Raw genomic sequence first — 125,547 nt, forward strand, 5'->3', positions numbered from 1 at the left:
CATCCTAAAAGGATCCCGGGACAGACACAATATATAATATAATATCTCGAGCTTTGCAGAAATGAATGTTTGACATTCTAAATCCTATTTGTGGGCGGAGAAACTGAAGGGACAATTTCACCAAATTTCTCCCCGTGAAGGAGAAATTTTATGGGGGGGGGGTTGCACATCCATTGCAAGTGGCAACAGCATCAACTGTGTGGGCAGCCTGCCCCCCATTTTGCATCCATCAGAATGTGGGTGTGAGGGGGCAGTAGAGGAAAATAGATGGACCTAAGTGCTATGCCAAAATCTGTCCTCTGATTTCCTAAAAGTTTTCTTCCCCCGTGGAAGAGGCCTTCTATCTTTCTGCCACATTCTCAGGGCATGTTCTAATTTGTTTTGATTTATTTTAGTGGTGCTTTTGAGCCTCCCTAATCACTGCAAGGAGGCTGAGGGTGGTGTGTGTGTGTGTGCGCGTTTCTCAGATTGCCTGCATTTCCTGCTATGAAAAAGCCCTATGGGATGAATGACATCTTGGTGTCCTTCCCCTGGGCTTTAATTGAAGTGTGGGAAGCCAAGACGGCTACAGGCTGCTGGAGAGATGGTCGTAAAATGAAAGACAGGACACTTGCACACACTTCTTGTAAGGTTAGCACAAGAACCCCAAACCTGACCTATGAGAATTTCTCCAATTTTTTCATCTCCTTTGAATTTATTTTCAAAAGCAGTTTCTTTCTTTTTATTAACTTTAATGAAAATGGTCGGGGGGAAATGTGGAAGAATTTTTTGGCACATCTCTAATATTATCATTATAAAATACACAGAAGTCAGTCCATGTCAAATTCAATATATACTGCCCTTCAGCAAACCTGTATTGCTACATAGGCTCTACTAGTAATCGAAAGGCCAGGTGGAAAGTAACCATTTTCACCTGGTGCCACAAGCTAACCATTGTTGGCACCAGTATAACCTCCAAGAGGAAGGCATTCTACAGCTGAGGTGCCGGCACCAAGAAGGCCCTATTCGATTTTCCAGAAGTCCAGACTCTGTTTGGTGATGGCCTCCCTAGCAAATCTCAAGTCATGGGCAGGATGGTATAGGGAGAGTTGCTCCTCTAGATGGCCAGGTTCTAAGCTGTTTAGGGTTTTGTATGTCAAAACGAGCTTGAATTGGGTTAAGGCTTGGTGATAGATAGACAGCCAGTGCAACTCTTTTAAGAAACAATGTTATATGGGCTTGCATCGCTGAACCAGTCAGCACCCTTTCAGCTGCATTTTGCAAAAGCTGCAATCTCCAAATGGCCTTCATTGGCAGCCCCCATGTACAGTACTTGACAGGAATCTAACCAGGAGGTTAGGAACTGCTGTAGCAAAGATGGATTTTAAAAAGGGAATTAGACAAGTTCATGGCGGATGTGTGTATCAATGGCTATTAGTCATGATGGCTATATGCATGCTCCAACAATGTACTGATTGTGGGCTTCCCAGAGGCATCTGATTGGCCACCGTGGGAGTGAGAATACTGGACTAGGTGGGCTTTTGGTCCAATTGTGTTGTTATTATGTTTGGCCTTCTCACAGTCCAGTGATGCAGGTCACTACATCCTCATTTTCCAGATTGGAGAACCAAGGCTGATCTGTACATGGCCCCATAATGAAACTGAGGCACAATGCTCTAGCAACTCTGGATGATACTGACTAGCCCAGCCTTCCCCAACCTGGTGCTCTCCAACTCCCACATTCCCAGCCAGGATGGGCAATAGCCAAGTTGACTCAATGATGTGTATTGTAGTCAATCACATCTGGAGGCATTAGATTGGGAAAACCGGACCAGATTATAATGACCAGGTTTCATTAAACTTGAGCTATGCTATGGATTATAGTCACTCCACAATACCATTTCCTGCCCTTCGCCTGAATTATCTATTTATATTAATGAAGGTGGGTTACAATAAATGCAGTTATCCATCCTGGGCAGATTCTTGTTCATATCTTCTGCATCATCTTGCAAAGGTGGAACTTATAGTAAAAAAACAACAACCCAAGCAAACAGAAAACCAGTCGGAGAACTCTTGGTACAGCAAAAATGATATAAAAGTTAGTATGTAAGTTCAGTTTGAATAAATCTGATATACAAATTTTAAGGAGGTATTCACTGGACAGTCCATGTAGATTTTGGCTGCAAGGATTGTTTGAATTATGTACATGTGTGTACATGCACATGTGTGTACATGCATGCACACACAGGGGAGGGGCTGTAGCTCAGTGAGGGAGCACCTGATTTGCATGCAGAAGGACACAGGTTCAACCCCCCAACATCTCCAGGTGGGGCTGGAAAAACACCTGTCTGAAATTTGGGCGAGCCACTGCCAGTCAGTGTTGTCATAACTGGGCTATACAGCCCAAGGGTTTGACTCAGAATAAGGCAACTTCCAATGTTCCTACCAAAGTCACTGATGTTGACATGAAACAAATAAGACCCTTTATTCTCTTTTGCATTCATCCCTTTGCATCTTACGAATATGTAACTCATTCAGAGATTATTATTTTTTTATAATGATATAAAAAATAATAATATAAAAAAAACCTCCACATAAATTACTTGCTCAATTTATCCCCTGCAGCCTTGCCCAGCCTGGTGCCCTCCGGATGTGTTGGCAGGAAACTCTCAAAATTCCTATCATAGCTAAGACTGATGTTGTTTGCAGTCCAACATGCCTGACTGGAACACGATTGGGGGAGGTTGATCCCTTGCTAGAATCTTGTAAATGGAACCCTCACAAATGTTTCTCTCTAAGATGGAAAAAAAGTGGTGCTTGACAAGTGTCTTCCGCATCTCCTCCTTCAAACCAGCATTCAACTTCAAGTCCTTCCTGGCCCTTCTAGGAGCAGCTGGAGTCAGAAGCAGGAGAGCTGAGCGAGAAGGGAAGGATTTGCTTGCGAGGTGGAGAGCGGCGGGTGCTGAACGGACAGCTCCAAGAGTGCTGTTGAAGCAATCTGCCTCGTGGATAAAGAGGATGCATCTTGGATCGCCTTGAAGGATGCTGCTGATTTGAACCTAGCGATTTTATTATATGTTATGATGTAGCTGTTTAATTTTTAAAATGGATCTTAATGGCTAGAAAGACAGAACATAAAAAGTATAAACAAACAATCAAAAGCAACATCCCTGATGGATGGGAAAGGAACAATTCAACACTGAATATGACTTTGAGTTGACTGTTGTGGTCAATGCACACCTCGATGTACACACACATGTAATTCATTTATTTATTATGTTATATTTATAGCCCACCTTTTTCCTGCAAGAAACCCAAGGAGGCTTACATAATCCTTCTCCTCCTCTTCTCCATGTTACCCTCACAACAACCACCCTGTGAGGTAGGTTAGGCTGAGAGTCAGGGACTGGCCCAAAGTCACCCAGTGAGTTTTATGGCCAGGCGGGGACTAGAACCCAGATCTCCCGACTCCCAGTCCAACGCTATAACCGCTACGCCACATTGGCTCTGTAGTGGATGGCAGTGATGGAGGCGAGAATTTTAAGATCCAGATCAGACCCCTACATCTGCTCTAAGGTACAAATGAAAAAGGACATAGCTCCTGGACACAGATTTAAAGCCATGTCTTGTTTGGCTCTGAATCTTCAAATGTACACAAATATGTTTTTGTTCATATATTTCAGGTCAGGATTTATCTCTGGGACTTCCTAGAAGCAACAGGAATTGCAACCTGAGCCAAAGTGACAGCCATCTGTTGGGAATTACTCTACCACTGTTTCCAGCATCAAGCAGTTGGACTAGATGGTCGACATAGTGTGTCCATATTTGAAGGGCTGTCCAGTCTGTCTGGTATAAAGTTACAAAACCATCAGAAGGAAAACCTGGGCCTCAAATCATCTGTTAGCACCTGAACAACAGACTGAACAGGCAGTCACACGGGTCACTTTGTCACAGCCTTTCATACTCTGGTGGGATGCACTGTATTTCCATTGAAATTTTCACAACCGGTATTGGATTTGGTTTCAGAAGAATGACGAGGAGTCAGGTGTGAACTCACACACGGTCATATGCCCTGTGTACAAATAAGTGTAGCATCTGTATACTTATTTGGGAGAACAGTTAGCAACTATTATGAAGTTAGAGTTGGTTCTCATAGCTGTATAGTGAAGGTCAGCACAACAGTTAAATCATACACAGTAGCTGCTAAGCACAGTTTGTACTTTTCTTGCTGATAAGGATGCTTCTTTCTTTGCTGTGAGACTCTTTCCTGCCAAGAAATTAAGTCTCCCCCTTTCTCCTCCTGGGTGAAAGGAGGTGTGTGTGTGTGTGTGTGTGTGTGTGTGTGTGTGTGTGTGTGTGTGTGTGTGTGTGACTTCTGACAGTCTGAAATTAAATGAGACAAGCCCTATAAAATCCTGGGCAACTTGTTACCTGTTTTTGTCTGAGAGTGGGGAAGGTGCACCACCTGCTCAGATAACCAGCCCTGAAACAATCCCTGTTGCTTCCTGGGAACCAATGAAATACCAACGGAGGGGACCGTGTCTTCCGATTGAGAGGTATGTGTAAGCTTTATCTTCGCTTTTATTATCTGCATCCATTTTCTATCAATAAACCACTATTTTTTCACACAAGTGGACGTGAGTCATATTAATCCCTTCAAATCTGTTTGGTGTGGGTCCTGGCCTGATCAGGCCCCAAGTTTAAGACATAATCATTTCTAAATTTGCATCTACTGTGTTTTTCATGCAAATCAGCATCCTCTTTTTTTTGTTTTCCCGGTTTTGGGTCCCTCCAACTATGATTTTATCATTACTTACAAGACAAGCTGGTAGTACGGTGCTATTCTTCAATGCTTTTAAAGGAAGGTATATTTATAGCTGCCCTTTGGCCATCTGTCCTGTTTGATAGTTTGTTGCTGGGGATAGCGTGGCCAGGATACGTGGGGACAGGAGAGGAGAGGAACAGAAAGGAACCAGGTGAATCCTGAGTCATAAACTGATATTGGAAACCTTGTCAGTGTTCCAACAATAACAGAGTGGCGGAATAAAATATGGTATACAGTCCAATGAGTGAAATGATCAATGTATCTGCAATTGAGATAACATCCCTTTAGGGGGGAAAAATGCTTTTTGTTAGGTTTTGGATCACCCGTTATAAATTGAGCGGTAGAGATATTTTTCTGATGTAATTGTTTTAACTGCGCACAGTCTTCATTTCTCTCTGTGGGAATTTTTGTGTTTGGTGTGTGTTCTTCTTTTGTTAATAGATTTTCATGTTGATTTTCATGAGATCCATTCACAGAAGATGTCGTGCTTGTAGGTGAACAAGTTACGTTGGTTTTTGAACTTATTATGGGTGCAATTCTATACGTGTTTAGACAGAAAAAAGTCTTACAGGTGTTGAACTTTTTATCTGTGTTGACATGCATAGGATTGCACCCTAAACTCTTTTAATGAAGTGTAAAGGAGAAAATAATGGAACCAGTGCATCATCTGCATAGCTGGTGGCTTTCTGGTGCACCCTTTTGAGGAGAGGAAGGCAGTGGTTTGTCAACCCCCCACCTACACCCATCATCCAAAGCAAATCCACTAATCCTATACTATCGACATGGAATGAATTTTCTTGCATCAAGAGCTGGTAGAAAAATACTGGAAGCTCTCCCTCCCTTTTGATATTTGACCTGCTGACAGGGCATAGGAGAAAGCAGAATAGGAGGAGGCAGAGCTATTTTTTTAAAAAAAGGAAATTTTAAAGGCACAATTACAAACAATTCCAACAAGGGAAAAATATAGAAGACAACAGAAGAAACCAATGTGGCTCCACAAGAAGCTTAGAGATGACCTGAAAACAAAAAAGGACACATATAGGAAGTGGAAGGCCAGGCTACAAAAGAAGAGTACAGACAGGTAGCACAGAAGTGCAAGAATGGCACCTGGAAGGCTAAAGCTGAGAATGAGCTGAGGCTAGCAAGGAATGCTAAAAGCAATAATAAAAAAGCTTTCTTCAGGCATAGTAAAAGATAGAGGAAAGAAATGGTGGTTCAACTACTCAATGAGGATGGCAAATTGATTATAGATGACAAAGAAAAGGCCAAAGCACTCAATTTCTACTTTGGCTCAGTCTTCTCTCAAAAGCAGATCTATGATCCCAACCTGGCAAAAATTAAGTACAAGCTGAATGAGCAGGATTGAAGCTTGAGATTGATAAACAAATGGTCAAGGAACACCTATTTTCTTTGAATGAGTGCAAATCTCCAGGGCCTGATGAACTGCATCCTAGAGTAATGAAGGAGCTAGCAGAAGAACTCTCAGAACCACTGTCTATTATCTTTGCAAAATTATGGAAGACAGGTAAGGTGCCGGATGACTGGAGGGGGGGGGTAATGTTTCTATATTAGTCTGACATCCATCCCTGGGAAAATTTTGAGCAGATTATAAATAAGTCAGTCTGTAAGCACCTTGAAAACAATGCAGTGATTACTAGAAGCCAGCATGGATTATGCCAGGCTAATTTGATCTCATTGTTTGATCGGGTAACCTCCCTTGTGGACTGTGGGAATGCTGTGGACATAATATATCTTGATTTCAGCAAAGCTTTTGACAAAGTACCCCATGACATTCTGATCAGCAAACTAGCTAAAAGTGGGCTAGATGGAACAGCTATTAGGTGGATCCACAGTTGGCTACAGAATCGGACTCAAAGAGTGCTTATCAATGGTACCTTCTCAAACTGGGGGGAGGTAGGTAACGAGCGGGGTAACGCTGGGCTCAGTCCTAGGCATAGTGCCCTTCAACATTTTTATTAATGATTTGGACAAGCAGGTGCAGGGAATGCTTATCAAATCTGCAGATGACACAAAATTGCATGGGGTAGCTAATACCCTGGAAGACAGAAACAAACTTCAAAGTGATCTTGATAGGCTGGAGTGCTGGGATGAAAAAACAGAATGAAATTTAATAGAGATAAATGCCAAGTTCTACACCTAGGAAAAAGAAACCAAATGCACAGTTACAAGATGGTGGATACTTGGCTCACCAATACTACAAGTGAAGGATCATGGAATTGTTGTAGATCACAAGTTGAATATGAGGCAACAGTGTGATGTAACTGCAAAAAAAGCAAATGCTATTTTGGGTTGCATTAATAGAAGTATAGCTTCCATATGGCACGAGGTACTTAGGCCTCATCTTGAATACTGTGTCCAATTCAGGGCACCACACTTCAAGAAGGTTGCTGACAAGCTGAAGGGCAGTGAGGATGATTAGGGGTCTAAAAACAAAGCTCTATGAGGAGAGACTGAAAGAACTGGGGCATGTTTAGTCTGGAGAACAAAAGATTGAGGGGAGACATGATAGCACTCTTCAAATACTTGAAAGGTTGTCACACAGAGAAGGGCCAGGATCTTTTCTCAATCATCCCAGAGTGTAGGACATGGAATAATGGGCTCAAGTTACAGGAAGCCAAATTCTGTCTGGACATCAGGAAAAACGTCCTGAGTGTTAGAGCAGTACGACAATGGAACCAGTTACCTAGGGAGGTTGTGGGCTCTCCCACACTAGAGGCCTTCAAGAGGCAGTTGGATAGCCATCTGTCAGGGATGCTTTAAGGTGGATTCCTGCATTCAGCAGGGGATTGAACTTGATGGCCTTATAGGCCCCTTCCAACTCTACTATTCGATGTTTCTTCTGTCCCTGGAGTTCCGACCTCATAGAGGAACCAATCGCGGAAACCTTCATGGTTGCTAGATGAGCCGATATAAGGACTCTGATGTCGGAAAAACCCTCCCAAGGCGAGGGCAGAGCTCCATCTATGGCTTCAAAGGTTTTTCCCCTGCACATTCTGATGTGAGCTGGGACACTGTCTAGGGATCATGGAATTGCTCTCCAAGCCTCTTCCCTCTTCTCCTCCCTCCCCTCAGACATTCCTCACATGGTCAGGAGTGTGTGACAGAGAAGCATTGGAACAAAAGTGTAAGAGGGCTCCCACTTGGCCATCCTCAGGATTTGGAGAGGAGGGAGAACTTTGGCAATGGGCAAGGCCTGCCATAGAGATGGCTGGATGGGTGTTTTTCAGGGTGGGTCAAATTTATTTATTTATTCGTTGCATTTTTATACCACCCAATAGCCGAAGCTATTTTACATGCTTCATTCAGAAATCTGTCCAGTCTCCTCATGAATCTGCCAATTTTTAAGAAGCTGCATGAAAAATCATTATTTAAATTTTCTCATAAAATATGCATTTCTAAACATGTTGTCCAAAATACATGTTTCTAAGGGTATTTTAGCCTAAACTATGCATTTTGAAATGCATTATTTGTATGGGGTTGTTGTTGTTGAGCCCCCAAATTGCATCGCAATATTCAGAGAAGGGTGAAATCTGAGAGGCAATTCCATTCCGATTCACACATCAGTCCAGCGGGCACAGGTCAGGTCAATTGACATTGGAATGTGTGAAGCCTGAGTTCAAGCATCCTTCGCTTGTAGCACAGCTGTGGGCCAGCTTTGGTCCTAATTCAATGCCTGTCCTTAAGTCAAGGCAACCTGTAAACCAGGGATAGGGAATGGGTGGCAGTTCCCATCAGCCTTGCCAGCTGATAGGCAAGTTATCGGACTGCAATGCTCCTCACCATTGCTTCTGCCAGCTAGGGCTGATGGGAACTGCAGTCCACCAATGTCTGGTGGGCCACATATTGTCTACCACAGCTGTAAAGAAAGCACCTGTGCCAGAAGCCTGTCCAACCTCTATGAAAAAAACACTCTTGAGGAATGACATTCCGCAATCTGGTCCATTGCTAAATTGCTCTTCTAAATGGATGGTTCTGTGTAAGGTGTTTCCTAAAAATGGAAAGCTCCTTGTGCTGCTGCTTGTCTCATCCTTACTGGACAGAGGTAGGGTGCTGCTGCATCCCTGTCTTTTCCTCCTGACATCCTTTTAAATGTTAACTGAAAGCTTCCTACACATTCTTCCGTTTTCTTATTCTTTTTCTTCTATAGCAGAGGCTGGGCTGCATATGCCCTCCTCCCATGCGACTCAAGTGCTGAACTCCGTGGCTGTGGCAAACACATCCGTGGGTTGCCAATTGTTTTCGGCAGCAAACCACTGTGAAAAGCAAAATGGCCAGATGTCGCTTGTTCCCTGCTAATTTTTAGCCTTCTGTAGTTGTTTGCTGCTGAAAATGGATGGCAAATCACTTTTTAAATGCAAAATTTGGTGTCATGGTGGTGGTACGAGTCTTGCCTACTGGGAGGGGGAGGAAATGGCCTATGGACCCCCCAGAAGTTGCTCAGCCTTGTCCTAATCCAGGTATGCCCATTTCCTTCAGCCTCACCTTACCACAACACTATTTTCTTTCTCAAATCTTTCTCACACTCACTGCTTTACCCTGAATCCTTGCTGATGTCTTTAACCAAAGTGCGGCTCATAGACTGGTGTTAGGGGCTATGAAGCAGCATGTCAGATTTCAAATTTAATTTCTGCATGTGCAAGTATGATGGGAAGAGGGCACAATCTTTCCCTTATCTCCATTTAGGCCAGATCCTGACCTTGCGTCAAATCATTACAAATGTGGAATAAAAGGCAGGATATAACGCTATGAAAGCAGTATATGGAATGTGTCCTGTGCCCCAACAGTTATCAGTGCACTTCAATACCCCTATAAAGCAATAGCCTAGATCTAGCCTTAGAGGTAAATGGCAGAACTACTGTTTATTCAAGGGGTATAAAGCATTTTTGGACACAAGCTATAGATGTAGTCACGTTGAGTGCTCCTGTTCAGGGTTTGGGTTAGCTGCCCAAGCTCTTTTCCAAGATATTCCATTTCATTCCATGCCCTCCCAACAGGTACATTGGGTTGGATCCAGGATCTGCCTTCTGTGAGACGAAGGAGTCCATTCATGGATGGTCCCTTCAATCGATTTTGGGGAGTCACCCACCCCACAGCTCACCCTGACTCTGTGTAGCATTTTCAGGAGGCTGGAGGGGTTGCCATGGGAAGAAGAGGGCGGGTAGTCCACCTTCATCAGTGCAGTTGATCCAGCTTAAATCTAGATCTAACCCCCAGTATTCCATGGCCTGAGCAAACCCAGCCCCCATTGGGTTTAGATTCTCCCCACCCTTTCCAAAGCTTTGTTGTACTTCTGCAAACCTTGGAGTTCCCTGACCATGACGATACCTCTCTTTTATTTCTCAGTGGCCCCGTTTTGGCACTCAGCATCTGAGTTTGCTATTCAAGGAAGTGGTGGCCTTCTTTGTGGGTGGACTAGCTTCCGTCTTCCCATTAGGCAGAGGCTGCAGCTCATCCAGCTACCTCCTCGCATGCTTGATTCTCACTGTAACTTAGCCACTTCATGATGGCTACATCCCAGAGGCATATGCATGGTCCAGTGGACGTTTACAGCACGGGGCTGTATCCTATATGCACACAATAATTTGTGTAGGGAACAAGGAAATATGCCTCTCTTTCCAAGGTGGGTATCTGAAGCCAGTTGTCTCCTGACCCATTTAATGCCGTGCGTCCTGTGTACCAGGCATGCGTTTCCCACTGCTCCACTGACATTGGATGGACCCTATGTGTGTGCACAAGACATGTCAGTGGCAAATCCAAAACTTGAAATATGAAAGCCTCTGCCAAAATGTTCTGGCAGGATATAACGCTATGAAACCGGTATATGGAATGTGTCCTGTGCCCCAACAGTTATCAGTGCGTGTGTGAGAATACACACACACACACACACACTCAGAACTCCATCTTCTCTTGTTGCATTAGTTGGAGTCACCTTCTTTTTCATTGTATACTTCTTTAGTCCGCCTTGATCCTCTTCATAACACCTTTACCACACCAAAAAGTGAAACCAACACAAAAGCAGCTTAATATAAGATTGACCTGGGGAGAGAAGACTTTTAAAAGCAGTCCCATTGCTCATTCAAATCAAGTTAATGTCTTGCAGCATGTGATACACTAACAACCAATCACAAAGTTGCATGCATAAATTATAGAACACCAAATAAGTGCACTAGACATTTCTGTTCCATTGTTTTATCTAACGTTTGGTGATGTCTTCAATAGTTTTCTTTAAAAAAAAAATTAAGCCAACATCACCATGAACAGAGGACTTTATATCTGAATCTTCATCAACTGGTTACATCCCATCCATCTAGCAGTACAATTTTCCCTTCTTGCCCTTCTGTAAGGGTTGCCTTGAAGAACATCTCTAGCAATGCCAGCTGTGGGCGTCCATGCAAGCGCCTTTCCCCGTGGGAGAACACAGCAACGTTCGAAAAATTGAACAGGGTGGAAACAAAGACCTGCAGTTTATCTGATATGACCGGATGATAGGACAATTGTAATACAAAACCAGGAACAATACGTACATACATACATACATATATATATATTATATACATACACATTTATACCTGTGTAAAGGAGATTAAATTAAAATGTAAGATGATTTCTTTTTAAAAACATTTCTCAGAACATTATATCTCACTTGCCAGCATGTTTTTTCTCTCTCTCCATCTGCTCGCAATTACTGTTTACAGTACACTGTACATCTTTTACACCAGCTTTTTGGGCGCAAGTGTCTCTCTTCTGCTGTAACATGGGACAGGTCTTGGTCGGAGTGGGGGGGGGAAGGGACATCTTGTTCCCTTTAGAGCCATTCCCTGGGAGCCATAGAGGGAAAGGGGATTCCCATGATGTCACCAGCACCGGTCCACAGTTTTTCCTGCCTCTGTGGCCACTCCTAATGGCCTGGAAGCTCTACATTCTGTGGATATGATAGTAGTATATTATAGAAAGTGAGCAGAATGAGCCAAAGGCGCTCTCTCTCTCTCTCTCTCTCTCTCTCTCTCTCTCTCTCACACACACACACACACACACCATTTTGGATGACAGCCCTACGTCACAGGCATAAGCGAAGCCTTTTGCCAATGACAAAGAGCAACAATAATTCACATTCCAAAAGTTGGCACAGGCTTCAACAGAAACACAATTTCACCGTTGCAGTGTAGGGCAGATGGGAAAGCACTCCTTCCCTAGACTACCCAAACAGATTTCCCATCTCTGGTATAAAAAGTAATCTTGGCAGACTTCTCATTCGTTAATCTTGGATGATTGAATCCAGAATATTTGCCACACTCAGGCTCCCTACTAAAAAAAATCATGGTCAGTGGGTTAAAATCCCCACTCCACTCATAAACATACCCTGAAAAGCAATCCACCATTTTTTCATGGTTTGACTAGTCTGGAATTGCAAACAGATCGTAAAGGTATCTGAAGACTAAATTAGTTCACATTAAGTACGCTCCCTGTATGTCACTGCCATTAATGAAAAATGGTCGGTATTTTCATCTCATTAGGAGCAGCCAAACCTGATAAAAGGAACACCGGGTTTCCAGTTATGGAGGAAACATGGAAGATTTCTATCCCGAAGAAATTTTGTTTCCTCATTATGGGATTGGGATGTTTCTTGAGATAGGAGGAAAGGATTGGCCCTCCTTTAGAAATAACCCACTCCCCTCCACCCCACCCCATCCATTGCTATTTTGCAGGCCCTGAAATTCACATTTCACATCCAGTTACTGTTGGAATTACAACAGCAGACACTGTGGCTATGAAGGGGTGCCTTTTCTTCAGAGCAGCCAATAATGACTGCTACACAAGAAGTAAACAGTAAAAGGGGTGGATAGCTCTCAAGTTAAAGTGAGGGAAACACCCGTGTCTTTGTTCAAAGTAGAAAGCATAAAGGGCTTTTCACTCTTGTCAGAAATTCCAGTTTAGATATGAAACCCAAAGGGATATAGTTCCCTGACAGAATACTGCTTTAAAAATAATAATAATTTACAGGCTTCTGAAACAGCATAATTTTGACTCTTCAGGAAAAAAAAGTGACTTTTCCAGCAATCACTTTACAAAATACTTTGGACTCCACTTCCCATGGAACATGCGCTACAACAGCTCTGAATACACAGCTAACAGCCGTGCCTGAAAAATACTGTCAAAGGGCTTGTCGATGATGCAATGCACAGCTCCCCAGTTGGGTGGGAGGGGAAAGCTTCACCTGATTTGCACCCATTTTTACAGAATCTAGTTTTAAAAAATAATAATTCTGGAACAGCAGCTGAAAGAGGACCAGTGAATGTCTATGCGTCACAATTCCCACCAGCTCAGTCTATATGGGACTTAATTATGGCTGTGCATGTTATTTCCAAAGGTTGGGTTAAGTGATGGAGAACTCAACCAACCTCCAGGGCCACGGATGGATTGTGGTGTCCAAAAAGGAAAAACGTGTCAAAGAAGGCAACGGCAATAGAGAAAAGACAGAGAGCCCAAATGGAGAGAGAGTGCCTCTGTTTTGTTGTTGTTGAAAGCATCATCTTGCCATATTTAACATAGGGTGTTTATTTTACTTGTTCTCTAAAACCTAGTTCTAGCATTATAAGAGATGTTGCCATCAGCCCGTCACCCAGAAAATTTCCATATTTGCACTATAAAACCCAAGTGCTGCCATAGAAACTCGTCAGGACCCTTTTGTGAAGTGCCATTCCATATAAAAGTTATTGCACAGTATCTCTCTCTCTCTCTCTCTGAGCAGCAATCATGGACTTCTACTCTAGTTTGAATGAGTTGGGGGAGGAGGCTGGAATGAAAGAAGACTTGAGGTCCTCTGGCACCTTACAGACCACGAGCTTTTGTAATCTGCTGCCAACATTGGATGGTGTTTAAACCGCTGGCTACAAAGATTCATGCCACAAGACCGCACCCCCCACCCCTCAGGTAGCTGCTCAGATGCTACAGCACTTTGGGCCTGCTACTGACTCTCTCAACAGTTATTCTGGAAAGGAAAAAAAAAAAGATGCAGAAGTCCAGCTATTGGCCAAGTGGGCACTTGAAGGGCCAGCTCTAGCGGCACTGTGTTGCTTCAGAGAGGAACTGCATACCAGCTAGAGACGCCAAGTCAAAATTCCAAATCTAAATGGACCTGTGCAATTTAGTCCCTGGAACTGCAGGGTGATGTGAAACAAGGGACATCCACTATGGTCCAATGTTTTGCTCCAGAATGAAGGTTGGCCTCCTTAAATAAGGAACACTGGTCAGTATCCCTTACAATCAGATAACCCAAGAGACTGATTCGTCATGCACTTTGCTTCCAAGGAATAACCCTGTTTTTATCTTTTGCTGCCCCCTGGATGTAGATGCTCCATCACCCTGGTGCTGATAGCAGCAAGTCAGACCCATAGGAAAGCCTTTGGAGAAGTGGCTTCCCTCAAGGGGTTCCTTCTGTCAAATGCAAAATGGCTGGCATAGAACCATGAAACTGGCACACTCAAGTAAGTGGAGCGACTTCCCTGCTTAGTGCCATGTTTTTCCAAAGTCTCTGGCTTCAGTTCCTGGCTATAGTTAACACAATGTGTTTTCACCCAGCTTTTAGATCTGAATACTCAACTTCCTTGGAGGGGTCCAGTTTGTAAACCTCCTGGACGTTAATTCCCAGAAATCTTCCAAGACGATGTGAATAAAAATGCAACGAGGAAAAAACAAGGCAGATGTTCTTTTCCTGGTGTAAAACTTAGTCATAGTAGCTAAAAGGGGTTTTGGAGGCCAGTGGTTCTTCTCAGTCCCAAAGATGGTGGCTAGTAACATCTCCTACTGACTCCCTCCTTAAAAAAACACAGAAATATTTCCCACCATTGCACGAAACATAGAGAATAATGGATTCCATCTCGTCCGAAGGATGGAAAATTAAAAGGCAAGATCATCCAACTTCAAAGCCCGACAGTAGCCCCGTCCCACCCATCCCAATTCCCTTGCCCCAAAGATTAAGATTCGGGAAGCAAAATGAAAAGAGCTGGTCTCACTTCTGGCCAGCAGAGTCCTGTTATGTTCCAGTTTGTCACCTGCACAGCTGAAGGGCTGAGGAGGCGTGTAGAAGTAGGGTGGCATGAGGTCCCAGTCCCAATCCATAATGGTTAATGCAAGGCTGTCATCAGGCAGATGGTACAGGAGACACACATGGACATGTGACCACTACCTCCACCTCCCCACCCTCCATGGTCTGTCTATCCAGTTGACACAAGACGCACACTGGACACAGAAACTGACAATGATCCACCGCCCTTGGGAGGTGACTGGGTTGTGCCTCTGCAGACAGCTTTGAATTTTATCAGCCCACCTGATCTTTCATGACTTTTCTCTCTCCCCCACACTTAAAGGAAGGCAAAGTCATTAGCTATCCTTGCTGAAGCAGTTCTTCTGATTCTGTTGGATCTTATTTCCCACCTGGGAAATAAGAGGAATCAGGTAGAGGATGAGGGAAGTATCAAGAGTGGGCATGGGTGGGAGAAATTCTAAATACGTCCCTTGCAAATAATAATAGTAGTAATAATAACAAGAAGAATTAATTGCTCTGGTTGGTTTATATGTTTTTCTGCTCTCTCTCTCTTTTTTTAAGTCGGGTTGGAATTTTTCAAAGTCTGCAGCTTCGCCTCCAGTTCAGAGATCTGAAAAACACACAACAGAAAGGGGTGAAGAGAATATCTCCAGGTAGAATAACAGTGGGATGGGGTGGCAAGAGATGGGAGGACTCAGGAAGGAGAATGCAGCTGCGTGATAAAAGAAGCACATTGGTTCTGTGCCATGAATGGCAATGGGAAATGGTTGGAACAGGAAAGGTTGTTGAGAGAAAAAAAATGGTTAAGAACGGAATTGGGGGTCACATTACATATCTCTGTATGGACATGAGCAGGGAGCCCTTGTTAACGCAGCTTCTGAATGGTTTAGATTTGCGACCCAGACACAAATCTAAGCGTTCAAAAGTTGAGTTGGACAAGAATGCAGGCCTCAGATCCAAGAGTGAAATGACATTCCCTACCCAACGTGGAACAAGGTGCCTCCATCTCCCATAATGAAAGATGGCACACACTTCGCACTCTATACCTGCCAGGACCAACAAGACCCATTTTCACAACTAAGTTTATTCATGGTCACTGCAACTGGCTATTTTCTTCAACCTAAGAAGCTCTAACTGGTTTGGTTCCAAGCTGTCTGAGGACTGCCTCCTCTCCTTCCCTATATCCCATCACAATCTCTAAGATCCGCCAAAAACACCCTCTTGAAATTACCACCCATGTGGGTCAAATCAAGAGTACGTGGAGGGACATTCCCAGGTAGCTTCCCTCCACCTTGATACTTTGTTTCCTCAAAGAACTCTGGATGCAGCTCTCAGAAACCATTTGGTCTGGCTTTTTAGGGTTAATTCAGTAGAGAAGTGGGGTATTTCCCCATCTGCTTCTGTTATTGTTTGGCTAAGGATTTTGGGCCACACGTTTAACTACATCAAAAAGCAACTGATCAAATTGGTGCAAGGGTGGAGAAGCTGAGGCCCTCCGGTTGTTGTCGGGCTACAGCTCCCATTATCCAGGACCACCAGCCATGCTGACTGGCCTTATGAGGATTGTAACACAACACCTTCTGGAGGAGCACAGTTTCCCCAGCCCGGTGAAAATGATAATCACAGAGCAGCTCCCTTGGAAACAACTTTGTTTCATTATGCAAAGGTAGGATGCATTTGTGGAAGCCGTGAATTTTGGCCGTCCTTCCTCCTGTCTGAAGAACCATAGGTTCCCTTTCAAGACAACCTTTCCAGAAACATCACACACAATCCATTACTGTGCCTAACTGGGGCAAGGCTGTAGATGAGAAAGAAGGAAAAGTTGGCCAGGAAGCCTACATGGGGAGAAGGTCAAGGAGAAATCAGTGGGGCGATAATGGTGAGACAACAGTTAGAAAATGAGAACAGGTCGCAGGGGAAGCCACTGAGAAAATAAGCTTGGCTGAAGATGTTAGTCTGTGACTTAGGTCAAATTGCAGGTACAGGACTTTTAGAAAAGCAAGGGAGTCATGATGTGGACAGGCCCTTAAACTGTTCACAGGATTGGTTTGTAATGCTTATATTCATTAAGGGTTAGCCTGTGCTGACTCCAAAAACAATCCTGAGAATGCACCCCCAGTCATGTTTTTTTTTTAAAAGCAGCAGATGTCTGATACAACTAATCTCTCCAGCTTGATTAAGATAATGGCTCAGGGTCTGGACAGCTTTCCTTGCCGTGTGTGGCTCTTGGCTTGCTTGTGTCAGTTGCCTCAAGCCATTTGCCTATGATAAGCACCTTTCTGTGGTCATCCTTCCCACCTATGGTGCTATGATTACAGGGGCTGATTCGCCCAGGATTCAGGCCTGGTCTAAACACATAGCAGAATGAGGTAGTAGAGACATGAGGCGGTAGAATGGATTGTACAACTTCAGATGGTGGGGGGAAAGTGCTGTTTTTGAATACTCCCTACGTTAAAAACTCACGAACAGAAAATCAGCACAGCAGGCAAAGAGCTGGGATACAACCTTTCTACTTGGAGGGAGTGGTGTTGTTGTTTAACCCAGATGACTGTTCATGGTCAGAGCCCACCAGCTGCAGTCTGTAGTGGTGCAGTCCATTCGACCATCTCAGCAATTTACTACTTCATTCTCCTGTATGTGTAGATCAGACCTTACTCTCCTGCACATCATCAGCAAAAGCTGTCCCAGGGGATATACTTGCCTACAACGTGAACTGTCCCACTCCATGATCATAGCCACACTGTTTCCAGCCACCACGATCATGCCAATTCCTTCCCAACACTGCTGCCTATATCCATGTATAGCCTGGCTCATGTTCTACAATTTCTCTATCTGTTGGCCAGCTGTGCACATAAGTAAGAGTAAAAATCTGGCGTGAAGCAGCCCAGTGTGGTCCCTGCAAAAACGCAGCTGTGCTCTCTGCCAGTAATCCCCGCCTTTTCCTTTAGCATGTGGCACTTCACGAATGCTAAAAAGCAGTAGCAATGGCAGTGTGCATGGTCAATCCCCATGGAGGTGAGTGGTGGCAGTCAAGGTGCTGAGCAAAGGGGAGGACCACCACAAAATGGTGCCACTGTAATGATGGATCTTGGAAGGGCTCTTATGGGCTTCATTGCTAATGATGCCTTGCTGGGGGAGCTGGTGAAAAGTCAGACATAGGTGTCTCCTTGATTGCTCTACACTGCTTTCAATCAGATATCCCCAGAAAATTTATCCAGATGCATTTACACACATATGCGCATGCACACACACATATGCACACACTTAACACACAGAGGCATGGGAACAATCTGACAAATTGAACATGATCCACTGCCTGATGTAGGATCCAGGATATAAGAGGGATCCACCGTGGCCCAGCAAGGAAATATATACATGTTACTATGAGGTCTGTTGCAGGATCAAATGAGAGCCAGTGCCCACATGAGTCGCTGTGCCTGTGTATGTGATAGGAGAGACAGAGTCCAATCTATGTCCATAAACCTAAGAGGCCACTACAGAAGTTAGAGATCACTATATGGAATGTGAGATGTGCAGATGTGCAGTCCGGTATGTTTCTCACATTACAGGATCTGGGAAAGGTACAGTGTGGACTTAGTATTTGATGTAAAGATCCACTTTGCCCTGGATGAGAATTCAATAAGACTCGACCAAAGGATCTCTACCCTCCAAATGCAGGATCCAATGCGATATGGGCAGGGTTCTCAATATGGAATTCAGAGGGTTCCAAGTCTTTCCCCCTTTGCCCTTCAGTTGCAGGATCGACTGCTTAATTAGTGATCTAATGCTTGGCACAAGATCGTACAAGATGCAAGCATTAATGCCCAACTCTAAAGGAGTCCAGAGAGGTGAGTGTACCCTGCCCCCCACCCGCCGACAAGTGCTCATGTTAACAACTAGGTCCTTCCAAGAGCATGTCTCACATGTGTCCCTGAGCTGAACCAAGGCCTCTCCAGTCACAGCAAAGCCCTTCCTTCCTTCCTTCCTTCCTTCCTTCCTTCCTTCCTTCCTTCCTTCCCTTCCTTCCTTCCTTCCTTGGGGCTCAAGGCAAGCCCCCAGCGCTGTCCTTGATGCCCACCTTCTCTTGCAACTTGTCAACTTCCTCCTTGTGGGCCAGCTCGGACTCCTCTTGGACGCGACGCTGAGCGGTCTCCTTCTTGAGGAACTCGATCTCTCTGTAAGAGGGGTGGAAGAGTTGGGGAGGAGATGGGAGAAGAGTCAGAAGTACAGAAACCAGCCAGTGGGTGGAAAAGCGGGCACAGTTGGCATTCCTAGAAGAATAGTCCAGCTTTAGGGCCATCAGAAAAGCTCTAATGGGCCTGATCTACTACACATCCAGTAGAATATGGTAGAATCCTGAGGAGGTACAGTGAATTGTTTAGTTTCAGGCTACAGCTGGGAGATACCATTTTGGATGCTTTCTCCTTGTAAAAAAAAAAAATTCCTCTCTGCAAATAGAATAACCACGACCAGTAGCATATCAGGGAGAAAAAATCTAACCTTAGCTTCTCCCTGTTGTGCTACTTTATTTGCAAGTAATGTTTTTCATAAGAGAATTAAAAAAAATGTGATGCCCATCTACAGCCTGAAATGGAACAGTCCGTTGTATCACCTCAGGACCCTATCATTCCATTCTGCTGCCTGTGTAGACCAGGTCATGACTTCAGCGTTATGAACGAGAATTCCACAAACTCTCCCCACCAGTTCCAAACATCTGCAACAAGGGAGCCTAAATACTGCTGCCACCATGAGTTCACCATCCTGGTGTGGATTAGAGAATAGAATGTGATGGAATAAACAGGACAAAGACATAAATAGAAAAATGGCTTGTAACTTATAGGTAATAGATCAGTTTTGTTCAGTCATTATCCACTCTCATTTTCTTTCTATCTCATGCTTTTTATTAGATTTTAGGCTTGCAGACAGGCCCTGTTTTAATGTACAACTAGTACACTAGGTGTTTTAGGAAATGTGAAATGACGATGGTGGTGGATGGGGAGGTGGATCAGGTACTCTCTTTACTCCTTGTAACCAGATGATCTATTTCATTTGCCCATTGATCCCGTTGGAAAGAAAGGCCAGCGGGCTAAACCCGGCTGCCCGCCATGCAGGACTGGCTTTACATAGACCTGCCCATGGAAGAATGAGAGCTTAAGGGATACGGGAATATGAAGGGTATCTGGAGAGTAAGTTCCTACTTCTGCTGATACTCCTTGATGAGTCGCTTTGCTTTGCTGTACTTCCTCTCCAGAGTCTGATATTGGGCCTGGGTCTCTTTCAAGTGTTCGTCAACAGCCTGGCACAAGTTCTGGGCCTCCATCCAGTAGCCCTCCAGCTTCTCCATCCGCTCCTTGTTTTCTTCCACACTCTGTTCTAGCTGGGCTTTCTCAAGGCGCCAACGGGATTTCTCTTGTTCAATGGACTGCAGCTGAAGGCAGAGGGCACAAGGGAGAAGGGTTATTTATGTAGCTACTTACTGGTTAACAAAATCTGTCTATTTTTAAACTTTGTAAATTTGTATAATTGTAGAGTTTTCGCCCCCCAAAGATCACAAAGTGCTTTACACTAAAATAAAATTAAAATCGACAACAGAAACTGAACATAGATCATAAGAAGAGCCCTGCTGGATCAGTCCAAGGGTCCACCTAGTCGAGCACTCTGTTCACATAGTGACCAACCAGCTGTCGACCAGGAACCCACAAGCAGAACACACTGCAACAGCACCCTCCCACCCATGTTCCACAGCAACTGGTGTATATAGGCTTACAGCCTCTTCCGCCAAGACGCTTGTTCATGCACTGGTTATTTCACGGTTGGACTACTGCAACCTTCTTCTCTCTGGCCTTCCTTCCTCTCACATCAGCCCGTTGGTTTCTGTTCACCACTCTGCCGCAAAGATCATCTTCTTGGCTCGCCGCTCTGACCATGTTACTCTGCTTCTGAAATCTCTTCATTGGCTTCCAATTCACTTCAGAATCCACTACAAACTTCTCCTGTTGACCTTCAAAGCTTTTCACGGTCTAGCTCCTTCCTATCTCTCCTCTCTCATCTCACACTATTGCCCCGCTCGTGCTCTTCGCTCCTCTGATGCCATGTTTCTCGCCTGCCCAAGGGCCTCTACTTCCCTTGCTCGGCTCCGTCCATTTTCTTCCGCTGCCCCTTACGCCTGGAACGCTCTTCCAGAACATTTGAGAACTACAAGTTCAATCGCAGCTTTTAAAGCTCAACTAAAAACTTTTCTTTTTCCTAAAGCTTTTAAAACTTGATGTTGCGCAGACTTTATACTGTTAGTTTTACCCTACCCTGTGCCTGCTTACCCTACCCTGTGCCTGCTTACCCTACCCTGTGCCTGTTTGCATTCTCTTCCCCTCCTTATTGTTTTACTATGATTTTATTAGATTGTAAGCCTATGCGGCAGAGTCTTGCTATTTACTGTTTTACTCTGTACAGCGCCATGTACATTGATGGTGCTAAATAAATAAATAAATAAATAATAATAGCCTCGGATAGTGACTTAAACAATCCTAGTGAAAGCCCAAACCAACAGAAAAACAGCCACAGCAAAAGACACACATAAAAGAACTAGCAATCACGGAAGGGTGTTCCATAGCTCCGGAGTGGCAATTGAGGAGGCCTGGCTTCCTGTGGAGGCCACCCTGCCCTTGAATAGGATGGCACTTGAAACTGGACTTCCTTGACTGAACTTAAGATTATAGGGAGGTTTAAATAGTGGGCGGGGGCACCCTGAGAAACCCAGACGGTTACAAGGTGAGGGCAGAATTGGTTTCAGGCAAGCATGTGTGGGCAACATGCCAGCAGTGAGCAGGACTATACCCCAAAGTGGTTGCCCCCACTTCTGGCATGTGGTCCCAGACTACACCCCCCCCCTCTCTCTCTCTCTCTCACACACACTCACACACACACACACACACACACACACACATTCTGAAGCAAATGTAATTTCCAAATTATCTCCATTATTATTATTATTATTATTTATTTATTTATTTATATAGCACCATCAATGTACATGGTGCTGTACAGAGTAAAACAGTAAATAGCAAGACCCTGCCGCATAGGCTTACATTCTAATAAAATCATAATAAAACAATAAGGAGGGGAAGAGAATGCACCAAACAGGCACAGGGTAGGGTAAAACTAGCAGTATAAAGTCAGAACAACATCAAGTTTTAAAAGCTTTAGGAAAAAGAAAAGTTTTTAGCTGAGCTTTAAAAGCTGCGATTGAACTTGTAGTTCTCAAATGTTCTGGAAGAGCGTTCCAGGCGTGAGGGGCAGAGGAAGAAAATGGACGAAGCCGAGCAAGGGAAGTAGAGACCCTTGGTCTCTTATATAGTGGGCGGGGGCACCCTGAGAAACCCAGACGGTTACAAGGTGAGGGCAGAATTGGTTCCAGGCAAGCATGTGTGGGCAACATGCCAGCAGTGAGCAGGACTATACCCCAAAGTGGTTGCCCCCACTTCTGGCATGTGATCCCAGACTCCCCCCCCCCGCCTCTCTCTCTCTCTCTCTCTCTCTCTCACACACACACACACACACTCTGAAGCAAATGTAATTTCCAAATTATCTCCATGGGCAGCACCCCGTAGTGCACATTATAATAATTAGCCTAGAGGTCAATGGATTAGGACCTAAGAGCAAGGTTAGATCAGACCAAGGCTCTACATCAGTGGTTCTCAACCTTCCTAATGCCACGACCCTTTAATACAGTTCCTCATGTTGTGGTGACCCCCAACCATAAAATTATTTTCGTTCTTCTCTACACGATCCATTGTCATGGGATGGTTTGCTAATGAAAATAATACATAACAATAGCTTTAATAATACAAAAGATGATACATGACATAGTTCAGTCAATACAGTTTCCTAAGACCATCGGAAATATGTGTTTTCCGATGGTCTTAGGCGACCCCTGTGAAAGGGTCATTCGACCCCCAAAGGGGTCCCGACCCACAGGTTGAGAACCGCTGCTCTACATAGTCCAGCATTCTGTTCCCATGGGGCCAATCAGTTGCAACTGGGAAGCCTGCAAACAGGACATGAGCACAACAGCACCCTCCCACTCACATTCCTCAGCACCTAGTATTGAGAGGCATAGCGCCTCTGAGGCTGGAGGTAATATTTAGCCATCATGACTCGTAGCCATTGTTAGCCTTATTCTCCATTCATCACACACTAAGGCAGTGGTCTTCAACTAGTCCAGACCTGGGAACCATCTCGGACTTCCAACCTGCAAGATGGGACCCACCTTCTCAATTTTCTCCATGCTCAATATGCCGTGACCAATCTAGATTGATCTCGCGACCCACTTTGGGTCGTGACCCACCAACTGAAGACCACTGCACTAAGGCATGGATAACAGTGGTACAGCTCTCTGTCTTTTGGTGCACCAGCTAGAGCTCAAGGTGACCGAGTTGTGGAGGGGGCAAAGGAAATTTCACTACTCCCTCTTGATAGCGAACTCAATGCCCCCATGCCAACAGGATTCGAACCAAAGCAGGACTACGGAGAAACAAGAGGGAGGTATCAGCCTGCTTGGGTGAAGATAAGGACTTAAGAAGAGCCCTGCTGGATCAGACCGAGGTCCATCTAGTCCAGCATTCTCTTTTCAGTGGCCAACCAGCTGCCCATGGAAAACACACAAGCAGACTTAATATATATTTAAGTGGGAAATTGCTGAAGAGGTCACATTCCTATAGAGCAGCCTTCCTCAACCTGGGGTGCTCCAGATGTGTTGGACTGCATCTCCCAGAATGCCCCAGCCAGCAGATCTGAGAGAAAGCAATCCAAGCGAAGGACCCAGCCGCTGACGAGACGAGAGAGCCCGGTCTCTGCAGTCCAGGCATGGTTTGCAAGTTTGCAGAGCTGGCTGGGGCATTCTGGGAGTTGTAGTCCAACACATCTGGAGCGCCCCAGGTTGAGGAAGGCTGCTACAGAGTTTATAACTCTTGAGGTTTACAGATGTGGGACTGCAGCTCGGTGGCAGAACACATGCTTTTTATGTACAAGACCCCAGGTTCAATCCCCGGCATGTACAAGTATGGTGAGAAAAGAATCCTACTTGGAACCCTCAAGAGTAGTTGCCAATCTGTGTTGACAATACTGGGCTAGATGGACCAATAGTTTGACAGCTTCCTATGAAGTACCATACTGTATCATTCTGAATCCTCAGGGGGTAACCCCTTCTCGTAACGAGCACTGAACATGTTCATTTTTGTTGTTGTTTATTCGTTCAGTCGTTTCCGACTCTTCGTGACTTCATGGACCAGCCCACGCCAGAGCTTTCTGTCGGCTGTCGCCACCCCCAGCTTCCCCAAGGTCAAGTCTGTCACCTCCAGAATATCATCCATCCATCTTGCCCTTGGTCGGCCCCTCTTCCTTTTGCCTTCCACTTTCCCTAGCATCAGCCTCTTCTCCAGGGTGTCCTGTCTTCTCATTATGTGGCCCAAGTACTTCAGTTTTGCCTTTAATACCATTCCCTCAAGTGAGCAGTCTGGCTTTATTTCCTGGAGTATGGACTGGTTGGATCTTCTTGCAGTCCAAGGCACTCTCAGAATTTTCCTCCAACACCACAGTTCAAAAGCATCTATCTTCCTTCGCTCAGCTTTCCTTATGGTCCAGCTCTCGCAGCCATAGGTTACTACGGGGAATACCATTGCTTTAACTATGCGGACCTTTGTTGTCAGTGTGGTGTCTCTGCTCTTAACTATTTTATCAAGATTTGTCATTGCTCTCCTCCCAAGAAGTAAACGTCTTCTGATTTCCTGGCTGCAGTCAGCGTCTGCAGTAATCTTTGCGCCCAGAAATACAAAGTCTGTCACTGCCTCCATGTTTTCTCCCTCTATTTGCCAGTTATCAATCAAGCTAGTTGCCATAATCTTGTTTTTTTTTAGGTTTAACTGCAACCCGGCTTTTGCACTTTCTTCTTTCACCTTTGTCATAAGGCTCCCCAGCTCCTCCTCGCTTTCAGCCATCAAAGTGGTGTCATCTGCATTTCAGTGGCCTCCAAATGCCATGGAGTTGTAGGAAAAGAAAACCAGAAAATGGGGTGGGGTGGGGAGTTCAGTAGAATGTTCTACTTTAGGCCCAAACAGCTTGATAATATTCTAGAAGAAGTCCAAAACCATGGACAGGAACACTTCTGCTACAGGCTGAGAATATACTGCGACATTTTGTTGCAGGTCCCCCTTATATTTTATACACCATTTAATAAGTGTAGCTCTATAGGCAACAACCGAGGAAAGGACAGGTACAGAATACTAAAGTCCAAAGGGCCCAGAAGCAGCCAGACAGCCAACTTGGCTGTTACCCAACACCGGGTCCGTGCATCTATAGACTCCCCCTTTCTTGGCAGAAAGCAGACATATCTGGCAGCGGCTCTGCGTATGGCAAGCAAAGGAGGCAGGCAAGATGAGATGGGGCCCGGCAGTTGTGCTGGGTCAGGTGGCCCCTCTCAGAAAGTCATGTGCCAGCAAGCCACGGGGTGCGTGATCCCCAGGCATGGGTCTTCATTTACAACTCAGGACAGGGAAGAACACTCAGAAGAATTGACGGCAACATTCTGAAGCACGGGCTCTTGAATGAATCAGTGGAATTGTTTATGGCTGTCACTGACATTTACCCTATTTCTTCGATTCTAAGATGCACTTTTCCCCCCGTATAAACATCTCTAAAAATGGGGTGCGTCTTAGAATCGCGGGTGTGTCTTAGGGTTCCCCCCCCCCGTTGGTGGTACTGAAATTAGTGTGCGACTTACAAATGATGGCGTCTTACAATCGAAGAAATAGTAGTTCTTTTATGAGGGTGCAGTATTTTAGTGGGACATGGCGTTTAGCTCTTTTGAAATTCTGCACGTTTGCATTTTATTGTACGTTGCCTTGAATCTTTTTTTTTTTAAGAAAGGCGTCTATGTAATTGAAGAAATAAGAACTAATAATAATAATAACAGTACAAAGAAGTGACAAAATATCCATGAAAGAGTATTATTAAATACTGTGGTTTTAAGCTTCTATATTTCATGCTGTTTTATGCTGCACTTTCTGGTCTTAATTCCTGTAAACTGCCCAGAGAGCTTCAGCTATTGGGTGGTATAGAAATTTAATAAATAAATATAATTATCACATTTACATGTCACACTTCCGCCAAGGAGCTCAGTGTGGCTTATATGGGGTTACTCTACTTTATCTTTACAAAAAGAACCTGGGGATAATGACCAGCCCAAGATCACCCATTGAGCATATGGCAGAACAGGTACTAGGACCCAGGTTACTGCAGACCAAACCTCTATCTAACGTAGCCATCTCCAGCCTGGTGCCCTCCAGAGGTTTTGGACTACAACTCACATCATCTCTGATCATGGGCCATATTGGCTCAGGCTGATCTAGTACATACCGGAATGGATTAAAAAAATTCCCTGGCTGTTAAAAGCCATCCCAAAGAAGAAGCTCTTACAGTATTTCTGGGAAATGCTCTCCGGCATAGATTTGGGCAAGTCGCCAAAGAAAGGAAGGGAATTTCATGGCCATCAGCTGAAGTCCCTTCACATCCCCAAGACACCCTTCATTCTTACCTTTCTTTTCAGCTGCTGGATTTCAGCCTCAGTCACGGCATGCTTGATCTGGAGCTGCCAAAGAGAGTAACACAGAGTTTTATCTCTGCCCCTTATTCAGATGAGACCCCAGAGCTCAAATGGCTTAAAACTGACTGAGTTGCAGTCAGAGGATGTGCCGTTTGTCTTGGGAGATGTTTAATATCTTTTTGACCCATTGATGACCACAGTAAAATTGTGGAAGGGGCACACTCAGAGCTGAGTTGCTGGTTGTGAGTAGATGTGATGTTTGAGAGCACTACTGGGTGTAATGTTCTGGGTGGAGAACCTCAGGCTCACTGCCCAAAATAGACCCTCTGCCACCTTTAGATCTCCGCCATCCCTGCTATTCCTCCTGCTCTGTCTCCTGCTTCAACACAGATCAATTTTGTTTTGATCTGGGCTTGCATAAAGAAATAAAACTCACACCCCCTGCCTCCCTAGCCATCATTATCAGCACCCTGCAGCTGGGAAGCATGGAGGGATGGAGGGAGGGAGGGAGGGAGGGAGAGAGAGAAAGAGAGAGAGAAAGAGAGAGAGAGAAAAGGAGGTATGCAGCATTAAAACAGCATATATGCCCTGAGCTCAGCCTGGGCTGCTCTGCCATCTCTCCACAGATCAGATGGAGAAGCACCCCACGACAGGTGTAGGTGGTGTTTTGCTCTTGCCTCACAACCCACTAAAGTGCAAAATGGTGAAAGATGCAGCTATGCTGCTAACTGATGCACAGTATTGGGACCATATTACAATTGTCCTGAAAGATCTGTACAGGCGCCAATTGCTTTCTGGGTGCAATTCGACAAGTTGGTTTTAACCCTTAAAGCTGTAAATGCTAAGGAACAACCAGTCTTGGTATGAACCGGCCCAGGCATTAAGATTTGCAGGAAAGGGCCATTTCTCAGGCACATGTGAAAGGGCTTTTTCCTGCGTTGCCCCCAAATAATGGAATGTGCCCCCTCAACAATTATACTTGGCCCTCACTATGGGCTCGTCTACACCAAGCAGGATATTCCACTATGAAAGCGGTATATAAAAGGCAGGAGCCACACTACTGCTTTACAGCGGTACTGAAGTGCACGGACAACTGTTGCAGCCCAATGACACATACTACATACTGCTTTCATACTGCTATATGGTGCTTGGTGTGGCTCCTGCCTTTTATATACTGCTTCCATAGTGGAATATCCTGCTTGGTGTAGATGAACTCCAACTTGACCTTTAGAAAGGGCGTGACAACGCTTTGCTTCCATTTAGCCTTTTAAAAAGTGTAGCTTCAGTGTTTTAATTCTTTACTGTTCTTGTTTTTATTCTTTGAAGGTGCGATTGTTCTAAAATGTTATACACTGCCTTGATGACATTTTAGCAGAGAAGGCAGTACATAAAATTACAAACAAATAAATTAAAAAATACAGCAAAGTCAGAGCAGGGTCTCCTGTCCTGCACCTTTTCCCTCAAGGACTTAGGCCGTAGCTAGACCTAAGGTTTATCCCAGGATCATCCCGGGTTTGTCCCTGCCTGAGCACTGGATGCCCTGTGTGGCACTTAGATGAACAGGTTTGACCCCAGGACAATCCTGGGATAAACCTTAGGTCTAGCTACGGCCTTCCTCCAGTTTAGCAATGTTCAGAAATTTACTTCTCTCAAATGTTAGTATACCGTGTTTAGTACACCAGAATAGTATATCAGTTTCCTACACCAGCTTAGCGCTGGGCACTTAAATGAAAGCTTGCTGACACACATTCCAGGGTCAACTAGAGGCCGCTTCACACATTACAGCAAAAGCAGTGACACATTAAACATTTAGTGTTTTCTAGCCTGTCATGTGCTCCTCTCTCTCTCTCTTTTCTTAATTGCCACTTATGCATTGCAGAAGCTCATGCTGGAGAGGCTAGGACCAGCTGCAGCGCCTCATAGCACATTTTCACTGTCAAGGGATAGAATGGGTAACCGCCTCATATGTTATTTATTTATTTATTATTGCGTTTATATCCCACCTTTTTTCCCCTCCAAAGAACCCAAGGTTCCTCCTCCTCCTCCTCCTCCTCTCCATTTTATCCTCACAACAACCCCCCTGTGTGGTAGGTTGGGCTGAGAGTTTGTGACTGGCCCAAAGTAACCCAGTGGGTTTCCAGGGCCAAGTGGGGACTAGAACCCAGGTCTCCCGACTCCCAGTCCAACACCTTAGCCACTACACCACACTGTGATGGGGTAGAAGCAGGCACTCAGTGCGCGTTGAACATTTCTCAGCTTCAATAGTTACCTGTGAAGCAAAACTGAGTGAGGCACCCAAAAGGGTGCAGTTCTTTCTTCTGGCAGGCATGCAGGGGCTGCAATTAGAAGGCTTGCATCACACAGCAATAGCCCAGGCATCAGTGTCTGTGCAGCTGAGCTAAAAGCGGAGCGAACTAGCTCCCTCAAGCATTACCTTCTATACTTAGACAAGCAACCTGGAAATGAAGGGCTATGTCTGCCACTAGGGGTCAGCAAAGACATGTGGCCTGAGCCGGGGAAGTCAACATACACACACACACACACACACCGGTTTCTTGCAACCACATACAAACACAAAGTGCTTTGTGGCAGCTCGGCCTGTACTACATCCCTCCACAACCTTCCCCTTGCTCATATACGTTGTCTGTTTCCTTCCCATCCCACTATCTCATCATCAGAAAGTCTACTGATTCTCCTGGGCTCTTCTTGATTTTCATACATTTGTTTCTCTTTTTGCCACTTATTTTGTCTCCCCTTATTCCTACTGGGGTGTGCGTGAGCACGTGTGTGTGTGTGTGTGTGCGCGCGTGGGTTTCAAATACTGGATCCAAAGGAGCAGGCAAGAGTTTCCTTTCCCTCAAGCTACCAGGTGCTCAAAGGAAGAAACTGCAGATAATTGGAGACTGGGCCTAAACAGAAGAGACTATAGAGATCCATGATTGGTTCTCCTGTCTCTTTAAATGTCAGAAAATAATAGTCAGGAGGGGTATGTGGGTTATCCAGATCAAAATTGCTGGGGGGAGGTATTATTAAATCCTTTCCCACAGAGCTGTTTATTTTATTTATTTATTTATTATTATTATTTCTTTGTTAACATATTTGCCCTATTAACCTCCTCCTTCCAAATTATTTTTTCCTTTTGTGTTATATCTTTTGCTTTGTAAACCTAAAGGCATGGACTGCCTTTTATGATCTTCATAAGACACTCTAGGCTGGTTTGCATGACACAGCAGCTTACTGTGGGTTAATTAATCCATGATTAGCCCTGGCACGTGTGGGCCATGTGCAGTCACTATTTTGAATATGCAACCTCTGATTCAGGGTTGCGGTCTGTCACACAAATCTGACCATCATGGGTTAATCAACCCACACTTAAGCGACAATTAGTAGTTGGGTTAAGTGTGGGTTGTTTAACCCTCAATTAACCCACCATGGCCAAATTCACATGTCACTCCTCAACCTCTGATCACCCTGACTGGAGGTTGCATAGACAAAATGGCAACTGTGTACATCCCAAATGCACTGTGTCTAATCATTGGTTAATTAACCCACCATAACTTGCCGTGTCATGTGAACTGGATCACTGGGAGCCTTTTCACTGTTGCTCTAAATCAATAAATCAATAATAAATATTAGGAGAAAGTTATGTATGCAGCCTAAGTGTCCCTTAATATGGCAAATAGGAGATTTGGGTGGGGGCCATTTTCATCAGGAAAATGATAAAGGGTTTGCCCCCAACTTCCCCAGTGCCGTGATCCCAATCTGGAAACAGCCTCACTTTGGCTGCTATTACCTAACAATGTAAAGAGATGGCAGATCTGATTATGAATCACTCTAATCTTATAGAATCATAGAACAGCAGAGTTGGAAGGGGCCTACAAGGCCATCGAGTCCAACCCCCTGCTCAATGCAGGAATCCACCCTAAAGCATCCCTGACAGATGCTTGTCCAGCTGCCTCTTGAAGGCCTCTAGTGTGGGAGAGCCCACAACCTCCCTAGGGAACTGATTCCATTGTCGTACTGCTCTAACAGTCAGGAAGTTTTTCCTGATGTCCACCTGGAATCTGGCTTCCTTTAACTTGAGCCCGTTATTCCATGTCCTGCACTCTGGGAGGATCGAGAAGAGATCCTGGCCCTCCTCTGTGTAACAACCTTTTAAGTATTTGAAGAGTGCTATCATGTCTCCCCTCAATCTTCTCTTCTCCAGGCTAAACATGCCCAGTTCATTCCGTCTGTCTTCATAGGGCTTTGTTTCCAGACCCCTGATCATCCTGGTTGCCCTCCTCTGAACACGCTCCAGCTTGTCTGCGTCCTTCTTGAATTGTGGAGCCCAGGACTGGACGCAATACTCTAGATGAGGCCCAACCGGGGTCGAATAGAGAGGAACCAGTACCTCACATGATTTGGAAGCTATACTTCTACTAATGCAGCCCAAAATAGCATTTGCCTTTCTTGCAGCCATATCGCACTGTTGGCTCATATTCAGCTTGCGATCTACAACAATTCCAAGATCCTTCTCGTTTGTAGTATTGCTGAGCCAAGTATCCCCCATCTTGCAACTGTGCATTTGGTTTCTATTTCCTAAATGTAGAACTTGGCATTTATCCCTATTAAATTTCATTCTGTTGTTTTCAGCCCAGCACTCCAGCCTATCAAGATCACTTTGAAGTTTGTTTCTGTCTTCCAGGGTATTAGCTATCCCACCCAAATTGGTGTCATCTGCAAATTTGATAAGCATTCCCTGCACCTCCTCGTCCAAATCATTAATAAAAATGTTGAAGAGCACTGGGCCCAGGACTGAGCCCTGCGGTACACCACTCGTTGCCTCTCCCCAGTTTGAAAAGGTTAACTTGTCTAGATAGGCACTGAAAGAAGAATCTACAGAATCAGGGGACCCACAGGCTCTAACAACAAGATTCTTCTCCTTGTTAGGGCTGTCAGCCGATCAAAGAAATCACAGTCAATCAGTCATATGGGTTTCAGTCCATGAATCCATGAATCTGTAGGTTAAATCTCTATGCATTTTTATATGACTGAAACATTTTTTGGGGGTGTGGCAGGAAGGTGGTGGGAAGCAAACTTCCTTTCCTTTTAGATGGTGCGTGTGCTTGTCACAGCAATGGCCGTCTTAGTAGAGGTGCTCCTTCCTTTGTGAGTGTGCAGAGAAAATGTTTCTTCTAAGCTAGTGCTTGCCATCCACTGTTTTTATAAATACTTATATTAAAAATAATTAAATTTCTGTGAAAAATTAATTGCTTGATTCATCAGAGATGCATTTTAGTCAGTTAAAAGGATGTTGCATTGAATTACCTAAACGGGCTAATCAATTAAAGATTTCAGCCCTCGCTGGATCATCTGGGTTCTCTAATCTGAACAAGAAAGGGGAGAAGGGTCAGCTGGCTGCTACTTCCTGCCACTCTCTTACCCAACTGTTGCAGTGTTTCATCTCTATGAGGTCTGACTCCTCCCCTTCTCTCCCATCTCCCTGATTCTTGACAAGTTTTATTTTTAAATCCGGTCTCAGTGCTGCCACAGGCAATGCTAACTTTGCATACATTTAACACACATTAGAAGATTCAGCTACCTTCTCCTCCACCTCCCCTTCTTCTGGAAGGCGGAGCACACATTTGCACAATCCGTAGTGCTCCTATAAGCACCTCTGCCACTCAGCAAATGGCATACTGCTCTGGTTGGGTTTTTTAAAATTTAAAGGGTAAGATTTTGGCTTCCCCAGTTGTGAGCAGTAAAGTTGTATCGGCCATTTCTGCTGTGAATTTAGACACAAGAAGACATCCCAGTGGGGCTTCCATCAGGCAGGAAGCTCAGTTTACCCTTCAGGACTGGGGTGGGGGGACCATTTTTATGTCTGGCAGTGTACAGGGCTACCCTTTTCACTCTTCCTTTCTGCCTCCCTTTCTCTTTTTCTGACACTCCCTTCTCTCTCTCTCTCATACCCCATTCCCCCTCTTTCTGACTTTCCCTCCTCCCATTACCTCTCTGTCCCTCTTCTTTTCTGCCCATCAGACAGCTGGGAGAAAGACAGATCACTCTTAACAGAAGTCTGCTTGCTTGCAGAGGGCTTTTGAAATTAGGCCAAAGGCCACAGGTTGCCCACCCCAGTTTGGGGATTATACTTACCTCCTTAAATTTATGCACAAGCTTCTCAGGGTCCATCTCCACTGGAGACAACATGTCTTCATTTTCAGCCAGCTCAAAGACCTCAATGGCCATCTCACTGCTGGGGAACATGGGACTCATCTCCTCATCTTCATCGGTAGCATATTCACCTGTCTGCAAGTTGCAAAACAGGAGGCTTTATCATTTGGCATTTTGATGTTAATGCCAACAGCATACTAGATGCTTTACAGAACTGACAGTGGGTTGGGCTAGTACCTTGAGACACAGGGAGAGAGTAGTACAAGCATGTTACACTTCCTGTTTTTACAAGGCTGGGGTCATACTGAAAAGAGATACGTGGGGGAAATGGGAAAGCTAATTCCTCTTCCAGAGCTTGTGCAACTCCGCCAAGCAAATCTCTTTTCTAATGGTTACTTGAACTCTACAAAAACAGGAAGTGAAGCTTTCTTGTATTTCCTCTCTCTGTGTGTCAAGATCATGTCTGAAGCCACAGACAAAAAAATATTTTGTTTACTGGGTTTAATCTCTGGGTTTAGCCAAACAGAGAATGAGGAACCATAATTTCAGTATGATCTCCTGCACCAATATGTATTTAGCATTCAGTATCCTGTTAAGAAATAATAGTTGCCATGTTTGTTCAGGACAATCGTTCAGTTGCCTCCAACAGTGGCCAGGAAGATGCTCCCAGGAAGCTGAAAAGGACACCATGATGGAGAAAGCCATTCCCTATTTGTTTGTCTTAAAGAGGAATCCTCCTGCTGAATAAGGAGGTTCCATTCTTAGCTCTCGTGGTTAATAGCAAATGATAGACTTGCGTTCTCTTAATATGTTTACAGTTGTAGAAATGAAATATGCACTGTATGAGAAAGTAGTTCAGTTTGGCTGTCCTTGAGTCTACTGCTAGTCGGTCTCACGTTGTCCCCAGTTCTACAACAAATAATCTATACTAAAGAAAGTGTTACTGAATTTGGCAATGGTGACAGAAGTGGTGAAAAAGCTTTTAGCACCTATTGGCTGATGGGAGGTTGCATAAAGTTCACAAACATTCTGTCTTCCAAGGGTAGTTGTCAGTAAGGGACTTGATTAAGACCCAGGACTCCAATTACATGGGGAAATGAAATCCTTTTGGGGTTAGTGGCATATTTGCAATGTTAAGAGGGGTAGGGAGCCTGGCAGGTGCCTAGGTGGGTATCTGTGGGCATACCAGTCTGAATCTGCCCAGTTTTAGCTAAACAACAGCCTCTGTCCTGTAGCCAAGGGGTGGGAGCATCATAAAATGTAAAAGGGGTGCCTATGCTCCCCCTAGTCTTGCTTTTCATTCCTAGGCTCCCTCTAGCCCTGGTTTTTATTCACGCATTGAAAAAAGTGGCGGGGAGGGAACACTGGTGGTGACCTAAAGCTCTCTTCCCTTAGGCAATGAGAAATTCAATCCACTTACTTCTTCATCCTCCTCAGTGTACTGGGTATACCTCTGTTCCATCATCTCTCGCTGCCATCGCTCCTGTTCCAGCGTTTGCTGGATGAGTTGTGCTACCTCACTCTGTTCTCCTGGTTTCTCCCTGCCAATCAGGAACCTAAGGGAAATGAAAGGGGGTAGAATGAAGGTAAGAGCAAGAACCTCAAAATTTTGAAGTAAAATACCAGGAGCTATGTAGCCAAGTTGTACATGCAATGGGCTCAAAAGGATCCCAGTAAAACCAGCTTCTGAGCCCTGAATAAATTTGCACTGACCTGCTTATTTTGCATAATCAGCTCTTCTTTAATTAGCCACAAAGAGGGGCAAGGAGTGAGGACTAACGGCCCCTCACCCCACTTTCTCCTACGAAGTGGGATTGTTTCTCAGCCACACTTTCTGAGGGCTAAAACAATTGTGATGGGGAGCGGGATCTGAGATCAGATCTTCTGGTGTTTTATTTTTAAGTTAAAACTATCTGTCAGGGACCTCTAATTTGACTTTGGCAAAAATACTGAAGGAGTGGGCTTAAACTCTTTCACCTGCACTGTTTTTCTGGACTAAATCACCCTCACCCCTAGCTCCTATTAGCTCTGCTAGGGAGAAATACAGATTGTGCCTGCCTTCTCCCACCAGTGGGACTAATAGCAGCTGGGTGTGTTTTCGGTCTGGAAAATGGTGCAGAGGGAGAAGGTTAAATCCCCACCCACCTGCCGAGCCATTGCTCTGATAAAAACTGGAGTCCCACCCTGCAGATGGATCTTCTGTGTCATATCTGATTGGGCCCTAATATTTCACAAGGTGCTGCTCATTTTCAGTCTGAAAAAGGGGGTTGTTAAAATAAAAGAACTGGAGTCAAGGAGGTCCTGGGGGGTATCCCTGGAAAGGAGAAGCAGAAAGCAGGGACCCCGTTTTAATTTGAGCCTGACCACCCTAATATATCCCTGGAACTAATTTTCAATGGCAAGGCACAGCAACTTTGAGATAATAAAGGTAAATGCCTCTGAGCACATTCAGAGTGAGCTTCTTTCACAACTGGGTAACAATGCCAGTTTAATTTGTTTTTAGCTGTATATATTTATTGTTTTATACTGTATGCTTTTATCTGTACGCCGCCCTGAGATCTTAATGATATAGGGCGGGATACAAATGTTTTAAATAAATAAATAAATAAATAAATGCCCAGTTGCCCATATATCTGGGATTGGGCATAGGACTTTCAGATTAGAGGAAGCGACTGCCAGTCATATATGAGTCCCACTAGTTGCATTTTCAGAATTTAACTACTAGGCAAGGGCTTGAGGTGGATACTTCTTGCATGTGTGTGTCCTGAATTCTGATGGCACAGTGTCAATATTTAGCAGATGAAGTTGTGATTAAAATGGGTCATAGCAGCAGTTAAATTGATTACCTAAACCTTTAATTGGTTAATGGGGCCCTTCTATCTATGAAGGCAGAGTGGTTGCTGTGGAGCATGGAGGAAACTGGTTGCCTAGCAACCCATTCTCACAGTTGAAGTTCCTGTCGCTTGGGAACACAGCAGCACTCAGGTCTCAGAGGAATGGGTTAGGTTCTAGATTGGACCCCATATATTGCTCAGGCCTTCTTGTTGAGGGAACCTGGGTGTAAACCTTGTGTGTGTGTAAGAGAGATGGGGGGGTGGGGTGGAGGATTTCCCTGGTTACAAACCAATTTCAAAAATGCCATTCTTTTAAAACCACTACCACAAGGATCCTGGGAAGGTGCCAAGCCTCTAATTCTTAATGCTGCCAGGAAAAGGCAGGCCAAATGCCTCTGGTGAGATTTTAAAAAAAGGCCACAGAGGCAGCTGTATGGATAAAGGACAAAATAAAACCACAGCTGACAGGAAAATTCAGCTGGGCCAGAGTCCTGTGTCCTTCCCCCACCCCCCCATTCCCCAAACCCTTGATTCATTTCTTAGGTAGACCATGACATAGAACACTTTCCCATGATGCAATGGGGGCACATTCGGAGGGTAATGGGCATTGCTTCCCTGTTTCTATAAAATGGAGCCAAAGCTGATAGGCCATTGCTGCCAGCAAGGAGCTGCTGCCCGTTTCACAGGAAACAAAATGCTTATTTTAAGGGCTATTCTCCCCACAGATATATATATATATATATAAAAACCAAGGTTCCACTCAGTCCTCCCTTCCGGTTTCAATGAGAATTCTCTGTGTGCTGGGCAAGAGCAATGGAAATATATAGAAATAACTGTAAAAAAAAAATCAAAAATCAAATTAAACAGGCAATGTTAGAGAATTCCTTTCTTTGCTGTGTTTTGAAAGCCAACTAATCCGGTGCCCTGTGTTTTCCCCCTTCCTCCACCCACCAACACCCACCACTGCCGATTCTTTTTTATTATTTATTTATTTATTTATTTATTTATTACATTTTTATACCGCCCAATAGCCGAAGCTCTCTGGGCGGTTTTCTCTGAATGACTGGGATAAAATAGGCTTTTAAAAAAGTAATTGGGGCTGGTGGTGAATATGGGGGCTAGAGTAGAGGTCAAAAGCTGTCATTCGGTGTAAATGAATGAAAATAAATAAAATTACAAGAACAATTAATAATAGTAGAATAAGTGTTCTAAATAACATAGAGCAGGTGTTTTGAAATCTCAGAACTCCTGCCTCTTCTCAGCCCAAGTAATGCTATCCAATTGGAACAATTTAAAGCAACATTTCACCCTTTATTCAGGTGATATGGTTTACCAGGGAGACAGGAAAAAGAGATTTGAATTGGGCACTTAGAACTAGAAGGAACAGTGAAAAGAGAAGAGTGTACTTAGCCAGAAAATGAAATGAGGAACAAATCTTTAAGAAGCTATGGTACATATTTCAAATCTGCTCCCTGTCAGACTGGAAGTGTCTTTTAAAACACTAGGTGACAGGTAGAAATTCAACAGATAAAGCCTTCTATCCCTGCACTTCCAGCTGTTGAATTTCTGTCTGTCATAAGGCATTTAAAAGCACAGCAGCCTTGCCAGAGCAAAAGATGTGAATTCTACCGGAATAAAAAGATATCATCCAGTGTCTAGCTTCTTCTATACTTTTTTGGGCATGATTACTTGAAAGCACCACAGTCAGAGAGAGCCTCTAACCTTGCTTGTTATATATATATATATTTACAATTCTACTGCTCTTGGCCCACACATAGAGCAATATCTTCCTATGCGTGATCATCTCTATTTAAGCACAAGCAGCAAAACCACAGCTGCCAGGAAAACCTATCAGCTGCCATCTTACTCTCACAATGATTTCACGGGAAACAAAATGACTGCTTATAGAAAATTTTCCTATGATGCAGCAGGGCTTTCTCTGAGGAAATACTTCTGGCTCCTCTATATCTTTTTTTATGGAGAGGCAGACAGGCAACCTATGCTGGTCCCATCACAAAGCTGGGGTGCACACCGTTCCCCTACCGGACTCTACCCTTGGTGTTCCTCAGCACTGAGGCCGCAAAGCTTTGGGTCACGCCCACCAAGCTGGTGCCGTCCACCTCGACGATGAGGTCATTAACCTGGATCCTGGGGAAGGAAGGAAAGAGAGGAGAAAGTCAGAATTGGATTAACCGTTCCACTGTATATGTATGTGCAAAGTCAAGCGTGCAGCCAAAGGAGGGCACCTTCTGCATTTTCAAACAGCACCTTTACGCTAAACATGTATCAAAACCAACATCCCAGCTCACAACATAGAAACTGGTGGCAACATTCCCATGTGTGGAGAAATGGAAAATAGTATTTTATTTTTGGACTCCCCTCCTTCGGGAGCAGGACAATCCCATCAGCCCTTTTCCCAGTCCACTTAATTTCTCTCTCTCTTTACCTCTTCCCTCCTGAACTCCTTTTCCTTGTGTGTCATGTCTTTATTAGACTGTAAGCCTGAGGGCAGGGACTGTCTTTTTTTCTAAGTGTAAGCCGCTCCGAGAGCCTTTTTTGGCTGAGGAGCGGGGTATAAATATGATAAATAAATAAATAAATAAATAAATTTTTATTAATCTGCAGAAGTGCAGTTATATTTTTTAAACAATAATTTCTATAGCATTTTTTCAGTATGTAAAGGGCTTTATATGTTCTTATTTACCTTCAAGTAGGTTTATTTATTTATTACCTTTCTATACCGTCCAATAGCCGGGGCTCTCTGAGCGGTTCACAAAGATTAGACTGAAAGATGTCTTGCCCAGGGCTATACCATGAGCTTCACGGTTAACTGTGGATATAAACTTTGGTCTCCTTAATTCAAGCTCAAATCTCCACTACGCCACGCACTGGCTCTCCTCGTGAGTTTGGGATACATGTTTTTGTATTCATGTCACTACAGACTATAGCGCAAAGGCTAAAATGCCATCGGGGCACCCTTTGATGGATTATTGACTAAAAGCTGCAATTTAAACGTGTGAGGATGAACCTGTAGGCCTCAGTGATAACTTCCTTCCTAAAATAGAATACAATTTCCCCAAGATTAAAGAGAACAACCAATGAACAGGTGGAAAAGAAAGCTTAGGCAATGCCATTCTTAGAAGAGGACAAGTGGCTTCAATATGGCGTTCGACCAGATGAAAAACCAAACATCTGAGCACACCAATGATTCTTGCCTGATGCAACTTGGGAGCACTTTGTGTGTGTGTGTGTGATCCTACTGAGCTTTCCCCCATGAAGGCCCCTGTTTATATTTCCCTGGTGCCCCTGGTACTGGGCAGGGAGCCATATTTGTTGCTATGACAGCAAGCGGCAGCCCTGCTGGCATTTAGTACCAGGGTTGCTTCTCCGCCCATCTTCCTTTTGGAAATTTCAATTCTGTAAAAAACACACAGGCAGCATTCAAGCATCCCATTTCAGCAATGAGATAGTGGTTGCTTATTTAAGTTGCCCAATCTCTGAAATCCAGGATGGCTAACAACGCTTTAAGAAGCAAAGGCGGCATTTTATGTACAACATTTTTATTCCAACTTACACAAAGCCTCATACTGAGTAAACAGTACATAAGAAATAATGATAAAATCCACTTAAAAACCAAAGGAGCTCATACAATGAAAAACAGTCCTTAAAGGCCAGACCTAGAGCAGCCAATCCCAATTAGGTCAACATCATATAGCAACAATTGTAACTACAGGACACAATGAAGAGAGATCCTGAAGATTTATCTATACAATAATCGACGTGACCTTCTGAGAGGGTAAGCAAATGACTGATACATTTTGTATAAGGAGGGAATAGTTTATCACATTCTGGAACATCATGGAAGGCGGTAAAATACTTATCTCCTATTTGATGGTATTGGAATCTGGCAGGATACTGAGCTACAAATTGTTTTGTTTTAAATTCTGCTTAATTTGGGGGCACAGCTATAAGTTCTGTGAAACTGAAAATATAGAGATTCTGGATCCTCAATTTTTTTTCTTTTTCTTCTATGGTAGCCTAGAGCACAATGATACTGGGCAACACATTTTGATGCCCATCAGTACTTAGAATATTCCGGTACCTAGTTTTAAAAAGAAAGAAGGAATAGCTCTGTGTTTCTAAAATAAATATTTAAGCTTGGACTTTGGTAAGCTTCCACAAGGTGGGAGTTCCAGAGCTGCAGAGCAGCCACTGAGAATGCATCTCTCTTGGGACTGTACTGTCTGGACATGGTGCATAAATGACACTGTTAAGAGGAAGCTCATGATCTACTTTAGAAATTGTGATGGGACACCAGGGATGTGGTGACCTTTCAGGTCCCAAGTGCTGCATTACAATTCAATTACCAGGAAATCCCAACCTACTGATATCCCCCCATCAAGGTCAAACTAGATGTGATGCAAGAGCTCATTGAAGGAGTAGGCGTGGGGGGAGAGTGATGAATCTGTGTATATGATCTGGATTGGGGCTACAGTGTGGGCAGAGGAAATGTCTAACCCTTTACCCCTATGATCCCAATCATCTCCCCCCCCCCCAACTCTCCCAACCCTCGAAGCTCCTCGTAGCTGCAGAAGGGGAAATATGCAAAACTGACATGGGCCAGATATAGACTGCTTTGTCCATCCCTAGTAGAAACAGCAGAACCTGGCTGCCTTTGTCATGGTTCAATGAAGAACTGGGACATCCAGGTGGCCCCACTTGGCTTACTGGCTAGGATGGGCCTTTGGGTTGACCCAGCAAATCAATAACAATTTACTGCATCCTTTCTTTGTTTCTGTATTTGTTCCTTGTAGTTATACCCTGCCTTTCTATAATCAAGCCCCTACCTCCACAAACACGCAACACATCAGAGATCCCATCACTCTTGGGTCCACTGCTGTCAGCCATGGTGTTCTTTTTTCCATATATGCTGGAAGTAATAATAGGCCTCTACTTTCACCAGGCTTGACCCAGACATGATTAATCCAGCAAACACAATCTACATGCCAAAGCAGGTTCTTCCATGAACAAAAAATAGGCAACAGATACCAAGTGCACAAACCCCTATTACACGGGGGAAAGAGAACCCAGGTCTTTCCCTTTCTCATAGTGTTTCCTATCTGTCCCTGAGCACAGTTCCTTCATGGAAGCAGTAACATGGACGAAGTCTTCTGCCTAGAGATGTAAACTTTCTGGAAATTTTGAAGTCATGGAAAAAGACTAGCTTTTTTTCTGTTGTTGTTTTGGTTCTTCCCCCCACCCCACTGAAAACTGAAAAATAGAATTGGAAGAGGCCTAGAAGGCCATCGAGTCCAACCCCCTGATCATTGTAGGAATCCACCTTAAAGCACACCTGACAGATGGCTGTCCAGTTGCCTCTTGAATGCCTCTAGTGTGGGAGAGCCCACCACCTCCCTAGGTCATTGGTTCCATTGTCATACTGTTCTAACAGTCAGGAGGTTTTTCCTGATGTCCATCAGGGATCTGGCTTCCTGTAACTTGAGCCCTTTATTCCATGTCCTGCACTCTGGGATGATTGAGAAAAGATCCTGGCCCTTCTCTGTGTGACAACCTTTCAAGTATTTGAAGAGTGCTATCATGTCTCCCCTCAATCTTCTCTTCTCCAGATTAAACATTTCCAGTTCTTTCAGTCTCTCCTCATAGGGCTTTGTTTTCATACCCCTGATCATCCTCGTTGCCTTCCTCTAAACACACTCCAGCTTGTCTGCATCCTTCTTGAATTGTGGTGCCCAGAACCGGATGCAATACTCAAGATGAGGCCTAACCAGGGCCGAATAGAGGGGAACTAGTACCTCGTGCGATTTGGAAGCTATACTTCTATTAAAGCGCAGTTACCTTTGGAACATGAAATGTATTATGTATAACTTGGTTTGCTCATACAATTATCATTAAAACTAAAAAACATTTAAAAGAAAAGTTCAAGCGCAATCCTATGGGTTGCGCCTCCAATGATCATAAGCCCCCGAAATAGGAAGCTTACAGTCATCCAATGCAGGGCAGGAAGAGTGGCAGAGGCAATCTTCGCCTCCCTGTCCTCTCACACTGCATGTTTTGCTAGGCATTTTTGCCCATCTAGGTGTGGCACTTCAGAGAGGGGTGGAAGGAGGCTGGAGAAGCCTCAGAATAACTTGCATCCTCTCCTCTCCAGTCTCCTCCCCTCCCTGCCTACCAACATCCCCCTACTCCAAGGTCAAGTTCCCAACCTTGGAGAATGGGGAGGTTCTCAAGGGGAATCAGAGCTCCTGTTCCCTCCTCCGAGATCAGACCACAGTCTCCAACCTTGGATCAGGGAATCTGAAATATCCTATGGCTCCTCAGATGCTGTTTAGGGGCCATAAGATCGTTCCCTCTGTAAATTTTTAATTATTGTCTAAATAAACTATACCTTTACATTTAATATACCAAACACTATCATTTTTTGAGCAATTGAAGTGATACATAATACATTTTAGGTTCCTATTTTATGCCTGACCAGAGGGAACTTCAGCAATTAGTCTTTGGGCTCATCTACACCAAGCTGGAAATTCCACTATGAAAGCGGTATGAAAGTGGTATATAAAAGGCAGGAGCCACACCAAGCAGGATATACGTAGCAGTATGAAAGCAGTATATAGTATGTGTCAATGGGCACCAACAGCTGTCAGCGCACTTCAATACTGCTATAAAGTAGTAGTGTGGCTCCTGCTTTTTATATACCGCTTTCATCGTGCAATATCCTGCTTGGTGTAGATGAGCCCTCTGAAACACCTCAATCATCCTAGAAGTCAGAAGAAGCAGGAAGAGCTGGAGGGAGAGGAAGACTGTTATATAGCATCTCTTCCTGTTTTGTGAGAAAATTTAGGGAACTTCCTTAACAAGTTCCTGTTTGTGGGGTGGCATTTAGGGAAATCTGGTCTGAAGGTCCCTTGGAAGTCAAAATCACATTTAAGAGAGACTAGCTTCCCCGCAATCTTCCTCGTGGTGTGTAGAAAAATGCTGCCAAGACCATTGTCTTCTTCATGTTTGCTACTCTACTCATGAGTAAATTATTTGGATGCTGGTGTTCCTGCCTGCTGTTTCAAGCAACAGTTTTGTCCCTTCCCATATTTCCTGTTCCTATGCTCGTCTTTGCATTTGTGTACTACAATAATGCAAACAACAAACAAATCCCAAAACCACACGGAACAAACAAGGACAGACGGAAATGGACCAAAAAGAAATTAAGGCTGCAATCCTATTCAGACTTACTTGGGACTAGGTCCCACTGAACTCTGTGCAACTTACTTAAAACGAAATGTGAATAGGATCAGGCTGAAAATTCAGCAAGGGCAATATGGAACGGACCTTGCTGCCGTATCAAGCCGCCTCCATCAGCAGCCAGCAAACGTGCAGCCAGAGTAGGAGGAATTGACAGCCAGGCCTCTTCCAATGGCCTGCTTTAGGGACAACTATCGGCCTGTAATGTTATGACAGAAGTGTTGAACAATTTCGTGCCATCCAACAGGAGGCGTAGGGAACAGAACAGGGTAAAACACACATACGACATGCATACATAATACATACAATGAGTAAGGCTGCAATCCTGAATACATTTACTAGGGTATGAGCAGCACAATCTTATACATGTCTACTCAGAAGTAAGTCCTATTGAGGTTAATGAACCTTACTCCCAGGTAACTGTTATATAGCATTGTAGCCTAAGTCCCATTGAACTCAATGAGGCCCACTTCTGAGTGAACATACTTAGAGTCATGCTTTAAGATTCTGAGAACCGAGCAACACATTGGACTTACCATGGGAGAGCTTTGCTGAAAATTCTACTGGCTATCTCACCAAGAAGCAGAGAAACCAGGAGGGGTTTAAAGTCTCTCTCTCTCTCTCTCTCTCTCTCTCTCTCTCTCTCTCTCTCTCTCTCACACACACACACACACACACACACACACACACACACACACACGCCCCTCTATGGCTGCCCTTATGTTCTCATGTGGAGAGTGTGATATGTAGACAGGCCCTTATTATATAACCACAACGGTTCAACTGCAATGAAATATTGCAATGTATTCTCAGCCCATAAAAACAGTGTTAACCAGTGGTCCAGGAAGTCTGGAACAGGAGACTTGTGGTGTTGATTGGGGCTTGCAGAAGTCATATTTCTTTCTCCCCCTGCTATGTGAGGCTAAAGGGCTTTGAAATGGGGCTGGCTGGCAGCCCTGCATCTCAGCACTGCATTGTTATATAGTTAGTGGTGGTGATAGGGAATATAACATGTGGAAGTAGAGATATTTTTTTAAATTTCATGGCTTGCATCCCCTGATCCTAATGTTTACCTCTAGGATACTGCAAGCTTTAAGGGGCTTGAGCAGGTCAAATCCCTCCTTCTCTTCCACTGTTCTTTTTAAAAATAAAGAAACCTAAAATTTTCAACTTTCCATGACTCAACTGCCCTGAACCGTAGACTTAATTGCTAGACTCGCACAGTATGCCCAACCTGCTTTTCCTACTCACCCCATTTCTCTCTCCTGGCATGGAAGTGACAGCTTCCCACAGAAAACAGTGAAGAAATCTAGGATTTTAACGCAGCTGTGATTGGGGAGTAGTGTGTATGCCCTCTTCCCATACAAATGGCAACAGTGAAGAGACAAATCCTGTTTTGGGCATTCAGTATGAACTGGAAGCTCGCTCTCCAGGCAATGAGATGTTATACTAGAATTTACTTATCTCTATACCCTCAACATTCCAAAAGTCCTAGAAGTTTATCAATGTCTATACTTCTGCATACAAAGAATCCCTCCCCACCAAGTATGCAGAAACCACTTTTATAATTTTTGGGTGCCCTGTTTCTGTTCCAAAACGATGGACACGCTATTAAAAAGAATGATATAGTTTGGTTGCCTGCCACCACTCCTACATAGTGTAGCATAGAATGTTTGTGGTTCATCAACTATGAAAAGCTGATAACCACAGGAAGAACACATCGTGTCATACTTCAGCTGGGGGGGGGGGTGTTCCCTGTTCCCGGCACTCCCTTCTGTGAGAGAAAGTTAGCCGTAACTAACCATACTTCACAAGTTTGCAATGGCAGGGGTTTGAGGTCAGCCAGACTGACCTGCCATCCCGGTGAGCTGCTCCTCCTTCTGTCACTGTCTTGACGAAGATGCCGAGTTTTTCTAGGCCCATATCAGCCCCAGCTCCCATCCCGATAATGCTGATCCCAAGACCCTCAGAATCTGCACGAGAGAAAGGAAGAGGTGCAGTATGTGAAGCATGAGGTCCTAAGACTGGAAATTACCACATTCTGATCATGAATTTCGTCTTTGAAATCTGCCACTGCGGGTTATTTATGTATTCAATTTCTATACCACTTACCAAAGCGGCTTGCGAAAATCACAAGTTAAAATACATCATAATAAATACAAAGCTCAAAGATAAAACATTTAAAAACAAGAAAGTCAGAACACAATAGAACTATAGACCTGGGTGAGACATATTCTCCATTTCCGGTGTAAATGTCACTGCTGGAGTATCTGGAATGCAAGGTTGTGCTGAAACTAATTTCCTAACAGATTTTCTAATCAAATCCAGGGAACCCCTCATGGTTCTGGGAAGAAAAGATGTGTTCCCAACTTCCAGCCCCAGAGGGCGGGGGGGGGGGGGAGGAGAGAGCCTGAAAGCAGGTGAGGCCTGTTTATATCAGAACAATATATATGGGAAAAGGCAGATGGCAGGGAAATGACTGGAGTGTGTCCGTGTGGGAAGTGGGTGCGCAACTGCCTGTGTCTGAAAAGAAAAAGAGAAATTAGTGGATGGGTGTTTGGGGATTCAGTCATGAAGGGCCAATTCAATCAAGAATTTACTAGCAGGAGAAAGTATGGGTAGAATTGTCACTGCTCATATTTGAAATGTAGTGACATCTCTCTACTTCAGTTCGTTCAGGACATGGATTTGACTACAGGAAAGATAATCCAAACATCACCCATTAAATCAGAATAAAAAGAGCCAATCAGGACATTCAAGGCACAGTCCAGTGCTACATCAGCACGAGTCAAGAGTTCTCTAAGTCTGTTTCGAGGGCGTGGAGGAGGGGGAAGATCATGGTGAAGGAGGAGCCATTGGCTGCCTTTCCCCATCTGCTGTTTGTTTCCTCGGAGGCTTATTTTCCCCGCTGCTCTCCCTCCCACAGAAATTAGCTGCCAAGAAGAGGGGTAAGCAGGGATGGGCCACAGCATGGAAACAGGTGGCCAAAGGTAGTGAGTGTAACATGTAGCCAGGCTCTAAATATGATCCTTCTGAGGGGAAAGCGAGGGTTATATGCACCTGTTCTTAAAATGGTGTGTGAACAGTACAAGGACACACCCTCCTGCATAAATCCTACTGAAATGTTCTTTGTCTTGATACGTGTGAATGCAGCAGCTACAGAGTTGGAGATTATTTGGAACCTAATGGATATTCTATTCCTGTGGCAGTGCAGATGTTCATCCATCTTGAAAACCTCTGACAAAGGACAAACCTCCCTGGCAGTGGAAACTGGTGGCTCCAATTTCGGTGGGGCTGTGGATCCATTCTGGGTTTCAGTCAGAACCAGCCAGAACTCTAAAAGAGCTATCCAAGGTGCTGAACCCTATCCCCAAACTAGGTTCAGCATCTTGGATAGTTCCTTTAGAGTTCAGCCCCAGTGAAATCGTAAATACGTCTTCCACTGTTTCCTGTGTGCCTTTAAAAACAAAAACCTGAGGAATGTCTTCCTTTCCAAATACATACCCCAACTGGCTGGATCAAAGCATAAGCTCACACCTCTAGTCCAGAAAAGGAAATTTCACCCCTAATTTCCCAGCCCAACTACATTTCTTTGCTCCCACCATTACCTTTCTCCAGTTCCACGGGAAAGAGGTCTAACCTCTCCACTCGTTTCTCGAGTTCATACTCTGCTGAGGCGGCCATGGGATCGACATCTTCATTCCGCCGGTCATATTCCTCATTGGAGTAGGTGCTAAAAACCTGGAAAGATAGGAAACGGATGAATGAATACAATGCGAATGAACAGGGCCTGTGTTGAGTCAAACCAAAGCCTGGAAACAGTTTTGAGCAACAAGGCTCAGCTCTGGCACATGTGTGAACAAATGCTTCTGAGAACATGCATAGTGCTCTTCCGTCACTAGTGAGCAGTGCCACTCTTGGTTTTTGAGGGGCCTCCAGCAAGACATCCTCAATGAGCCCCTCCCTCAGTGAATCTACCTTCTCAGCTCTGTTGTCACTAACTGCTATTGCTCCTTGTCCTCTTTCTCATCATTGCTACCATTTGCTTGCTTGACAGGCACAGAGCCAGTGAGCAAGTAAGCAGTGGTGCCTGCTCCTCCCCCTTCTCATCATCAGGGCTGGCCCAATCATTAGGAAGGGTAAGGCAATTGCTTCAGGTGGCAGATCTTGGGAGGTGGCAGCAAGGTGTTGGAGGAAAAACTTGTGTGCCATGCAGCCTGCTCTGTGCCCCCTAAGTTAGCCTGCTGCCTTCAGGTGCAATGGAGGATCCTGCACCATCGTCAGTGTTGAAGACAGATTCAGCTGGCAGGCCAGTTGGCCTTCATACATGGAAAGGGAGGGGGTGCCATCTTGTTCTTCACTTCAGGATCAAAGGCAGCAAAATATCTTAGGCCGGCCCTGCTCATCACCATCATTGACTGGGCCAGATTGAGAGGCAGGGGAACAAGCAGATTGCAGTGGTGAAGAGGAGGACCTACTCCAGTGGGCTGTTGTCAGTGGCCCCCTGCTGGGTTGTGGGTCCTCAGCGAGTGCCCGATCACGTCTACCCTTGATGCTGACCCTGCGAGTAAGTAACTACAAACCAATACACAGGTTATGAGTTACCAACAGGGCTGGCAGAATTCCAGGCAGCGGGTTGCCTGGGAGCCTAAAGATTTGATGCTATTAGGAATTCAATTCCCCCCCTCCCCTCCACATACTTCTGTAAAACTTTGAAGCCTAACATGTAGAAATACATTAACATCCCTACTTCCAAGCAAAGGGTTACATTTCAGCAGCTAAACAATGGAGATGGAGCTCATTTTGGTGTACTTTGGATAGGATTAGGTGAGAGTCCCCAGTGGCTGCTAAAACAAAGAGTGTTCAAAACCCCTTGCCAAGTCTTTCCCAGGGTAGATGGGTCACCTTGATATCGACTCAGTGAGCAAGGCCTCATTGTTACAGACAATTAGAGGCTCTCAGCCAATAAGAGGGGTGGATTTCTAGTTCTGCTGCTTGTGTGACCAGTTCTGGTTATCATTTCTTAGTTCCCAAACCAGAAGCCACATTTAGAAGTCCTCTCACATGTCTTTAGGAGACAATTCTTATCGCTGGGATGAATTTGTAATGAATGATTTAAATTTTAAACTTTTAAACCATTTTCGAATTATTATTGTTTTATTGCACTTTGATATTTGTTAGAAGTTGCTTTGTGAATTTGCCATACCAAACGGCATGGTTTAAGTAAAATAACTTAAAACCTCACCTTCTTTGACAGATATAGGATAAACTGAGATAACTTGTTTGACGTGGTAAACTTATGAACCCTCATAGGGTGATCTAGCAAAGTGAATAGTTCAGCCTTGCATTTAACAACTTGCCCAGTCACCAGAGGCGACCAAGAATTCTTTGCAGGCAACTGAGCAAGATGGTAGAGGATGGGTGGATCACTTCATCCTGCTTCTGCTTGCCCATTTGGTTTCCATGCTAGCCGCAGAGGAAGAAAAACCCCTTTCTCCATGGCCAGCATGGAAACAGTCTAGTAGCCTCTGAGCAGGCTGGAAAAATGTTTTGTTGGCTAATAACTACTTGATTGAATGCAAACAGTGAGTGACTATTTGAGGCTGCAGTCCTATACTCTCCTTACCTGGGAGTAAGCCCCACTGAACTTGATGGGACTTACTTCTGAGCAAACATGCATAAGATTGAACTGTTGATGCCATAGATGTAGGGCTAGGACCAGGGCTCATAATGTCCCTGCTGCCAGCCAGATCACATAATTTCCCAGCATGTGGTGAGTCTCAAACTCACCATCATCGTGTGTGATGATGCATTAGCGTATTCCAGCGGTCAAGTCATCTCACTGTAAGTCACAGCACGGGGACTTCATGTCAATTACCATGGCCTAATCTGGACATCAGAATTCACCCCTCATATTATACTTACAGCTTCCTCACATCTCCCTCCCTGCTGCCGCTTCTCCTAGCTGTTCATTTCTCCTTGATATAGGTGCCAAACCGACTATGGACATTCAAAGCAAATTGTTGACACCAAGTACGTCTAAGTAGAGATGTACGGATTTGGTTAAGTCCGTTCTGCCTGTGTTTTGCGGAATGTCAAGGTATCTTTCGTTCTGTTGTCCGCTCATTGATGAAATCTGTTTGTTTGTTTTTAAACCAAAGTTTCATTCTACTTGTGCTAATTTGCATTATTACAAGTCCCTCCCCCAATGTGAAAAACTTGTCTGCTACTGCATGTGACTTGGAAAAAGCTGGTCTGTTCTGGAAACCGGCAGGTTGGATTCATAGAAATCCAAACTCATTGGAACTTGTTGCGGTTTTCTCCAACATCTTTACATCTAAGCAGTAGTAATAGCAGTAAACCCGTCCACCCACCCTTGATCTAATTGTGACCATGCTGGATTGAAGTGCCTTAACAAGGCCAGGCTGATGTCCTTTGTAGCCCCTCTGGGCAACTTCCTATGAGAATTTGGCCTGATCCAGTTAACGGTCAGCCCCACATATAATGAGAGGGAGACTGCAGTTTTCGAGTTCCAAAACCACAAGGCCTCACTCTGAGTGGCAGTCCTTGGTTTCTCGCAGGATTCCTTTGCCCTTTGAATGGACAAGACTTTAGTTACCAAAAAGCCTCATGTCATCATGAATAAGTGATAAGGTATCTCCTCTCTGCTCACTGCCAAACCTCCGCCTGTAATTACAACGCTAAATTAACGGCACCACATCCTCAGCACTTCCTCTGCGCTCGTCTTGCACAGGCTGCCAACACTGCTAATGGTTGGTGGCTGAAAAAGGAAACGGTAGACAAATGGTAACTACTCTGGACGGCTACGGTAGGGATTCCCAGAGTGCCGGTTTGATGTGTTTCAGTCTACAGCTAGAAGCATGGGGCAAATGAAAGCAGGGCATTGGCTCTAGATCACACTTAGACTATTGAAATCAATGAGACTTTTATTAGTCCCGGCCTAACCTAACCTAGACTTGTGAGCCCTGAGGGAAGGCGGACGAAGAGAAGGCCAGGCGAGGGAGCTCCTGCCATGATTGCCATCAGCTCCTGAGAGAACGTGAGCATCACTTCAACCTGAGAGAATTTCATCATCGTTTCAACCTGAGAACTGTTGAGGGAGGCCCTCACCCACCTTCCATGGGGCTAAAGACATGGGTGCCTTGAGGGAAGACAGAAGAGGCCAGGCCTAGGCCAGGGAGCCTGTGCCATCAGCTCTTGAAAAGACCTTCAGCCAGCCTAAGAGAACTATATTCTGATGTGTTGTTGTTTTTTGTAACATTTGTTTTTTTGTTTCAGTCTTTGCAGACTGTAAACCGCATTAGACACCTTGGCAGAAAGGCAGTGGCCCTGCTCAGACGACATGCTACACCACATAATGGCTTAGCGTGTTGTCTGAACAAGCCCAGTATCAAAATGTATTGAATAAACGTAAGTGACATTCATTTCAATGGGTCTGCTCTCAGTAGGCCTAAATCTGGAACTAACCCTCTATCTGGTATAGCATGGTGGGCATTCTGTGTAGTCTACATCATCCATGCTACCCTTGCTATCCTAGTCTGCTATGTGGAACAAGGGAGGTTCCCACATTAGTGGGATGGGTGTTTGTGTGATTAGAGAATCTGATGTGATGAATTAGTACATGGGGGTGGGGCTAGGGATACCCATCCACACCCAAACCATGTGGATGTGGATATAGAACCCTGATCCTCCTCAATAGGCATCCCCCGGGCCACAAGACACCAACAGTTTGTTATTCTTAGATGGTCCAGTCTTAACTTCCACTTGCACATTCACAACCTTCCCTTCCCCCCTTCTCGCCTGTACTTTTGCTCACCCTTTCTTATTTAGCTCCCTAGATAACTCAGCAAATTCTCCCTCTGTCTGTCTCTCCCTTTGCCACTCCACTGCCTTTTCTCCAGCTCTTAGTCTTCATTCTCTAGATCAGTGGTGGGCAACTTGCAGTCTTAGGACTGCATGTGGCCCTTGGCCCAATTTTCATGTAAAATTTCAAAAGCCCTCTGCAAGCAATCAGTCCAGACCTTAGGTGAGAGCAATCTCTTCAAGCAGCCCACTGGGCACGGAAAACGAAAGAGAGAGAGAGACAGGCAGATAGAAAGAGAGAGGTGGGGAAAAGAGAGAAAGGTGGTGGTAGAAAGAGGAAGAAAAGGGGTACTTTAGGCTCACCCACTTTAGGCTCTGGCCCCATCCACCATAGGCATACAGCCTCCGAGAGATTACACCTGAGTGAATGTGGCCTTCACCCAGAAAAGCACACTCCCTGCAAAAGTTCCAAGGAAGCTCACCTATCTTGCCCCCAGGTTTTAGTCCTTCATGTCCCAATTCATCTTCCATCCCCATAAATACCTTTACTCACAAGGGAGCATCATTCTCCCTCCCCTCCAAAATCCTTAGCCTCCCTCCACCAGCATGCATATGAGCAGGTTCAATTCTCTTCCGCCCCCACCCGCTGTCTCTCACGCTTGCTCTATCCTGTAATTGAGCCATGCATGCTGTCACAGCCAGAGAAACAAAGCATGAAAACACCCCCCCACCCTTTCCGAAACCCGTGACAGCATTAATTAAGCTGCCAGGGTAGCCACCCGCCTGCCTCTGCCCTGCCCTTCCGACGCATCTTTGCACCACCTGCGAGGCCTGGCATGCATGTGGGAAGAAATGGAAATTTTGGATAATTATGATTCTTCCCCCCCCCCCTTCAATATTTAACAAAACCCTCATCACATCCTTTGGACTCCAAAATATTACACAGAACAGGCCTGCCTTGAAAGGATCACACAGCTGCAAAAAAGAAAAAGAAGCAGCTGCTAGGAGAGGAATATATTTTTGTCTGTTCATGGAATTTTCCCAAAGATTTCCTTAGTAGAAAATCCTTCTAAAATGTAATTTCTCTCTGTACTTGCACATTGCATCACCGATGCCCACAGAAACATAGAATCATAGAATAGTAGAGTTGGAAGGGGCCTATAAGGCCATCGAGTCGAACCCCCTGCTTACTGCAGGAATCTACCTTAAAGCATCCCCGACAGATGCTTGTCCAGCTGCCTCTTGAAGGCCTCGAGTGTGGGAGAGCCCACTACCTCCCTAGGTCATTGGTTCCATTGGTGTACTGTTTTAATAGTCAGGACATTTTTCTTGATGCCCAGCTGGAATCTGGCTTCTTGGAACTTGAGCTCATTATTCTGTGTCCTGCACTCTGGGATGATCAAGAAGAGATCCTGGCCCTCCTCTGTGTGACAACCTTTCAAGTATTTGAAGAGTGCTATCATGTCTCCCCTCAATCTTCTCTTCTCCAGGCTAAACATGCCCCAGTTCTTTCAGTCTCTCCTCAAAGAGCTTTGTTTCCAGACCCTTGATCATCCTGGTTGCCGTCTGAACATGCTCTAGATTGTTTGCATCCTTCTTGAAGTGTGGTGCCCAGAACTGGATAGAATACTCTAGATGAGGCCTAAGCAGTGCCAAATAGAGAGGAACCAGTACCTCACGTGATTTGGAAGTTATACTTCTATTAATGCAGCCCAAAATAGCATTTGCTTTTTTTGCAGCCTCATCACACTGTTGGCTCATATTCAGCTTGAGATCTACAACAATTCCAAAACCCTTCTCATTTGTAGTACTGCTGAGCCAAGTATCCCCCATCTTGTAACTGTGCATTTGGTTTCTTTTTCCTAAGTGTAGAACTTGGCATTTATCTCTATTAAATTTTATTCTGTTGTTTTCAGCCCAGTGCTCCAGCCTATCAAGATCACTTTGAAGTTTGTTTCTGCCTTCCAGGGTATTAGCTTTCCCACCCAATTTTGTGTCATCTGCATGCTTAGCCCTATGTGGCCAGGAATGAATTGCTCTCTTAGCCAAGTTTGGGTAGCAGTGGCATGGATTATTTTCTTATCCCCTTCTCTGATAATATGTGGCTGGGCTCACTTATGTGAGCCACCTCTTTGCTCCTTACACATCTTGTTGCAATGCAACATCAACAGGCAGCTCTCTCCATCTAGCACACACAAAAGCCGCCCAGAGAGCTCCGCCCAGAGAGCTCCGGCTATTGGGCGGTATAGAAATGTAATAAATAAAATAAATAAATAAAATAAAAAGCTGTATGCAGACTTTCTGCCCTCTTCATGCAATTACAGTCATGTGAAAAGGAGCGCCGAGAGAAGGCCATTGGTTCCACCCTTCCTGCATATAGCCTTTCCAATAGAGGACTGCTTCAGAGCATGGTTCTGGCAGCCCTTCAAATACTGTCTTCTGTAAAGGACATGGCTGCCCTATTCAGAGCACCCACCCTCGAACCCGTCAGGTGAGAGGAAAAAGCCTCCAAAAGCAGAATGGGGACGCTCTATGGATCAGTTCTGGGTTTGCCCCATTGCCCATTGCCCTCTGTTTGCCCTAGAGCCAACAGCACAGCTATCTGTACCTCTGGAGTTGGATGCCATGGCTAGGACATTCTTGGGTGGGCGACCCTTTTCAGATGCTTCCTAGTGAGAATGAAAAAGTCCAGTAAGAATATTAATAGCAAAAAAAGGGGGAGGGTTAGGGCATCTTGGCAGGAGCCCAGAAAGATGTCTGTTGGGCACACTAGTGCCTGCGGGCAACACGTGGCCTGCCACCTGCTCTATGGCATTGTGGGAAATGTAACGGTGTCTCAGACCTAGCCACGCAGCACTGCTGTTGTTGCCTGCCGCTGCCAAGGAAGCTCAATAGGATCACACGCCACTCTACCAGGAGCCCCCTTAAGCCTTGCGCAGCCTGTGTGCGTGGGCTGCAGGCCACTTTGACCATTGGAGGGCTCAAGCTCGTCACAGGTGACCGCGGATTCACACTTCTAGCTCTCCAAGAAACTGCCAGCCCTGATGGGATTCGATTCAGCTTTTGTCTCGCTGCTGCAGAAGATGTTTCCTGAACAGATCTTGTGGGTTGCCAGCAGATGCGCAACACAGGCTCCCCACCCCAGGCTGAGGTGGCTCAGACCCAACACCATTACGGTTTTGTTGGCAGCTGCCACAAGCTGACATGAAAGGATTTGCTGACCAATGCTTCTCCAACCTGGTGCCCTCCAGATGTTTGGAATCATGGGAGTTGCAGTCCAACACATCTGGAGGACACCAGGTTGGGGAAAGCTGGAGTAGTCCGCGTCCAGAAAGATCTACAGAGATCCACTGAAACTGGCAGGGCTGAACCCCTCCCATGTCAGTGGGCTCTGGAGGACGTACCTGGAAGCTGGCAGTGTGGGGCAGCAGCAGCACTTAATGGCTTGGAGCCACCATCTAACTTTCCCACAATTCCCCTAACATTCACATTACTCCAGGGCACTGGGGGAAATTAAGGTGGTGATTTCCCACAGTGCTTTGGAGAGATACTACATCAGGGGTGGTGTGGGGGCTTACATCTGGCACGAGGGGAAGCATCAGTGGTGTAGTGGGCCCTCCTGGGATGTTGGCAAGGATGCCATCTGCCGATGCTTGGCCTGATCTGTCCGAACCACCAGCGAGTTTTGGTCACAACACCTCCAGAGTGAGTCCTGGACTGACTTACACTGACGATTGATTCCTACGTTCCATTCACTCACTTGGAATGTACTTTAAACAGCTCATACAAGTGGTCTACTCACTTGAGTGGTGCAATATACGTAAAGTAAAGGTATGCCGTGCTGATAGTTCTATGAACAATGTGCGTGTGTGTGTGCTTCCTTGTGTTAGGAACACTGCAAACCCGTCTGCAAATTCCTAGAAGGGGGCAGTATTGCAGTCAGTTAATTCATGGAATTTTGACCACAGCCATCCTTAGGATCTCTAGAGCCTACAATGACCCTGTTCAGACAACACACTAAGCCACAGTGGTTAAGCATTTTGAGCTAAACATTATGACTTAACGTATCGTGTAAACCATGACTTAGCATGTCGTGTGAATCATTCCTAACCATGGTGGCTACATAACCACGGTTTAAACACCCTCACTAACCAGTTACTGCAGAAGGGTTAGCAGCCTAATCATGGCTTAGCGTATTGTCTGAACAGACCCAATGTGGTTTCCTGATTTCTTCCTTTTGTTCCTCCCCTGCCTTCCCAACTCACTCTCTCTTTGACTTCCACCATTACTGGGAGTATGTGCTCTCCCACATCTGCCAGTGTAATAGAACACAAAATGGACTAAACAAACTGTTTTGAAACTCTATGCTGTACCTGCATTGTATATGTAAGAATACTTGTGAGTAAAACTGCTTTCTTTCCTTCACTTGAAGATTATAATTCTGCATCCCTGGCCTAAGGCACAAACATTACACCTGTAATAGATTGGCTGATGCTCCGGCTATCTGAAACCATGAACCAAAGGGGCAATTCTACACCCATGGCAGGCCTCAGGAAATACCTCTCTGCTTCAGGTAATTCCCACCATCTCAGGGGTAGCTGCCAAAATAGCCAGATGTCTCAAGGATGCAGGAGGCCTTTTTTCTTTTCTTTTCTTGCATCCGGTCACTCTAGCTCAGGCCATCTGGGTTGGCTTTTGGCTCTACCTCTTGTCTCCTATGCCCACCCCAACAGATGATTTATCTTGACTTTCCCCGGAGCAGCTAAGAATCAAACCGAGCTGTACCAGAAAACTCTGCCCACACGCAAGCTGCCAAGCCCTACAAATGAGTGTGCCAGCCTAGCAAGCGGTACATGACTCAGCAGGCGTACATATGGCGGAAGTCACGCATGTAAGCTAGCTGAGGCCAGGACATCTGTAGGAATCCAGGCCAGGATTTCCGCCAAACTACATGGAGGTGGGAGGGAGAATCAAGAACCCTCAAAGGAAGTAACTCCACCATAGAGAAAGCAATCCAGAGCTGGACTTTAATGTCAGCCTGGAATAGACTCTGGATGTAGGGATGAGAATCCAGAACTTTATTTGAGGCAAGGCTTAACCAGGATTTAGCCCCATGACCTCTTTTTAATGCTGGGCATCAGTTCTGAAACATCATAATTAATAATAAGGAAGAAAGTGTTTCTGAGCATACATATGTGGTGAGAGCCAGTGTGGTGTAGTGGTTAGAGTGTTGGACTCCTCAGAACGTGGGAGATCTGGGTTCTAGGCCCCACTTGGTTCAGCACCATAATACATGAAGTGGCAGAGACAGGAATATCCAAGGTGCCTGATTGCCTGGACATCTAAAAAAAAATGTATGCAGGCACCTCACAATTTGAAAATGTCCCTTGATTTGCCAATTGCATTGGCATTAGTATTTCCTGCTGCTGCTATTACTATTATTCATTTATAAAGCAGTTAAGATTTACTAATTAATGTACACAGATTAAAAATAGGACAATCCCTGCTAGTAAGCTTACAATCTAAAAGGCATAATACAAAAGGATAAAGGGATGGGGAGGGAAGAGGAAACAAGCAAATCGAGGCAAACTTTTTCTTCCATGTATTCAAACAATATGTTGATGGAGAGTGGTCTTGCCCACAACCTCTCCATCCCTGCCAGCTCAACCCCCATCCTTCACACATTGAGGCCAAAGAACTGAAGGGGAATGCTGAAAAGGTATTCCCCAGGGACAACAAGTCAGAGCGCCAGGAGCAGCAGGCAATCCAATGGGGAATTGATGGGTTAGGCATTTCCCTGGCCTCTCATTCATTCTTGGTGCCACATATAAGGGGCCATCCTAGCCCCTTCCCCCCCACCCTCCATTTGATTCCTCTGGCATCTGATCCCCAGGGCATGTATTTCCAGCATCCCACTGCCACAAAATGGAGACTGGCATTTCTGGTCTTACTGGTTACCCCTCAGACAAAACACAGCCACCTTGGCATGCCAATATTCTTAATGTCCTTTAAGCATCCCTGTTTCTTCTTATTTCTGAGCTGCAAGGAAATTTAAAGACACTCTTTAAAGAAGGATATCAAACCATGCTTTGGGCATTTGGGAACTCCAGATAATTTAACTAAGTGAATCAGCTTGACTGAGCCCAAACTGCAGAGTAATTAGCATCATGGTTAATCCAACCATAAGCTATCTATGCCAGAGGTGGAAAGATGGTAGATCCCCAGATGTTTGGGACTTCAACTCCCAGAAGCCCTTGCCAGCATGGCCTGTGGTGAAGAATCTGGGAGCTGAAGTCCAACGCATCCGGAGCCCTACTTTCTGCCCACCCTTGATCTATGCTACAGAAGAGGATGATGACAAGGTCAGCTTGGCCAGTGTGCTTCAACTGAGAAGAGATATTGCTCCTACTGTGATGTACCATGCCTGTTTTAGGCCATACCGGGAACGCAGGAAGACAACCCATAAGAGAACGTAAGAAACGCCCTGCTGGAACACACCCAAAGACCTTTAGTGCAGCATCTTAATCCCCCAAATGGCAGATGCTTCTGGGAAGCTCCCAAACAATAGCTCTCCTCTGCTATTGCCCTCCAGCAATTAGTATTCAGTGGCCTTCCGAAGAGATTTGGCTGCCTGAGGCAAAGGGGAAGATGGTGCCCCCTCCATTCCACTTACAGAACCTGACTGGGATGGCAGCTGAAGCTTACTTCAACCCTGGTGATGGGAAAGCATCCTCCACCTCACCTGAGGGCAGCAGTCTAGCTTAGGGGGTGTGGGGCAGGTTGCCTGGAACACACAGCTCTCTCCTCCCAAGAGGGCAATGGCCAGAGGAGAGGCACCAAGCATCTGCTGGCCTGAGGCAACGCCCACACTCTGCCTAACCGTAGGGCTGGATGGGCTGGCATACTGCCTCTGAATACAGAGTATTTGCTGAAGTATATGACTGATCGCTATTGTAGGGCCTATCTCTACACAATTGTCTAACTCTTTATTCAAGATACCTCAGATAGGCCCCATCACCGCATCCTGCCACAGAAAATTCCAGAAATTAATTCTACCTTGTGTGAAGAAGTACTTCCTCTTGTCTGTCCTGAACCTACCACCAATCAATTCTATTGGGTAACCCCAAGTTTTAATATTACGACTGAGAGAGAAAAGCTCTCTCTCTCTCTCTCTCAATCCTTCTTTCTTTCTTAGGCTGCAATCCTATGCATGTTTAGAAAGAAAAAAGGTCTACAACTCCCAGCATGCCCTGGTCAGCATGGGAGTTGTAGGCCTTGTTTTCTGTCTAAACATGCATAGGGTTTATTAATTAATTTATTTATTTAAGGATTTTTATGCCGCCATTCAGCCAAAAAAGGCTCTCACGGCGGCTTACAAAAGTATTTCTTGACAGTCCCTGCCCACAGGTTTATAATCTAAAAGACATGACACAAAAGGAAAGGGGATTGGGAGGGAGGAGGAGGAGGGGGAAAAGGAAAGCAAATTCAGGCACTACAATCTTAGTTGTAAAGTTCAGCAGTTACAAGTTAGGGTTGCTCCTTCAACCTCTCCATTTTCTCCACACCATACACAATCTGATAAATAAACCTCTATCATATCCCTCCTTAGTAACCTTCCTCCCCACCCCAAACTGAAAAGTATAGATAACAACAAAATGTTATCAGCTGCAAAATGTGGTAACGGCCCCTAGCTGAGATGTCTTTAGCAGGGGATTAGACAAATTTGTGGTGGATCAGGCTGTCAATGGCTGCTCTCAGAATGGCCATATGCCAACTCCAGGATCAGAAGCGCCAGGCCTCTGAATACCAGTTGCTGGGGAACAATGACAGCAGGGGAGGCCTATTGCCCTCAGGTTCTGCTTGTGGGCTTCTCAGAGGCTCCTGACTGGCCAATGTGGGTACAATGCTGGCCTAGATAGATCACGTGGGGGATCCTTACATTTTAAGGAGGCGCAAATGCTTTAGCCCAGACTTTCCCAACCTGGTGCCTTCCAGTTGTGTGGGACTGAACCTTGCAACATTCCCAGCCAGCATGCCTATGATGAATGGGGATGATGAGAGGCTGAGTTACATGATTTCAGGGTCTGTTATCCTTGTGGCCCAGATATGCACATAGGGCAGTGCCAGAGAGGAGGGGGAAGCAGTGCTCAAACCAGCAGCTCAGCTCCCAGGCCCCCCAAAGGTGGACCCTGTGGGCCGCCTGCTCAGTGGTAGAGCACATGCCTTGCATGCTGAAGGTCCCAGGTTCGATTCCTGGCATCTCCAAGTTGGGAGAAGAAACAATCCCACCCATAACCCTGGAAAGCCATTGCCAGACAATGTCGACAATACTGGGTTTGACGGACTGGGTTTGGCTGAGTATATGGCAGCTTCATATGTTCCTATGTCCTTGGAGGAAACACGTCTTTTTACAAAGAAATCATAAAGGGAGGATTAAAATAAGGCTGCAATCCTAAACAGGCTTACTTTAAACTTTGCTCCCTCAGTAGCATTCATGTACAATTTTCAATTATTTCTCTGCTATAAATCTAACTTTATTTTATTTATTACATTTCTAATAAATGTAGCCAAAGCTCTCAGAGCAGCTCAGAGAAATTAAAACTACAAAATACAGAATAAAATACAATATAAAAAAGAATAGCTTGAAACTACAGTATAAAAATGCAACTAGAATAAAACCTAGAGCAGAGACTACAGATGCAGTAGCAGGTTTTAAACAGCAGAGCTAAAAATTGGAATGCTAAAAACACTTGGGGAAATCAAAAGGCCTTCCCTCCAAAATGCACATTACCCTTTCTGTGTCCACCATTCCCAAATTCTTCCTGCTGCTGTTAGTGGATGTGCATACTTGATCCAGGGCACCCTGCTGGATTCTCATAATGGCCACGGGGGTGGGGTGGGGTGGGTGGATGGGTTCTGTGGGGTGACATTCTGATCTAGCATTTGGTTTCTGATTGTATGCTGTAGGATGGACAAGAGTGCAGGAAGCAGCTCTTGATTACATTTTCCCATTTTTCCTGATGAAGAATTACCCTGAGCGTTTCCAAAGCAGGCATACTCCTACTCCTACGCGTGACATTTGGCCAATTAAAGATTGCGGAGTGACTCTTTTGTACTCTCAAGTGGCTAAAATGCATGCCTTAATAAGTAGCTTGCTCCTTTCATATGGTAAAGACTCCTGATGATGAAGTCTCCTGTGTTACTTGAAAGCTTGCAATCCCTCATAAGATACAGAAGCGAGTTCACTAAAAAGACATACATCACCATGTCCATTTCATACCTCTCACAGTGCAATTCTATACATATTTAACTGGGAGCCAATCCCATTGAACGCCATGGGGCTCCCTTCTGAGCAGACATGGCTACACATTGCACTGTCGAGTGACAAAATATCTGCATTAGTAGATGTTGCTGCTTATTTACTTAATTTTTTTCACCTGTTGTACACAAAAGGCCAAAGTGAGATAGGCACCAATGCTCAAAAGCAAAATAAAAACACTGAAATATGAATGTATACTTATACAATCAGAAATGAAAACAACCACCTACTCAGTCTTATTCCTTATGTCTACAGATTGATAAGGTCTTCTGTAATGCTACATACAGACAAACCTAGAAACAGGGTTATTTTTTCAGGTGGCAGGGTAGTTTCTGAGAAGCTAGCTCTTCTTTCTCCACATTTGCTTCTCAGGCCTCATCTACACCAAGCAGGATATTGCGCTATGAAAGCGGTATATAAAAGGCAGGAGCCACACTACTGCTTTATAGCAGTATTGAAGTGCACTGACAACTGTTGGGGGCCATTGACACATACCATATACCACTTTCATACCACTATATCCTGCTTGGTGTGGCTCCTGCCTTTTATATACTGCTTTCATAGTGCAATATCTTGCTTGGTGTAGATGAGGCTTCAGTCAACACAAGAACCTGGCTCTGGAGCAAAAGGCAATTAATTGTCACCCCTCTCCTCTGCTTTATTTTTGGGGTTGTCGGGGTTTTCCTTGAAGCACCTGCATGGCACTGGCTATCCAGTCATCAACACGTTTTGGGGGCACTTTAGTTAATTTTTTAAAAGGTTGTCCCCACCATCCCACAAACACTTGAAAAATCCCCTCTTTGAATTCTGGTCAAGAGGAAGGAGAGGTGGCAGTGATGGGAAAAAGAGCCATCCAATCAGTGCTGTGCACAGCCAGGCTCTGAGAAAGAGTGAGTGAGAGTAGCTGTTCACAATTTGGCACAAGGGCTGGCCCACTACACAAGTGCAAGGACAAACACAGCCGCTGCTCAGACAGGTTTTTGTTGAGCAGGCTTTGCCAACCTGGTGCCCTCCAGATATGGGGAATTAAAAGTTTCATCATCCCCAGCCAGCATGGTAATTGGAGAGTCTACTTTCAGAGTGGGTTCGTAGCTGAAAATGACACGCATCTGGATGCACCCTGATCCCTAATCATGGGCGCAAGCTTAGAGTGACCATATGAAAAGGAGGACAGGGCGCCTGTATTTTTAACAGTTGCATAGAAAAGGGGATTTTAGCAAGTATCATTTGTATGCATGCAGCACCTGGTGAAATTCCCCCTTCATCACAACAGTTAAAGCTGCAGGAGTCCTGCCCTCTTCTATAACTGTTCAAGAGGGCTGGGATTCCTGCAACTTTAACTGTCGTGATGAAGAGGGGATTTCAGCAGGTGCTGCATGCATACAAATGACACTTACTGAAATTCCCTTTTCTCTACAGCTGTTAAAGATACAGAGGCCTTTGTCCTCCTCTTCATATGGTCACCCAAATCAAAGTTATCCAATCCCAGCTCTCCTGCATAACATGTAGTTTAGCCCTAAGAGGGAGTGAAAGGTCAGTATCTGGCAAAAGCCGGCACTTGCAGAGTCCCTTATGTTTGGATGGACAAAACATTGTGCAATATTCCTCATTACAACTACTCTTCCGGGTCTTTCAAAATTAAAAGTGAGGTTGCGTACGTTCATCATTTCCTCATTTTGCTAAACTCATTGGAGTTCCCACCCGCCCTTTGCAAATTCCCTATTGCCACTACTCTGCCAGCTCGCTTTATTTTTTTAAAAAAACACACCAAGGCAAACTTATTGGCATCTGCATGGGTGCATACAGTCAGCAGCCATTAAAGCAAAGGAAAACAAAACCAAAGCCCAGGCCTAGAACAGAGGAAGGGGGAATATACAAGAAATGTGGGAATAGCAATCAGGTGACCAAGCGAAGGAAAACAAAGCAAAAACAAAACAAAAGAGGTTTCGGGGCAGGGAACTACCTAAGGCAGCCTTCCTCAACCTGGGGCGTTCCAGATGTGTTGGACTGCATCTCCCAGAATGCCCCAGCCGCTGGCTGGGGCATTCTGGGAGATGCAGTCCAACACATCTGGAGCGCCCCAGGTTGAGGAAGGCTGACCTAAGGTAATGCAGCATGTTCTCTTTGGGCAGAAGCCTCAGAACTCCAAAGTTTCAACAGCCTAAGGAACCTGCCAGATTACTGGGTCTTTCATGCAATCAATGAAGAGTTGCTCCCTTCTGTAGCAACCAATCTTAGGGCGACCATATGAAAAGGAGGTCAGGGCTCCTGTATCTTTAACAGTTGTGTTGAAAAGGGAATTTCAGCAGGTGTCATTTGTATATATGGGGAACCTGGTGAAATCTCCTCTTCATCACAACAGTTAAAGCTGCAGGTGCCCTGCCCTCTTTTAAATCTGGTCACTCTAGTATAGCTCCTGCAGCTTTAACTGTTGTGATAAAGAGGGGATTTCACCAGGTTCTCTCTCTATACGAATGACACCTGCTGAAATCCCCTTTTCTATGCAACTGTTAAAGATACAGGAGCCCTGTCCTCCTTTTCATAGGGTCACCCTAACCAATCTTAACAGCGGTGCTTCAGGGTGGGACGTTGGGCCAGAGGTCCATGGGCCCTCTCAGCAATAAGAACAGCAGGGATGGCTTACCAGTTTGAAGTAAATTAAATAAAACTAATGACCACCTAAAGAACGCAATCCCTTGCAAGACCATTCAGTATAGCATTTGTGTCATTGGATCAGGGTACAGTTTGGATCCTCTTATAGCATTCCTCTTATGGAGAAAACAGTAGAAGATGCAAAAAAAATTAAAACACCATTATTATACTAAAAAACACAGAATGTCAATAAAAAATGTGGCTGACAGTCCAGGAATGCTTCCTGGATTAAGGCAAAACAGTGTTGGCTCCTGCCTGATCTCCAGGGTCAGGGAGTTCCATAGCGAGGGGGCCACCATGCTGAAGGCTCTTTTCCTGGTGGACTCCAATCAGGCCACAGGGCTCAGTGAATCTACCTTCTCACCGCCATTGCCACCAGCTGCTATTGCACCTCCTCCACTTTCTCATCATTGCTACCACTTGCTGGCTTGACAGGCAAAGAGACAGCAAGCAAGAAGCCAGCAGCTTCCGCTCCGCCTCCTTCTCATCACCGCTGTTGTCTGGGGCAGAGTGAGAAGGATCTGCCGCCCGTGCCTGTCTTGCCCCGTCCTTGAAACTATTCCCTCCCCCCATGCACACACTCCACTCCAATTGGTCTCAGGCAGTTCAGTCTGGGAGCTTCCATTTTAATTTCCCACAATGCCCCGAAGGGACACCAAATCTAGGGCATTGTGAGAAATTAAAATGGCTGGTCTTTGCTGCTGCCAGGGTAGGCCACCAAGGAAGCCTCCCGATGTGGGAAAGGGAGTGTCAAAGAACACTTTTCCAAGAGACACCATCACATTTTAATTCAGGTGGCTGGGAGTGTCTAAGGTAGGGGTACAGAACCTTAGGCCCGTGGTCCAAATCTGCCCCTCTGAGGAACCAAATCCAGCCCTCCGGGGTTCCCCAGAGGGTCACACTCGCTTCTCTTGGCCTCATTCCTTTCCCCTGGACCGCTGATTTTTTGGTGGCTTCCCAGCTTTTGTGCGTTTTCCCCCATTCCAAAAGCGTGAAAGGCCTCTCCTAAGCCTTAGTTACTGGCAGTAAGAGTTTGAAATTAAATAGGCTGATATTTTGGGTGGGTTGGCCCCATACTTTTTTTCCTTCAGCCCCACCCACCACTGGAAAGCAGCCCACAAGAACATCTCTGAAACGGAACTCAGCCCTCAGAATGAAAGAGGTCTCAGACACGTACTGGATAGGAGCCGTGACCTGTAGTGCAACACCCTTAGTCTACACTGTTGTGTGAGATGATGATGATGATGACTGATGATATAGAAAACATCTTCAGAAGATGAACATTCTCTTGGGGATTACGGGAGCTGGAGCGCAAAACATCTGCAGGGCACCAGATTTCCTATCCCTAGTCTATTCTCTACCCAGGAGCCTCCCCAACCTGGTTCCCTCCAGATGTGCAAATCTGGAAGGAGCCAGGTTGGGGGAGGCTGCTACACAGGCTGGCAGCAACTCTTCAGAGTCCTAGGCAAGAGTCTCTTTCCCAACCCGAATCTGCGACCTTCCTCATGTCAAGCATGTGCTCCACAGGCTACGGGCTTTGCCCTAACGGAGATGCTGCGCACTGAGCCAAAATGCACAAGACAAGCCCTTCAAATCGAATCGCTGCACCTATGCATTAGCAAATCCTGGCACCTCTGTCCAAACCCCCATGCCACCACAAGGCCACGGCCTCCCTTTCATGTCCTTCCTCCTGGCCTGTTGCAACATCAGAGGCGCAACCTTTGCCTAGCCAGATGTAGCGTGTTTTATCAAGGATTGATGAGATACCAAAACAAAACAAAAAGAAAGACACACACACGTCAACACTAACTCTGCTGGCCTTGTGCTTTAATAGTTGGAAAAGTCCATTGATAGTCCATGTGGGCGACCTTTGGGTGACCTTCCTCGCCGCCCCCTCCGGTTCCGCCCCCCCCCCACTCTGTCTCCTCTCCGCACACTTGCTTTGTTCTTGGGGAGATGGATCCTCTACCCAAACAGCTGAGCCTGAACTGGACATATGCATACTGATGATGAAGCAGCACAGAAATGGAGGAAGGGGGCTTGATTTGATAGATGTGTCACACACAATCCAGACAAAATGTTGAAAGAGGGGAGTATTGATCCAGGCCAGCTGTTACTGGGCATATGCTCCAATAATACAGCTAATCCCCCCCTCCATGGTATCCCTACCCCCACCCCCTAGAAGTGAGTTGTGGGCTGTTTCCGCTGTAAATACAGGTGACGTATTCTTTACTCCGGACACCACATCAAGGTTTTACCATTTCATGTGAATACTACGTAGATTTGAAAAAGAATTGATTGCATAGGGTTGGATCCACATTTATGCTGGATCAACTGCGCTGACAGCAGTGGACGTCCCTGCCCCCCGCCTTCCCACAGCAGCCCATCTACCCCCTCAAAATGCTATGCAGAAAGTCAGCAGACCCTGTTAAATGGGGTGAGTTGAGGAGTGCACGTCAGGTCAGGGGAACTCCCAAATTGGGCTGAGTGATCTTCTGCAAACAGAGCCCTTCTTCTTGCAAAATGGATCGAAGCCTCTGGCACTGGTAGGTTCTAAGGTGCTCTCTCTCAAACATAGAAAAAATGGCCTTGTAACATTGCCTGGAATATCCCAGCACATGGGGAAATGGATAGCACAAAATACATTTGGGAGCTCCCATAAGGACTTGGGCCGTAGCTAGAACTAAGTTTATCCCAGGATTGTCCTGGGGTCAAACCTGTTCATCTAAGTGCCACACAGGACATCCAGCACTCAGGCAGGGACGAACCCGGGATGAACCTGGGATAAACCTTAGGTCTAGCTACGACCTTGGTTTAAATCACAGATCCTCAGGGCTAAGACCCCCTATGGGCAGGGCCTGTTTTCAATGCTAGGTTTGGCCATGGGTTTTTTGAACGGATCAAGAATAGAATACCTCTGGAGCATGTGAGGAGTGCTCCATGGATATCCACAGACAGTCCATAATCGTGTGGGCTTGCGGGAGGAAGGGCTTTTAGGTTGGAGCGGTGCGATTTACAGGCAGGCCTCATCCTGGCATCTCTCATTAAAACAAACCAGTCCCCGAACCGGATGGAGGGCCTGTTCTAAAATGCTCAGGCTCAGCTCTGAAATAGGAGATCATAACAAAGACATTGCCTCTGAGGATGGACAGAGTTCATTTCCCCCCACGACAGCCAGTCCTGCACATCTTTGGTGGGGGTTAAGCGAAAGGGTACAGAGGGTGTAACTTCTCTCTGTGTTGCACAGTCCTGGCCCTTCTTCTTTTAACCACCGAATCAAGGACGGTGCTCTTCTACGTAAAAGTGTGCATTGTTCAAGGTGCAAAGGGACACAATCAAAAGGACTACCGTCTTTCTTGGTGCGTCTGCCTATGTGTGAGCGCATTTTCCCCAAGCTTCTATCTGTGTGTCCAGCATAGGCATGGAACACTGGTACTGATCTGAGCTTAGTTTGGAAAAAGAAAAGAAAAAACAGCGATCTCTCTCTTTCTCTCTCCTCCTCCACATGCCTTCCCCTCCTTATCTCTCTTCCCCCTCTTGAGTATTCCAATTGTTGCTGTTTCTCTTTGCACCCGCTTCCACAAATGACCTTCATTGTCTTATCCATACACAGCACCTGCCCCCTCCCTTCCTGATGATAAAGAGAAATGGCTTCGTACATCTTAACAGCCCCCCCCTCCGCTGTCTTAAATGGGAGGGTTCCCCCGAAGTCTCCCTCCCCAACCTGCCCCACTGCCAACACACACCCTTCATTTGCCTGGCACTTTCCCCTCCGTGGACTTGGCAGCAGTGAAGCGTCACGGAGACGGGGAAGGAGGCTCAATTGCCGAACCTGTGCTTTTTCTAGGCACACAATTCATCCTGCTTGCTTCCTTCCTTCCGTTAAACGAAACAGATCTGCTCTAATTTGTAAATATGCTTGGAAAATGTGAGAGCAAACTACTCTGGGTAATTTTAGACCTAGACCCTTTGTTCAGCAAACTGAAATAATAATACTTCACATTTGTGCAGTGCAGTTACAATGGTCCATATTATTAGCCCCATGTTGCAGATGGGGGAGGGTGTAGCGGAGAGAGAACGTCTTGACCAAGGCCATGGCAGAGGTGGGTTTTCTGGGACTCCCTGATTAACAACTCGTTCTCATAACTGCTATGTTACAACAGCTCCACGTAGTTGCTGTATTGGTCCCAAGGTCTATCTTGGGCCACAACTAGACCTAAGGTTTATCCTGGGATCATCCAGGGTTCGCCCCTGCCTGAGCACTGGATCCCCTGTGTGTCAGGACAGGTTTGACCCCTGGACAATCCAGGGATAAACCTTAGGTCTAGCTATGGCCTTAGTCAAATGTATTGCAAGGCTGGTTTCAGGTCTGAGGGAGTCCTCAGCAAACTGTCCTCTGATGTGCCTGCTCCTCCTGATAGATACCACAGGGCCAGATCTACACTAAGCAGGATATGACACTTTGAAAACGGTTTGAAAACTGTATATGGAGTGTGTCCTGGGCTCCAACAATTGTTACTGCTGTTATAAACCATTTTAAAGCAGCAGTGTAGATCCTGCCCAGGTTTACTTGGTGGTGGTGCGGCAGCAGCACTCTGCAGCGAGACTACGTCAGAAGCATTGTAGGAAATCAAAATGGAAGCCCCAAAGGGTGCCATCATTCAAATTTCCACAATGACCCACAGTGGCACTATGTCAGGGGCATTGTGGGAAATTAAAATGGCAGCTCTCCCAGACCCACCCTCCCAATGCTCAGATCAGCAGGCTGGTAAAGGATACAAGGCAGATGTCAGCAGTGAGCCCAGCCAGCTGCCTTGCAGATGCCTTGTGGTGATGCTGGGCCTGTTTTATAGTGTCTTTTTAAAACTTTAATTGTTCCACAGGGTTTTTAAAAATCACCCTATCATGTAATAAAAACCAATTTGGACTGAGACAGAGGCCTTAGCTAGACCTAAGGTTTATCCTGGGATCGTCCCGGGGTCATCCCTGCTCATGTAAATGACACACAGGATATCCCAGGAGCAGGCAGGGATGACCCCAGGATAAACCTTAGGTCTAGCTAAGGCCTAAGGAGATTTGGGTTTTAGTCTCCATTTGGCCATGAAGCTCACTGGATAACTTTGGGCCAGTCACTAAGGCTTTAGCTAGACCTAAGGATAATCCCAGGCAAATGGAGGGGTCGTCCCTGCCTGTTCCCGGGATCCCCTGAATGTCATTTGGTTCCTGGGATTGTCACAGGGATGATACTGGGACAATCCCAGCATATATTGGCTGCCTATTCACTACTGGGCCAGGTTTAAGGTTCTTGTACTTGTGTACAAAGCCCTAAACAACTTGGGACCAGGATATCTGAGAGAGCACCTTCTCCCTTACCAACCTGCCCGGTCACTGAGGTCATCCGAGGGCCTGCTCCTGGTGGTTCCACCTAGATCCATCCTCTGATTGGAATCCACCAGGGGAAGAGCCTTCAGCGTGGTGGCGCCCCTCCTGTGGAATTCCCTGCCTCTGGAGGTCAGACAGGCTCCAACCTTGTACTCCTGAAAACATCTTTATTCCAAGAAGCCTTTCTTTAACATGCAGCCTTGGATTTCTGTGTTGTTGTTGTTTTGCTTCTTTTTAAATTTTATTTTAACTGTTTTATTCTGTTTTTATTTTCATTTTACCTTGTACACCGCTCTGAAATTTTTTCAATGAGGAGCGGTATATAAATATTCTAAATAAATAAATAAATAAATAATAAATATAGGCCTGGTCTAGCCATGGCCTCAGACTAACCTACCTCACAGGGTTGTTGTGCAGATAAAATGGAGAGAAGAACCATGTAAGCTGCCTTGGGTTCCTTGCAAGAGGAAATAAGGTGGCATATAAATAATAATAATAATAATAATAATAATAATAATAATAATAATAATAATAATAATAATAATTCAATAAACTGGAACATGTCCAGATGGTGAGGGGCCTGCAGACCACAACCTATGAGGAAAGATTGAAGGATCTGGGTATATTTAGTCTGGGAAAGAGATGATTAAGAGGTGACATGATAGCCATCTTCAAATTTTCAAGAGATGTCCCAAAAATGGTGGAGCAAACTTGTTTTCTATAACTGCAGACTAGGACTGGAACCAGCAGCTTCAAATTTCAAGAAAGGGGATTTGATGAAACATTAGGAAGACCGTCCTGATGGTACAACAGTGCAAAAGTGGAACAGACTAGGGTGGCCACTTTTGCATTGCTAAAAGTAAAGAAGACAAACGAGGGCACAGGCTTGCGTAAAATGTACATACACTAATTTATATGTACAGAGAGAGAGAGAGAAAAGGGAAACAATTACTATAATTTAAACAGATAGACAATACATCGCACCATAGCGGGGAAGACTGTGGCCAGGTGCTCACCATGGAGGGGGAACTTTAAGGCCCCTGAATGCTCTTGCTTCCGATGGTTCTTTATCTTTAAAGCAGACTTGGACCAAGTGAGGCCAAGTCAAACAAAGGGCTGTCCTCCGACAGCCTGAAGATAGAGGATTGTACTCTGTAAAGGAGGACATATGGCCACCCCAGAACATACTGCCTCAGGCTCAGAAGGTACCCGACTCTCCCTTCATTCAATAGTGCTGCTAGGTAATTTTAGACCCTGGACCTAATGGTCTGACCTGGGGGGGCTTACACAGTTGGCCATGTGTACTACTTCAGCTGCGAAGTGCACAACTAACGCTTTTCTTCTCCCCTTCCCATCTCCTCCTCATTCCATGCTTTATAAATGTTTCTATATTCCTGATATATTCGCAGAAAAGCTAATAAAAGACAGTTTGCCAAGCCTGATCAAGGAAAGAAATGCTCTAAGCCTCCACAGTTTTGCATTTTAAACCCACTCAAATCATGGCACTATCATGACTGCAGAAATAAAATGGAGTCTGCTTCTGCTGCCCTAATGCTAATGCACAGATTTTTGTGGTGGAAAGGGAGAATATATTTTTAAACTAAAATTAAGAATAAAATAGACATCTGTAACCATGTATGTGTCTGGCAGTGGCCCCACCTCCCCTCCCCCTGACTAGAAAATGTTCTAGAAAGGGGAAAAGAAAGGATGTTGTAGGGAGCAGACTCAGCCTCACTAGGCCCAGATGTTGACACCAGGCCTGCTGGCTGTTGTCCCCATCACCTGCCATTCTCTGGGTGATCATTTGGGGGACTTGCTAGATTGTGGAGCTCTGGACTTGGGTCCTAAGGCTCAGCTCTTATTGCACCACAGCCTTCGTTAGAAGTATTTCAGACACAATTCTATGCATGTTTAAACAGGGGGGAAAAGCTCTACACCTAGGAATGGCAGAGAAATCCACAACAGAATCAAATGAGTTCGGATTTCTATGATTCAGAAGACACCTTAAACTATGGCGGTTAAGGCTTTTTTGTTAACACCGTGCTTTAAGGTGTGTTCTGAACAGGGCCATAATTTGTGCACAGTAAAGCACCCCAGCGAGTAACCTAGCTGCTGCATTCCGCACTAGCTGCAGCTTTTGAACCAGCCTTATGGGCAGCCCAACATGGAGCATTTTAAAGTTTTTAAGCTAAAGCTGGATGACCACCTATCAAGCATGCTGTAGGGGTTGGACTAGATAACTTCCAAGGTGCCCTCCACCTCTATGACTCTAATTCTAAGTGTGGACAGTCACGCGTCACCTTCAAAGAAGCAGTTTATTGTAACAATAGGTCAGGTTGGGCATTCCTTTCATGCACCTCTGCAATGAAAATGTTCGTTTCTCGGGGAAGACAGAAGGAACATTTTAACAATAGTCACAACCCATTCTTCACCCATCTGTCTTCACTTTTCTACCGATGAGTGAGTCTATGGCCATGGCTAGATGAGGGGGTTGGAGGGCGACGATCTCGCGATTTTATGATCGTGAAAGCATCACCCTCATCTACACGTGGCGCATGACATCGCAGCCGTCATTTTGGATTTTAATTTTTTTTATTGTAACTGTCCACCACGCTCCAAGGGATGTCGTGTCGCTCCAGAGCGTTTGGGGCCATAGAAATCCAATATTAACAGGACTGGAGTGCCCACTAAAATGGGAGGTGGACTATCTGACATGGGGGGGGGGACATAACAAAGGCCCCCTCAAACTTGGAACAAGGCTTGGCTTCCCATTGTTATTATTTGCAACCTAGCAAAACTGAGGCTGAAAGAAAGCTTTGGTGAGAGGCGGATTCTCAATCCCAAGTTTGCTGCCAACAATGCAGAGCAGCGGTGGGGCATTTTCAGTGGGAAAGCAGCAAGGGGGAGTTGTAGTTGAAAGGCAACGGGGAGGGAGGGGACGGGTTAGGCAACCCTTGCCTGCTGCTTTCCCCCTTAGTCAGACATCCAAGATGCATTTGCCAATTGACGCATGAAGCCGAGTTATTTCGATTCCTAATGACTGTCTAAGGATAATCTACGCTTACTTGCAATGGCTTTGCCTTTCCTACCGACGCTCCTTTTCTCTGAGCTACAGCCCATCCCTTATAAAGCCACCTTCTAGTGGTTTCGACTCATTGGTCTATACCAGATTTCCCCAACCGGGTGCCCTCCAAATGATTGGATTCCAACTCCCATCAGTCTGAGGCAGCAGGGGCAATGGTCAGGGATGCTGAGATTTGCAGTCCAAAGCATATGATGCACCAGGTTGGGGAAGGAGTCTTCCGAGCCCTGTTATCCAAATGGCCGCTGTTGCATTGCCAAAAAAGAGGATAAAAGAGGGTGCCGATTTGGATAAACGTGCATATGCTAGTACATGTGTACAGATGCAAATTTCGAAATAATCACTACAACCTAAACAGAAAAACAATACTTAGAATATAGAAACATGGGAAGAGCCCTGCTGGATCAGACCAAGGGTCCAGCTAGTCCAACCTTCTGTTCACACAGTGGCCAACCAGCTGTTGAGCAGGGATGCACAAGCAGGACCTGAGGGCAACAGCACCCTCTCAGCTGTGTTCCTTAGCAACTGGTATTCAGAGGCATACTGGCTCTGATACTGGAGGTAGCACATAACCAGCATGAGCAGTAGCCATTGATAAGCCTATCCTCCATGAATTTGTTTAATGACTTAAATAGAAATACAATGTCGGTACTTTGGTACTTCTCACCAAAGTGGGAAAGACAGTGACCAAATGACCTGTGTGATTTGCCCCGGTGAACAAATGTGACCACATGACTTGTCTGCCTGACTGCTCAGTCTGCTGTTTAAGAGCTGGCTGTAGATGATGGACAACTTTAAGGTTCCGGTGCACGCTCCCTTCTCATGGCTCTTTATCTTTAAACCGGACTTTAAAGTGGACTGGGCAGCTTTTCAAATCGAGGACACCTTCAAAGAGAGGACTGCTCTCTTACAGCCCTTCAGGCAGCGATTGCCACCTGTAAAATAGGACACTTGGCCACCCTATTCTAACTGGCAATGCAAGAGGCTGAACTTGAGATCTCCTACATGCAAAGCATATGATTGATCCCTGAGCCTGTATAGCTCAGCTGCAGGAGGGCGAAAGCAGGAAGGAGGAGGGTTTGCGGAGGAAAAGCAACTGAAAGATTAACCCCCCTCCCCAACATCTGCTGTTTCAAGCTTTCAAATGTTACTACCACCACCACCACCACCACCGCAGCCCCTCCCCAGGGTGCTCTGTACATCAGCAACAGGCATGTCATTCCGACCGAAGTCTCTGCAAGGATATGTAACACATCTTTTCTTGCACTGCGCTTCACCAGAAGTAGCTTTTTTCCCCCTTCTTTTTTTTTTTTAAAGATGCCTATAGAAGCCCTTCCTCTTCCAAGGACCTAAAAGCACTTTTATTGAAAAGAATCTTTTTTCCTTCCCTTCCCATTCATGACTGCCGTAAGGAAAGGAGGTGTGCGGTCCCTCAGGATTGACGAATCAATCTATTTCCGGTCCATGTTGGTTTTGTGTGTGTTCAGCCATAAGCCTTCCCATACAAATTCCACGTAAGCCTGCATTTTTTTAAAAAAATAAAAGATTTAAAATGTGCCCGAAATTTCACATTCATTTTGATATGTCTTAAGAAATATCTTTGTAAGCCACCTTGGGAGCCTTTTTGGCTAAAGGGCGGGACAAAAATGCCGTAATAAAACAGTAAATAATAAATGAGGTGGATTCGCTTAAAAAGCCAGACCAAACGAAATCCACGTTCCTAGCTGTTCTTTTGGTGGCTTCGATATCATTGCGGCCGTGAATCTGCTCCGGATTTCAGTCAGAACTGTAAAGGAGCTATTCAAGGTGTGAGGACCCATGGACAGCTCCTTTAGAGTTCTGACTATTTCTGACTGGAGCCCTCACACCTTGGATAGCTCCTTTAGAGTTCTGACTGGACCCCTCACACCTTAGATAGCTCCTTTAGAGTTCTGACTGGACCCCTCACACCTTGGATACCTCCTTTAGCGTTCTAACCAATATTGACTGGACCCCTCACACCTTGGATAGCTCCTTTAGAGTTCTGACTGGACCCCTCACACCTTAGATAGCTCCTTTAGCATTCTAACCAATTCTGACTGGACCCCACACACCTTGGATAGCTCATTTAGAGGTCTGACTGGAACCCCCACACTTTAGATAGCTCCTTTAGAGGTCTGACTCGACCCCTCACACCTTGGATAGCTCCTTTAGAGGTCTGACGGGACCCCTCACACCTTAGATAGCTCCTTTAGCATTCTAACCAATACTGACTGGACCCCTCACACCTTGGATAGCTCCTTTAGAGGTCTGACGGGACCCCTCACACCTTAGATAGCTCCTTTAGTATTCTAACCAATTCTGACTGGACCCCTCACACCTTGGATAGCTCCTTTAGAGGTTTGACTGGACCCCTCATACCTTCGATAGCTCCTTTAGAGTTCTGACTGGACCCCTCACACCTTGGATAGCTCCTTTAGAGTTCTGACTGGACCCCTCACACCTTGGATAGCTCCTTTAGAGTTCTGACTGGACCCCTCACACCTTGGATAGCTCCTTTAGAGTTCTGACTGGACCCCTCACACCTTGGATAGCTCCTTTAGAGTTCTGACTGGACCCCTCATACCTTCGATAACTCCTTTAGAGTTCTGACTGGACCCCTCACACCTTAGATAGCTCCTTTAGAGTTCTGACTGGACCCCTCACACCTTAGATAGCTCCTTTAGAGTTCTGACTGGACCCCTCATACCTTCGATAACTCCTTTAGAGTTCTGACTGGACCCCTCATACCTTGGATAGCTCCTTTAGAGTTCTGACTGGACCCCTCATACCTTAGATAGCTCCTTTAGAGTTCTGACTGGACCCCTCACACCTTAGATAGCTCCTTTAGAGTTCTGACTGGACCCCTCATACCTTCGATAACTCCTTTAGAGTTCTGACTGGACCCCTCATACCTTGGATAGCTCCTTTAGAGTTCTGACTGGACCCCTCATACCTTAGATAGCTCCTTTAGAGTTCTGACTGGACCCCTCATACCTTAGATAGCTCCTTTAGAGTTCTGACTGGACCCCTCATACCTTCGATAACTCCTTTAGAGTTCTGACTGGACCCCTCACACCTTAGATAGCTCCTTTAGAGTTCTGACTGGACCCCTCACACCTTAGATAGCTCCTTTAGAGTTCTGACTGGACCCCTCACACCTTAGATAGCTCCTTTAGAGTTCTGACTGGACCCCTCACACCTTAGATAGCTCCTTTAGAGTTCTGACTGGACCCCTCATACCTTCGATAACTCCTTTAGAGTTCTGACTGGACCCCTCACACCTTGGATAGCTCCTTTAGAGTTCTGACTGGACCCCTCACACCTTAGATAGCTCCTTTAGAGTTCTGACTGGACCCCTCACACCTTAGATAGCTCCTTTAGAGTTCTGACTGGACCCCTCATACCTTCGATAACTCCTTTAGAGTTCTGACTGGACCCCTCACACCTTGGATAACTCCTTTAGAGTTCTGACTGGACCCCTCACACCTTAGATAGCTCCTTTAGAGTTCTGACTGGACCCCTCACACCTTAGATAGCTCCTTTAGAGGTCTGTCCGGTTCTGACTTAAACCCTCGCACTTTGGACAGCTCCTTTCGAGTTCTGATCGGTTCTGACTGAAACCTGAAGCAGATTCACAACCCCACTGACATCAGAGCCACCCCTCTCCATTGCTGCCCCTACCTGCCAAGTTGGTAGAGGAGCTGCCAACGCCCTTCCAAACTGCTGTGCTCCAAACCAGGATCTTTCTTTTCCCTCCACATTGGGACAAGCCTGGTTCTGTTTGCAAAGCAGTGTCACTGAATTCCCCTCTCCAAAGCCAGGAAAAGATTTTCACACATCTGAAGGTGCTGAGAGCTGCCTCGGCATGTGTTACAGGAATTTATTTCAAAATATGGATCAGGAAGTAGGAAGCAGCTTCTCCTGCTTGAGCGTTGACATTTCTGTTTCCAGTGCTGGCCTTTGACATGCTGAAGCAGAACATCGAAACGACACACCATCATCCTTGCTGTGCATACAACACACACACAAACATACACACAAACACACACTTATTAAACTATTTTATAGGGGGCACAATCCACTGCAAAAGTCTCCTGTGAAAAACCCACTGAAAGAAATGGGAAGCCATTGCTATCTTTGTCTTCCGAGGTCCCTGATGAGAAGTGCCTAGCACAGGGGTGTTGAACCTCTTTCAGCCCAAGGGCTGCATTCCATTTTGCAGAAGCTCTCGGGGGCCGCATTCCAGTGGGAGGCAAGGTCAGGGTCAAAAGGGAGTGGAGGCAAAGGCAAGATGAGGGGTGGAGCAAAATACCAGCATGTTTTCGCTTAAAGTTCTTACTTCCAGTAACTAAGCCTTAGGAGAGGCATTTTCAACCTTTTAGACTGGAGGAAAAACTGCACAAAAATTTGGGAAACCACCAAACGATCAGTGGTTAGGGGAAGGGGTGGGACCATCTTGAATTCCCCATATTGTGACCCCAGGAGGGCTGGATTTGTCTCCTGGCCCTGAGGTTCTGTACCCTTGGCCTAGCGAGTCAAATCAGTCAACCTCCTGCTGTGCTACCCTTGAATCACTCAAAGTTGCCCTGAGTCACCACATCTAAAAACCGATATGGTGGAGCTGGGAAAAGTACATGATCACGGGGCTGGAAAAATCCCCCTAAGAGGAAAGGTAACAACGCTTGTGGCGTCTTTGTTTAGAAAAAGGGCCACTAAAGAGGGACCAAGATAGAGGTCTATAAAGGTTATGTATGGTGTGGAGTACATGCACAGAGAGGACTTTTTCTCCTATTCACATCAAACTGGCACTGGGGGATGCCCAATGTCACTGCTTGGCAGGAGATTGATTGACAGGAGATTCAAGGCAAACAAAAGTGATTAATTTGTTGAATTTGCTGCCACAGGATGCAGTGACGGCCTCTAGCTTAGATGGCTTTAAAAGGAGATTAGACAAATTCATGGAGGATAAGGCTATCAGTGAGTGCCAGTTGCCGAGGAACAACAGCAGGAGAAGGCTGTTGTGCTCATGTCCTGCTTGCGGACTTCTGGTTAGCCACTGTGGGAAGCAGGAGTCTGAACTAGAAGATGGACCTTTGGTTCATGTCCGCTGCATGAGGTGATCTCCTCAACTCACCGTACCCACCTCCACTTTTTCTCAACACTCGCATGCCAAGCTAAAACATGTGGTGGGGTGGGGTGTTCAAAGGCAGGCCAGATATGTTTCCCCCTCCTCTAGAAGACACCCATACAGAGCATGCCAGTTATAAAATTCAGATGTTGCACCCAAATCCATTGCAATTTATGGTTTCCAATTCTGGTTTGCCGTCCAATAGCAAACCATGGTTTGCCTGTCCAGATGTCAGGCCAAACCACAGATAAGGTTCCTTAAAAATTGTATGCTGCAATGCCTGGACTAAACCAATGACCAGTTCAGTCACAACAGTAAACAACTTGGTTTAGTGTTACAAGAATGAGCTTTGTTTCCACCTGGGCGATTGCCACCTGTAAAATAGGACACTTGGCCACCCTATTCTAACTGGCAATGCAAGAGGCTCCACCCCCTCCCATTTGAAGCATTTGCTTCCATTTTTGATTAACATTACACCCAAACCTTAAAGTGTGGCTAATCTTAACTAATGTTTGTTGAACAAGCCAGCTTCTTAAACCACAGTTTGAAGTTGGCTTGTTCTAACAAACCATAATTAAGATTAACCACAGTTTCTTGCATTCAGATGACATGGTTGTTTGATTTGGATTACATGGCAAGTAGTGGTCAATCGGAAATGGAAGCAGAAGCTTCTAAACTTTTCCTTGTGGCCATACTGGAGAAGAGGAATTCAAGTCCAAGGCTTGCTGCATCAGTCTCATAATGCTAAATTATGGTTTAGTGTTAGGTCTGAACAGGGCCACTGTTTGCAAGGGCAGGGCAGAAGGAGTGGAGGAGGGTGTTATTGCAACTTAATTAGAATGGAGCATAAAGCTGTGCCTTTGGGGACTATGGTGCTGGATATGAGAATGTGTGCCCATGAGAAAGAGCTGTGAAGCTGCCAGACAAAAAGATTCCAAAAGACAGCAATCTCCATCCTCAACCAGGATCACTTGGTTGATTCCAAAAGACAGCAAACCTTTAATACAGGGATGGGTTACTTCCGGGGGTCCAGGAGCCAATTCCCCCATGCACCCCCGAACCCAACATGGGCTACACCCCTGCTGATGCCATCCTGCTTCACCTGCCATCAAAATTCAATGGTAAAGCAAAAAAGGGGTTGCTTTTCCCCTTCTTTTCTGCTGCACTGCCACGTCACTAGCAAACAGTGGTTCGTTTTCCCTCAACCCCAGGGAAAATCAGCCCCTTTTGTCTGCTGTGCCGCTGAATTTCTGTGGCAAATTAGGCAGCAGTAGGAGCAGCAAAGAAGGCCAGGGGTCCGCATGTGGCTTGCGTGTTGCCCACCCGGTTTAATACAACACGGCCTGCCAGGCTATCCTCAATGCCCACTACAAGCCCTGTGAACCTTTGCCGTCAATCAGCCCAGAGTTCAAGGGTACCATTCCCTGGGGCTGGGGCTAGGCCTTGTGCAAACCTGGGGTTACCTTCCTTATGGGTGCAGGGCACCCTCTCTTCCTTTCATAAAGCTCTACCATCTGGCACATGTTAGTTTGTCCCACGTGTCGTTTTTTGTCCTTGCTTTTACTGTTTCCCATAGAGTTGCACGCTGCAATTCAGAAGACAGAGCGCTACATTTTTAAACAAACCGCTTGGCACAAATAAAAGAGGGTATTGTCTAATTATTTGTTCTCTCTCATACCTCCTCAGTGCAGAAAGTCCACCTGATGCTCCAGAAAGAGGGCGAGCAGATGGCCCATCAGCCTGTAAATAAAGGCCACCAACCAAGAGGATAAAGCAGCATCCTCTTCTGGGGAGGGGAGGATTAGAGCAGCAGGGGGTTAAAGGCAGAAGACAATAACACCACTCTAGCAAACCCTACAGCCCCAAACAGGATGAGGGAATCAAAACTGCCATCTTGGCCCTGTGGGGAAGAAGAAGGACCGAGGGGACAGGAGCAGGCCGAGGAAACATCGGGGCCTGCTCCTGTTGGACTCTTCCCCCACAGGGCAAACTGCCATCTTGGCCCTGTGGGGAAGAAGAAGGACCGAGGGGACAGGAGCAGGCCAAGGAAACATCAGGGCCTGCTCCTGTTGGACTCTTCCCCCACCTCCACAGGGCAAACTGCCATCTTGGCCCTGTAGGGAAGAAGAAGGACCGAGGGGATAGGAGCAGGCCAAGGAAACATCAGGGCCTGCTCCTGTTGGACTCTTCCCCCACCCCCACAGGGCAAACTGCCATCTTGGCCCTGTAGGGAAGAAGAAGGACCGAGGGGACAGGAGCAGGCCGAGGAAACATCGGGGCCTGCTCCTGTTGGACTCTTCCCCCACCCCCACAGGGCAAACTGCCATCTTGACCCTGTGGGGAAGAAAAAGGACCGAGGGGACAGGAGCAGGCCGAGGAAACATCGGGGCCTGCTCCTGTTGGACTCTTCCCCCACCCCCACAGGGCAAACTGCCATCTTGACCCTGTGGGGAAGAAAAAGGACCGAGGGGACAGGAGCAGGCCGAGGAATCATCGGGGCCTGCTCCAGTTGGACTCCCCTCCTTCGAGAGCAGGACAATCCCATCAGCCCTTTTCCCAGTCCACTTAATTTCTCTCTCTCTTTACCTCTCCCCTCCTGAACTCCTTTTCCTTGTGTGTCATGTCTTTATTAGACTGTAAGCCTGAGGGCAGGGACTGTCTTTTTTGCTAAGTGTAAGCCGCTCCGAGAGCCTTTTTTGGCTGAGGAGCGGGGTATAAATAAATAAATAAATAAATCTGTGGGGCACATGGCCGGGTTCCAATATCCCTACTGCTGCAGACATTACAGAGGCCGAGACAAATTTGCTCCTAAAAATGATCCTCAGAATTCTCCTTTGCGAATTCCGCCGGTGAATAGTCTCCAGCTATTCTCTGAATAGCCAAATATTTGCTAGCTACGTTGGACACCCCATCGTATTTGATTCGATTGTTTGGCGTCTTGATGATAGGTATTTGACAGTCATTAGTAGGGGTGGGCGAACCTATCAGTTTCACCTTCTCCCGCATTCCAATTTTTAAAAACCTCTGGTTCTTTCTCTCCCAAATATGAAGCACTTTGCGAATTTTGGAAAATTATTATCCAAAAACAAACTGAAACTAATTTTTCACCCACCTGCACCGGCCAAGTTTAATCGGAACAGCTATTCCTAGCATGGAGGAATACGTGATGTACCTGCACGCCATACAGCTATTAAGGAGCCTGTCAGCCCTAATTCAGCACTAACATGGCTGAAGACTCAGGGAGTAAAAGCCTGACTGCAAAGATTAAAGCACTCAAAGCCCTGGGCCTGAATGGGTAAATCTGTCAGTTTTGTCCTCTCTTACATTCTTTTTTTAAAAAATCAAGTTCTTTTTGTCTCCAATATAAAGAACTTTCTGGATTTTGGTAAATTCATATCAAAACCAAACTGAAACAAAATTCTCACCCTCCGTAGTCATTGGGAGCTGACATTGGTATTTCGTAGTACCATGAACCACTATTTAAAATTTCCCACAATACTCTGCCATTTTTATTTATTTATTCCTATACTATATAAGGGGCATTGTGGGTAATTTCAAATGGTGGCTTGTAGCCACCCAGTGCAGCCACCTGGAAAGCCCATAGCCAGGGGTGGGAATTGGAGCGTAAATTGAAGCTAAATGTGGACATTATAAAGGATTCTCAGTTGTATTCTAGGCTGAGTTAATGTGGATCATGGCCAAGCCTCACTATCACCTACTGCAAGTAAAACACACCCAACATTCCCACTATGCAGAGAATGATTTATTGTTAAGGGAAACTTAACTGACATTTTTGATCTTCTTGAGAAACCACTAGTAAGTCCACCCACCACCACCACCAAAAAAAGACCCTTTGACAACCACTGATGTATCATGTTCAGCAATGTTAGATGGTTGGCATGGAATGAATTTTGTACATGATAGTATTCAATAGCTTACACACTTTTATGATAGTTGTTTTAAATCAGACAGCATTTGATAAAATACATGCAATGGCAATTCGGATCTAATAGCCTGCCAAAGTTAAGACCGGAAAGAGAGGCCATCGATTCCAAATGTCTGAAAATGCCATTTCGACTTTGAAATGCCTTGATGAAAACTTTGCATGGAAAATGTGGAAAATGCAACAGTGCTTGTGAAGATTCGTTTCAGCTCTGAAGCTCATCCTTCTCTACCCAGCACTGGACCAGCCCAAAAGGGAATGCCATCAACCTACCCTGAGGGACAGGTTCAAGCCCAGCCTCTTTGCCCAAGCAATGACCTCAGCTCTGAAAGCCCTGTTCCTCATTCCTAGAGAGGATATGGGGGTGTCTGCAGTTACACAGTGCTAAGGTAGGGTGACCATATGAAAAGGAGGACAGGGCTCTTTTTCATGGTTGTATTGAAAATGGAATTTCAGCAGGTGTCATTTGTATATATGGAGAACCTGGGGAAATTTCCTCTTCATCACAACAGTTAAAGCTGCAGGTGTCCTGCCCTCTTTTAAATCTGGTCACAGTATAGCTGCAGTATAGCTCCTGCGGCTTTAACTGCTGTGACGAAGAGGAAATTTCACCAGGTGCGACATGCATACAAATGACACCTGCTGAAATTCCCTTTTCTATGCAACTGTTAAAGATACAGGAGCCCTGTCCTCCTTTTCATATGGTCAGCCTAGCTAAGGGGAAGGCACTCTGCACAGGCTTAGAGGCACCCTTTCTTATGTCCAATCCTACAACCTGCCTACAACCATTAGTACATTTAAGTTATTTTAGACCCTTAGCTTAGCAAACTCATGCTTTAGATGACAATGTTCAGACAACACGCTAAGCCACAGTGGTTAAGCATTATGGCTTAGTGTGTCATGTGAACCATTCCTAACCATGGTGGCTACATAACCACGGTTTAAACATGCTCACACAAAAGGGTTAGCAGCCTAACCATGGCTTAGCATGTCATCTGAACAGGCCCTATGTGCATCACTTCAACTATGAAGTACACAACTAATATTTTTCTTCCACCCATCCCTGCCATTCCATGCAATACATCTGCTTCTATATTCCTGATATTTTAGAATATCAGTAACAACAAAACTGCTTAGCAATCCTGATTTAAAAACAACTCTAAGCATGAGCAATGTTGCATTTTAAACTCACTTAAATCATGACTGTAGGAATAAAATGGAGCTTGTTTTTGATGCTATCATCACTTGCTGCTCTCTGGGTGGTCATTTGGAACTCCTGGGCTGTGAGGCCCTGTACTTTGGGACCCAAGAACATTAAGAATTGCCCCAGTGGAAGGATTCTTTCTAGAAAGAAGCAGCAAGAAGTAATGACCTGCCCCTGCCCAAGAGACCTTTCAACCTCATCCTTGATGAGTGAAAGCTGGTTGTAGTTATTAATTTTGCATCAACGTCAGGCCAGGAACAATTCAGCGTATTGCTATACACAACAAATAGAAGCCGTGCAGCCTGACTTCCGTGGGGCCAATTTCTTAAAATAGCAATGCTGTGACTCAGGGCTCTCCATGACCTCTGATATGGAAACCCTCTTCCAAATCCCAGGGGTGCAGTCTGGGCTGCGATTGGAAAAGACACTCTGTACACGTCCAGAGGCATCGTCTTCTTTAGTACTAAGTCACACAATTCGGAACTGAGCCGCCAGCACTGGAGGAAACCGATTATGAGACTTAGTCCTGGTGAGAAGCTCCTGCAAAGAAGTCCGGCGGGTTCCCAGGTGGCCGCAAGGGTTCTTGGCTTCTGCCGGAACTCTAATGATCGCAGGCACTGGGCCTTTTCAATTGTACAGGAGTGCTGCGGGAGCTCTTTTCTGCAGTGTCATCCCACAGTACTAGTACAATGCTTAGAGGCCCACACAGTGGAGGCTGGTGGCTCTGATGTCAGTGGGGCAGTGAATCCGCTCCAGGTTTTAATCAAAATTCTAAAGGAGCTATGCAGCACCTTTGACAGCTCCTTTAGAGTTCTGACTGGTTCTGACTAAAACCATCACACCTTCGATATCTCCTTTAGAGTTGTGACTGAAACTGGAGGATCTACCGCCCCACTGACATCGGAGACACCAGCCTCCGCTGGGCTCACAACAATGTTGGTAGGATTCATCCTGTGGGCCTCTTTTCCCAGACATCCACCCACCCTCTTCATGGTGGGGTGTTGACTCTGTGGTAGGGTGCCCATTTGCCCTCTTTTACAGTCCTCTATTTGAAGGACCGCCAGAAAACTCTTTCGAAGGCATCCTCTACTTGAAGGCCTCTCCAGTTCAAGATCAAGAACCATCAGAAGGGAGAGCAGCAGACTGAGGCACTGACAGAGGTCATCTGGTCCCCATTCTCCAAACTGTGGTGAGATGTACTGTATTTCTATTTTAACTATAATAATTTCTAAATTTGCACACACAAACACACATATATTAGCATATGTAAATTTTATGCAAATCGCTGCCCTCTTTCATCCTCTGTTTTTGGTGATGCATCTCCTCTGTTTTGGCCATTCATAAGTGGCTGCCCTATTATGTGGGGAAGCAAACAGCTCCATTGATATGCTTGCAGGCCTCTAAACATGACTCCGGTGTCACTGACTAAAGCCACAGAACTTCCTCTCATAACACAATATAAGGGGCCCTTCAGAATTCTGGTTGCAGAAAAAGAATCTTGTATGCAAATGGCTTCAAAACCCAGCTCTTGGACTTATGGGGCATCCTTTAACATCATGTCGTTCTTCTGCCTCAATTTCCCACCTGTAAAATAGGACAAGAACGACCTTCCCTCCCATGTATTGTTTACGATTATAATAAGCTACAAACTGCCTGAGCCCCAAAGATATCTGAGCTTCCTCTCTCTGCCCCCTACCCCACATCAGATGCTGACCAGGTATGATGGTGTGACATCTTCACATGTGTTCTAACTGATCACAGAGAAGATGACAGCAGTGGAATATTGTCAAACAGTGCAGACTCTGTCAGGGAAGTGAAAAGGCTGGTCTGGCTGGAGGAAGGAGGTGGGAGAAGCAAAAATGTTAACATGACCTGGGAACAAGAGAGGCTGTGAGCTATTGGGAGGAAGGGCATTGATAAGAGAGCTTGTGAATTGTGGGGCAGGGTTGCCACAGAAAGCGGGGGAGGCCAATTTCACACAATGAGTTTAAACCTGCTGAATCTTTGGCTGGAAAAAGTCTCTGATGGGAGGAGGAGGAGGAGGAGGAGGAGGAGGAGGAGGAGGAGGAGAAGAAGAAGAAGAAGAAGAAGAAGAAGAAGAAGAAGAAGAAGAAGAAGAAGAAGAAGAAGAAGAAGAAGAAGAAGAAGAAGAAGAAGAAGAAGAAGAAGAGCAGCAACAGCAAAGCCCATGCTGGATCAGACTATGGCCTCATCTACACCAAGCAAGATATTGCACTATGGAAGTGGTATGAAAGAGGTATATAAAAGGCAGGAGCCACACTACTACTTTATAGTGGTACTGAAGTGCACTGACAACTGTTGGGGCCCATTAACACATGCCACAAACCGCTTTCATACCACAATATCCTGCCTGGTGTGGCTCCTGCCTTTTATATACCACTTTCATATCACTTTCATAGTGCAACAGTGGTGTAGATGAGCCCAAAGAGTCCAGCAACTCCAGCATTCGGATCACGCAGTGGCCATCCAGCTGTCAACCAGAGACCCACAAGCAGGACACGAGTGCCGCAGCACCCTCCCACCCATGTTCCCCAGCAACTGGTGTATACAGGCTTACTGCCTAAACATTTGCTAGAGTTGGATCCAGATTTATGCTGGATCAATTCTAGTGAAGGAAGTGGGCTTCCCTGTCCCCTCCTTCCCACAGCAGACCCTCTAGGTCCCTGGAAGTGCTACACAGAGAATCAGGAAACCCTGCTGAATGGGGTGAGCTGTGAGTTGTGGTAGGAGGAGGGATCCCAAAAAATTGGACCGGGGGCCTCCTGCGAGCAGATCCTGTCCTCCCAAGAAAGTCCCTTCCTTTTGTGGAAGGCAGATCCTGGATCTAACTCATAGCATTTTCAAGAGTTCACAGCGTTTCACGTGCATTATCTAGTTGAAACCTCTACAACAGCCCTGTAAGGCAGTCTTCCTCAACCTCGTGCCTTTTTGGACTACAATTTCCACCACCCCAGGCAACAAGAATCATCAGGAATGCTGGGAGTTGTAGTTCAGAACATCTGGAGGGCATCAGGTTGGGAAAGGCTGCTGTGCTGTAAGGTAAATCAATATTATTAACTCATATATTGCAGATGGAGGAGGGGGCGGGGAGGCTGAGGCAGAGAGAGAGTGGCTTGCCTAAGGTCATCTGGAGAATTTGTGGCAGAGGTAAGATTCCAACCTGTGGATTTCCTGATTCAAAGTTCAGTCTCTTAGTCGCTACACTACACCAGCTCTTCGCAAATGAATGCCAACAAATGCCTTGTCTCTCCACCACCCCCGTCCACACCCCAATGGGGAGAAAAATGTCTCAAGAGACAGACCATGCAGAAGTAAGTAGAGGAAGGGGAAGGATTCAGCTACCCTCACCCACTCCCCACTTAAAATTACCCCCCACCTCTGCTTTATAAGTGAAGTGGGTACACATGTGAATAAACCAACGTGACTACCCCTGTAACATCTAGTTTGGCTCTTTTTTTCATTTTACACCTTCTTAGCATATCCCAGATTTAAAGCCACTGAGGAGCGACAAAGAGCAGGAGTTGCAGAAATCTGCGTCCCTCCTCCACCCCTGCCAGTGTTTGAATGGTCCTAACCCGATGACTTTAGTGGGAGTGCCTTTTTTCCTTCTTCGCTGTGGAATTTCCCTGTTTTCATTTGATAGCACAAACTGATGTTGAAACACGTGCTTGCTATACTTATTTTTTTTCCAGGTGATATGGACCATCAACTAATGGCATTAGCATGTATTTGCATTTCTTATCTTCTGGGAAGTACCTTTCCCCTCTGTCTCTCACCTGCCACTCTCCTCTTACAATGCCCGCAAAGGGAGTCCTGTTAGAATCGCTCTCAGGACCAAACAATGGCAGTAGGTTGGTGTGTTTGAACACGGATCTGCCCCGGTCACAAAGAAATGGGGGAGGTTTTTTTTTCTATTTTAATAGCAAAACAGGTGTGTGGGCGAGGAGTGCTAAACCCTCCCGCTGTCTGTGGCTTAGCTCCCTGCATCCCCTCTCTCCAAGTGCTTTTCTCCCAGCTGCTTTTCTCCCACACTTCCGGCATTCGAGAAGAAAAGCAACTCTGAAACTATAAGCTGTTGGGGGAGGATTCGTGACTCCTCACCCGCATGCAGCTTTTCGTGTTCTTCCTAATGGGTCAGACCCAGGCTTAAACACATGGACCTGCCACCATCACGTCTAGTCTGGCGCTTACTCACAAGTCCCCCATGGGATCCCATCTCCAAACCTGTGCCCATGTCCGTGACACAACGTGAGAGCGCCCTACCTAAACACAAGGTCGCAACCTGTCAGTCACCTGGTCATCAGCAGCAAACAATTGCCTCTGGCGACCACGACTGACAAATCCCCACGAGCTGCAAGTACAGGCCTTGGCTTAATGGAGACAGAGAGAGAGAGAGAGAAACGCAGCCCACATAGTGCTATATTGTATTTTTAGGCTGGCTGCCACACTCACAGAGGGGAGGGATGAGGCACAGATAATCTGAACATCAATTTTCAAAAAAATGAAAAAAGGCCTAATCTACACCAAGCACGATATTGCACGATGAAAGCGGTATTTAAAAGGTAGGAGTCGCACTAAGTAGGATATAACACCGTGAAAGTGGCATGAAAGTGGTACATGGTATGTGTCCATGGGCCCCAACAGCTGTCAGTGCACTTCAACACTGCTATAAAGCAGCAGTGTGGCTCCTGCCTTTTATATACCGCTTTCATAGCGCAATACCCTGCTTGGAGTAGATTAGGCCTAAAGCGCTTGGAATTGTCACTAAGTGAAAGACAAGAGAGACACTTAATATAGCCCATCAAGCTTGTAGCTCTCCACCATCTCCTGTTTAGGCTGTAGATGGGTTGGGTTTTGTTTTTAAAAAGGAGCTTCAGAAATGCAGGCGTTCTCATAAGTCAACACTGGCACTCGCCCACCTCTTAATACAGATCAATACTGGTTACAAATGCAAACTATCTTTTAGACGGGCAATTGCCCACACCCACATCCTTCAGGAACACACAAATGATCCATTAAGATGGATAATACTGGCGTGGCCTGTGCCACATGTTCATTTAAAAACCAAAGACACATACTTGGCAGCTGCTCTAAATTTCTGGAACTCTTTTCTCCCAGAGGTTTGCCAAAGCCCTGCCTTGACCATACGAAAGTCAAGTGATGCTGTTTGAAGAGATAGCCTATGTGGCTGGAGGAGAGGGGTAGCATTGAACATTTAGCGCAGCCTTCCCCAACCTGGTGCCCTCCAGATGTGTCAGACTACAACCCCCCAAAGGGAGAAAAATAAAACCAGCAAATACTGACAGGCAGAAAAGAACAGGCAGATTACCTTCCTCAATCATCTTCAAGGATAGCAGAAAGAGGCACTTTGTCAACACACATTTTGCCATTCCACTTCCTGCCATCACAGGATTGCCAGGAAGCTGGGCCAGTACTCTGTCCCCAAGAGTGACCCACCAACTGCACTAGAAACTCATGGTCTCTGCACACTTCTTAGCAAAATGGGCGGCACTTCCTCCTCTGCGGCAAGAAGAAACCTCAGGGCCAATATTTGGCTAAGCCATCTACCAATTCCCTCTCCACCACTGACATGCCACCCAACTTTCTTCACGTTTACTCAGTGGTGTAAGTGTGCATAGGAGATTCTCTCAGGATTGTGAGACGACCACGCTATCTATAAAAGAGTGCATCAGCTGAACCCTCTTGCAGCCTCCAACTCTGGGCCAAAACAGACGTAACTGTAGGGCACACTCCTATGCAGGCTTAGACAGAGAGAGAGAAAAGTGGTACATGGCCCAGTGTGCCCAGCCACCATGGCTAGCTGGGGAACAATGGGGGTTGTAGCACTTTTTTCTGTCTAAACATGCCTAGGATTGTCCCCTAAAATGATGTCTGTCTTGGCCCAGAGTTAGAGTTTCAGAGAAGGAGCAGCTGTCTCTCACCCGCTACTCTCCTCTTACAATGCCCACAAAGGAAGTCCTGTTAAGAGTTGCTCTCAAATGATGGCAGTAGATTGGTGTGCTTGAATACAGATCTGCCCCAGTCACAAAGAAAAACCAGGTGTGTGGGCGAGGAGTGTGGAACCCTCCCGCTGTCCGCTCCCTGCAGCCTCTCTCTCCACGTGTTTTTTCTCCCAACTGAACACACTTCCAGCATTCAAGGAGAAGAGCGACTCTGGAAATATAAGCTGTTGGGAGAGGATTCGTGACTCCTCACCCGCATGCATCTTCTGATATTCTTTCTAGCTGGATCAGATCCATGCTTAAACACATGGATCTGCCACCATCATGCGTAGTCTGGCGCTTACTCACAGGTCCCCCATGGGTTCACGTCTCCACACCTATGTCCATGACACAATGTGAGCGCGCCCCACCTAAACACAAGGTTGTAACTCGTCAGTCACCTGGTCATCAGTGGCGAACAGCAATTGCCTCTGGCGACTAGGGCCTCATCTACTGCACACCAAGCAGGATATTGGTGGCTGTGGATGATGGGAGTTGTAATCCAACTCGTCTGAAGGGCACCAGTTTGGGGAAGGCTGCTCTAGGGCATTGGGGGCCGCCACTGCAAGCAACAGGATGCTCGCTGGGGTTTGGGCTTGAGAACATCCTTTTAGGGACACTCTGGCCTCATCTACACCATGCAGGATATTGCACTATGAAAGCGGCATTTAAAAGGCAGGAGCCACACCAAGCAGGATATACTGGTATGAAAGCAGTCTATGGTATGTGTCAAAGGGCCCCCACAGTTGTCAGTGCACTTCAATACCACTATAAAGCACTAGTGTGGCTCCTGCCTTTTATATACCACTTTCATAGTGGAATATCCTGTTTGGTGTAGATGAGGCCTAGAACTGACATAGTTAGCAGCTACCCCTTTTTTTCCATTTTTACTCTGGAGTAGGTGCAGAGCCTGCCCCATCCAGATTAGGATTGTAGCATGGGGCGTAGGGGGAATATATCTGTTTCCCCCATTATGGGCCTAATGCGGATCAGGGGACCCTGTTCCAGGGGAGGCAGGCACCATTTAGAGATAGAAAATACAAGAGAGAGAGAGAGAGAAAAGAACATAGCAAATAGTGAAACAGTTTATTGTTCCTCAGTCCTTCTATCTTTAAAATATGTTAGGTAGACCGATAGATGTTTATGAAAGTTTAGTAATCAAGGATGGGGAACCTGTGGTCTCTAGATGTTGTTTGGACTACAATCCCCATCATCCCTGACCATCAGCCATGGTGTTTGGGGCTGATGAGAGTGGTTTATATGATAACCCTTTATAAAAGTGTGCGGATCTTATTCATTCTAAAGCTATTTTGAGCGTGCTCTTATTTTTTGCATAGATAAATTTCAAGAGTAAGGACAGTATTAGCAGATTCACGTGATTTGGCTGGGGAGGGCCCTCTTCCTAGTGCAAGTCCCAACATATTTTGAATTCTTGGGGGAACTGAAGTTCTTGCGACCTTGTGTGACGAATGTCATCTTGTGTCTATGAAAGTGTCTGCATTTCACCGATTACGTTTGTTACTTCGTGTGTAGCATCTTTACGTTGTACCATCTTTGCACTCTGGCTTTGTGATTTAAGATGTACGCTAAAACAGGGGTGGGGGGGAGACACCCACCCCTCCCCATTGAGGTCTGTCTTGTTAACCAACAGCACGATAGAGTTTCACGAGGGAATCGAGCTCATTAACAGCGGTAACAGCCTGACACGATTTGGGCATTGGGCCTGTCAAGTAACAAACAAACTGATACAGTTTTGGGAATCCAGCTTGTTAACTATAGATTGACTCAGTCTTCTGGGGGAGTCCAGTGTATCTATGCCAATATGCATGGGAGGAGAGGATAGACAGCCTTCCTGGAGGGGGTCATAGATTCCAAGAAACTAAATGAATTAGCAAGGAAGTCAGGAATAGGACTGTGGGCATTGGGATGTGTGAAGTGAAGGCAGCTTTGCTCCAAAGCTACACTGTATTCCTGACACCTACACTATATTCTTTCAGACACCAGGTGAAGACCTTTTTATTCTCTCAGCGTTTTAACGGTCTATAAATTTAATTTTAACTTGGCTGTTTTAAATTTGTATTTTAAATTTGTACTGCACTGCTGCTGATCTTATCCTGGTTGTGCTTTTACATTGTATTTTATATCATGTTTTTAAACTGTTTGTTTTATACTTCGAATGGTTTTAATTTTTGTGAACCGCCCAGAGAGCTTCGGCTATTGGGCGGTATAAAAATGCCATAGATAAATCTTGTGACTTTTATTGCCCGTTGCACATCCTTCTGTGTGCGAAAAGGCAGTCTGTGCAGATTAAAAATTAAAAACAAGAGAAAGCAAAGTAAAAGTGGCACATCGGGGAAGCGCCCAGTCTCCAAAGTTTGCAAATTGGCATGGGCAAAAATGGCACAGGGCCCCCTGTAGCCACAAGCCCTGCACTGTGCCTCAGAACTGGAGCACAGAGGCACTCTGGGGCTGGAACAGTGCTAAGCCCTGGTACATTTTAGTTCAAATAATACCCTAGGGCAGGCTTTCCCACCCTGGAGCCCTCCAGCTATGTTGAACTACAATCCCCATAATCCACAGTCAGCTAGGATGGGAGGATGGGAGTTGTAGCCCGACAAATATGGAGCGTGCCAGGTTGGGGAACCCTGTCCTAGGATGGGCAGAAAGGAGTTTGCTATCTAATGCTAGCTGATCAGCAAGAGCTTTTTTCTGAGGGGTGTCTTGATGGCGTCACTTTTCCGCTTGTTTGTTGAAAACCCCACGGGATCGCAGCTGCAGGGTGGGAGCGGCAAGTCTCCACTAAAGGAGGGAGCATGGGTTTTCCGGGCAGCACCGACAGCCATTAAACTCATCACCGTCTCCGCCCACCCTTCCCGCACTTCCCCTGACCTACTGTGGGCCTCGTTCTGCCCCTAGCAAGCCCCCCAGACCTCAGTGCAAAGCGAGGTCACCAGCGAAATACGGCAGGAAGAAAGTGGTGGCCTCGCAGCAAAAGTAAAAGTTGTGGAAAATCAGCTAGTTTTTTACTGCGCACTTTTGCTGGAAAAGCCCATGGTGGCTGCAAGTTGGCAGCTGCGTTGTCCATACAACACAGCGCCACTATGCAGCCACCACAGGGTTTACAGGGCATACAGACAGCCTCTAAGTCCAAACTATTAAATAAAATAAACAACAAAAAGGAGTTTCTCCCTAAAGCTGCAATCCTGTAAGACCTTTCTGGGAGTAAGCCTAATTGAATTCAACAGGGCTTACATCTGAGTAGACACGGATAGGTTTGGACTGTGAATTAGGGCTCATCTACACCAAGCAGGACATTCCATTCTGAAAGCGGTATGAAAGTGGTATATAAAAGGCAGGAGCCACAATACTGCTTTATAGCGGTATTGAAGTGCACTGACAACTGTTGGGGCCCATTGACACATGCCATATACTGCTTTAATACCACTTTTACAGTGTTATATCCTGTTTGGTGTAAATGTGTCATGGGTCCCAACAGTTCTTAGTGCACTTCAGTACCGCTATAAAGCAGTAGTGTGGCTCCTGCCTTTTATATTCCGCTGTCATAGTGGAATATTCTGCTTGGTGCAGATGAGCCCTTAGACTGTAAGAACCCCTGTTCTGTAGTAAACGCCAGTGCCGATTTGTATTTGTATACAAATTTGTGTGCCCTGCGTGTGGCCACACAGCGTGTGGCCCAGGGGCAACAGTAGGTAATTGGCTCCGCCCTTGAGCAACCATTTTGTATCTGGCTCCACCCCCGTCCCCTGAGCCATTATTTTGCCCCTGTCTCTGGTCGGTAGACCTCAGGGTTCTGATAAAAAAGAAAACAAAATAGATCCTACAAGCCTGAAGTGTGGCCGTTCAAAGAAGGGTGCAGCTAGTTCCCATATCCGGGGAGACAGGAATGTAGGACTTGTCATTTTTTCTCACACGTGTACCCCTCACCCCACACACCCAACACTGGTTTCTTAATCCGTTTGTGAGGTGCTGCCATTCATAGGAAAAAGAGTCACACATTCCACAGGGCGGAAGCGCTCCCAAAGTGGCTCTTTGGATCCCTGCCAATATTCATGCCTCGAATATAAAAACAAACTGGAGGCCGAAATGAGTTTGGGCTGGGAGCTGTTATCCTTAGATAACTGAATGTGCAAACAAAATCCTCTTTCTACCTTCAGCCCTCCATGGCTCTCCCAGGTGTATGGCCACCCTCCAATCAATTCACCCCGAATCTTGCCACATTAGCTTCTGTCTGCTCTGCTTTCCCACCCTGATGTACCTTCCTTTTTGGTGTTGTTGTGGAAGGCATTAACAGTCACTTCAGGTCAGCAGAGGAACCTCTCTATTTTAATTGTAATGCACTGCACCAAGGCACGGAGCCGATTAGAAACCTAGAACTCTCAAACTGCCGTGGGAAAGGAATTAATTAAATAATGAAAAGCTCCCCAGAGCCTGAAGAATCCAGCTTGAGGATGCCCGTTGCATCTCTGGGATGACTGTCATTGGTCTGGCCCTGCCGCCCACTTCTGATCCACTACCACTATGGGAAAAGGACAGGGAGTCCTGTAGCACCTCTCTGCCCTTAGGCACGATAGGATCATTCAATTTGATTTATATATTTGATTTGATTTGTGCCCTGTCTCTATCTCTAGAAAAATGGCCTTCAAGGAGGCTTACAATCATAAAGAGAACTTGATTAACACAATAATTTAAAAAATGCTTTAAAACACAATGAAAAATACAATGGCCCTGTTCACACAACACACTGAACCATGATGGTTAAGCATTTTGAGCTAAGCATTAGGTCTTAGCAAGTCATGTGAACCATGACTTAGGCCTTAGCTAGACCTACCTTAAAGTCCGGGCGAGAGGAGGGGAGACCTCGCGTTGCGATTAACACGAGATCTTGCCCTCGTTTACACGTAAGGCGTGACGACCTCAGGAAGAGAGCCGTCGCATCCGCCATTTTTAAATTATTTTTTAAAGGGGACGGAGCGCACAAACGCTCGTGCGCAAAGGTAAGGTTTTGTTTTTTTTTTTTTAATTTAAATTAATTTCCCTGCTCCCCCCACCCTACCCCTGATGGGTGCAGCGCTCCTGAGGACCGCTGCACCCTGTGTGCAGCTCCTGGATCTGCATGAGTAATTGCGCGGAGCCGGGTAAACCCACGGAAATGTGCTCAGCCTGAGACCGTGGAAAAACTGGGCCCCCGGGGGAGGGCTGTATCCCAGGGCAAGGGAGAGATGATCCCTCCCTGATCCCGGGATCCCCTGTGCATCATGTGGACGCACAGGGACGATCCCGGGGCTTGCGCCGGGATATAGGCTAGTCTTGCTAAGGCCTTAGCGCAGCCTTCCTCAACCTGGGGTACTCCAGATGTGTTGGACTACAACTCCCAGAATGCCCCAGCTAGCTGGGGCATTCTGGGAGATGCAGTCCAACACATCTGGAGTGCCCCAGGTTGAGGAAGGCTGCCTTAGCGTGTCATGTGAACCATTCCAAACCATAGTGGCTACATAACTGCTCTCAAAACAAGATGCCCAGGTTTGGCATCCTGGGATGCTGATGCCTGGCCTGTTGACTGGCCACAAGCTGCCATTTTCAATTTCCCACAATGCAGTGCTCTATGGCACTGTATGAAATTACTTATTTCATTTGTATCATGCGTATCTGCCAAAGAATGGTGCTGGAGGCGGCTAAAAATAAAACCCAGCTTAAAAACAAGATCTTAATTAAAATGTAATGTAAAAACAAATACATTAAATGCATTTCGTTTTAAAATGGGGCTTCGTAGCTGCTCACCAAGCTGCCAGGTAAGCATACGGCAGCGGGGGGCACTGGCATAGGAGGGGGGCTGAGGAAGACAATTTGCCGAAGGTCCCCTCAAACTCCCCTCAGAATGGGCAGCTTTAGTTTGTCCATACTGGGTGTAGGCGTAAGCAACTGCACTAGACTTGCTTCCACAGGAGGCTTCCCCTGATCAGTGAGTTGTGCAGAAATGCCTCGGGGAGAGCCTCGCCTGAGAGGATGGTCATTCTTATTCTCCACAGACTCTAAAAGTAAATCTTCTGTGCTTCAGTCATCAGAGACGTTCGATAGAGGGTGCTGTAAATGTGGCAGTTGGCCTTACACACTCCCCTCAAACTGCCATCCCTTTCTTGTTTCCGCTGTTTGTTTGCTTGTTCCCCCATCACTAGTATGTGTTGGCGTTCTTCCTTGACCATAGCATAACCTTACCCGACCTGGTGCCCTCCAGATGCGTTATATTACAACCCCCTTAGGATGGCTGTGGAATTACTAGTCCAACACATCTGGAGGCTGCCATAGCAACTTCCTAGCACATTAGACCAATCCAGCACAGCATGTGCTGGGACCTGACATTTATTAATTCGTATTCATTGGGGCCCTTGGAGGATGTGATGCCTCAAGCAAGGAAAGTGTTGCCCACTGGGACCACCTTATGTAAGGAAGCAAAGCTCTTGTGCTTCTAGTTCGGTCCCCGCAAGCCCCATGCACAAAGGACAAAAGGAAAAAAAATCATAAACTGAAAACAGGAGCCATCGTAGGTGGGAGGTAAGGCCTTACGCCTGGTCTACATGTGTAGCAGCAGAATGCAGTGATACGATCCTGAGGTAATGGAACGGAGGGCAGCACTTCCTACTGTATATGAGCAATCACATTTTTAATATGTTCCCCATCTGAAAAAACCCTCTGCAGACAAAATGCTAGCTCCGTATGTAGTGGCTAGTATGATTTTTTTTCTTCCCGAAGTGCTACTTTTCTACTTGCATGGAACGTTTAAAAATAGCACGCACACATCCCTGTAATTTGAAATGGTACTGTCCATTCTACCACCTCAGGATTTTACCTCCTTGCTCTGCTGCATGTGTAGATCAGGTCTTAGAACATGCTTCAAAGGATGGTAGGACAGGGGTCCCGTACCTCTTTGGATTGCTGGGCACATCTGGGATTTTGAGAGAGTGTTGTGGGTGCTCTCACAAAATGGCGGCTATGGAAGTAGCATGGCCGTTCATAAAGTGGCTCCCATGGTATGCAGGGCTGGTTACAAGACACTCATTTCTAGGAAAACAAACTAGTGAGACTAAAAAAAAAAAATTAAATTGCCAAGAAGCTAATATAAGGCAGAAGTAGAATCTGAGCTCCAAAACACAAAACCACACTTTTGAACCCAAATAAAGATGACATTAGGAACCTAAGAAGAGCCCTGCTGGATCAGACCAAGGGCCAATCTAGTCCAGCATTCTGTTCATACAGTGGCAAACTAGCTGCCCATGGGAGACCCATGAACAGGACATAGGTGCAAGAGCACCCTCCCACCCATGTTCCCCAGCAACTGGCGTTCACAGGCATACTGCCTCTTATACTAGAGGTAGCATACAGGCATCAGAACTACTAGTCATTGACTAGTAGCCAGTTACATAAATTCTCCTCCATGAATTTGTCTAACTCCCTTCTAAAGCCATCCAAATTGGTAGCCATCGCTGTATCTTGTGGTACTGAATCCCATAGTTTAACTGTGCCCCGTGTGAAGAAGTTCTTCCTTTTATCTGTCCTGAATCTCCCACCAATCAGCTTCATGGGATGACCTTGGATTCTAGCATTACGAGAGAGGGAGAAAAACGTCTCCCTATCCACGTTCTCCACACCATGCATAATTTTGTACACCTCTATCAAGTCTCCCCTCACTCGCCTTTTTTCCAAGCTGGAGGGCAGAACTTTGCTTTGCAGCGTGCCAGCCTCCTAGTTGAAAAAGTATCATTTTAAAAGAAAAGCAAGAAATAAAATAGTTAGGAGCGGCAGAGAGCCTGGCAGGCACCTATGAGCACCATGTTGGAGACCCCAGCTGTGAGACTTGAGATTCACGTGGATGCCGTAACCGTCTTTGTTCAGCTGCAAGCCAGAGGATTATTGCAGAATTATCTAAACGTTCTGAGAGGAAGGAAACCTATCTCTTACTGGCGTCCACACTAAGCAGGCTGTACATTGCAAGCCTACACATGTCTACTCAGAAGTCAGTTCCATTGAGCCATCTTTTCTCTTTCTCTCTCCCTCCCTCCCACTTCCACTCTACCCAGCAAGCCGCTGGGGTAGGGGAAAATTGCTCCTGCCAGAAGTCTACATTGATTGTTTGCAGAGATCTTTGGAAATTAGGCTGAGCGCCACTGGTTGCCCATGGCTGACTTAGACAGTTAGAGAGCCTGTGTGGTATAATGTTTGGACCAGGACATGAAGACTTGAGCTGAAATCCCACCTCAGACATGACGCTTCCTGGATGAAGTTGGGCCAGTCACTGCTGTTCACACAACATGTTAACCCACACTCAGTGGTTGAGTGAGGGTTGTTTTGAACTGTGGGTTGTTTGCTGAACCATGGATTAGTGTGTTATCTGAACGCAGCACGTTTTCCACAGGCTGGGTTCTCGTGTTGTCTGAACGCAGCATGGTTTCTGCAGGATGGCTTCTTAACCATGCAGTGTGGAATGTGAACAACCCAACAACAAACCATGGTTCTCAAGGTGGCTTTTTCGAGGGAAAAGAAGGCACTCTGCATGGTTAACAAGCCACCCTGGCTGAGCTCAGACAACACGATAACCCGTTGTTCAATAAACAATGCAGGGTTCAAAACAACCCGCACTTAACCAGTGGGTTAACAGTTGCGTGAACAGCGATCTCTCTCAGCCCTCACCTACCTTGCAGGGTTGCTGACAGGATAAAGGGGAGGGGAGCCATGAAAGCCGCCCCAGGAGAACAAAATAGACATGGAATGGGTGATTCCCTCCACCCCCTCAGATCTTAATTTGAGCTGAGATTCTATTCCAGAACTTAATTTTAATAATAAAGCTCAACTAGTTTTAAATAAAAAAAATTCTGATGGAAGCCAGGGGACCTCCATGGTAAGGCCTGATGATATGTTGACATAAGGGTTGGAAGCTGTAATTGATTTAATCAGTATATTCTTCAACCAAAGCTTTAATCAGAGATTTAAATCCGCCTCCCTCAACCCCTAACTGATCAGTGGGGCTGACTAAAGAACATGCCGCTATGCAGACCTCACACGCACACAAGCATGTCAGCTTCCTCTTCCCTCTGCTCAGTATGTCATAAAAAGAGATTTAAAGATGGCTTTTCCTTTCGGTTTGTACCTAAAGAGAGCGGGTAGTTTCCTTTGGGGGTGAAACGAATACGGCTTTCCTACCGCAAGCAACTGAAGTCCACAGCGCTCATCTGGAATCAGTGCCAGCACAGCTTCTACTCTGGGATCTTTCCTGGTACTGATGGGCCTTGAACTTGTTTGAACTTTGAAAGCTGTTTCGGCCCTGGTGTCCTCTGAGCATAACAAAAGAATCCAACCCACGATGAGCAAGAAAACATTACAAGATGGATTGGAATGCAATATATGTTAGATTCCCTTCGAACTCTGGGATTTTGTTAATGAAATTAAAGAAATGTTCCATTGGTTGAGAGCACTAGTTGCTACTACCTTCCGCTACTGTGACTTTACTTGGTGCAGTGCCGCTGCTGGTATCGCACCCCAGGAGTTATGTCTGCTCCTTCCTAGTTGGCACTTGTGACCGGTGGGAGGAGCAGAGTATTGGGCATAGCTGCTAGAAAAGCTGGGTGACATGTTACCCGTTCCTTCAGTTGTTGTTCTTAAAAGGGAAACCCAGGAGTTGCTTGGAGTCCCATTGCTAGTGAAGCCCTACAGTCTTGCCATGCCGATATACAGGCAATCCTTGGAGGGTACAAATCTGGAACCTCTCAAACAGAGCTCACGTTAATTTGTGTGCCACAGGGACCCATCTGGTAGGCCAGCTTGAACAAAAGAAGAGGGCCTATACGTGCCTTTGCCTTGTGTAGTCCTCCTTCTCACCATGACAAATAAAAGTCGTCTCTCTCCCACACAGCTGGGATTAGGGGACAGACGTGATGAGCCCCAGAACCTCTCCTTTCAAAATTTAATTAATTTATTGAAATGACTGCCCAAAGGATGTAGCAAATGCCCCCGTCAAAGATGGTTTTAAAGATGGATTGGACAAATTAGTGGAAGAGAGGCCTGTCGACTGCTCTCAGCCATGATGCTTCAATAGAACCTCCATGAGCAGGGGCAGAATACCTTTGTTTACCAGACGCTGAAGCCAAATAGCAGGGGAAGTTTGATCAAGGATGCTTGTTCCACACCAACTAAGTTTCAGAGATGTGGTCAAAAGACCAAGAAACATCCAGCTGCATTATAACCATTACAGATGATCATGTTATAACATTAAGTATCACTGCCTGGGCTTTTTTGTTTTCCTTCTCCCTCCCCATCACTTTTTCCTCTTGTCTGGTGGTTATTTCGATTGTAAGCATGAGGGCAGGCACTGCCTTGTGTTTATTGATATGTAAGCTGCTTTGGAAGCCTAGCTGGTTGAAGAGCAGGGAAAAAATGCTATAAATAAATAAATAAATAAATAAAGGTTGTTGTCTTCATACCCTATACATGTGAGCTTCCCAGAGGCATTTGCTAGCCACTGTCAGAAACAGGATACTGGGCTAGGGTTCATTGGTGTGATCCAGCAGAGCTATTCTTTCTATTTTTAAACAACGCACTGTGTTGTTGTTGTTTTTAGCTCCCCCTTCAAATTCCACACGCCCATCTCATGTGGATGGCAAGTCATCTAAGCAGCAACTCCCGCCTTTCCAGATTCTGTTCCCATAGCCTTGAATTCACGCTAAACACTTGGTCAGTCAGTGGCAAAGGCAGCCAGGAGGGCAGCCATCATGATTTCTGGGACTCAGTTCACAGGTGGATGTTGCAGGAGCTGCTGAACGTCCATGGAGACGGCCTTATCCTGAAATTTCTCCTGACTATTGTACGCCTATGGTTTGCTGCATGATGGAGGCAGCACCCAGTGTTAGTAGCACTCAGCAGCATCCTGAAACACCTGGGGTGGCTTTCCCCAACCGGGTGCTCTCCAGACGATTTGGACTTCAACCCCCATCAGCCCCATCCACCATGGCCAATGGTCAGGAATTCTGGGAGTTGTCGTCCAAACCATCTGGATGGCCTCAGGTTGAGAAGGCTGACCTAGGGTTTGGTGGAGGAGAGCAGGAGGGTTCCTAGAATCATAGAGGCTGAGTTTTACTCCCAAATTAGGATCCTCCGCATAGCGAACCTCACTCACCCATAGAACAACAAACAGAGAGCAAAAGTGGACATATTCGAGGCATCCAGGTAGCTCCAGCAAGTGAGCCAAGCAATGTATTATAGGAGAAGACAATGTTAGCCCAACCATAACAGTCATTATTAGCAAATGTGACTTGGAGCAAACTTCCTTCTGAGCCTCAAATATGACCAACGCCATACCTAATGCTTGGCTCACTATCAGCACACAGAGGCCTCATCAACACCAAGCAGGATATTGCACTATGAAAGCGGTATGAAAGCAGTATATAAAAGGCAGGGGCCACACTACTGCTTTATAGCCGTATTGAAGTGCACTGACAACTGATGGGGCCCATTACATACCATATACCACTTTCATACCAGTATATCCTGCTTGGTGTGGCTCCTGCCTTTTATATGCCGCTTTCATAGTGCAATATCCTGCATGGTGTAGATGAGGCCAGAGTGTCCCTAAAAGGATGTTCTCAAGCCCAAACGCCAGCGAGCATTTTGTTGCTTGCAGTGGTGGCCCCCAATGCCCTAGAGCATCCTTCCCCAAACTGGTGCCCTCCAGATGAGTTGGATTACAACTCCCATCATCCACAGCCACCATGGCTACGCTGGCTGGTGATGATGGGAGTTGCAGGCCCTAGGTGATTTCTAGAGGAAGGCTGCCCTAGAGATAACCTAGGGTTACCTATTTTTTTCTCCCTGGCAGACTTTGGGTTGCTTTCTTTTTTTAAATTGTGTTTTTTTTCCAGTCATCTGGCAAAGCTGAATGGGTTGGATCCAGATTTATGCTGGATTAACTGCACTGGCAGAAGTGGACTTCTCAGCCCCTGACTACTCCCTGAAAGTGCTGCATAGAGAGTCAGGAGAGCCTGCTAAGCAGAGCCAGCTTTGATGAGTTCGAGGGAAGGGGATCCCCCAAAACCAGGCTGAGGAACCTTATGCAAACAGTGTCTTTTCTCGCACGGTAGATTCTGGATCCAACCCAATTCGTTGCATGTCACTCAGAAATGCCCCAGCATATGCATGCATGCATACACACACACACACATCCCCAGAACAAATACATTCAAGTGTAGCCCATGGTTTGACCAGGAAGTGTTTTAGAATCCCATGATGTATTTCATTCGTCAAGGGTCTTAAAATCTGACCCTTGAGCCTCAACGTTTAAACATTTTTGACAACCCAGGATGAGGCTAGCTCCTAGGAATCCAAACTCTCTTATACCAGCTCTACTCAGGGAATGCTGCCTCTTCCTCAGGGACTTGCCGTGACTTGAAGCCAGGATGGTGGCTAAGCAAGAATTGTGCCAAGAGGCCAAAGAAATGTAACCTTTGGCAGGGGGTACCATGTTCACGCCTGCCATCTGCTTGTGGAATATTAACCCACATTTCCCAGGTTCTAATCCAAGGGTGGGCAGAAAGTGGATCTGGAGCTGCCGGTAAATCCCTGGCTGATTTGCAGTAGATCGGCAAGGGTTTCTGATTCCCAATTGTTTAACTACAGCTGCAACAAAAATGACTCTCCTCCCACCCGCATCGTAAATTATACTGCTGAAATGAAGAAAGCTTGAGATAAGCAGGAATGATGTGGAAGGACTGTGAGCTCTCTTCAATTCTGGTGCTCAACACAAATTCCTGGGCTCAGAATTGTGTAATTCAAAATGTATATCTTTTGTACCAGGCTCTGGTTGGTGGATCTTGGGTTTTCCAGTAAAAAAAAATGAAGTAGATCCCACAATTCGTAAGCCTTCTCACACCTGTTCTAATCTATCTCTTGATGTATTTCATTTGCATCCTGCCCTTCCTGCAATAGATTTAAGGCAGCATACACCCCCACAACACCTTTATCCTCACAACAACCTTGTGAAGTGGGTTAGGCGGAGGGATGGAGATTGACCCCAGGTCACCAATAAGCTTTGCGGCTGAGCTGAGATTTCAACCTGGGTTTCCCTTCTCACTGACTTTCCCAACCTGGTGACCTCCAGATATGTTCGGCCATTGGCCATGCTTGCTGGGAATGATGGGATGTGTCTTCCAACACATCTGGAGGGCACCAGGTTGGGGAAAGCTAATTTAACCACTACCCCACACTGAGTAGAAGGGAGCTGATGGGCAAGGTGCGTTAAGAAGTGTCAAATCCTATTTTGGAACCTGAACAGGCTGGACTGGTTTGATTGTCATCTTCCACCCAGGCACTGACTTTGCTAGCCGGGTTGCCATTTTGCTCCCCTTTTCTCTTGCTATTTCCTCTGAGGAAGACAGAGGGACTTTCTACGTCCAGGTCCCCCTTAGCAAACTGGACCTTTACAAACAATGAAACTCAGCTTAACTCTTGGGAATTATGCCTAGGATGCCTTTGATCCTTGCAAGATGTTTGGGGGGGGGGGGGGGCGCAGCCAAGCAATAAAGATTCCAAGAAGGCAGAAGGTATGTGTGTATGGGGGAGGGAGCTGTAAAGGGACAGATGGCAATAGAGCATCTCCCTTAATTTGTATCAGAGATTTTTCCCCCCACAGACAGCACAGTCCCTAGCCGAGGTGGGATGGAGTGTGAGAAACTTGAGATTTCACATCCAATGTGTTATTCCCCTTACTACCAGCAGCCAGACGTAAATGGGTTCATTAATAATCCCTCCCTCGCCCCCAGCGTTTCGTAAAAGCGATGCTTTGCAGAAAGCAATGGATGGAGAATGGCTTCTCCCACCCCCCCACCTCGCCCGGAAAATCAAGTCATCTCAGCATCTCCCCGTCTGCTGAATGGGGAAAGGTCTCTTTCAACCCCACCCTTTCCCTGCTCCACCCCCCCCCCCCCAAACACACATATCCTTAGATTTTGCACTGGAAAGCAAAGTAGGTAGACAGAGATCTTCTTGTTTCATCGGTTCCATTCCCAGCCTCACTGAAAGGGCAGGCCTGTCAAACGTGGCTTCAGGCCCCCTCTGCCAGCCCTTAGGGTGGGAGAGTTTTGCTTTGACCCCCTTGAGCACAATTGCCTTCCGTTAGGTGGATACATTTTGGCCCCAGTGAATGAAAAGGAGAACATGCAAACAAAAGAAAACACAAGCCCTGTCCTCTCAGTTTGTCTAGTCCTCCTAAGTGAAGGTAAGCATTTGCCACAGGCCTTGCAAAATCAAGGCCTTAGAATGGGAAAGGGTTGGAGGAAAGGGCCGTCTTTGTCTAGGAGACTTAAGCCTGGTTCTCACAAATAGGGGACAAACCTGATTCTTGATTGTGCTGCTTCAGATGGCAAATGGGGGCTCACGCGGCTGAATGCTTCGCCCTTCAAAATGAATAACAATTCCCCAAATCCCCAACATATAGAAGACTAGCATGTCAGGGCAAATGTGAAGCTAGAACTTTTCGCTCTGACATGTTAGTTTTCTATGTTCAAGGAACTGTATTTATTAACTTTATTTACTTAATGTAAGAAGGGAAATTTTGTATGGAGAAGCATTCCATCCAGTTGACACCCTGGTTGCCCATCACAGCTGTTCTTTGAGAGTACTAGGCCAAAGTTGGAGGGTATGAGGTTAGATTCTGGCTTAGAACTGACAACAACCTCCAGCACCAACTCGCTTCCCACATCTAAAGACAACTGGTCCTCCTGGGGCCCAGTTATCTGTCACTGCTACTAGGGACATTAAACCCAAAGGCCTACCTGGATGGGGGCTGTGCTGAAGTGGATCTTGCGGTTAGGGGTGGCCTCGTCCTCTTCTGATAGCCCAGCGATCTCCACACAGCTGGATTCTGGTGCGTACAGTCCGTCGGCATCCTCGTCTTCATCCAGCCCGCTCCCTCCCGAATCCTCCCCCAGCCCACTGTAGGCACTAATGTCCACCAGGTCAGCCTCAGAGAAATCTTCCTTCTTAGACTCGTCACCCAGGTCATTTTCCTCTGGTCCCTCAGCCTTGGCCACTTCCTCACAGTAAGCATCGCCCGACGGGTCTGGAGTTTCTAAGTGTCTCTCGCCCCCCAGCCGGCCATTTTCCAAGGCCGCATGCACCGTTACCTCAGCCTGGATCACCTCAGCCCGGAGAGTGTCAGACCCTTTGGAGGCCTTGCTGTGCTCCTCCGCTAGCGCCACTGCCACCTCTGCCGCCTCAAATTCTTGCTCCGAGTCTCCGCTCTCCTCTACTTCCACGGGCTTGATCTTGCGCACCTCTTGGACCTTCTGAGGACGCAGGCCCACAGCACTGTCCTTGTCCCCAGGTTTCCCGGCACCTGATCCGCCAGCGGGAAGTTTGGCTTGGGTTTTGTCGGCCTCCAGCGGCCTGCTTCTCACCTGGAGGGTAGGCCCGTCGCTGCTCCTCGCTTCCCCCTTGGCACCGCTTTCGGGAGCCTGTAGGAAGACTCTGGACCTTTTGCTGACAATCTTGGAGTTGAGGGGCCCAACTTTGCCCGGGGCTTTGTGGAGATTGTTCCTCAGGTCGGCCTTCTCGAAGACAGCGCTGAGCTGGCTGACGGTGGGCGACACGGCCTCAGTGTCCAGCTTGTCCAACGACTCCGTGCTCCCATTGAACCTCACCACCACGTCCAGCTTCCTGTCCTGGAAGCCCGCTCTCTCTTTCCTGAGGAGAAGTTTGTTGGTGGTCTCCTTCTCCTGGAGGCTCCTCTCGAAGATCTTCCGCGTCTCCTGGAGCTTGGACAGGGGCTTGTCCGTCTTGGAGTCGAAGCGGCTCACCCTCTCGGAGACGCTGGTGCCCAGTTTGAGCAAGGCACTGTGGTCGACATTCTCGTTCAGGCTGCTGGCCCGGGGCAAGGACAAGCGGACCGGCTTCTCCTTCAGCTTGGCCAGGTCCACCGCCCCGTCGCCCGCCGGCGGCGCGGTCCCCATCTGCAGGAACATGTTCTTGATCCGGTGGACGTTGGAGCCATACTTCTTGTTCCTGGCTTTCTTGGCCTCCTCGCTGTCGGGGTTGCCAAGGGCATCCTTGGGGCTTTTCAAGGCTTGGATGCCGGCTTCGTAGGCGTTCCGGTGAGGCGAGGCACTCCGCAAGGTCCCTCCGCTGCCGCCGTTGCCGCCACTGCTGCTGCTGCTGCCGCTGCTGCTGCCGCCAGGACTATTATGGGGCTCGGTCTTCATCATGGTTCAGCAAATCTTCTGGTGTCGCTGACACCACATAGCCCCGCGCTTCCTCTTGTCTTGTCTCTCACCCCCCCTCCCCTGCCCCGCTCCTCCCTTCCTCCTCCTCCTCCTCCTCCTCCAGCTGCCTCTTCCGCGATGAGCTGCAGCGGGCTCACATCGCGAGATGCACGGAGGGGGCTCGGCGCGTTGCTGTTCCGTCTACAAAACGGCTTTCATTGTGTCAGGGAAATGTGGTCAGTCGCTGGGGGCGGAGGAGGAGGAGGAGAAGAGAAGGCGGCGTGTGTGTATATGTGTGTGTGTTGGGGTGTGTGTGTGTGTGTGTGTGTGTGTGTGTGTGTTGCAGTGTGTGTTTGTGTTAGAGTGTGTGTGTGTTGGAGTGTGTGCGGGCGGAATGGATCCCAGCGGCTTCTTACCAATGGTAGCAGATCCTGCAAAGGGCTCGGATTAGCTCAGGCCCACGCCTGCCGGCTGGTCGGATGCGTGTCCCACCTCGCTTTGCATCCCCTTCTTCTCTCTTCCTTGTGCCTTCCGCTCTCTCCTCTCCCCCCTCCCTCTCCCTCGCTCTTGCAGCCCAATGATGGAGACCAAACCCTTCTGCAAACGGCACAGCCTGTCGCTCCTAAAAAAAAAAGTGGGGGGGAGAGAGAGAAGAGGATGAGGGAAAATTCCCGCTGGGTCTTAAAGAGATCGTTCTCCTTGTCCACCACCACCACCCCTTTCTGCTGTGGCAGGAAAGGAAGCGAGAGAAAAAAAAGAAAAGGGGGAAGGAAAAAAAGCCAGCGACACGTTCCTCCTCTCTCCCCGCCACGCTCAGTCCGCCCTCCCGCCGCAGAAAGAGAGTGAAAACCCCACTGAACTCGTCCAACCCCACTGCAAGGCAAAAGGGAGTGGGCGGGGGGTGAACCACGATCACCCTTCCTCCCCTTCGCCGTTGGATTATTTCAATATATATCTAGATGGCCATGTAATCCGACCCTTTCCTCGTGTCGGCGGCTTTCACAACTCTCTGGCCTTTTAATAATAATAATAATAATAATAATAATAATAATAATAATAATAATAATAATAATAATAAAAAAAAAAAAAATCGCCACCTTGTTCCAAAATTAGATTAATCGCAGCCCTCGCTCCAAGATGTTTTGACACCCTGCCTTGTGCCACCCAGTTTAAAGAAGTGTAACCCCGGGATCTGATTGCAACGTCGCACGGGCTGTTTGGGGCCCACACGCGTTTCTGATCGCCGAGGATCTTCCGCAGTGTTGCAAAATCCACGGTGCGGCGAGACCTTGATGTGGAGCAACGGAAAACGTCGACCAGAAAAACGGCCGAGCCCGGGAATTCGAAGGGTCGCGCGCACTTTTCAATTTGTGAAATTTTGGGGTAAGCCCTAACCAAGATATCGCCTGACCCGGGAATTTGGATCTCTCCGTGTGTAGTGGAAGGGCTATTATAGCTCAGTGGCAGAGCACATGCTTTGCACGCAGCAGGTTCCACATTCAATGATCCCCGGCATTTTCGGGCAAGGCTGGAAAAACCCTTGCCTGAATCCCTGGAGAGCTGCTGCCAGTCAGTGTCCGCAATACTGGGCTAGATGGACCAATGGTCTGGCTCAGTATAAAGCAGCTTCCTGTGTAAGATTTAATTTTTTTGCGCTGTTGCAAAGTGTTCCTGGCACTGTACTTGCAAGCTGGGTGCTCATAATAATAATAATAATAATAAGAGGTGGACTCGGTGAAGATCCAGCTTTGGTAAATAATACAGCCCAAATATTTTCATCGAATGATGAAAATTATGTGTATTACAAGATCTCTCCAGTCATAAAACAGTTGACGCAATTCATCCATACAGTGGCAACTTGAGCTGACTGGAGCCTGGTCTAAACTCCAACCCCCCCTTTTCAGTACTTTATCATGAACAATCCATTATTGATGACATTTATAAATTTTATAATAGCGTTTGACCATTTTCCAGCCCTTTGCTCATTCATTGCCATCAACGACCCTGTGAGGTAGATCTTGGTTTCCCCCCCCCACTTAAGGCAGCAAGGAGGCAAACCATATGGCAAGCATCAATTTTCATATTTATTTATTTATTTATTACATTTATATACCGCCCCATAGCTGAAGTTCTAAAATTTCAGGGGGCAGAGAGGGCTCACAACCTTTACCTTTGGTGACATTTTAAAGAAAACTACAAAGGAGGGGCATGATTTGGTTAAAACTGGGGCGGAGTCAGGGAATGGGGCTTGTGGGTTTTACTAAAGGCCTCCTACCTTTACCCTGTAATTCAAGCATTGCATGATAAACCTGAAATTACGTTCGTGGTGCAGGCACGACCTGAAAGCAAATTCAGGGGCCTCCGTACAACAGTTCTTATGAAATAAAATACCTCTAAAACACGGGTGTCATCCCTCTTTTAGCCCAGTGGCCAGATTAAATGCTGGCAAAACTCTCGGGGAGCTGTATTCTAGAGTTGGGAGGGTCCAAATGCAACAGCGGTGCTGCTCAAAACATACTTGATTTTAAAGCTGTTATTGACAGTATCCATCTTAGAGGTGTTTTGACCTTTCAGAATGGAGTGGGGTAGGGGGTGGGGAACAGGCACGAAAAAGCTGAGAAACCATCAAATGAATGCTGGGGGGTGGAGCCAGAGCAAGGGGGCATGACCATCTGGGGAATTTTGGACGGCTGGACTGGGACCCCAAGAAGACTGGATTTGGCCCACAGGATTAAGGTTCAACACCACTGCTTAAAACAACAACAACAACACCCAGCTCTGGCCAGATCTACAAGCAGGATATGACATTTTGAAAATGGTCTATAGAATGTGTCCTGGGTCCGAACAGTTGTCAAAGCTATTATAACCCGTTATAAAGCAGCAGTGTAAATCCTGCCTCTGTTGTACATAGGTGCTCACAAAACATGTAAGATCTACCTTAGCCACACAAAGTGCTCCAGTTCTCTCAAGCAGTTCTGTTTTGACTGGTTGTTCACCATTCATGCCCTGGAAGTGTTACAGTGGCCTCATCTATACCAAGCAGGATATTGCACTATGAAAGCGGTATGGAAGTGGAATCTAAAAGGCAGGAGCCACACCAAGCAGGATATAGCGGTATGAAAGTATTATATAGTATGTAGCCATGGCTAGACCAGGCCTATATCCCGGGATCATCCCGGGATCATCCCTGTACATCCAAATGACACCCAGGATACCGGGAGCAGGCAGGGATGACCCCTCCATTTGCCTGGGATAATCCTTAGGCCTAAGTCAATGGGCCCCAACAGTTGTCAGTGCACTTCAATACCGCTATAAAGCAGTAGTGTGGCTCCTGCCTTTTATATACTGCTTTCATAGTGGAATATCCTGCTTGGTGTAGTTGAGGCCAATGATCCCATACTTCCTTGCAATGAGGGAGGCTAGCTCAGCGTATTTTGTATCACGGCCCTGATATTTAAGAGTGGGGTTTTTCCAGGCCTATAAAACCATCGATACTGGAGCTGTAATGCAGTTCCCCCTGATAGGTTTGCGTAAAAGTTCAGTTGGATGATCCAATCGGATTTTACGCTCAATTCTCCCTGCCATAGTACTTACTTTCCCCAATAAAGCCCTAGTGTAAAAACAGCTTAAAAGGGACAGGGGCTAATGGCATCTTTTCTAATATGAAATGTGTTATTCTCAAATTGTAATTCAAGACAGAAAAGGGAAGAGAGCACCTTTTTTTTTTTAATTAATTGAGCCAATACTTGAGCACCAAACCTACAAACCTGGGTTTGCCACTGAGTGTAAAGCCAAACGGCTGCATCTCTCTGATGGGTGTGTTTACAAATGCAACTTTGTTATATTCACAAATAAGTCTAACCTAAAGCAATACTCCCTTTAGGGAGCTTCTCAAGGAAGATATTCTACAAAACTTTCCCAGGCAGCTTCTCCCATGGTTGAATTGCTCTCGGGGGACTAGACAATACCTGTTTAATGTTTAACCTCAGTCAGCCTTCCTGTAATTTATACCCATTCACCTGAATGCAATCTGTATGGAACCTGCGGGATCGCCTTCTCCCATACAGTCCGCCCCGCACACTCAGGTCCTCTGGGGAGAACATACTTCAGTCAGCCAAGACTAGGCTGACATCAGTTTCCCAGAGGACCTTTTCTTCTGTCACCCCTGGATTATGGAACGGCCATATTAACTCCCTCTGTGATTTTAAAGCAGCTTTGAAGACTAGCCTTTTCTGGCAGGCCTACCCAGATTAATGTAAAATCAAGAATTTTTTAAAAATGTGTTGATTCCTGCACTAATGTTGTTCCCCGCCTCGATCCAAAGGGAGAGGCGGGTAAGAAATAAATAAATAAATATTATTATTATTATTATTATTATTATTATTATTATTAGGCAGACTGACTGTACTAGGTGTACAAGAACCTCTGAGTGTGCGTGTGTAATTTTAATGTATCACTCCATAGTAAGGTGACCATATGAAAAGGAGGACGGGGCTCCTGTATCTTTAACAGTTGCATAGAAAAGGGAATTTCAGCAGGTGTCATTTGTATATATGGGGAACCTGGTGAAATTCCCTCTTCATCACCACGGTTAAAGCTGCAGGAGCTATACTAGAGTGACCAGATTTAAAAGAGGGCAGGGCACCTGCAGCTTTAACTATTGTGATGAAGAGGAAATTTCACCAGGTTCCCCATATATACAAATGACACCTTTTGAAATTCCCCTTTCAATACAACTGTTAAAGATACAGGAGCCGTGTCCTCCTTTTCATATGGTCACCCTATTCCATAGGGATCACCTTGCACCCAAAACTGGTGTATTAGGTGCTGTTCTCGAAAGACAGCACTCAAGGGGAGTGCTGCAGCCTCCCCTTGGCAGATTCAACCATTCTCCGGATCAGGGCCACTGGGCCTTGATGGGGTGGTAATTATAAAAGGCATTGCACACTAAAAGAGACTTGAGAAAGGATTGAATGCCACCAACCAAAAAGATAAGTTGCTCCAAGGTAAATGAACATAGTGCATACTTGTTGTTTTGGAAATTTTGTTTTGTTTTAAGAGCATTTAGATCATCATACTTTTATTGCTGTTGGTTTTATTGGATGGAGAGTTTTTACATTTTGTTGCTGGTTTTATTTTGGTGTTATTGTGCGCTGCTTTTATTCATTGTTTTGTTTTTATTTTATGCTCTTCATGTATAGTACACATATACACACACCCCGGAACTTGATTTATTAGGCAGTTTAAAAGTGTAATGAATGAATGATGGATGGATGGATGGATGAATAAAATACAACAAGCTCCCGTTCAACCACAGAAGCATCCCATCCCTGAGGCTATGGGGGTGGGCGGTGGGAATGAGAGAGGGAGGCGCAAGGACCCTGCGGAACGTGCCTGACCAAAGCTTCCCCTCTATGCTACGCGGTTTCCTGCATCTTTTTGCTTTTTGGTGTGTGCGCAAAACAGTCCTATCCTATCTTTCCTATTTCCTCCTCTGCTTTCAGTTTATTGGCTGCTACAGCCACTCTGACAAGAGATATGCTAGAAGAGGCTACGGACACAAATTATTTTGATACCAATGTAGGAGCTTCTTATCCAAACAGATTGGGGTGGTGGGAGGGCGGGCAGGGAGGCGGAGGTATTTTTCTTCGGGTCTCAAAGTTCAAGACAGCCTGGTGGTTCACCTTCTTCCGATTCCAGGATCTGGTTGTGGATGTTTTCTTTGACAGAGGGGAAGGCACACTGCATGTGCTCAGAGGCACTTTTTCGTTATTGCTTCACCAGTTCCAGTGCTGAGTCCTGAAGGCAGCTCTTGGAACTTTGGTAATTTATCCCTCTGTCTCCTGGTAATTTATCCCTTGCTCTCAAGGCATCAGATTAAATTCTCCTAGTATGGAACTCATCGCCCCTTCCAGTGCTTTGTTGACCCCTCACTTCCCCACAGCACGTTCATTTCAACCAGGTTTCTCTTCTTGCACACAGATTTGCTCAAAATTCTGCAAAAACGCCAATGTAATTACCAGTCTGAGCCTGCCTTTAAGGCTTTAACAGATGCATGCAAACTCCCCAGAGGAGGTGGGTAAAAGTTACGTGCTTCTTCAGGATGGCAAGCCCCACCTTTGCTCAGTACACAGGAAGCATGAGAAGCATGAAAGAGGAAACAAAAGCCACTGGTGCCTTCACTGGTGTTTCCTCTGCCACAACTTGGTTGAATTGCCAAAGCCACAGCAGACATACACAATAAAAAGAATATAAACAGGCCATGTGACAGAGGGGGAATGATTAAAGTTACCAAAGCTGCAGGCACTCCTTCCCAATTTCTACATCAGTGAGGGCCTCATTGCATTATCAAAAAAGAAAGAAAGAAAAAAGGGTATGGATGTGTATAAAGTTTGCGCATGCTAATTTGTACAGGCAAGTTTAGAAATAATTACTAGAAGTTAAATAGAAATACAGTACATAGAAACATAGAAGAGCAGAGTTGGAAGGGGCCCACAAGGCCATCGAGTCCAACCCCCTGCTCAATGCAGAAATCCACCTCAAAGCATCCCTGACAGATGGCTGTCCAGCTGCCTCTTGAATGCCTCTAGTGTGGGAGAGCCCACAACCTACCCAGGTAACTGATTCCATTGTCATACTGCTCTAACAGTAAGGAAGTTTTTCCTGATGTCCAGCCGGAATCTGGCTTCCTGTAACTTGAGCCCCTTATTCCGTGTCCTGCCCTCTGGGAGGATCGAGAAGAGATCCTGGCCCTCTTCTGTGTAACAACCTTTTAAGTATTTGAAGAGTGCTATCATGTCTCCCCTCCATCTTCTCTTCTCCAGGCTAAACATGCTGAGTTCTTTTAGTCTCTCTTCGTAGGGCTTTGTTTCCAGACCCCTGATCATCCTGGTTGCCCTCCTCTGAACACGCTCCAGCTTGTCTGCGTCCTTCTTGAATTGTGGAGCCCAGAACTGGACGCAATACTCTAGATGAGGCCCAACCAGGGCCGAATAGAGAGGAACCAGTACCTCACGTGATTTGGAAGCTATACTTCTATTAATGCAGCCCAAAATAGCATTTGCCTTTCTTGCAGCCATATCGCACATATCTCAACATAGGGACAACTGACCAGGGGACCTATGTGCCTGCTCAGTCTGCAATCTAGGTGTTGTTCATGATGGGCAGCTTCAAAGCTGTTGCTCTCCCTTTGTATGGTTCTGGATCTTTAAACTGGACTTGGACCGGATGGCCCTTCAAATAGAGGATGCCTTCAAATAGAGGAGTGTCCTCTGTAAAGTAGGATCCTTGGTCACCCTTCATGTCAATAAGAAGCAGTATCAAATGGGGTTCTAAGCCAGGATTGAAACTGGGGTCCCTTCATTCCTTAATCTTACAGTTAGCCACCAGATGACAGGGATTTTGTAGAGCAAGGCCTTAGCTAGACCTAAGGTTTATCCTGGGATCATCCCAGCGTCATCCCTGTTCATGTAAATGATACACGGGATATCCCGGGAGCAGGCAGGGACGACCCCGGGATAAACCTTAGGTCTAGCTAAGGCCCAAGTCAGCATCTTGATGTAGCAAACACTTGAAATGCAGACACTCATTACGACAGTCCTCCTCACCACGGCCTGAAGAAAAGCCCCCAAATTCAAGTAGCTCTATCCACAAACCCGTTCATCTCTAGACCGGCTCCTGGTAGAGATGAAAACTGTTTTCATCTCTAACAGCAATTGCGCACTCAAGACCAAGGGCTCATCTACACCGAGCAGGATATTCCTCTGTGAAAGTGGTATATAAAAGGCAGGAGCCACACTACTGCTTTATAGTGGTACTGAAGTGCACTGACAACTGTAGGAGCCCATGACACATCCACACCAAGCAGGATATAACACTATGAAAGTGGTATGAAAGCAGTACATGGTATGTGCTAATGGGTCCTAACAGTTGTCAGTGCACTTCAATACCAATATAAAGCAGTAGTGTGGCTCCTGCCTTTTATATACCACTTTCATATTGCTTTCATAGCGGAATATCCTACTTGGTGTAGATGAGCCCGAAGTCACCCCAAAATACACTGCATTACAACAGGGGGAAATAGGGAAATTAATTTCTACTCACAACAACTGTGGGGATTGCAGTTAAGCTCAGGGGGAACAGAGAATTCTAGGGGGGGGGGGCACCTGATGAGGTCAGCATCCCTGCTAATCAAAAAGTACTTGTGCTGCAGTATTAGCTCCACTACGGCCCTGTTTCCTGAGTGCAGAAACAGGGTTCTGCACAAAAGTCTCCTCCTGTCTCAGGTACACAAGCCCTTGCTCCATGCTCTGGGGTGGGGGAATGAAACTACAACCAGACGCTCATGTGTAGCTGCAGATATCATTCTGTAGGGATTTCCATGCTGCAGCCTGCACACCACCCCCTCCGCCTCGACTCCCACCCCGTCTCCGGCGATGCAGCAGCGCACGCACACTTTTCTGCTGTTTTAATTTGGCCAATTGTTTGCTGACAGTGTTATCGGCACAGCATCGGCTTGTAGGTCATGAGTGAAAAATACCTGGGCGTGAGATTCCTAGAATAGCTATGTTAGTTAGGATTTACATGTGTTAATCCAGGCCTGGAATAGAATGGTGCTGTGTGGAAGCATACAAACGGAGCCCGGCTACCCAGAGCTACCTGTAATACACCTGCCCCTGCAGCCAAGCTGGCTTCTCACAGCGGTCGTCCAGAGTAACTATGGTGTTAGGAGGAGAGACCTTTAAGCACAGGGCAGGAAAGATGGGAATCAAAGCGTTGAGTCAGCTCTGAGTCACACCCTGCTCCCCCTCCCACCCAACATTGAAACATCGCTGTGAAAAAGGGGGTTGAGGTTTAATGCCAAGTTCTTGGCTATTACACTTTAATAATAAGCAGTTTCCATCGCAAGTTAAGAAGAGCCGGGGGTGGGGAGGCTGTCCCACTGTCAGAGGCAGACCCTCTTGACATTTCTCCCTTGCTTTTCCTTTTTGCTATTTTTGTTTAAATTTTTAAAGAGTCGAAACAAAAACTGGGTAAAGATTTTTTTTTTAATAATAATAATAATATGGAACACCAAAAACTAAATGTGGAATTTAAAATATGCAATTGCCCATCAAAAACTAAATGTAAATGTCAATGACCAATACTAGAATGCTATTTTGTTATTTGTGTAGGTCACTTTTCCTCCCAAAGGCCTTCCAGAATTAAAGATAAACATTTAAGAACATAAGAAGAGCCATGCTGGATAGCACTGAAGGCCCTCAAATCCAGCATTCAGAATGCACAATCACCAACCAGATGCCCAGTGGGAAGGCCACAAGTTGAACATAAGCACCACTCACATTAAGAGGCATATTGCTTCTTATGATGCATATATGTTCTTTTCTGCACCTTTTCCAGCTCTACAATTATCCTACTTAAGGTTCAGCAACTAGAACTGTACACAGTATTCCAGGTTGGTCACACCATAGATTTGTATAAAAGCATTATGATGCTATCAGTTTTATTTCTGATTCTTTTCCTAATGATCTCCAATATGGACTTCAGCTTTTCTCAGCTGCTGCACACCGGACTGACGTTTTTATCTAGTTGTCCACCACAACCGTATAAAAAAGAACTCTCTCTTTGCCAGTTACCGCTAGATTACTTTACACTTGGTTACTGCACACTGGATTACTTTATACTTCCTTACACTGAATCACCTTTGCCATTTTTTTGCCCATTTGCCCAGTTCGGGGAGATCCCTTTGGAGCCTTTTGCAATCCCTTATTGTTTTAACCACCGTAAATAATTTAGTGTCATCAGCAAACTTGGCCACTTCCTTTGCTCAGCCCTAATTTAAGATTATGAACGAATTAAAAATCTACAGGCCCAATACGGATCCTTGTGGGACCCCACTGACTACATCACTCCATTGTAAGAACTGGCCATTTCCTCTCTGCTTTCTGTTCTTGAGCCCATTACTGATTCATGAGAGGACCTCTCCCCTTATCCCATGACCCCCTAAGTGTGCTCTAGAGTCTTGGTGAAGGAGTTGAAAGTCGAAGAAAACAATGTCTACTGGATCACAAACCAGAGGACAAAAAAAGGTCAATGGTCTGCATAAAATCAGCATGTGGTGATTTATTACGTACAGATGCAAATTATGACTAACTTCACTATAGTCACTTATATGACATTAGTTTACATAGAAATGTGATACATCTCCGCATAAAGGGAAAGACTGTGATCAAATTACCTTTGTGTTTATCTGCTCAGTCTGCTGTCCAGGTACAAATGGTACTTCCAGACGAGGCATTTATTGTACAATCAGACCACCTCATTCATGGAATTTTACAGGAGGTCCAGGTGACATCATCTTCAACTGAGGCCCGCCCATGTTAATCAGTTAAGTGGTGGTGGGAAGAAGACCGAAAAGCCACACAGTGCCTTTTGATTGGTAGCAAGTGGAGCCCTCCTTTCAGAAGTGATTTGAGCTTTATCACACCAGCGTTATACTGTGCAATCACCGCGAATTGCATGCAAAGGACTCATGCATCCTACCTTAATTGTGCAATAAAGCAAAAAGATTCGCCGTATTTAGCCCCTACTTTTTGATCGTATCTTCCGAGCCGCCGCTGGGGCGCAGGAGCAGGATTTTAAAGAAATGCTTACATCTGCGTAAGCTTTAAAGATAAAGACACCAAAATTGGCACAGTAATAAATATTAGGGAGAGCTTTAAGCATACCAAATTTGAATTGAATTGGGTAATCTGTTGATTTTTAATGATTTTTTTACATTTCCCCCCTTAAACTCACTTCCTGGTATGCAAAGGATCGCTGTCGCCCGGTAGCAAAAACAACAACCGCGAAAGCTTAGTGCTACTGGGATAATCCAAGGGAAGCAGGTACGTGGGATGAAGCTTTTGATGGGCAAAAGGCCCCTGCTCTCTATTTTTATGGCCCCTTATCTGTAAACTGGACTTGGGCTGAACCGCCCTTGATACAGAGGATGCCTTTAAACAGAGCCTTTCCTCCTTCGAATAGAGGACTGTCCTCTGGACACGGGGCCATCCTAGCGGGCCTTGGTTTCTCCCAACTTGGATACAGCACTTGTGAGGTTTTGTGTAGCTCTAGTCAGAAACGATAGCTCTTAGGTGCCAGCTGTTTTTTGAAGGACCACTTTGCATTGCCCCTAGAAACTAAAAGGCTGCTTTCTTGTAAAAACTTTGCAGACAGAATCCGATATCATAGAACAGCTTCCTCTTTTCGGCTCCAAAGGGGGAAGTGATGCAGCACTATCTAAGCCAGCCTTCCCCAGCCTAGCGCCCTCCAGTTGTTTTAGACTACAAGTCCCATCATCATTATCCATTGGCCATGCTGGCTGGGGCTAACAGGCATTGTAGTCCAAAACATCTGCACGGCATCAGGTTGGGGAAGGTTGATATTAGCGGATGTTCTACACTGGGAATGGAGCTCGCACCTTACTTTTTTAACACTAGACTGCTGGTATTTCCAGCAAAAAAAAGAAAAGTGGAAAGCGAAACATGGTTTCCCAGAATCACCCACCATCCAGGCTCTTTGAACAAGAGTACGCACTGTTCACATTCAGTCACCCAAACCATCTGCGTTGAGGACAGACATAAAAAAAAGAAAATCTCCATGGAGTTTTTCTGCACAAGCTGTGCCAGGCAAAGTAAAAAAAAAAAATCATTATTTTAAGAAGCTGAAGAGTCACAGGGTGATCCTGGTATCATTGTGATCGACAAAATACCCATGTTGAAAAGGGGCCAAGCAGTGCTGGTTCCAGGAGTTGGGGGGGGCATGGGGTGCAGGACCCTAATCTGCAAGAGGTGGGTTGTGCAAACTGAGAAATCTCTCAGTCTTCATCCGATCTTCTTGGATACTTTGTGCAAAGTGGAAATCGTAGCACTGTGAGGGCGCTAGGCCCTCTGCTGGTCTTGGAGCCTTGGCAATTGCCCAACCATGTCACTCTCTGCAGCCAGGCATACCAAATCCGCCTGGCTGCTAATCCTTTCTAGCAGATTCAAATGTGACGATCATCATTCAGTGACTTTTTGTTACTTTGTCCATTGTAAGATGCTCTCCATGAGGCTCGAACCCAGAACTGTAACTGGTTCAGAATGTGGCAGCTCACCCCATCCGCCACCCCCTGGCAGCAGTGGGTTAACAGAAAGCTGGGGGCTAAAATGACATGTGACAGGAGCAGCAGACTCATTTGTGCTTTAACCCTGAGTACGCCCCAATTCCATATAAAGCAGGAAATGCTGGGGAAATTGCTCTTGTGCTGTATTGCCTGATCCGTTTTCTAAATTAAGAGGATGGATTTCTAACACTGAAACAGGAAAAAAAAAAGAATATTGCAAGGATTCGATATGGAGCAAAGTGTTTTTTCTTTCATTCTGGGAGGGACCGGGGAGAGCAACAACTTTGCCCATATCTGACATTTTTGAAAAGGAAATAATAGTATGTTAACATTCACTCTCCCATCCTAAAGCTATTCGGTTGGATCCAGAACCTGTGTTCTCCGAGAGGAAGGGATGTCCCATGAGGCTGTATGAGATTCCTGCTTGTATGAGGTTCCTGTGCTCAGTTTTTGGGGATTCCCCCCCCCCCATAGCTCATCCCATTCAGCAGTGTCTTCTGATTCTCTATAGCAATTTCAGGAGAGTGGGGGTTTTGTTGTGGGAAGGAGGGGATGAGGAAGACGAAGACCACTTTCACCAGCGCAGTTTATCCAACATAAAACAGGGCCCAACACGTCTCTGAAGTGAGGCCTATTGATTTGGATGGAGTTAACTTTAAAAAAAGCATGCGTAGGACTGCAGCATTATTTTAATTTCCAATTTATGGTTCAATTATAATGAAAAGGGCCCTGCAGTGGGGTGGGGGGACTTGTTTGCTTGCCCCTCACGTGCCATCTGTAATAATCAACTCTGTAAGTAGAAGATGAGGACAAAAGTATTCACACAATCTCTCCTTTTCCGATAGAAGTACAAGCTCCTTTGCTAATTTACCAACGAAAAGCCAAACTTTGAAATTAGAAAACCCCTTCCTTCATGTGATAAGACCCCATCAGGTCATAAAATAAAGGCACTCATTATATATATATATATATATATTCAATCCAGACTTGGCCCTAATCTCTACTTCCAGCCCTTTTGCAACGGAAGAGGGCTGCTCCCAAATCTATACCTCCCTCCTTTTCGATTGGCGCTCATAGGGCACACGCGACTGATCTTTACTGCAAGCACAGGAGTGCCGTTATGAGAGCACATGTGCCCCATTACGACACTTCCACATGTATATCGGTCGAAGTGGGCGGGGCTAGGCAGATGGCTATGGGCAGAGGTGTAGTTTTCTAATGACTCCTGAGGAATGTGCAGGAGCACATCAACACATGAGGGGGGGATAGGTACTCATAGAATCATAGAGTTGGAAGTGGCCTACAAGGCCATCAAGTCCAACCCCCTGCTCAATGCAGGAATTAATGTACATGGGGTTCCCAGGTAGTCACCCTTCCAGAAACTGACCAGGCCCAGACCTGCTTAGCTTCATCAAGATTGCAGCATCTCGTGCCTTCACACCAGATAACCTTTGAATATGCGCTGCTGCGCAGAGAAATGTTTGTAATAAAAACAACAACAAAGACACTCAGCGATGAAACTTGCCGATACCCGTGCACACACCCCTCACAGCTGATTGGCTGTTCGCTAAGCCTGGAACTTGTGGCAAACATCAACGACCTTGCAAAGGGCGGGGTGGGGGGCGCACCATAAACGTTCTTTGCAATGGAAGTGAGAGAGCTGGAAAAACCACAACAAAAGCAGTCAGGGATATTCCGCGAAAATCAAGAGGTGGAGTCGAGATCACCGAGGGAGCAGGTGAACGCCGTGTGCCCCGTTAGTTATAACTGTGATGCAATCCTGCAATAAACGGCTGGTGTAGACTCCCCTCAGATTAGAAGCGCTGAAATCGATGGGACTTATATTAGTAATAGCTAACCCAAGTCCCACTGATTTCAATGGGCCTATTCCAAATGTGAGTAAGTCTAGAACCGACCCCATGTATTTTGCAAAAATGTGTGTCCCCTGTTGCCACGTAAGGAACAGCTATAATGTATATACCATCGTAACATGCATGAAATGTAATTTTTTAAAAAATCTATTAGCTTTAAAATATTGCACAATCATTCCTATAGCAGTTTTTTATGGATTGGGAACAGGTGCCCCAATCCATTCAGTGTAACTCAAGTTCAATCAGTAAACAAGGTTCTGCAGCTGGATTTCATGTTCCAGTTGTGCAAAATTACTGCATGCAAGGATGGAAAACCATACCCTGCAGTGGGGCCATGCACAGAAAACTGCTTGCCTTATGGTGCAGCGATTCCTATGTGCCACAAATGTTACAGACTAGCCAGTATGAGCATTTCTATACCAGGGAAAATACTGTAACTTTGCTGCAGCTTTCTGCTTTTCTTTTCGTACCACGATCATGATGTATTGTCTTTACACACACTTTCCTTCCCCTTATAACCAGAATTCTGTATGTTTCATTTATACAGCCACAAGATGGTGCTGTAGTCTGCCTCTTCTTATATCACAGTTTCCTCTTTACATGCTGAAACAGAAAGGGGATCTTTTTGTTACTAATTTATTGACATTTCAAATTAAGCTGCGGAAATCCTTCTAAAGTACAAGGGAGGCACTGAAGATTTACAGCATCATGTAATCGACCCAGAAACTTCAGTGAGCGTGCTATAAATAGCTTGTTTAGAGAAATCCTATGTATCTGGGGTATAGAGCAGGAAGCTAGGCGTGCTGCTTCAGGGATTTCAGTTTAGCTCAGTTCAGTTACCATTAAATAGTTTTGCTTAAAATGGTCAAAATGGGCTGAGGTACAAAGAGGAGCGTTCACAGTCTATTGAAGCTCTTTTGAACAATGCCACACCCTGCACAAAAGTACCACGCCAGAGATGCCCGTAATCCAGTAGAATGATGTCTCCTTGCCCCACCTCTTTCTGCACTGTCCATATGAAAGTTCAAACCTATGACAAAAAGAAATAAAGATTTAAAAACTGATTGCAGCTGCAGTAGTTATTCACTGGAGCTGTTTCAAATACTGGGTAAGATGGATCTGTTCTGATGTTATCACATGGATACAAGTTCCAATCCGGGAGCTTCTGAAGCCCTCCATGGCTGTTGAGAAACAACGCTGAGTGTGTACTAGCTGTTCTCTGTGGCCTCAAGGATGATATATACTGCCTGCAGTCAGACATCACGATAGCCGTGATAGCTTAGTAAGCTAGTCACAGTAGCTTCTTCTTTTTTAAATAGCCCAGAATCCCCCACCACAGAAGGGGAGTAATAAGCTACTGTGGCCACAGCTAGACCGAAGGTTTATCCTGGGATCATCCAGGGTTCGCCCCTGCTTGAGCACTGGATCCCCTGTGTGTCACCTAGGATGAACAGGTTTGACCCCTGGGCGATCCAGGGATAAACCTTAGGTCTAGCTATGGCCTGTGTGTAATTTGACTCACCCACCCACCCCATCACCACCTGTCCTGCTGCAGTCGTCCTACCCAAGCAATGGCACTGATTTACCTCTGATGCACTGGAAGTTTGCAGGATTGGGACAAAGCTTCATATACAGCCTTCCCCTGTCAGGAGGCAGCTGATCCACCATAAAAAAAAAAACCTGCAGACTCACTCACCAAGGAGGGAAAATCCTGAGTGCACCCAAAAAAAAATGGGGTGGGGGGGAGTGGCTAGAAAATCTTGGGGGGTTGCAGGATCAGGACAAAATTTCTCAGCTCCACTCTGGCTTTTGAGATTTTCACTTGAAAACTTATCCCAAGGATTAGAAGCTTGAATGATGATGAGGAGGAGGAGATTGTTTGGAGACTTTTATTCTGACTTACAATATTCACAAAACCTTTTCAGTAGTTTAAAAATGAAAGTGAATGTAGAGGGGTGGAAGGCTTTATTTTATTCTCACAACAACCCTGTAAGAGGGTGAGCTTCAACAAAGACCATGGCTTTGAATCCAGGCCTATCTAAGTCCCAAACGCTATCCCTTACACCACATTGCACAATATCAATCCTTCCACCTCTACAGGATGGTCATGGGTCAGGGTGATGCATCGGTCTTTTTTTCTACCCATAAAACAAGCATAGGCATGCACAGCACATTTTATTTGGGCATGCACCCAGGATTTTTTTTTAAAGGCAAACATTTATTGAATACTCAGCCATAAAGGATATTATTTTTATTCATTTATTTATTAAGCACTCTAGACATTAATGCCCTACTCCACGTTTGGCTTGCCTGACGTTTGGCTTGCCTGTTGCAGGTGGGGGAGGCAAATTAGGAGACGCTCCTCGGTCCCCAGCATTGGTGGGGCTTTGTAGTGACACAGGCTGGAGGAGGGGCCTACAATGCGGTATTAGCCTTCAGCGCCCCTCCTCCTGGCTACTTTGAAACGTGGCTCCTGGCAGAGAGGCTCCCAACAGACCGATTCCTTTTTGCTTCTACTGCTAGGAGCAATGGCATGCCGTTTGGGGGAGGGCAGCAACGGAGCAGCCGGAGGGCAGCAAGAGAACTGTTCCCACTGCGTCTGGATTCCCCTCTGGATCCCTACCCAAGGCCCCCCTCAATTTGGCACTTATTGCTTGAGACATTAAGGTTTGCCTGGGCACACCCGGCACACCCCTTGTGCATGCCTATGAAAACAAGCTTTGTATTCCCATTTCAGCAGATCTGCCTGTCACAAATCTACTCCCTTCCCCGTTTCCCCATGCCATCCTGCTTTTGAGGGGCAAAGGGATGCAAAAATAAAACGACTCTAACAAGCCACAGCACCACTTGCAAAATAAATGTCTGATTTAGGCCCTCACCTTGCTCCTCCTCCTCCCTCAGGTTGCAATTCCTTCCCCCGAAAAACCAAAACCAGCCAAGAAGACTTGCAAGATTTGGAAAAAGATACAAGTAAAAGAAGAAGAAGAAAAAGAAGAGGACGAGGAGGAGGAGGAGAGAGGACAGACTGAACATCCATCAGATTGGATGCAAAACAGTGTTTTGAGACAGCTTGGGGGGATGTTAAGATGAAAGGGCCAAGATAAACGGCGGCGGCCCGCAATTAAATATTCATCAAGTTATTAATAGCTGCAATCGTTGTTTTGCCACAACCCCCCGTCCCCCCCCTTCCCGGTAGCCCCAGGGACACAGAGAAGCTTATGTTCAAATAACGGAGTCCCTCCCCGAACCAAACTCATTCTGTTCCAAAGCCTGGAGGGTTTGAGAGTAGGGAATCTCTGATTCTGATCGTGTGAGCTTTCCAAGGTGGTAGTAGTGGTCGAAAATGCATTCTGATGGCTTGAGCCTTGTTCAATGAAACCAAGGAAGGGCTCTATTTGGCAGCATCGAGGTGAGAACATTGGGAGCAGTGGATTGATTTGGATCTGGGATAGCCAGCCCTGAGTCTAGGGCCAGATCTACACTACTGCTTTAAAGCACTTTATAACAGTTTTATAGCGCTTTAAAGCAGTTAAAGTGCTTTATAACACTTATAAAGCGCTTTAAAGCAGTAGTGTAGATCCGGCCCTGGTTCATTAAATCCAGCGAAGACATACACAAACCAACAGGTTCCCACTCAGAGATCTCTGGTACTGGTTGCTTGTGCAAAGCCGTCTGCACAGTACAGAGTGATGGGATGGTAGCAAGAGATGCACTGCTTTTATTAGTGGACACAAAAATGTCCAAAGTTACTGACCCCTTAGCTTCTACAACCCCCAGAGCTGTACATCTCATCATGAGCAGGCTATTTTAGAAGTCAATTGCTCAACGCGGGCATCACATCAAACTATAGTTTGCAACGAGCCAAAAAAACACTATAATCAGATATTTGAAGCAGGTTTGCAAGCTATGGTTTGTACTAACAGTGGTTTGTTGTGATGTTTGGAATTGACTAACCGTTTCCTCCCCACACTCCACCCATTTATTGTTATCGGACACCTTAACTTCATCGGCATTTCTATAATCCAGGCGGCTCTCTTGGGACTTTTAGGGTTCTCTCTATGGAGCTGGGAACTCAATGCACCAGAAGTCACAGCCTTTGACTTGCTGTAGCCTCTGATGCCATCAATTCAAATACATATATAAACCTGAGCTTAAAGTGGGTTAATGGGGATTATTCCAGGATAAATGATAATATGAATTTGGTCTTGGCTACATAGCTCAAAATTTTATTTTAATGTTGAAGTGCATTGAGTCTTTTGCTATCCCTGTATAGATGTGGCACTTCAAAGCTAGAGATGATGGCTCAATTCTAGCCATGGTTGGAACTAATCATGGTTTACAATCCACAACATAGCTTGAGCTTTTGAATGTATATATTCTGGATGTTCCATGATCTAGAGCAAGTTGTCTACTTGCACTTTCCCTTGCTCAGCTCTCAAATACCTTCCTTCGCCTTCCTCCCACTTCAGAGATTGTACTATGTTTAATCAACAGAATTGGGCTTTATTCAATTCTGGAATAGGTATAGGCTTTCTGGCTTGAGATCAGTAGACCTTTTCATAATGTGATCTGAAGAATATCCATCCATCCCTTCTCTCAGGTATCAACCCTGAAAAGACCATCACTGGATTTTCATTGCAAAAAAAAGAGAGCTTCGGCTATTGGGCGGTATAAAAATGTAATAAATAAATAAATAAAAATAAAAATAAGAAAAGGAGCAGCAGGCAGACCATCACATTTGGTCCGCCTGAGCTGCAGGCCCAAAGTAAGGCTACTTTTATGTTCATTTCTCACATTCTGGGTTGCAGCTTATAAAAGCAAGGTTGAATTGGCGAAGATCAAAGTGGACCCCAGTGCTGGGTAGATTTTCATTCTGGAAAGAATGGCTGGAGGAATGCTGAGTGTTATAGAACTTGTTTCTGTCTAAGCATGCATAGGATCATGCCCCAACCCACTATAACCTCAGATTTGTTTATAAATCTGAATTCAAGGTGTGCATCCTTGTTCCAAGGGTCAGATTGGCCTGTGTATATTATGAGCATCCGTAATCACCCTGTGTTAAAGCAGAATGCGACAGGATTCAGCATTTTAAGGATATCAGCTTTAATCTTTTAAAAGGCAAGTTGCTAGTCCTTGACAGGATCTACACTATGCTTTATAATGGTTTATCAGGTTTTGACAACTGGTTGGGCCCAGGACACACTCCATATATAGTTTTCAAAGTGTTACATCCTGCTGGGTGTAGATCTGGCATTTATGACCATGCAGGGACACTTGGTGAAATTTCAGATCCTGATTGATGAGGGAATCTGCAGAACTTCTGGTAGCGAGAAGATGGGGTGGGTGGGTTCTGCAGTGCTTGTTTCTGTAACATAGCCAGTGACATAAATTATAAGGGAGAATATAATATAATATAATATAATATAATATAATATAATATAATATAATATAATATGTGTGTGTCACACACACACATATGTACACAATTTGGAAATTGCCTTGATAATATATTCATCTTGTTCACACAGAGTTTATACAGGGCTTTTTGTAGCAATTTGAAGTGAAAAAGAAAGCCTCCAAGGAGTTATTTATAACTCCTGTGGTTGAGCAAACGGAGAAGAGGGGTGTGTGTGGAGGGATTGTAATGACTGCCATTGGGGTAGGAGAGAGAGGGAGAGAGAGAGAGAAGGGGCTAACAAGAAAGGGTTGTATCATTTCACTTTCTGCCTCACTCCAACCTCCCTTTTATTCTTCCCCTGTCTGGTAGGTCGTAATTGTGTCTCACAATTACAGAGTACAGGAAAGAACCCCCGTCCCCGCCACTTCCCTCTTTCTCTGCCCTTCTTTGCTCGCGGCTGCCAGCGTTTCGTGCCCACTCATCAATGAAATCTCTGCCTCGCCGCGCACACAGACTCACCCCCCCCTTCCTGAATTGTAATTCTAATACCCATTTTTGAAGCACACTACCTAAGTGGTTTCCCCTTTAGGCAACACAGCGGCTGTGCGGAGCAGACAAGGATATATGCATTTATATGTAAGTTGCTGCATCATGGCTAGGGTGGCCATTTACGCATCACCCAAAAGAGGAAATGCATCACTCCAAAAGAGGACAAGACAGGACACTGAAGTGCATAACATTTTCATCTGGAAATTCATGTATATAGATGCAGATTTAGAAAAGGTAACTTTCATTTAAATAGAAATACAAGTCATCTCAGCATAGTGGGGAAGAAAGTAGCATAGGGGGCTGTCTTATATGCCCTATATGACCATGGTGGCTGCGCAATAGCACTGTGTTGGTTATACAATGCAGCTGCCAACTCACAGCCACCACGGGGCTTTTCCCTGAAACTGCGCATTTAAAAAGTCGTGGATTTACCGCGACTTTTTCCTTTGCTCAGAGATCACCACTGTCTTTTCTCCATCTGTCAGTGGTGACCTCGCTTCTGCTTGAGGTTGGGGATGTTCCGGGGGAAGATCACGGTCACAGATAGATCACGGGAAGCGCTGGAAGGCCAGGCAGAGGGTGGGTACGACGACCTGATTGGCCAATAGAAAGCCTGCGCTCCTTCCCGCCATAGAGGTTAACTGTTCCCACCCCGCAGCTGCGATGCTGCGGGGTTTTTAAGGAACGCTGGCCAAAGCGGTGCCATAAAGGCACCCTGAGGTGACCCGTGCGCCTGCTCAGTCTGCAGTCCAGGAGGGCAATTATCAAGGCTGCTTTTCTCTCTCCTTTCATAGAATCATAGAATAGCAGAGTTGGAAGGGGCCTACAAGGCCATCGAGTCCAAACCCCTGCTCAATGCAGGAATCCACCCTAAAGCATCCCTGACAGATGGTTGTCCAGCTGCCTCTTGAAGGCCTCTAGTGTGGGAGAGCCCACAACCTCCCTAGGTAACTGATTCCACCGTCGCACTGCTCTAACAGTAAGGAAGTTTTTCCTGATGTCCAGCCGGAATCTGGCTTCCTTTAACTTGAGCCCGTTATTCCGTGTCCTACACTCTGGGAGGATCAAGAAGAGATCCTGGCCCTCCTCTGTGTGACAACCTTTTAAGTATTTGAAGAGTGCTATCATGTCTCCCCTCCATCTTCTCTTCTCCAGGCTAAACATGCCCAGTTCTTTCAGTCTCTCTTCATAGGGCTTTGTTTCTAGACCCCTGATCATCCTGGTTGCCCTCTTCTGAACACGCTCCAGCTTGTCTGCATCCTTCTTGAATTGTGGAGCCCAGAACTGGACGCAATACTCTAGATGAGGCCTAACCAGGGCCGAATAGAGAGGAACCAGTACCTCACGTGATTTCATAGGATTTCATAGAATCATAGGATTTTTACTGTTCAGGCAGGACTTGGACTGTACAGTCGTTCAAAAAGACGACATGAAGACCTTTTTATTTTCTCAGTATTTTAGCACCTATTAACTTAAATTTAAACTTTGCTGTTTTAATTCCATATTTTAACCTATAGCAATTTTTGCTGTGTGGTTTTATCCTGGTTGTGCTTTTTATATTGTATTTTGTATTTGTGTTTTTAGATTGTTGGTTGTTTTTATGCTCTTCATGATTTTAATTTTTGTGAACCGCCCAGAGAGCTTCGGCTATTGGGCGGTATAAAAACGTAATAAATAAATAAATGTTCAAATAGAGCAGCGGCCTCTAGGACATCTGGCCACACTAAAAGTAAGAGAGACGCTTTCCCTCTCTTTTTTAATGCCCCTCCCTGCAATGGGGTGGTGGTGGAATTTCAGGGGGAAATGGGAAAGGTTTAATCCCCCTCCTGAAGAGCCATGGTCCTGATCTGAATTGGGGCTGCGTACACTTGCACAAGAGCAAAGCAACACTATGTGTGATTAGCAGAATGTGTAGTTTGGCCCTTAGGAGACCTGTCTGCACAACAGTTGCATATCCTCATGTATATGTATAGATGCACATTTAGACATAATTATTATAATTTACATAGAAATGCAATACATCTCACCATAGCGGAG

General features: G+C 45.9%; 1 protein-coding gene across 1 annotated transcript; it reads right to left on the minus strand.

The window, feature by feature from the left end:
- Positions 1–10,920: 10,920 nt before the first annotated feature.
- PPP1R9B (protein phosphatase 1 regulatory subunit 9B) lies at positions 10,921–103,602 on the minus strand. The gene is made up of 10 exons (XM_063138240.1): positions 102,123–103,602; positions 46,322–46,454; positions 44,566–44,686; positions 37,500–37,604; positions 34,043–34,178; positions 32,605–32,757; positions 26,458–26,511; positions 20,069–20,298; positions 18,949–19,045; positions 10,921–15,480 (listed from the first exon to the last, which is right to left on the minus strand). The coding sequence occupies exons 1-10, from the start codon at positions 103,548–103,550 to the stop codon at positions 15,427–15,429; spliced, it is 2,511 nt and encodes an 836-aa protein (XP_062994310.1). The 5' UTR covers positions 103,551–103,602; the 3' UTR covers positions 10,921–15,426.
- Between the last annotated feature and the right edge of the window lie 21,945 nt (positions 103,603–125,547).

This window comes from Elgaria multicarinata, chromosome 11, assembly GCF_023053635.1.
Source record: "Elgaria multicarinata webbii isolate HBS135686 ecotype San Diego chromosome 11, rElgMul1.1.pri, whole genome shotgun sequence".
Classification (NCBI taxonomy): domain Eukaryota; kingdom Metazoa; phylum Chordata; class Lepidosauria; order Squamata; family Anguidae; genus Elgaria; species Elgaria multicarinata.

Bases quoted from the DNA above. Each gene is read 5' to 3' on its own strand.
- PPP1R9B (XM_063138240.1), bottom strand. From the start codon at position 103,550: ATGATGAAGACCGAGCCCCATAATAGTCCTGGCGGCAGCAGCAGCGGC. The intron at 34,179-37,499 runs GTAGGGGAACGG...CATTTCCCTTAG, and splicing joins AACACCAAGGGTAGAGTCCG to GTTCCTGATTGGCAGGGAGA. The intron at 19,046-20,068 runs GTAGGAACTTAC...CCCCTCTTACAG, and splicing joins ATCAAGGAGTATCAGCAGAA to AGAGATCGAGTTCCTCAAGA.